Source organism: Simochromis diagramma, unplaced genomic scaffold (genome assembly GCF_900408965.1).
Source record: "Simochromis diagramma unplaced genomic scaffold, fSimDia1.1 OVJJ01000355.1, whole genome shotgun sequence".
Classification (NCBI taxonomy): Eukaryota; Metazoa; Chordata; class Actinopteri; order Cichliformes; family Cichlidae; genus Simochromis; species Simochromis diagramma.
The window spans coordinates 2,525,967-2,627,612 of NW_024387174.1; the positions used below are offsets into that span (position 1 = coordinate 2,525,967).

General features: G+C 42.8%; 3 protein-coding genes across 13 annotated transcripts in view; 2 read left to right on the top strand and 1 right to left on the bottom strand.

Annotated features, from left to right (window-relative positions):
* Positions 1-13,852: 13,852 nt before the first annotated feature.
* Positions 13,853-77,058, top strand: LOC120744769. Of its 11 annotated transcripts, none has more exons than XM_040049317.1 (4): positions 32,048-32,116; positions 34,300-34,348; positions 34,914-35,023; positions 73,611-77,058. In XM_040049317.1, exons 3-4 carry the CDS (start codon positions 34,927-34,929, stop codon positions 76,970-76,972), a joined length of 3,459 nt encoding a protein of 1,152 aa, XP_039905251.1. In that variant the 5' UTR covers positions 32,048-32,116; positions 34,300-34,348; positions 34,914-34,926; the 3' UTR covers positions 76,973-77,058. The 11 variants fall into 11 exon arrangements, with proteins under 11 accessions (XP_039905255.1, XP_039905254.1, XP_039905250.1 ...); XM_040049315.1 differs by lacking the exons at positions 32,048-32,116; positions 34,300-34,348 and adding exons at positions 56,268-56,345; positions 72,026-72,138 and having other exon boundaries at positions 34,926-35,023; positions 73,611-77,053; XM_040049312.1 differs by lacking the exons at positions 32,048-32,116; positions 34,300-34,348; positions 34,914-35,023 and adding exons at positions 67,367-68,070; positions 68,215-68,360; positions 72,026-72,138 and having other exon boundaries at positions 73,611-77,053.
* Positions 62,929-65,016, top strand: LOC120744778. The gene has a single exon (XM_040049341.1). It carries the CDS (start codon positions 63,031-63,033, stop codon positions 64,894-64,896), a length of 1,866 nt encoding a protein of 621 aa, XP_039905275.1. The 5' UTR covers positions 62,929-63,030; the 3' UTR covers positions 64,897-65,016.
* Positions 77,059-98,999: 21,941 nt separating the features above from the next.
* Positions 99,000-101,646, bottom strand: part of LOC120744852 — a 7,354-nt gene continuing 4,707 nt past the window's right edge. Inside the window, exons 4-5 of the mRNA XM_040049457.1 lie at positions 100,285-100,596; positions 99,000-100,176 (exon numbers count right to left, since the gene is read on the bottom strand). Of these exons, the coding sequence (XP_039905391.1) occupies positions 99,959-100,176; positions 100,285-100,596 (530 nt within the window). The 3' untranslated portion in view covers positions 99,000-99,958. The remainder of the gene's footprint in view (positions 100,177-100,284; positions 100,597-101,646) is intronic.

A 101,646-nucleotide genomic window follows, 5' to 3' on the forward strand; every position in this document is an offset into this window, starting at 1 on the left:
CATCCTGTCCCATTCGTCCTGCATAGTTGCTGCTGTAATTCCAGGCGTGAATGGTGGTGTTTTGAGTGGCGCAACTCTTGCCTTCCCCATAACAAAAGGAACAATGGACTTGACCATTCCAGCCTTTCTGCACCAGATAGGTTACAGTACCATAAGCTCCTTCACTAGCATCACAGAAATGCTGAAGCTGGAGCAAATGAAGTGCCTCCAAAATGTGCTGGCTTGAAAGATCGCTCAACTTCAAATTCCCGGAGTAACTCCAAATCGTTAAGCCATTCATGCCACTGCTGAGCAAGATGTTCTGGAATGACGCTATCCCAGCTAATCTTTAGCCTACAGCACTCTTGCAAAATCCTTTTAGCCGGCAGAACCACTGGCGCCAAGATGCCTAGTGGGTCATAGATGGAACTTGCAATAGAAAGAATGTTCCTCCTTGTGGGCCTTTTCTCCTGAATGGCAATTCGGAATTTGAAGCTATCAGACTGGACACACCACTGTACTCCCAGTGCTCTCTCTATGGGCAGTACATCCTGATCCAAGTCCAGGTCTTTAACTTCCTTTGCCCTTTCAGTATCAGGAATGGATGCCAGCACCACGCGACTGTTGCTTATCCACTTCATCAACCTGAATCCTCCTGTTTGACAGGCCGCTTTCACATTGTGGAAAAGCAACACAGCTTCATCCTCAGAGCCAACTGACTTCAGGCAGTCGTCCACGTAAAAGTTCTGCAGTATGGTTTCAATAGCTGTACTGTCAAACTGGTCCCTGTTGTCCTCAGCACACCGTCTCAGAGCATAGCTGGCACAGCTTGGTGATGACGTTGCGCCAAATAGGTGCACAACCATCCTGTATGCCACTAGAGGTTGGTTAATGTCTCCATTTGGCCACCATAAGAACCTTAAGAGGTCTGTGTCTTCTGGTGGAACCTTTACCTGGTGGAACATGGCTTCCACATCAGCCATGACAGCTACAGGTTCTTGGCGAAATCTTGTGAGAACTCCAATCAGAGTACTGGTAAGGTTCGGCCCTTGAAGAAGTTGCCCATTCAACGTGAACCCATGATAGGCAGCTCCACAGTCGACTACAACACGCATTTTGTGCTTTTTGGGATGGTACACTCCATGGTGTGGGATGTACCAAACCTTTCCATCACTGCGCTTGAGGTCGTTGTCAGGGACCTTTGCGGCATAGCCCTTGGAGATCAGATCCTCCATGAAAGCAATATAGTCCTCACGAAATGTGGGGTTTTTCAGAAGCTTCTTCTTCAAATTTAAGGCGCGCTGTTCTGCTAGTACTCGGTTGTTGGGCATTTGAATCCCTTTGTTCTTAAGAGGTAGACCAATGCAGTAATGTCCGTTAACCAGCCTGGTAGAATGTGTTACACTGTGCATGAATTGGAGATCTTCCCTAGACATTTCCAGTTGCTCTTCCTGGTTGCATTCAGGAAAGTCATATTTGAGCTGCTGTTTCCACAGGTCATCCAGTTTGGCCACAGATATTCGATTTGATGTGATAGTTACTGCTTTGCTCCGTGCAGCTCTGCGATTGCCATCCCGCAGCGGCCCATTCACTGTCCAGCCAAGGCTTGTTTTTACTGCATAGGGTCCGTCGTCTATGCTGTGAATGACCTCCTCTGGCTCCATAGCCCTTGGTACATTAGTTCCGATTAGCAGACCTATTTCTGCATCCATGTAGGGTATTTGCACCCGCTTTAGATAAGGCCATTTGTCCACGTCTGCCTGCAGTGGAATGTTCCTTTTGTCGGCTGGGATTGCCTTCTGAGAAAACACCTCCTGCAGCTCAATGAAGTTGCAATTTTCTAGGCTGCTAACCTCTAGGCCTGTAACAAGATGACTGCTGACCATTTTCTGTTGCCCCATGGTTGTCAACAGTATGTCCATTTTCTTTCCACTGAGATTAAGCTCATTCATTAGCCTTTCAGTACAAAACGTTGCAGTACTGCCTGGGTCTAAGAAAGCATATGTGATAGCCGCCTTGTCGCCTTTCTTTGCCTTAACTTGGACTGGAACAATAGCAAGGATGCTATCTGCGTCTCCGGCCCCAGTACCAGAGCATAGTGCATTAGCTGTCTCTACAAACCCACTGCTCACAGACTGCTTCTCATCATGTTCTGGTGACTCCTCCTTTGGTGCAGGCTTATCCTTGTTCCTGATGTGCAACACGGTTGGATGAGTCAGTGAACAGAGCTCACAGCTCAATTTCTCCTCACAAGACCTACTCATATGGCCCTGTTTTAAGCAGCTGAAGCAAAGTCCCTTGCCTCGAAGAAATTCTAGTTTCTCTTTGTGTAGAGATTTCCTCAGTCTCTTGCATTGTGCCATGGTATGTTCACTGTGGCAAAACAAACATGGTGTTTTGAATGCGGAGATAGGATTAGTGAGTCCCTTTTTGCCTCCCTTTGTCTCTGCATCGATGCTGCCCCAGTGGTTTACAGGTGTGGCTGTTGTTGTGAAAATGGACTTGCCACTCTTCCTCCCTAAAGTGACATTTGGTGGAGACCTGGTTGGTGCCTTGTTGCTGTCTTTTATATCTCCAAACACTGGGTGTAATGCTACTTTAGCCTGCGTGTTAATAAACTTGACAAGGTCCATAAACTTAGGCCGCCGAGCTTCTGTCTCCTCTATTTCAAAGGCGACACTCCTCCACCTTCCCCTGAGGTTGTACGGTAGCTTATTCACAATGGCACGCATGTTGGCAACATTATCCAACTCCTCCATGTACTCCATGTCTGACATTGCATTCCCACAGCTGGTGAGGAATAGTGCCAATGCGCTGAGGGCTTCACCATCTTCTGCCTTTATTGGAGGCCAGCCTAGAGCCTTGTTTATGTATGCCACAGAAATCCTGTATTCGTTGCCAAAGTGCTCTTTCAGGAGCCTTTTTGCTTCACAGTAGCCCTTTTCTGGATCCATGTGCAGACAACTGCGTATTAGCTCCCTGGGCTGTCCAGAAGTGTATTGCTCCAAGAAGCAAAGACGATCCTTTCTGCTTTCTGTTTTACACTCCACTCCATGCTCAAAGGCTCTGATAAACAGTCTATATTCCAATGGATCCCCACTAAAGATGGAAATGTTCTGAGGAGGTAGAGTAGAAAGTCTTTGTTGCGTTGCAAGGACTTCTGCAATGTCGTTCTGTCTTTGCATGACAGCTAACAACGTCTGTGAAGCTTCTACGCCCGCTGAGTGAGCAGAACTGTTAGCTGAAAAACAATGGCTGTTCTTTCTGATAACTGGCTGATTGACCTGTACAGTGTTAGCTGATTGAGGCTGGATGATGGGCATCCTGTTTTGCTCACCACCACAATCCTCAATAGTCACTCTGTGATGATCAGTCTGTACCCCAGCTGGCTGCATTTGGACGAAAGATAATTTGTCATCCCTATGTGACACATCTGATCCCTCAAACCTCTGCAAAATCTTAAGTTTAGCATCAGTTGCTGCTAAAGCAGTTCGTAATTCAAGCTCTTCCTTCTCAGCCTTAAGTTTAGCTTCTTGCTCCTCCAAAGCTCGCCGTTCCTTCAAAGCTGCTGCCTGTGCCAAGAGTGTAGCCTTCTCCAATTCTGCCTTCAAGCGAGCTGAAGATGCTGAAGATTGGCCAGTGCTGCTTTTGGACATTCTAGACTTCCTAGATGCTGCTACTGATATGCTGTCAGTGGGCTGAACACTCTCATCAGCCATTTTTGCTTCCTCCGTACGTTGATGGACTTCCTTTATCCAAGCATCCACGTTGTCAACAAAGCTTCTCATTGCATCTGCTTTGGGCTCAAACCAATGCTGCTGATCATTATCCATGTCCTCTCTTGACACAGCTTGCTGAAATAGCCCCTTTACAGATGTATTCAGTTCACAAAACTCTCCAAAGATGTGATTAAATTCTGTAGACAACTTGGTTTTAACTATTTCCACATTGCCATCATCCTCCATTAACTGCAGCATCTCATTCTTTTTCTCTGTTAGCTGACCCAGCTTAGCCTTTCTTGAGCCTATTTTCCTTTGTAATGCATCCTCCATCGCCTTAGCTGTAGGCTTCACCTTCCGCTTTTCCACTGTTGCTGAATCTTTATCATCTTCCATGATTCTCCCATTAGTTTGTTCCACTTAGCTGGGAGCTCAATACAGCTAACCGCCCCAATAGCCTCAGGAAACACACAAAGGGTAGCTATTCACGTGTAGTTAGCTAGTCGTTAGCGGGTCATTCGCTGCTAATTAGCATAACACTGTGTTGCTAATATACTCCCCAATCTCCTCCGTAATTGCACTTACTTTCTGTGCTGAAGGGCTGACTGGTGAATCCTCTCCTCGTATTTCATGTCCATGTGTTGCAGTTACATTTCCAATCCGAAGACTGCGGCCGCGAGGAGATAGTTTCTTACGAATATCACCGCGGAAGCACTAGCTGGTAGTCGGACCGTACGCGTGTCTTAGTGCAGTTGAACATAATCCACAAAGTCCGCTTGTAGTCGAAAAACAAACAGGCAAACATTTATTTCCACAGTTTTGAAATACAGTGATCCATTTGAATGTTCCAGTACACTGCAAACACGGTAAGAAACTGTTTTTCTCCACAGCTAGTTAAAGCCCCCGTAGCTCCACACTGCCTGTCGCAAACCCCCCCCCCCCCCCCCCCCATGCACAGTTACCGTGTGTTAAAGGAACAGTACGTAAAAATTAAATAAGGCAAGAAAAAATACAATTTAACTGTAAATCTTACGCTAAACAAATTATAAAGTAAAAACTGAAATTCCCCATTATCTTACACTTATCCTTATCCAAACTGATTCAAATTATTAACAAATATACACTCTGTGCAATCTGAGTAAACTAAGAGATGATTAGACCTTTATCCTATACACCCCCTCAACCAGCCTAGAGAAGTTAACATAATTTAAATGTAGATAAAAGGCTCGTCTGTTTACATCTCTCCCTCACAGAAGGCTTCTTTGCAGAGCATCAAATCTGCATGGCAAAGTGACACACTTTAGGTGATCTTCATCCTTGGGAAAAGTGGTGTCAACTATTTCCCAGTCTCCTAGTATTTGTGCCTCACACAGAATCACAATACTCTGGACTTCCTCTACACTGTCACTTTTAGAGCTTGGCACGCTCTCTCCATCCCTCGAGTTTTCATATTCCAATGCTGCTGAAGGTTTAAGGCAGAGCACGTCGTACACCTTAGTTGTCTTCCTCAGCGTCAACATTGAATCTTTCATTTTATTTAAAATCTTGCTGTGGGAAGTCTCCTCTTGATCTCCTGGAAGCTCAGTAGCACAGCTCTCTGTGTGATGTCCGCTGTGCTGAAGATGATCTCTGATCCTCCTGAAGCCTCTCTCCTGGCCTCAGCTCCCATCTTGTGGACGATCCTCTCAGCCACTCCTTCTCGTCATGGTACCTCACGACATCTACAAATTGAAAAACGACACCCCTCTCCCCACACGGCTTTCGCCACGTGTCAACTCCCCAATGAGACATGCACAAGAATGTCGCACATTCTCTCTAAAACAATATCCAGGGTTTCCCACTTGGAGCAGCCATACTCCAACCTGTAACCCTGTGTAAAAACATTAATCAGCAGTCACATGTTAAGCTTGTTTAACTCCCAGCTCCACCTGGAGCCTGTAACCTGGAAGACAAATCTGCTAAATCAAACTTCACATTTGCACCCAACTATAGATCATGAGAGTGATAAAGTACTCAGCATAACAGACAAGTATCATGTGCAGGTTTCTCCAATCATTAAATCACTATTATTACCATAATTTGTCCCAAATCATGAATCATCCCAATTTATTCCACAATTTAATCTGTGACTTTCCTTAAACAATGTCACTCCACCCATTTTATCACTATGAGCTCAATAGCCCATCTTCAACTATTCCATAAACACTGCATCCCTTATTTGTTTTTCTCATGTCACTTGTCCACTTCTGCTGAATCCTCCACATGCACTCTTAAAAAAACAAACATTAGCAACAGACATGGATCGTGTGGTGGGCAGGCGTCGGCCATCCGCATTTCAGAGGTGCTGTAAAAACACCATAAAGTTAGCCATCCATAGCTGTGGAAAGAATGTTATTCACATCATCAAAGTAACCTTCAACATTTTCCCAACAACACAGTGTAACAGCATCAGCAACTCATAACCTGTAATAAAGAAACAAACATCCACCGATTGTTCTGTTAGAAATCACATCATCAAATCACATGAAGAACTGTAATGCTGTAGAAAAGAGAATGCAAATGTTAGCGCTGCGCAGGTGTGCACACACTTTCTCACAGTAACTTCTGTGAGCAACACAAGCCCATGAATAACACACCCCTGGTAGATTCACAAACATAGAAAATGGCATTTAAAAGGTTAAATCATCACGCAACCTCAAATGTTGCTGTCATCCTTCTGCTCCTGTAAAAGGAAACACATAAATTCATCCACCCTTTGTCCTGTCTAGGTGGAGGTTAACTTTGAGTCGTGGTCAAGTCTTGTCAGCTTTTACCAGTCAGTCAGTTTGTTTTTATTTCCATTCATTCATTCATTCATTCATCCTTTCTTTCTTTCTTTGCTGATAGTGGAAGCTGTCGTCGCATTTAGTTTCCACTTTCAGCAAAATGACGTCATTTAAAAAAAACAACAACTTTAGATCGGATTACATCGCTGAATCCTTTTTAGGCAGGGACTCTGATTTTCTAATTGTCCCAGATAAGTGGCTTTCTCCTGAGCCCATTTTAATGTGGAGAAACTCACTTGTAACGGTTTTCTCGACATGTCGTATAGCACTTTTAATTCCCGACGTGCAGATCTGCTTAAAGAAAAGAAATTGACAAACAAAAATCAGTGCACTGTTCAAAAAATAAAAATAAAATAAGAATGACAAATAAAACTGAAAAACAAAAGAAAAAGAAAAAATACAAAAGCCCGGTCTTAAGGCTTGTCACAAAATGTTCTTTCTCTTATAGGTGAGAAAACACCCATACTTCAGAAACAAAAACAAAAAACAAAACAAAAATCTGCTCGTTTCACTCATTTAAACTCTGGCTGCAGGACTCTGTTCACCCCTGCTATCATGTTCCCCAAAATAATACTAATTCAGTCGTCTATATATCAATTCTCAACCCACTCAATAAACCAAACAGGATGATGGTAACAGAATTACCTACTTAAAATTGTGTTTGATCTTCATTACATGTGTGTGTGTGTGTGTGTGTGTGTGTGTGTGTGTGTGTGTGTTAGTAGGGTTAATACATTTTCTGTTTTTATGTATCCTTTCATGTACCTTCCCCCTTTTTTTCTGAAACAAAACTCTGTTCACTCCAAATTTTGCTTGTTCAGGATGAGGACGGGAAGCTGCAAAACAATTCAGCCAAAAAATTCTGGCTGGGTGTTTTCTATTTTTTTTCTTTTTCTAATGATTTCAACCTATAATTTTCTTCCGACTGCTGCCCGTGGAGAATTGATCCAGGTCCATTCCCCACCTGTAAACGACAGACTGAGAGACTTTCATTATTCACTGTGACTGCATATGTTTTCATCACTCCTAAAGCAACACATCTCTGCTTATTTTGTTTTGAACTCTACTGACTTTAAACCCCAAAAATGAAATTTTTATTTATTCTTAACCGCAAACACAAAAATCTTCTTGATGTTGTTGTTAATTATTTTCATCCACCACACCCCAAATTATGTTTTCTTTTGTGTCCAGCAGGGGAAGAAGGTGAAGCATCACTGTAGCGTCACTGCTTCCCCCAGTTGGAGACAATTTCCCACTCACACCTCCAAACTTTTTATTTTCTTTGTTTTCATCATTTTCTTTCTCTTTTTTTTTTACCCCATTGTTTTACACCCACACATTAACCTGTTAACTCACTCCTTCAACCTCATTTTCCTTTCAGTCCAACAGCTCTCATACAGTCAGCAATCAAATTCTCCATTCATCCTTAAGTACTTGATCACCTTTAAATGTCACTATTAGTTTTATCAATTTATTTATCATTAGTTCAACACTAATCCACTCTTTAATTTGCTTTATTTACTTTAGTTCATTTTCTCCTATTTGATCACTACGATTTCTTAACTCTTATTATTTCACAGAAAATCAACTAATCTACTTTGTCTCCCTCTTTGTCATCAAGGAATTCACACACACTCACAGGCTGGTCACTCGCCCCCACCTTTTCTTTCTCTCACACACTCACACTTTACTCTTTGTTCGTCCCACCTGTGAACCCGCCCCCTCGAGGCTGGCTCACACACACTTCATGCTTGTCGCAGTCCCATTCAAACTTTCTGCGAGACACTTCTGCTGATTCAGGACAACGCCCTAAACGGCACACAGAGCGGGTACCGTCCGCTCGTGCACCTCACAAATTACTCAAGCTGCGCCACGGACTCGATACCGCGGTTTCTCTTCCCCTAAAAAATATAAAACCAAATTAAACCCCCCAATTGACTTCACAGCTTGCAACAATTCGCGACACGGCCTCCTGCCGCGATTTCTGCACACCACAAACACACACTTTTAGACACGAATTCTTTTTATTACTTTAATTGACTCCCGTACATTAGACGAGACGCCGACTCTAACGGCGCTTTCACACACACACTGCAGTCAGTGGGCTGAGCCAAGCAGTCGTTCTCTCACTAACAAAGCAGCTTGCCCCCATTCTCATGCAGGTTATCAACCACAACTAGGATCCAACACCTAGCTTTAGTTATTTAGGGCGCCCTCAGTGCCCAGGTTACCAACCTGGCAAATCCCAAGGACACGTTCAACCAAGGGTGGAGTTGCCAAACTCGGAGCGCACACGGCCCTTAGCCGGCGACAAAGCCTTTCGGCCCCGCTTTCTAACTAATAGTAACACAAATTTCCTGCTTTAACGCATGGGGACGGATCAAACACCGCCACTTTTTTCCTAATAACTAAGACGGATCAAACACCGCCACGGATGAAACACCGATTCTATTAATCCGTAACAAACGTCTCCTGCTTTAACGCACCGAGATATCCTTACGGGGCGCTAAACATCAACTTGGAGTTCTTACAAAAGTCTCTTGCTTTAGTCGCACTGAGACGGACGCTAGCTGCCTTTTTTTCTACTGAGTGAATTTACACTGGGATACGTTTGACTTAGCGAACAGATAATTTAGGCTTTAAACAATATGCACGGTTCGAAAACAAACAGGTCGTGCTTACCTTTTAATCATGTGAGCTAGCTCTCTGTTCGCCTCGTTTCACCAATTCGTGCCAATTCATCTCTGGGCCTCGAGCGAATCCCGCGGGTTCGGCACCAAAACTGTTGAGAAATCAGTTTTACCCCGGTTCTTTTTATTCCTCGAGCATCCAGAGATGGCACCGGACTCAGTAGTCATTTTCACAAAATCTTTATTCATCTTTATTCATCTTCATTCATCTTTATTTAAGCATGCACTTCTAGAAGGGAAGATGAGGCCGGTGTCCCTCTGCAAAAATCTTCACCCCTTTGTTAGTTACAGCCAGCTTTATAGAAGCGACCCCATCATAAAACCCCCTACGGTGTGCTGCAAACTCTGTCTGTGTCTATGTGCACGAGCACGTGAATGCCTACATGTGCACGTTCCCACGTGTCTATGTGAGTGCTCGTGTGTGACTGTGTACGCATACCTGTGTGTATGTGTGAGTGCACATGAGTGAGTGTGCGTGTGGATGTGTGTGCGTGACAGTTAAAACACTGTGGGTGTAGGTAACTGCCTAGGTCATAAAACCCCCACCTTAAAACATCCTCTGGGGAATTTCCGCTCAGTGGGGGAGAAGCCTTCTAAAATCTACTCCTAAATTCACAACACAATAAGGCCTTTATTACTTTACAAACAGTGTCTCTACAATAATTCTACATTCTATGATAACACATTTCTAAACTCTAAAATAAGCTAAACATTCCTACAATACAATGCCTTGTCTTAGAACCGTGGGGGCGTTGCTTTGCTGTGTGAACTGTTTCTCAATAAAAGGCAGCAGGAGGAGGCCGGATTTGGGGTAATTTTCGTGGTGGACACAGACGAGGCCTTCCTTGCGCAAGTAATCGATCAATCGCTGACTGTCTTGTTTTCTTTCATGATGAATAAGTCTCTAGAACTAGCGGGGCTTGTGGAAACACAGACCCAACAATTACACTGTTTTTCTGCCTTCCAACTTCCCTCTACTGAGAAGCTTCTTCAGTTCAGAACTGAAGAAGCTTCTTGGATGAGAGGTGAAACGTCTTCAAGTAACTTAAAGAAGTCCAGACGCTTTTCTTTGCAAGCTCCTTTGATTATCCAGGACCAACAGTTTCTCTGTTACTATCAATAACTCGCCAGTCTCCGTTTCTTCTTCAGTGAAAAGTTTGGGTGTCATCCTCGGCAGTACTCTAACTTTCAACTCACACATTAATAATGTTACTCGGTCTGCATATTTTCACTTGCGCAACATTGTTTTATTTTATTTTTTTTGCCTGTCCCGTTTGGCTCTTTTGCCATCAGAATTATTATCTAAAGGCAAAGAAAGATGCCCAACGGATTTACTTTACCAAATGGACCATCCCAGCCTTGCCGTAATGGTCTATTTGATTCACCTTTTATTGTTTATTTTATTTCATTTTCACTTGCTAAATACGGGACAGACTTGAATGAGGAAAAGAAAAGGGAGAAAGAAAGAGGGAAAGAAAAAGAGCGGGGAAGAGGGACGGGATAAAGTGCAAAAAAACAAAAACCAACAAAATAAGCAGACAAAAAATACATCTATCAATCACCTGGATCACCTGTTGAGAAACAAGTGGAAACAAGCAGAAGGATATCATGGTCCTGGGTCGGTGACCCAGCACTTTTAGTTTGTTATCATTTTCTAGTTGATGATGATGGTTTGAGTTCTATGTGTTATATTCGGTCTGCCTTTGAGTCTGCGTCTGTGTCTCTGTCTGTCTATGGTGTCACCCCGTCTGTTTGTGAAGCTGTCTGTTTAGTTCTGTGTCTTGTTTGGTTCCCCGTGTCTGAGTTTCCTGTTTTATTGTGAAGGTCTCTGTCTGATGTGAGTGTGTTCAGTTTACATTTCCCCTGTCTCGTCAGCTCTGATTCCTCCCAGCTGTGTTGCCCTCCTGTCTCTCATCCCCTGATTACTGGTGTGTGTATTTAAGCCCTGTGTGTTCTCCTGCCTGTTGCCGGTTCGTCTGTGTTACTTGGTGTCCTGCTCGTCGTCCCTTTGTCGTATGCTCCCAGGTCTGTTATTTTAGTTCTCCCAGTTTAGGTGTTTTCAGTTATTTGTCATGCCCCACTGCTTGTTTGCCACTACACCTTGTAAATAAACTTCACTAGCATTTTCATCCACTGCTTGCATCTTGGGTCCTCCTTCCTCCACACCACACAGCTCGCCTTACCAGCCGTGACAAAGGAAAAGAAAGACCAGCATAATAAACAACATCACGATGATCTATGTGAATATAACAGTAAATACTAAATATTTGGGGCGACCGAGGCTCAGGGGGTTGGGAAGCGTATCTGTAACCGGAAGGTCGCCGGTTCGATCCCTGGGCTCTCTGTCCTGGTCGTTGTGTCCTTGGGCAAGACACTTCACCTACCGCCTACTGGTGGCCAGAGGGGCCGATGGTGCGATATGGCAGCCTCGCTCCTGTCAGTCTGCCCCAGGGCAGCTGTGGCTACAACCGTAGCTGCTTCCACCAGTGTGTGGATGTGACAGTGAATGAATAGTGGCATTGTAAAGCGCTTTGGGTGCCTCGAAAAGCGCTATATAAATCCAATCCATTATATTAAACATTATTGTGCAGCACGTAAGATCGACAGCGCACAGTGTGCTTTGAGGTAGGAGCCTCAAAGCACCTACCGGGTGATCACCCGTGTGTACACCTGTGAGCATGGACGCGCTTGTTTTTAAAAGGTTCCTTCATGTAATGATCTGCTAGAGGGTGTGGGGGGGCCACAGCCCTGTCCTCCAGGGCATGAAGCAGGTATGGAGGAGATCAAAACTCCAGACATCCAGAGGCCCCCAGAACACAAGAGACCAAGGAAGACCAACAGAGGGGCAGCCGCGCCACTGTCCCAGAAAGAGCTGAGGAGAGTCCCAGATGAGGGCTCACTCAGCAGGGGAGACAAAAGAATTGGGGTTTAATAAAAGGCAGCTAAAGGAAGCTTTTATTGGCACAGGTTGAAAACATGCAAAATCCACACAGAAAGATCTTCTGTGATATCGAGATTAAACCCAGAGGTTTATTTTTGTGATGCAGGAGTCTTGTTAGCGTTTAGCTCAAAGCATCACAGTGGCTTTTATTACTATTGCCCACACTGTTAGTTTGGTTTCACTAAAACAACTTTGTAGAAGTTGCACCATTTCTCAGAAATCAGCCTGATACTCTGCTGCACATCTTTCTGTTAATGAGTAAAGGTCAGGTGGAGTTTGTCCCTTGCAGAGATTATAAAGGCAGAAAGCACAGGATGAGGTCAGAGGATCCCACAGCTTTCTCCTGTGAGTACACCAAGGTTTTCTTCTTGTCTCCAGGTGGAAGTGCATATATGGACTTAGCTTTGGGTCTGTTATGTATTGTAAAAATTAAGAAACTACTAATGAATACTGAACTGTATTCTAGGAGCCAATGAACTGATGCTACAGTTACAGTAATGTTTTGTCTTCTTATGTTAAAAGTAGAGGAGAGGCTTTTAAGACTGACTGAAGATGCGTTAGAGTGCAGAATGTAAGAAGTTAAATTCTAATAAAGCAGAGTTAAAGGAAAAACATTAATCTGAAGGTCAACAGTGCGCATGTTTAAACAGACACATTAACAGGATGGCAGCCTGATACATTTTTAAAATTCCAAATTTTATTTAAACATTAATCTTAAATTTCACATAAATTGTCATGAACTGGTTGTCATTTTAATTAATATTACATTTCTTACAAAATTTTTCTTTGTTAAGCTGAAAAAAAGGGAAAGTTGGGTGATAAGAAAGGAATATAATTTCATCTGCATAACCTGTGTATTAATTATGAGAACAAGGTGAAGCATAGAAATTTAGGACACGAAAGCAAAAGTATCTCTCTCAGGCTTATCACATCCAACTCTCTTATCAGAGTTCCTCCCCAACAATAACAATTAAGGGTAAAGACCAAGGTTAAAAAACAATGCAGTAAAGTTGTGTAAGGCAAATAACTTTCCACTGACAGCATACTAATTTTATTTTAATATCTGACTCAAACTGAGGACTTAGCTCTCCAGCCACAGTCAGTACTCCAAGTACTGTAACAGTAACTTTATTACCAACACCAGCAATTTCTATCCAACGCACACAGCTTGAACTGAGAAATGAAACATTCCTTCTACATAAATGAGAACTTTGACTGGCAGGAAATGTGCTGAAAGCCGACATACAAATAGTTAGAATTTTCTTAGGCACTTCTCATTTAAAGGGAGCTAATTAGAATTATTAAACAATATGTTAGATGTTTACAAAAGTAATTTTACTATAAGTAAGTTAGTAAAGCATTTTTAAGCAAAAAACTTTTTGAAAAATCTCACATAAAACCCTTATTAACTAGGACAGTTAATGAAGTGTAAGAAACCAAATTAAGAATGACTGACAAACACTTGGTCTGAATACTAACAGGAAGTCTGTTTCAAAGATGAAGTAAAAGTCCTGCAAAAAGATCGTAACCCTGAAGAAATATTTTGTGAAGGAGCGGAGCATCAACCAAATTCAGTAAATTTGTAGCAGGACAAAGAGAAATGAGTTAAATATGCTAAGATTAAAGAGTGTGAGGATGGTTAGTAGTACGAATGAGAACATGAACAAACAGAAGAGAAACAAACTAACAAGCTGTTCATTTGGTCCTGTTCAGACTGAGCCATGGACTCTGGATCTGGCAGTACGATGGAGGTGGCGGCACTCGGCCGGCCTTTCAGTCTTGGGATGCTGTATGACTGCCGCAAAGACTCACTGATCCCAGGTAAGAATTCAATATATAGATTATACAGATATATTTTTTCCAGAAAAGAAAAAAGTGACATGACAACACAGTTAGCCAAGAAATACTTTGCAGCTTTGTTGAACAAATCAGGTGCTGATAAAACACCAAGTCTCTGCTAGTTCAGGTACAGTGGGAGAAAAGAAGTCAGTGGGGAACAAGAAAGTATCAGCATGGGACAACATTTAATATGAGCAGAGGGGTGGTCCTGCTGGAACATAATGTAGTGATGCTCTGCCATTTTTATCCAGAAGTAAAATATGGAGAGCTGAAATGTAGTTCTCACTTTAAGAATATTTCATGCAAGAAAGTTAATAAAAACAATATTTAGTAACAGTCTGTGCCAACACAAAACCACAGAACATACACACACAAAAATCTACTGTTGGCATTTACCAAAGAGGCGCTGAATCAGTTTTGTGGGGGAAGTAGTTGATGACGCATTTTGCCCATGGAAGTCCTTTGGGTGATTTAACAATCCACCTAATGATATACAAAGATGCAGTCGGTTCATTTCAATAATTACTAAAAGCTGCTCAAATTAGTGGCTGAGAAACAAGCAGCCAATGAGGAAGCAAATTATGTCCAAACAAAATAATATAGTCATACACAGCCCTCCCTTTGTTAATGAGCACAGTTAGTGTGCAGTGTGTAATTATGCAAGTTGTGCTTGTTTTTCTGCAGGTTGTGAGGTGGCAGGAACTTATTAGTTGATGTTATGTATTTAAGACATTTAACTGATAAAACTCAGTTTAATTAACAGCTGCATTTTGACATTTTAGTATGGTATGTAATCTGTGTGCAGAAATCCAGCTAAAAACCTGAAACTTTAGTTCAGTTCAAGTTACAATATGATCCGAGTATTATCACTCAGGAGCAGAAGAGGACTTATCTCTAAACACTCATTGTGAGGATGGAGTGAAGAGTTACAGGACTCCACTTTAAGCTGTGACCCATCACACTTATACACCAACTATCACAAACCCCACAATCAAAATAATATGTGCCTCTTTCAGCATCAAAAGTTAGCATTAGACTTAGTAAACCTTAGAAAATCATGTTTGTGTGACTGAATTAAATATTCTCCTTTAATGCTGTGAAAGAGAAATTCTTTCAAATACAAAGCAATAAGGCCAGCCACCAAAACATCCGTGTCTACGTCTTTCCGTTTTAAAACTGACACTGTGCCTCTTCCTTAAGGCAAAGGACATGGATGCAGTTACTTTTATAGATCATGTGCATTTGTAGGAGTTTTTCTTTCAGAGCCAACAAGGAATATAAAATACAAAATGCATGCAGGTAATCACAGTATTTTAGAGACGATGGATTTACAGTATTTAACATTTCATAATCAACACAAGTGAAATGATCCAGAACACCGCAAAACACCATGGATCACATTCATGTAGTTTGTTTTTCATCCTGCAAATCTGTAATATACAACATTCAAATGTCAGTTAAACTGCTACAATTAATCTAATTTTATTAAAGTTAATTGAAAGCCTTTTATTTATTTTTTTCAAGGAAAACTTCTGTTTGTTTGTTTTTGTTTGTTTTTTTCTCCATTTAGTTTTTGCACCAGAATGTGGTTCAGTTTAATAACAGATCATTGGTTAACAGAAGTTTTTCTACTAGTGTTTTGTTGATTAGTTGTAGAGATGAGGGGATTATATATGTGTTGTGAAGTTTCCCAAACAGGAAGGAAATTCTAGATATGTTTGAATGTTCCTCAGAATATACGCAGTTTAGTTGGATTGGAAGACTTTTTTTTAAAGAGACAAAACAAATCTCTCCACCTCGTCCCCTCAGCTTTAACCTTCCTGCCTTGTCTCCACTTTTCCTTTGAGAAAGGGCACAACAGTATGCTGCTGGTTGGAACTATGAATATCTGTATGGGAAATGTGCCCCATTATTCAGACCCAGCGATCCCAAAGCTGCTTTCTGCAAAAACATACTAGAACAGTAAATCCAGAAACTATTTGTCAGCTGGTGAGACAGTTCATCCCATCCCAGTAATTATGCTAGCCTTTTTTTTTCTTTTAACTTCCACTCCAGATGGTAAATGGCCTGTATTTGTACAGCGCTTTTACTAGTCCCTAAGGACCCCAAAGCGCTTTACACACCCATTCACACACATTCACACACTGGTGATGGCAGCTACATTGTAGCCACAGCCACCCTGGGGCGCACTGACAGAGGCGAGGCTGCCGGACACTGGCACCACCGGGCCCTCTGACCACCACCAGTAGGCAACGGGTGAAGTGTCTTGCCCAAGGACACAACGACCGAGACTGTCCGAGCCGGGGCTCGAACCGGCAACCTTCCAATTACAAGGCGAACTCCCAACTCTTGAGCCACGATCTTGATTGCTGAAAGCTGTGGAGCAAAACATTTACTTCAAAGATTTTATTTTGTCAAATAATAAAAATTAACAACTTACTGGATCCTGACCCTCCTGTTTTTACTCATTCAGGCTTCTCTCCTGTTCATCCACTTAAGTTACATGAAGTTGAAGATTTAGCAAAAATATGAGATATTTTTCCTTCCTATATTTTGTGCTGTTTTTGTTGCTTTGCTCTATGAAATACCTTGAATGAAAACATGGACACTGGCATCCTCAAAGAAGTGAACTTTGTCCTTTGGAGATGGTCTTGTCTCATCGAGGTGGCTCTTCACGTTTAGGACAGAGAAGACAGATGGTTTGAAAGAGGAGTAAATGAAGCCATTTACGTCCACTGTGAGTGACCATCTTTGAACAGAGGGCGGGGCTTACAACACCAACTGTCTGCCATCTATAATCCAGCTCTGAGGTCTTTCCCAGACGCCTTAACGCCCACTCACACCCTGGGCCATCTGACCTCAGGAAATCATGTGATGGGGTGGGGCCAGGTTGAGCTCACCCGAAACCCTGGCTGATTGTGACTCACACCCATTTTTACGCCTTGACTTGTGTGATTAGGTGGAGGATCATTAGGGGGTCCATGTCCCTATCAGGTGCGGGGGGACACTCCCACTAGGTTTAAATCTGAGACTCTCCACCATTTGACCTTAGAACTGAAGAAGCTTCTTGGATGAGAGGTGAAACGTCTTCAAGCAACTTAAAGAAGTCCAGACGCTTTTCTTTCCAAACTCCTTAGACAACTGTGTACTTTTTAAAAATAAATTATATTATTTAGGAACTTTTAAAAGGGAGGCTGTGGATAAGATGGAGGAGTGAATCTTTTGTTAGACTGGTGAATCGATCCCCAGATTCTCTAGCTCACACGATATATCAGTGTAAAACTTTCTTGTTGTTGAGGTTAAACTACATAGAACAGAAACGACTGAGATCTCAGCTGTTGCTGTGCTGTTAACCATGAAAAAAGAAGATCACTCTGCCTATAACATGTTTAAGGAGTTGATAAAGGAACTGTATTATGAACTGACTCAGGATTTATGGACAAGGGAGAATAGACAGACGTGGTTTATAAGGTTCCAAATTATCAGCACTTGTGATTATACATCGTGAAGAGACTGTTGCAATAATTTTATTATCTATAATGAAATCCGTGTTCAGGAAGCTCAACTTGAGTTCTACTTCTTTTAAATACTGTTTAAAAAATTCATATTACTCCCACTGCAATTTATTTATACAATAATAATAATAATAATAATAATAATAATAATAATAATAATAGCAGCAACCTTCTGGTATTTTAGTGTATATAGTAACAATCTGTACACAGTGTAGTATTTTGGCTTTTTTTCTTCTCATCTTTTTTTTCTGTTTTCATTTTCCTAGTGTGGGATTAAATGAAGTCTGTCTGTCTTTGCAGGATTGACTCTGTGGGATCGTGATGACCTGAAGAAAGATATAGCAGAAAGACCACAGGCCTCTAATGATTTTGAAATAGTTGCTTCTGAATCAATCTCAGACAAATCTTCAGCTCTAAATGTTGATGCTTCACTGAAGGCAAGTTTCCTGGGTGGACTGGTTCAGGTTGATGGATCTGCCAAATATCTGAATAATAGTAAATCTTCCAGAAATCAGGCCAGAGTAACACTGAAGTACAAGGCAACCACAAAGTTCCAGGAGCTGTCCATGAATCATCTTGGAAGGGACAATGTGAGACATTCATATGTTTTTGATAAAGGCTTAGCAACACATGTAGTCACAGCTATTCTTTATGGAGCACAAGCTTTCTTTGTGTTTGACCGTGAAGTTTCTGAACATGAAGATCATCAAGATGTTCAGGGCAACTTGAAGGTGATCATCAAGAAGATTCCCTTACTTTCTGTAGAGGGTGAAGGTTCCCTGAAGATGGAAGACAAGGACAAAGAAAGTGTTCATAAATTCTCCTGCAGGTTTTATGGAGACTTCTGTCTTCAAAAACCACCAACAACCTTTCAAGATGCAATAAAAGTTTACCAAAGCCTGCCAGGATTACTGGGAGAGGAAGCTGTACCAGTGAAGGTCTGGCTGCTGCCACTGACAGTTTTAGATTCTTCTGCTGCTCAACTCGTCCGTGAGATCAGTACAGGATTAGTTCAAGAAGCACAGACAGTCCTGGAGGACTTCAGTGAGCTGGAAATGAGGAGCAATGATGTACTGGGAACCAGCACTGCACAGCAGTTCCCACAGATTTTTAAAAAAATTAAGAGTTTTAAAGAAATGTGCTCTGAGTTCAAACTGGATTTCCAACAGACTTTGGGAAAGAAGCTTCCATCAATCCGAGGAGGAGGAGAAGAGGAAGCTGATCTTGCAGAGATCCTGAAGAAGAGACATTCTTCACCTTTCAACAGCAAAAACCTGAATGACTGGATGGACTGTAAAGAGAGAGAAATCTACACTTTAATGTCTTTTACCAGGATGATGAAAAACACCAAAATCATCTCGTCTCAAAATGATCTGTACAAGGAAAGTCTGAGTGCAGAGCATGTTGTGTGTTTTGTTTTCACCTCTCTGGGAAAGGATGAACCGTACCTCTCAGCTTTATCAAGATACTTAAGAGGAAAAACCAACCCAGACCTTCAAGATCCTCACACTCATGATGTAGAGAAGGAACAATGGTACGCCTCAAAAGAAGTAACAGCTGAAATGAGGAGAAAAGCAAAACTCTTCAGTGATTTTGCAGAGGCCAATGAGGAGAACAAGAACATGAAGTTCCTGACAGTGGGGTTAACTAATGAGACCCAGGAAGGTTCCAGCATCCACCTTTATGAAGATGGATTTGCTGTCAGTGAGAACTTTGAGCCTCCTTCAAAGCCTGAAACTGTGACAGCAGCTGACATTAACTACAACAGTGTGACACTGAAGATTTCTCCACCCAGATTTGGAGCAGAGAACATCACCTCCTACTCTGTTGAGTACTGTGTCAGTGGAGAGGATGGATGGCAGCAGAAGACAGAAGCAAAGGCTGAAGAAGTCACAGTGAGAGATCTGAAGCCAAACACAGAGTATGTGTTCAGATGCAGAGCAGTGACCTCAGCAGGTATCGGGCCGGATAATCAAGTTTCTGTTAAAACCTTTCCCTGCAGCCCTCCTGCAAAACTTAGACTTGAACCAAATTCAAGCATGGCACACGTAAGATTTAAACACCTCAAAGAGCTTCTCAGGCATAAAAGTAAAAAGATCAAATCTGATTCCCCCTCAGTTTACAAACTGCCTCTGACAGAAGAACACATGAACATATATGGATGCAGGAAGTTTCACTTTGGAGAAGAAAGCACGAGGCAGAGTCGTACAATAATGCTTCTTGGAGCGACTTCATCAGGAAAGTCCACTCTGATCGATGGGATGATCAACTACATTGTTGGTGTCGAGTGGGAGGACAGTTTCAGGTTTAAATTCATTAATGAGGATCAGTCAACATCACAAGCTCACAGTCAGACCTCTGAAGTCACTGTTTACAAAATCAACCACCAGGATGGATTTAAAATCCCGTTCTCTCTGACCATTGTGGACACTCCAGGCTTTGGAGATACAAGAGGCATAGAAAGAGACAGAGAGATCACAGAGCAGCTACGTAATCTCTTCTCTTCCTCACATGGTGTCAGTGAAATTGATGCTGTGTGTTTTGTAGCTCAGGCTGCTTTAGCACGACTCACACCAACACAAAGATATGTGTTTGATTCAGTGCTCTCAATCTTTGGCAAAGATGTGGCAGAAAACATCAGCATTGTGGTGACATTTGCAGACGGTCAGCGACCTCCAGTTCTCGAGGCGATCAATGCTGCAGGAGTCCCATGTCCTAAAACAGAAGACGGACTGCCGGTTCACTTCAAGTTCAATACCTCAGCGCTGTTTGCAAATAACAAATCAGCTGAAGGAGACAGAATGAGTGATGATGATGATGATGATGAAGGAGGTTTTGATCTCATGTTTTGGGAGATGGGGAAAAAAAGTATGAAGAAGTTTTTTGCTGCACTGAATCTCATAGAAACTAAAAGCTTGACACTAACAAAGGAAGTCCTCAGGGAAAGAAAGCAGCTCGAGATTTCAGTTGAAAATTTGCAGGAGCAGGTGAAACGTGGGTTAGCCAAGATTGAGGAGATAAAAGAGACAAGTGAAAAACTTAAAGATCATGAAGCAGAGATCAGCAGAAATGAGAACTTTGAGATTGAAGTTACTGTCAAAAACCCTTATCAGGTGGACATGTACAGATTGGGCTATAAAGACGTTAAAGATCGTTATAGACAAGAGACGTTAAAGAAAATAACAATAAAGGAGCTGAAAGAAAAGTATGAGAGAGCCAGAGGGGAGAAGATGACTGTTCAGAAAGTGGTTGATAAACTGAAGGCTGAATATGAAAGTTTGCAGGCTGACGTAGTGAAACTGATGGAGAGATCTTCCAAGTGTCTGAACAGACTCAAAGAGATAGCACTGAAGCCCAACCCTCTGTCCACTCCAGAGTACATCGACATGCTTATTGAAGGAGAGAAATCTGAGGCCAAACCAGGCTGGAAGAGACGAGTTCAGTCTCTGATGTCCATGAAGGAAAAAGCAGAGACAATGGCCAAAATAGAGCAAGGCAAGAAACTCCTGCATCATCAAGAATCACTTGATGTCAATGCTTAGCCAAATCCATGAAACAGCACATAGTCACAGGCAGTCAGATAATGATAGAGGGTAAAATCACAGCCAGCTGCAGCAACCTCTGAAGGCTGGACCAGACAAGTTGAGTCTCTGATGGAGATGAAAGAAAAAGCAGAGCTCATGGCTAAAATACAGAAAGGACAGAAACGCCTTCACTGAACATTCATGTGATCACAAAGAAGAACAAAGAAAAGGTCGAGACCAGTTTGAACTGAGACGATAAAGATCTGAACTCAGTTGATGAAGACAAACGACACATGTAAAAAACCTCATATTTACTGTTTGCTGCCTGATAAGATCTCGTTTTAAAACTGGTTTATCTTTAACATAGAAGTGTGATTATATTTTATTGGACTGTACAATGTTCAACCTTTAACTTTTTGTTTTCAGCATATTTTGTATTCTTTAACTTTGATCTAGTATTATGTTTATTTTCTCAGTGACTCCTGATGTTGATGTTTATGGAGTTTTTATTGTGTTGATTTTTATGCTTTTATTTAAAAAGTGTAATTTTACTTTTTGTTTACTTTCCTGTAATTTTTCTGTAATTTAGTTGCTTCATAAAACACAGTAAATGTTTATCAGCTATCAGCAGGGGCGCTGCTAGGATCAGAGCTTTGAGGGTGCTGAGCACCCAGAGAGCTGACCAGCCAGGCAACAAACTTTACTCGGCGGAGTTTGAGACTTCGTCCCCGTCTCTGTCAGTCTCTGCATCCTTAAATGTCTCCAGTTGTCCTGAGTTCTCTCTGACTGTCTCCTTGGTGCATTTAAACCTGTTCCTCCCTGTCCTCGTCGTCTGTTGTCTTCGTCTCCGTTATCAGTCATCATAATTTTACCATCTCTGTGCAAGTCTGCAAATTTCTTTATTAAATCATAAGATTCTTAAATTCATCAAGTCTCTCTGTGCCTGGGTCCTCGTCTCAAAACATGACATCACTGTTTTGTACATTTTAACACAATTTAATCCCACATTTTGAAAAGTCTCTAACAAAACCATCAAATCTGATAAAGGTCATTTAAATGCTGCAAAAGAAGAATGGATTGGAATAAAAAAAAATACAAATCCTAACCTTAATTACTGGAGGAGAATAATGAATGATGCTCATAGTGAGTGACAGGGGATTTCTAAAAATCACCCCGCAGTTCTTCAGCTAAGACACCTGAGTTAGAAAACACAAAGACTGCAGTCGTCTTTACACGCGTGGGCAGTCACTTCTGAGATCTGCGATCTGCGTCTGCCTGCGTAGTTTATTTATACATGTCTGTATATCTGTGTGTGTGTGTGTACAAAAATAACGTCACTCAGAATCAACAAAGCAAAAGCACACTCTGCAAAAGCCTACGTTTCCTGTCTACTTTGCACAAAGTGTACATCTGTTCTTTAAAAACAGGAAGTGGTTTAGTAGCTGAATAAGTTCATCACAAAAGTTATTAGGTGACAAGTCACATAGTATGGAGTGCCAGGACTGCCATAATGAATTAATTAAATACACCATTAAATAATTAATTAAATGTGGCAATAATTAATTAAAATTGGAATTAATTAATTAAATAAATAGTTATGACACATGTAATTAATTAATTATTGACACATTTCATTAATTATTTATGTATTTCACATTTTAATTAATTATTGACACATTTAATTAATTATTTATGTATTTCACATTTTAATTAATTATTGACACATTTAATTAATTATTTATGTATTTCACATTTTAATTAATTATTGACACATTTAATTAATTATTGACACATTTAATTAATTATTTAATGATATATTTATTTATTTCATTTTGGCAGTCCTGGCGCCTGGCTCTCATCTTGAAATAATTTTATCTGTCAGCCTCACCCATCAAACTCAGGGGGCGGGGTTAACGCTGCCCATGCAGCTTCTCTAGCATTTGATTGGTTGCCGTGCAAAGTAAGTCAAAACAGGTCGATCCTAGATAATCGATTGCTTGTGTAGACTTGGGGCAGCCAGGTATCCCAGAATGCAGATCAAATCACAGGCAGCAATGGTGGTGGTGTAGTTTTAAAATACCCCGTTTTTCTGTCACCAGCTACACTTTTAACAGTGTTTTAGCCGCGAATGTCGCGACGTATGTCTGGTCAGGTTGTCAACATAGAACATGTTTGCAAAAGTGCTCAGATGTTTTCAGAGATTTCACTAGCTCTGCTAACAATTAGCATGCAGAGTGCACCCAGGGGGTTACGTTAACCGGTTTGTTTACATATTCCACTCTCCGTGTTCCACATGTTGCATTCGCAGATTCTCATTTTCACCGAACGATCGTCTCTTTCCGCCTGGTCTTGTGTTTCTGTGCTTCTGTAACATAAAGAACGAGCTGACATTTTTCTCACGAAACCAGCGATCAGCTCAACAGACCCTCAGTTTACCTGCATGCATCCTCCTCCTCATCTGTCAGCTGTTTAACACCTGCTGCTAATTCAAGAAACACGCCCACGTTACCTGGTGATAGTCACAGTTTAACTGGGCAGCCGGTACTCGATATAAAGCAATGTCAGCGCATATGCTGGTGTACAGAGCGAGGTCAGCATGATTAATATTCACAATAAAAATATTAGCCGAACATCATGAAGTCTGTATGTGTTTCATAGTGTCAACCTTTGTACAGTTAAAGCCAGCAGTTACTACATGACGGAAACACCAACGTTATCTCTTTTATGCGTTTATACACAGATCACGCTGATTACTGAACAAAAACCCAAAGATCAGATGTTAAACAGATTTATTTGCTCTCTCTCCTCCTTAAACATGTTTTTAATGTTAGTTATAATTCAGAATTGGCGACTGAAACACGTAGGACACATAAGAACATCAGGAAATAAAACACCGATAAATATAACCTCAGTAAAAGAAGTCAGCGGGGGTTACTACAGCTGTGTACCGGGGCCTGCGCTTTGTCGGTGGGATTGCTTGCGAGGCGAGCGGGTCTATCCCACACTTTGCCGTGAGACTGGGCTGACATCTCCGAAATCATCGAAGCACTTTTGCAAAGAGGCTGTATCTTGACAAACCGACCAGACACATGAAGATTAAACCACTACATTATCGGCTAAAAAATATTAAAACGGTATTTGGTAACACACAAACAGGGTTTTTCAAAGCTCAGTTCTGTTAGTTTCCACATGCCGGTTGTTGTGTGCTAAAAACAATGGCCACCAGGCCAAAGCAATGGTTTTGACTCGATCAGCGTTAACCCCGCCCCCTGAGTTTGATGGGTGAGGCTGACAGATAAAATTATTTCATGATGAGAGCCAGGCGCCAGGACTGCCAAAATGAAATAAATAAATATATCATTAAATAATTAATTAAATGTGTCAATAATTAATTAAAATGTGAAATACATAAATAATTAATTAAATGTGTCAATAATTAATTAATTAAAATGTGTCAATAATTAATTAAAATGTGAAATATATAAATAATTAATTAAATGTGTCAATAATTAATTAATTACATGTGTCATAACTATTTATTTAATTAATTAATTCCAATTTTAATTAATTATTGCCACATTTAATTAATTATTTAATGGTGTATTTAATTAATTCATTATGGCAGTCCTGGCGTTCCATACATCACTCCTACTCTCGTCTGGATTATTTTTTGGTCAGCAGCTCACTGCTGAGTGACATTTCAGACACTGAGATTCATCCTATAGCTGTCAGCGATCATGGTCCTGTATCTTTAACACTAATGCACAAGAATAATACTACGCCAAGAAAAAACTGGAGATTTAATACATCAGTGCTTAAAGATGAAGACTTTATTAAATATTTTAAAAAGGAATGGACTTCATATTTAGACTTTAATGACACTCCCGGAATATCTGCTTCTGTTCTATGGGAAGCAGGGAAAGCTGTGATGAGAGGTAAAATAATTTCTTTCTCATCACACAAAAAGAAAGAAGAAAACAAAAATATTCAGGAATTAGAAAAAACCATCAAATCACTAGAAGAAGCCTACGCGTGCGACCAAGATCAGGAAACATTGAACAAAATACGCAAAACAAAACTAGAATTAAATGAAATTATTAATAAAAAAAACACAATTCCTTATACAAAGACTTCGCTTGCAGAATTTTGAACACAGTAACAAATCAGGTCGATTTCTAGCTAACCAGTTAAAAATAAATAAAGAAAAAACAACTTTATCTGCTGCTAAAGATTTATCGGGGAACACAATATATGACCCTGGAAGAATAAACAACATTTTTAGGGATTTCTATGAAACTTTATATTCACCACAAATAAACCCATCTAAAAATGAAATTGATTTGTTTCTTGAAAACGTAACTCTTCCAAAATTACTATACAGTCAAGCAATGGCACTGGATTCGCCACTGACGCCAGGTGAACTCCAGGAAGCCCTGATAAGTATGCCCAATAATAAGGCTCCAGGTCCAGACGGCTTCCCTGCAGAATTCTTTGTAGAATTTGGTTTTGGAAACTCTTTCATAAACTGGATAGGAATATTATACAATTCCCCAACAGCTCGTATCAAATCCATAGTAAAAAAGAAATTTAACCTCAGTCAAGTTGAATTACAAACACCACCAAGTGCGGCACATTTCCTTACTCTTAAATCCCCCAAATTATTATCTAAAATATACAGAACACTTTCTAAATTAGATGAATCAATATCCCTTCCTATTGCAAAGTGGGAAGTAGATTTATCAGTCAGCTTAGACCAAAATTTCTGGTCTCACGTATGCTTAAAAACCTTTAAATTGATTAAAAATCACAGTCTGCAATTAATACAATACAAAATACTACATAGAGTGCACTATACAGGTCATCGGATGTTCAAGATGGGCTTTACATCTTCCAACAACTGCTCACACTGCCAAACCAATTCACCGGACAATTACATCCACGCTCTTTGGTTCTGTCCACCAGTGCAGAAGTTTTGGCACGAGATATGTGAAGACTTATCAAAGTGTCTGAAATGTAAAATTCCAACCTCCCCTTTAGAATGCTTGTTGGGAAAACTGGATGAGGTCACTACAGAAACTAATACAGTCCACGTGGTATTTACTGCCCTATGCATCGCCAAGAAAACGGTCCTCATGAACTGGAAAAATAAAAATAATCTTAATTCTAGCCAATATAGAAACCTTCTAATAGATCACATTAGTCTCGATATAGCCTCTGCCACCACATTAGATCAATCCCTCTGGGCTCCTTTGATCGGCTCCATCACCTAGCGGGGGTAGGGGGTCGTGGTTTGGTCCTGCCTTAGCTACTGTGGTTGATATGGAGTTGGGACGGGCTTAGGGTGCCTGGAGGACCCCTAGAGACGTTATCCCTGGAGGGCTTAACCCGGGGGTTGTGTTCATAGCCTGGTTAGTGGCTCTGGTCGCTCTTAGAGGTTGTTCTCCTCGTGACTGCGTGCAGCGGGGCTGGAGGATGGTCTGTACTGGTGGATGTAGGTTACTGGCCTGGTGGCCTGGCTGCCCCTGAGTGGATCCGGGGCAGGCGTGGGGGTTTGGGGTTCGGGGGTGCTTCGCCTCCGTGCTGGGGCTCTGGCTGGGCCTTGGGGGCTTCGGTCCTCGTCGGTGTGTCACCGAGGTTGTGAGCGGGTGGGTGCACGGGGGCTCAGCCCTGGCGCAGGGGGCCTCTTGTGCATCGGCCTAACTGGGGGGCTCTTCAACTGGCAGGGAGGTTGTTCCATCCTTGCAGGAGTCCACTCTGCAGGTGGGGGAGAGACATAGGAGAGGTGGAGAATAAACTTAACCTGGGTGTCTGTTGTCTTGTGTAGTCTGGGAGACGATTGAATGTTGGGGTGGGTACAGTTTCCTCTGCGGTGGGGTTGGGTGGGCTGCCCCGGGTCCTGTGGGGCTTGGCAGTGCGACCATAGGCCCCGGTCTGGATGGACTCTGGGCCTGCGGCTCGGTTCACTCTGGCACAGCTTCTGCTCGGTGGCTACTGGGTGACGCCTCGTCTGGGGATCCTCAGCCCTTCCCATGAGGGTGGCACGGATGCCCCTCCGGTGGTCCTCCTTGGGCTCTCGTACTCTGGGGCCTCTGGATGTCTGGGGTCTGGATCTCCTCCATGCCTGCTTCATGCCCTGGGGGACGGGGCTATGGCTCGCTACATCCTCTTGCAGACCATTACATGTGGAAACCATTTGAATACAAGCGCGCTGATCCACACAGGTATGCACACGGGTGTTCACTGCTCGTAGACTTAAATTACACCTTTCTTGGCTGCTACTTCAAAGCAGGTGATCCAGGAGATTTTTTTTCTCCCCTCATGGGAAGTGACTTGTTTGAGGGTAGGAAATTCGTCCTTCGCTCAGATTTCTTCAGATTTCAAACTCTGGAAATGAACCACTTTTTTCTCTCGTCATATCTTTTTAATGGATTTCCACAGAGACCTGAAAATTTCCATGATTGTTCACCAAAGCCTGCTGTCTCTTACGGTGAAAGAATGATATTGATACTCCAAATAGATTTAGAGTTAGAAAGCATTGTTTGAGGGCAAGTCAAGGCAGTTTTTGCTTTGCTCTACTCAGTTATGGTGCATTAGAAGTCAAATATCTTTAATAATTCATATTTTAATGATAAATTGTCAACACTTTAAGATTCCCCCATCTCTTCTGAACAAAACGGTGTAAGAATGACCGTTCTAGCCCCTACGGTTAGGAAATTATGGTCATTTGTTTGAGGGGAGTCGTCACTATGAGAAATAGACTGCAATAATCCTGTGTCTCTCTGTGCTGCGTGCACCTGTTTTGGCGGGAAAAAGTGCACAGGCTCTCTGATTGGTGGATTCAAATTCAGCAGCTCCCAGTCTGCTTGACTGAGCTAGAAACTTACTTCTCTCTCCTTGTGTGTGTGTGTGTGTGTGTGTGTGTGTGTGTGTGTGTGTGTGTGTGTGTGTGTGTGTGTGTGTGTGTGACAGAGAGAGAGAGAGAGAGAGAGAGAGAGAGAGAGAGCCTTTTAATGGGATGATCTCATTGTAAGATTCAAATTCAATATATTTAGACTGGTTGACTGAATTGGATCTTGTGTGTGTGTCTCTCTGTGCATGTGTGTTTCCATATGTGTCCATATTTGTGATTGTGTGGCTGTTATTTTATTATTTTTTTTTGCCGATTTTTTTCATTTAACAAGTATATTTGAGGGACCCTTAGCATGTTCAGCATTTTTCAATTCAATTCAATTTTATTTATATAGCGCCAAATCACAACAAAAGTCGCCTCAAGGCGCTTCATAGATACAGAGAAAAACCCAACAATCATATGACCCCCTATGAGCAAGCACTTTGGCGACAGTGGGAAGGAAAAACTCCCTTTTAACAGGAAGAAACCTCCGGCAGAACCAGGCTCAGGGAGGGGCGGGGCCATCTGCTGCGACCGGTTGGGGTGAGAGAAGGAAGACAGGATAAAGACATCCTGTGGAAGAGAGACAGAGGTTAATAACAGATATGATTCAATGCAGAGAGGTCTGTTAATACATAGTGAGTGAGAAAGGTGACTGGAAAGGAAAAACTCAATGCATCATGGGAATCCCCCGGCAGCCTACGTCTATTGCAGCATAACTAAGGGAGGATCCAGGGTCACCTGGTCCAGCCCTAACTATATGCTTTAGCAAAAAGGAAAGTTTGAAGCCTAATCTTGAAAGTAGAGATAGTGTCTGTCTCCTGAATCCAAACTAGAAGCTGGTTCCACAGAAGAGGGGCCTGAAAACTGAAGACTCTGCCTCCCATTCTACTTTTAAATACTCTAGGAACAACAAGTAGGCCTGCAGAGCGAGAGCGAAGTGCTCTAATAGGGTGATATGGTACTACAAGGTCATTAAGATAAGATGGGGCCTGATTATTTAAGACCTTGTATGTGAGGAGCAGGATTTTGAAGTCTGGATTTAACAGGAAGCCAAAACAGGAGAAATCTGCTCTCTCTTTCTAGTCCCTGTCAGGACTCTTGCTGCAGCATTTTGGATTAACTGAAGGCTTTTCAGGGAGTTTTTTGGACATCCTGATAATAATGAATTACAGTCGTCCAGCCTGGAAGTAATAAATGCATGAACTAGTTTTTCAGCGTCACTCTGAGACAGGATATTTCTAACTTTAGAGATGTTGCACAAACGGAAGAAAGCAGTCTTACATATTTGTTTAATATGTGCGTTGAAGGACATGTCCTGGTCAAAAATGACTCCAAGGTTCCTCACAGCGTTACTGGAGGCCAAGGTAATGCCATCCAGAGTAAGAATCTGGTTAGATACCATATTTCTAAGATTTTCAGGGCCGAGTACAATAACCTCAGTTTGATCTGAATTAAGAAGCAGAAAGTTAGCGGCCATCCAGGTCTTTATGTCTTTAAGACATTCCTGCAGTTTAACTAATTGGTGTGTGTTATCTGGCTTCATGGACAGATAGAGCTGGGTGTCATCTGCATAGCAGTGTAAATGTATGCTATGGTCATGTCCAAATTTATGGGCTGCATCCTCCTGAGGCCGCATTTGTAGACCAATTACGTCACAGCCAGGCGACGAAGGCTGTCCCAATTCGTCGACTCCTCCGAATGCAGCCAACAAATGCGTCCTCCTTTTCCCCGAATTTGAAGGATGGGTTGGGTGTGTCCTTCGTGGCCCACCATATCCCAGAATTCATAGCGCGGCCCAGCCAAATTTCAGCTGCCAACAATGGCGGCCACTACTAAGTTTTAAAATTACTCATACTAATCTTTCTGGGTCACAAAATAAACTTTTAACATATTTTCAGGCGAGAAAGTAGCTGTGTAAACATCAAATATCTGCTCGGTTTATCAAGATATCGCATATTTGCAAAAGTGCTTCGACGTTTTCGGAGACGTCTGCTACCCACCAGCTCGATAGCTGACCAGGAGCTCGAGGGTCACTGAAGCCACCGAGAACGGCACAACTCCCGGCACATCATTTTCAGATCACCGCGGACTTTCGCTGCTCGGGTTAAACGTAAGTCACTTAGACAACCTAAAAATGTTATTGTTGGACTTTTTTCAGTGTTTTGTTTGTTCGTGAGTAAATCGGTTTGGCTGAGATTAAAGTTATTAGATTAGATTAGATAAAATAAAACTTTATTAATCCCCCGGGTGGGTTCCTCCTTGGTTTTTACACAGCTGAATAAACATCAAACAGAAAACTGATTAAACAGAAGTATAAGACAGTCGAGAATTTACGCCAGTGTCCTGTTATATTTTAGATAGCAAGGAGCAGACGGCTGAGTTTATTAAACTCCACCGAGACAGCGGTGACGCAGATCTGAAGGCTAGACCGTCCAATTTCCTCAGCCGTTTACTTCCGGCCTACCCAACCTTCTGAGGACCCGGCCCACGTAGACCGCGAAGGCCGGGTCCTCAGGAGGATGCAGCTCATGAATTTGGACACGACCTATGTCTTCTAATGATGCTGCCTAAGGGAAGCATGTATAATGTAAACAGAATTGGTCCTAGCACTGAACCCTGTGGAACTCCATAATTAACCTCAGTGTGTGAAGAGGACTCTCCATTTACATGCACAAACTGGAGTCTATTAGATAGATATGATACAAACCACTGCAGTGCAGTACCTGTAATACCTACAGCATGTTCTAATCGCTCTAATAGGATATTATGGTCGACAGTATCGAAGGACTCTTAAAGAAAATTTGGTGGATCGAGAGTAAGAAAAACAAGTACTTCCAGTTTTAGGAAGTACTTGTACAGTCTCGCTTTAAATCTTGTTACCTGTTTCAGTTAGTTGCTCAGCACGCTTTCTGTCATGTGTTATCAGTACAATCTGAGTTGTCTGGTTTTTCCACCCTCCATCTAGGGACAGAAAGTGAAATGTATTTGTGAACACATTGCGTCACATCAGAGTTAGCTGGTATTAGATTATTCTGTTATTATATGTTACCTTATATATGTAGTCAATGTAGTTGAATTATGTTAACCGCTGTAGATCATATTATACCCTTTAATATAGAGTGTGTGATCTGTATGTAGTTTAGTTCTCATTATACTTTTGAGTTAAAAGAACATATTCACTTATTAGTTTATTAGATAAGTGTGCATCACTCTGTATCCTTGATCTGCTGTGAATGTATTACATGCTTAATTGTTGAATCATGAAAAGAAGGTTGTAAGCAGGAGACTCTATGTCTAGGCCAGAAGAGATAAGTCACATTCCATACCCCCACCTTTACAGAGAGCAGAGAAAGACAGGGAGCCGAGGTCATAACTTAGGCGCCGTAACAGAGAAAGAATGTTAATGTTTGGTCTTTTACGACTAGGTGGGGGCCGCTAGAGGGTATAAGAAGCTGAGTAACACGTCACCATTTTGAGACTGCTGTGAACCTCTTCAGGCAGGTCTCCCCATCATGATGGTTCTAAATGCTCTTTGTGTTGAATTGTATGGAAATAAATGATTGTTGATTGAGCATTTATACACCGAGTATTGTCCTTCCTTCAGCCCAAAGATTCAAAGAATTGGGAGATTTCAACACTGGCTATACTGCAGAGTGTTTTTAATCATACAGAATACAAAAAATTAACTCAACAAAAGTATTACACAAATAATCCACAAAAGATGACAAAAAACCAAAAATGTTCACCTCAACTTTTATTTCTGTTACTTTTAAGTAATATAGTTGTTTTTGTCCGCAAGATTCACAGGTGTGGCACCTCTAGATTAATCCTCTGTTAATCTGAGGATTGCTCACAATCCTTTGCCATTTCTAGTCAATGCAGGATGACATTAATGTGGTAACATTGTCCCAGTTAGCAGGATTTAATGTGAACCTTTTTAACTAAGTTATACATACATGTAAAATTATACAGTTTAAAAACACATCACAAAGGTATTTGTGGAGAATGTGCAGACAAAGAAAGTTCTAAAGGCGTGTCTGTTTTTTTCCCCACTCATGTTTAAACATGCAGGATGCAGGTTATGTCATTTCTGAAAAAATTCCTCTCTGCACCTTCTTAAACTACAACAGGCAGTTTGTTCCTCTCAGAGACCCAGGGGCAGACAACAGAACAACCTCAACAACTTTCTGCTGTGAGTACACTATGGATTGTCTTGATACAGGCTCAAAGATCCAGGTCAGGAAATCACATGAAGTTGATTTAGTTCATCTGGAGGTTGCAGTATCAGTGGGTTGGTTGTTTCTGTGTCTCTCAGATAAATTAAATTTAAAAAAATGTTGTTGTTTTTTAAATCACATTTTAACCAGACAACATTCTATTTAAACATTATTCTGCCTCATCTTGTTTGCAACACAGAATTACTGCAAGGAAATTCAAACTTTGTTATGAAAAGATTTATTGAAGTTTTGTTTAAAACAGAAATGTCTGCTGTGAGAAAAAAAAAAGTAGATCAAATGAAGAGGCATTTCAGTCCAGACTGCCTGTCTTAATTCAGTGTGTCAAATACTCTCGTTGTGTCAGTGTTTTAAAGCTAACCAGTTAAAGTGAAAGTGATCAGCTTAGATAAAATAGGGAGACCACACAGTAATGGAGTCAAGTAACGTACATTTGTGGGGTGGCTGCGTCAGAAATGTGTGAGTGTGAATGAACACAAACCAAATCAACCAACCTCAGTGGACTACAGTTTATGATCTACTAGTCAGTTTTCCTCAGGACAGATGGGTAAAGTGATCAGACCTGGTCAAAGAGTCTGATCACTTTACTAAAAGTTGATTCTTTTCATCTGGACGTAGCGTTTTGTGGGAGAAACGTTTCGTCACTCATCCAGGTGACTTCTTCAGTCTCAGCTGACTGCAGGTTTCAATCTTACAAACAGTAGATTTGCATAATGACTGACACCAGCCCACTGAAGGAACAATGGGCTGGGAGGTCAGTTCCTTAATCTTAATTATGCAAATTCTCATGACCATTGATCAACAACCTCCCAGCCCATTGTTTCTCCCAGCAAAACTAACTAGAACTAAACTGGGAAAAGTAAATGCATAACACTATAGACAAAGAACAAAACTCTGAACATTATAAAAACCTGGAAACATGGAGGTATGGAAACATGACAAGAACTCAACAGAAGACCTGACAAGGACTGAATGATAAAACACAGACTAAATACACACAGGAGGATAATGAGGGAAGTGGAAACACATGGGGAAACAGCAGACACACATGAATATAACGTCACAGGGGAAGAGTAAAACTGCACATATTGAACAAAGAAACACAAGACTTTCAAAATAACACAGGAAACAAGGAGAGATGTAGACACAACAACACAGGCTTGACAACATGAAACACGCAGACAAGAAACACATGGCATACTTACTAACACAGAAGACCTAGGAGAAACAAACTAAACAAAACTCAAAGCGAACAACGAATAATCCTAGAAATAACATCCAACTCCCTCAGAATACTGTTGAAGCTCTGCCGGAGGTGTGCATTGAAGATCTCGCGGACTGGGGCCTCTGCTAGGCGTTCCCATCACACCCTCACTATACGTTTGGGCTCGCCAGGTCTGTCCAGCGTCCTCCTCCGCCACCTGATCTAACGCACCACCAGGTGGTGATCAGTTGCTCAGCCCCTCTCTTTACCCGAGTGTCCTCATATGGCTGCAGGTCTGGTGATACGATTACAAAATCAATCAGCGACCAGATCAGGGAGGTCAGTCCTCCCAATCACGCCCCTCCAGGTTTCGCTGTCATTGCCCACGTGAGCATTGAAGTCCCCCAGTACGACAACAGAGTCCCCAGGCAGAGCACCCTCCAGTACCCCACTCAGGGACTCCAAGAAGGCTGGGTACTCTTAACTGCCACTCGGCGCATAAAGGTAGACAACAGTCAGGACCTGTTTCCCGACCCAGAGGCGCAGAGAACAAACCCTCTCCTCCACTGGGAGAAACCCCAACATACAGGCAGCAAGCCGAGGGGATACTACCCACCTCAGCCTGCCGCCTCTCACCAGGGGTAACTCCAGACTGAGACAGAGTCCAGAATTAATTCAGCAATATTTTATAACACACATATCAACCAACAGTCATTAAATACAGCCACAGCAAAATGAATAACTTTGATTTGTTCTCACAGATATGTGTGTGTCCGTGTCCATAGTGGTTAGTGTTGTTCTCTAACATGTGGAAGGCCCTACTGTTGTTGTTTTTGTATATAAATTAATTTATTTTTAAGTAATTTAAAATTAATTTAATTTCATTGATCAAAAAAAACCTTTGAATGCCTGAACCTGCAGCTGTTTGCTTTCCAGTGGATCCACAGCTGTGAAGGATCATCATCTACTGATGTAATAAGTAGGGGTGGGTTTTTATAATCGGTTTATCGATTAAAATCCATTCTGGCTTGGATAACATGAAATCGATTCATTAAAATCCTGAATCGATTTTTTAATATAAATTTATTTTTCCCAAAATGCCAGAATCTCAGGTGAAACCTCACAAAATTTCAACAACCACCAAACAGCTAAAACACTGAATGAGAGCAGGAACCCGGATTCTGCACAAAGACGTAAACACAAAGCGCGGACCCGCCGACAGATCAGAATCAGCAGCTGTCAGCTTTCAGCCCCGACCGTGTCCGTGCCGCCTGTGAGAAAGGCGACATCTCACTGATTCTGATCCGCGGGTCCGCGCTTTGTGTTTATGTCTTTGTGCAGAATCCATGTTCCTGCTCTCATTTGCTGTCTTAATTGTTTGGTGGTTGTTGAAATTTTGTGAGGTTTCACCATAGATTCTGGCATTTCGGGAAAAATTAATTTATATTAAAAAATTGATTCAGGATTTTAATGAATCGATTTCACGTTATCCAAGCCAGAATCTATTTTAATCGATAAATCGATTATAAAAACCCACCCCTATTTTCCAGGTTAGACTGAAGGATGGACGGTACATCACGGCAGATGGAGGTGGCAGCGCTCGGTCGTCCTTTTAGCGTCGGGATGCTGTACGACTGTCGCAGTGACGCCCTAATCCCTGGTAAGAATTCACATGTAAAGATTCTTGATGCATCACAAACTTTCATTATTTAAAGCCAAAAGTCTGAGATGGTTCAAACATCTGAAAACACAAGAGTCGACTAAATTCAGACAGATATTCAAGCAGCTTCAATAGCTCGGAGAGTTTGAACTCATTACTCTGCTGCAGCATCAATCCTTCCTCATGAAACTGCAAACACAGGATCAGATCCACTAATCTGTCTTTACTGGGTCTGGTCTCAACTGTCAGTGTTTAGACAAGATGAACTTTACATTTAAGCCTAATTGTAACCACAGACAATATAAATGAATAAAACTAGAATTTCACTCACCGACAATGAAGCAGAAACTTCTTGGACGTTTGAACATCACAGAAAAAAATTATTTTAGTGAGAAAATCCATCAAAAATGCCCCAAAGAAAGAAAAAGGGAAAATAGCACACACATGGTGTATAGGGGTGGGTTTTTGTAATCGATTTATCGATTAAAATGGATTTTGGCTTGGATAACGTGAAATCGATTAATTAAAATCCTGAATCGATTTTTTAATATAAATTTATTTTTCCCGAAATGCCAGAATCTCTGGTGAAACCTCACAAAATTTCAACAACCACCAAACAGGTAAAACAGTAAATGAGAGCAGGAACGTACGGTTACGTTGTAACCTTGGTTCTCTTAGTGAGAGACTATCTCTCCATACCGTTACATATTCCATATGTACGGGGGTACGACCCCCTTGGTCGTGGCGTGTGGATATTTCTTTAAGACACTCCGGCACACCCGGCTACGCCCCACAGCTTACGTATAAAACAGCTGTGCAGACGTGACACCGGTGATCGTTTGATTGGAACGTGTCTCCGAGTGGCCTCACGGTGGAGAGATAGTCTCTCACTAAGAGAACCAAGGTTACAACGTAACTGTACGTTCTCTAGCATATCGAGACTATCTCTCCACACCGTTACATATTCCATATGTACGGGGTAACTCTGTAAGACACCCCGCGAGGAGACAGTGCAACCGAACCGCCGAGAGTGAAGACCAAAGAACTATATACAAATACACATATGTACACACCACCCCGGTCAGGGCCAAGCCAGACGCGAACGCCAAGCCGGGGGGTGGAGGCGCAGTCCGCAAGGCGCAAGACTGGCCTGAGCTGGTCCCGCGCAGGAACCGCAACAATCGGCCGCTCCCAGGCAGCCAGCAGGAGCTTGGCAGGCCGGGGCAAGGCAACTGCCGAGAGGCACCCAGCACCCAGTCCCCGAAGGACAGGCTGGAAGCCACATTCAAGCTGTAGAACCGCGTGAAGGTGGAGGCCGAGGACCACGTCGCTGCCTCACAGACAGTGGAGAGGGAGGCGCCTCTCCACAAAGCCCAGGAAGTGGCCACACTACGCGTAGAGTGGGCCCGAAGGCGCAAGGAGAGAGGGACACCGGCTGAGGCATAAGCGTGGCGGATGGCCTCCACGACCCAGCGGGACAACCGGGGCTTGGACAGGGGCCTGCCAAGCAACCCAGGATGGAACGAGACGAACAGTTGGTCCGTGGAACGAAACGGCTGAGTACGAGCAACGTACAGCGCCAGTGCACGAACGGGGCACAGGGCCCGGAGACGCTGCGCCGCCTCCCGATCCAGACCGTCAGTGGGGGCTGACCGCAGCTCAACCGACTGGGAGATGTGAAAATCGGAGAGGGACTTTGGCAGGAAGGCAGGGTTAGGCCGAAGGGCCACCCCTTGACCGTCCGGTAGCCATCTGCAACAGTCACGATGGACCGACAGGGCCTGCAGCTCGCCGATTCGTCTAGCAGACCTAATAGCGAGGAGAAAAGCGGCCTTGAGCGACAGCCACTTCAACCCCGCTTCGTGCAGAGGTTTGAAGGGAGGGTGCACAAGGGCACCAAGGACCAGGTCCAGATCCCAGGGGGGGGACCGCGGACCCCGGCGCACGAGCCGTGAGGCGACGGGCGCCTCTCAGGAATCAGGAAATCAAGACGGCATCCGCGTCACTAATGGCTGAGCGACCGAGGCGAACAGCCTTAATGGCAGCCACTGGGCCACGCAACATGGCGGCGGCCCTGCCAGCCTCCAGCTGGGACTGCAGGAAGCGCAGGATGACGTCAACCGTCGCGCCATGGGGGTCCTGTCCGTGGGCCGCGCACCAGGCAGCGAACAGTCCCCAGCGGTAGCGGTAAGCAGCCCTGGTGGAAGGCGCCCGAGACTCCTGCATGGTGTCAATGACCGAGGCCGGGAGGCCTAAGGCGCCAAGCCCCTCCCTCTCAAGGGCCAGGCAGTCAGCCGCAGCCCTGCCGGGAAAGGATGGAACAGAGCCCCCTCGGCCTGCGACAGGACGTCCCTCCGAATCAGGAGCGGCCAGGGCATGCCGTCCAGGAGGGGCGGAATGGCCGAAAACCAGGGCATGTGAGGCCACAGCGGGGCCACCAGGATGAGCCGCACCACCTCGGTCTGAACTCGACGGAGGATCGAGTGAAGAAGGGAGAAGGGAGGGAAGGTGTACAGGAGGACCCAGGGCCAGGGGTGTGCCAGGGCATCCCAGCCCAGAGGGGGATCGTCGGCCTTCAGGGGAAAGAACAGGGGACAGTGGGTCGAAGCCCTTGAGGCAAAGAGGTAGACCGCTGCTCTGCCAAACCGGCGCCAAATCCCGACCACCACCTGCGGGTGGAGTCACCACTCCCCAGGGCATGGGCCCCCCATGGACAGCATGTCTGCTGCCGTGTTCAGGGGTCCAGGCACGTGGACCGCCCTGAGGGAGAGGAACCGGGGGTGGGCCCACAACCAGCAGCCTTGTGGCCATGTTGCAGAGGGGAGGAGAGCCTAACCCGCCCTGGCGGTTGATATAGGAGGCCGCCACGGTGCTGTCGGTCCGGACAATAACGTGAAACCCCTGCAGCCGAGGCAAAAAAAAGCTGAAGTGCCAGGAACGCGGCCCGCAACTCCAGGACATTGATGTGTCGGGACATCCATGGGCCCGACCAGTGGCCGCTGACCCCGCAACCTTCGTGGACCACCCCCCAGCCGACTGGGGAGGCGTCTGAGAAGACCACCAGCCGGCGAGTCACAGGAGCCATCGCCTGACCCTGTCGGAGATTGACAGGGTCCCTCCACCACCGCAGGGCCCGGGCAAGACCCCGGGAAACCAGCACGGTGGACAGGTGTGACCGCTGCGGGCAGAGGCCGAGAGACAGCAGGCAACGCTGAACCGGTCTCATGTGCAGGAGAGCCAATGGGACCACCTGGACTGTAGCAGCCATCAGGCCCATGAGGCGGAGACACAGTCCCCAGCGCACCCGAGAGTGGAGGGTGAAGGAGGCCAGGCACGCCCTGAGGACCCTCCGGCGATCTGCCGTCAGGGAGACCAAGGCCCTGATGGAGTCCAGGGACATGCCCAGAAAGGTGGTGGTCTGAGACGGCTCCAACCTGGACTTTTTGAGATTCAGGCGGAGTCCCAGAGCCTGAATATGCGAGACCAACAGGGCAACATGGCTGCGACACTGCTCTTCCGAGGAAGCGCAGATAAGCCAGTCATCCAAATAATTGAGAACCCTGACGCCCGGCATCCATGCACCTGGTAAAGGTACGGGGCGCCAGGGAAGTGCCAAAGGGGAGGACGCGGAACTCGAAGATCCGCCCCTCAAACCCAAACCTGAGGAACCGCCAGTGACCCTGCCAGATAGGGATCTGGAAGTAGGCGTCCTTCAGGTCGATGGTGGCAAACCAGATCCCCGCAGCGATGGCCTGACGCACCCTGGGCATCTTGCACTTCAGGGGCCGGAGATAGCGATTGAGGCCCCTGAGGTCCAGAATGGGACGGAGACCCCCATCCCGCTTTGGGACCAAAAAGTAACGGGAGAAGAACCCCACCCGGCAGTCCCTGGCGTCCACCTCCCGTATGGCGCCCTTCGATAGAAGGGACCCCAGTTCCTCCCGCAGCACCCGGCCCTGACCCGGGTCGGCCACGGAGGTGAAGGTTGGAGTGGAAGTCAGGGGAGGTCTGCGGCAAAACTGAAGGCGATAACCCTGGGTTATGGTAGATACCACCCAAGGGTCCGCCCCCAGGGCCGACCAGGCAACCCTGCGCTGTTCTGTAGCCAGGGAGGCGGGCAGGGCGGCCCGGCCCGGCCCGGGGAAACGTCAGGAAGGAGGGGGATGGCCGGAGGACGACTGTCCCTTGGCACCCCGGCCCCCTCACTGAGCCTGAGCGTGGCCGCTGCGCCTACAAAAGGCCTCCAGCTGGGTCCAGAGATCTTCAGGACCCCAAGTAGGAGCAGCAGGGGCAGGTGGAGGCACAGAAGCACGAGCCCGCCCCACCCTGACTGGACGCTTGTGCAAGCCCCGCAACATCTCCTGCGTAGCACGGCGAGTCTCCGTAGCCTGCTGGAGGAGCAGAGCCGCACCGGAGCCAAACATGGTCGCAGGGTCGACCGGGAGCCTCATGAGGCAATCCTGGTCATCCGAATGGAGCCGGGACTGAGACAGCCAGAGATGGCGACGCGCCACCCAAAAAGCAGCCAAGGAAGAGCCCGTGGTAATAGCCTGATGTTTCATGAGCGAGACTAGGAGAGAGGACGTGGACAGCAACTCACCCACGCCCTCCAGATCGCCCGAGGTAGCCTGCAATCGACGGGCCAAATGCCGCAGATGAAGCGACAATATGGCCGACGAATTAGACAGACAGGCTTGGGTCGCCATAGACCTATGCAGCCGAGCCAAGAGGCCGTCCATGGTTTTCACATCCCTATTAGGGCATGTAGCCCGCCCCAGGAGGGAGCCCGAAGGGGAAACCAGGGGGGCCAGGGATGGATCAACCGGGGGAAGGGGCCCACAGGCAATGCGCTCCCGGCCACGCATGGCCGAAAAGCGCTTACAGGCAGGGGACCAATGGTGCAGGGCCGCGGGGGCCTCAAACTGAGTGCACACCAGGTCCTGAAAATCAGGCAGCAGTGGCACCTGAGATAAGGAGCGCTGAGGCCGTGAAGCGTCATCAAACCAAGAAGGCGCCGAGACCGGCACCTCAGGGAGGGACAGTTCAAGCGCCCGGCACGCCCTTTCCAAAAGCTGAAAGAAACTCAACTGGCCAGACTCCGTGCCAGGGGAACCAGCAGGGGGCACTTCGGAAGACAGGGGGGAGGCATCGGAGGAGAGGACAGATTCTACGTCAGCAGCAGCTATCTTCCGCACCTGCGCCTGAGAGGCCTGAGATGAGGGAGGTGCGGGTCGCTTGACAGAAAAAAAACCTAGCACGAGCTTCCGTAGTCCGTTCGGGCAGAATAAAACAGTTCATGCATGAGGCAGGGGCTTCCCTAGCCAGCAAAGCATGCTCAGGACCCAGACACAGCACACAGTGCTCGTGCCCATCATCCAAAAGCATAGGAATGCCACACTCAAGGCAAGTTTGGGAGGCGTGGCCTGCCATACTGCGTGGCTAGCAAGGGGCGCGGCCACACACCAACCGGGAAGTGCGAGCAGTTAGCCGTCCTAGCCTGAGTCCCAAACCCACTGTTTATCCCCGCAGGGTAGGTAAGCGATCTTCCTTACACACCTCACTGTCAGGGAAGAGTGGGACACAGCCTCTGCTGGCGGCGTTTATGCACACAGCCGCAGCAGAGCCGAGCGAGCAGGCGATGGCGTAACAGCAACGCCGAGCCGCGTGACCCTGTGTAGCACGCTACAGCAGCTAGCCGATAGCAACACTGAAGCTGTTTACTTCGTGTGACCGTTCACCCCTATGTGTTATGCTGTCACAGTAGCCCAGCCGACAGCGCACGCCAGCACGCCGAAGCAGCTTCCCCCCCGTGGTATGCCCCACAGCAGCCTAGCCGACAGTACACGCTAGCGATGCTAAGCCGTGTCCCCACCGGGATTAAGCAACACAGCAGCCCAGCTGACAGCAGTCACACAGCAAGCCGACGCTGCGCGTAGCCCACAGGCTAAGCTGCCCGGCGCCCAGGCGACAGCACCCGCTCCGAGCACCGTGTCTCCCCGCAAGAGAGGCCAAGGAGAGCGGGCCGCAGCTAGCCGACAGCCGGACCAACAGGCGGGGGACACCAGGGGACCGGGGACACCAGGGGAATACCGGGGCTACCAGGGGACCTAGAAGGGAGAAATACATCGCCCACGGAGGATGCCGAAGCACGCTCCAAGAGACGCACACACACAGTACTCTCAAGGTAAGCACTCTTTCGCACACACACACAACAAGTGGAGATCAACGATCACCGGTGTCACGTCTGCACAGCTGTTTTATACGTAAGCTGTGAGGCGTAGCCGGGCGTGCTGGAGTGTCTTAAAGAAATATCCACACGCCACGACCAAGGGGGTCGTACCCCCGTACATATGCATTATTTTCCTGAAGTTGAGCTTATATATGTGAAAGTACTTGACACAATTCTCCATGTAACTTTGCACTGTCCACCGCTGTAACAAAGCAAATTTCCCGCACCAGGACTAATAAAGGTTATCTTATCTTTAAAAAAAGGAAAAAAAAACAATACTTGACACAACTCCTGCACATATGATGCAGTCTACACACCACACAACATCAGAGGATGCAGGACCACTGCAGGCAGAGATGTATCTGAGTTAACAAAGGCTAATCTGGTTGTAAAGCAAAAGTGGGGCCCAGTGATGCTGTCTGTCATAAACCTTTGCTTTCAGTTATGCTCTGCTATTGCTATAGGTGGAGAGCAGCAGTGTGGCTATACTGCAATTGACCTGTATACCCACTAGATGGAGCTGTTGGATTGTGTTTGAATAAGTAGCTGGCGTGACTTGGTTAAAGGATAAACAGATGTAGTAACTCTCGTTTAACAAATTTAAACTGTTGTTTTAAGTGAATTAGTCATAATCATCTAAATGTTCTATATTATTAACACAAACATTATTTCCTTGATTATTTAGTGTGTTGTATTAAATATTGGATCCCTGATAAATCATCAGACTGCGTTTGACTGACTGTTGTGTTCTAACAGAGATGCTGGAAAGATTCACTTTACAAGAGCCACACAATAAACAGTCCTTCCTGCTAGCGCTGTTTATCACAACATGTTTTCCTAGAGATTCCTATCACAAAATATCTAATCATGTTTGAGTTTAAACCACATACACTGCCTGGCTGAAAGAATAGAATAGAATAGAACAGAATAGAACAGAATAGAATAGAATAGAATAGAATTCAACTTTATTGTCATTGCACATGCACAGGTACAGGGCAACGAAATGCAGTTTGCATCCATCCAGAAGTGCTTTAGCCATGATATAGATATATTACAATATATATTAGCAATAATATAGATATGTGAGTATATTACAGAAATGGGTCTATTATGGTATGTTATAATGTAAACGGTATGAAGTATGTTATGAATATTCTATAACTATAAGTATGTACAGGCTGTAGTGAGTACAAGCTATGTACAGGCTATGAACAGGATATAAATATGAAAAACTATACAGAATATGAAATAAATAACTTTACAGAATCTGAGATATACAGCTATACAGAAATGGGAACTATGCAAGTTGTAAACAGTTGTAGGATTAAAGATTATCGAATGTACAGAATGATTATTTACACAGAGCTATACAGTAGTGCAGTTAAGATAAGTGAGGGTGTAGATAGTTTCTACAGAGGCTATATAAAGTGCTAGTGGTTGTGAGTGGTGGTTCAGTCCATGTTATTATTGTGTGTATGAGGGTACAGTTGTCCATTGTGTGTGTAGGTGGTTGTGGGTGTGTGTATGTCCAGTCCGTGAGTTTAACGTGGGTCAGATGTCAGGAGGCAGAGTTCAGGAGTCTGACAGCTGTGGGGAAGAAGCTGTTCCGGTACCTGGTGGTCTTAGTCCGGAGGCTCCTGTAGCGCCTCCCAGAGGGCAGGAGGGTGAAGAGTCCATGTGATGGGTGACTGGGGTCTCGGATGATTTTCCCAGCCCTTTTCAGACATCGCTTCCTGTAGATATCTTTTATAGCAGGAAGTGGTGCTCCGGCGATGCGCTGGGCAGTTTTCACGACCCTCTGCAACGCCTTCCAGTCCGAGGCAGAGCAGTTCCCGTACCAGACTGTTATACAGTTGGTCAGGATGCTCTCGATGGTGCAGCGATAGAAGTTCACCAGGATGTCTGAGGACAGGTGGTTCTTCCTCAGAGTCCTCAGGAAGAAGAGGCGCTGGTGAGCCTTCTTGACCAGCTTGGAGCAGTTGGTCGTCCAGGTGAGATCCTCGGAGATGTGGACTCCCAGGAACTTGAAGCTGCTCACACGCTCCACAGCCGTCCCCTTAATGTGGATGGGTGGATGTGGGTCAGCATTCCTCCTGTAGTCCACGATGAGCTCCTTGGTCTTCTCGGTGTTAAGCAGCAGGTTGTTTCTGTCGCACCACTCAGCCAGACGATCCACCTCCTCCCTGTAGGTGGCCTCGTCGTTGTCACTGATGAGGCCAATCACCGTGGTGTCATCTGCAAACTTAATGATGGTGTTGGAACCATCAGCAGGTCTGCAGTCGTGGGTGAAGAGGGAGTAGAGGAAAGGGCTCATCACACAGCCTTGTGGTACACCGGTGTTCATTGTGATGGTAGATGAGCAGTGGTTATCCAGCCGGACATGTTGGGGGCGGTTGGTCAGGAAGTCCAGTAACCATTTGCAGATGAGGGAACTGATGCCCAGGTCTGTCAGTTTCCTGATGAGTTGTGAGGGGTAGATTGTATTGAATGCTGAACTGAAGTCTATAAACAGCATTCTGGCGTAGGTGTTGTTGTTGTCCAGGTGTGAGAGGACAGAGTGCAGTGCGATGGAGACTGCATCCTCTGTGCTCCTGTTCTGGCGGTATGTGAATTGGTGGGGGTCCAGGGTGGGGGGGAGACAGGATTTGAAGTGTGCTAGGACCAGCTGCTCTAAGCACTTAGTGATGATGGGGGTGAGTAGTCATTGAGGCAAGATGGGTTGGAGTGTTTCGGTATCGGGACGATGGAGGTGGATTTGAAGCAGGCCGGTACCACAGCGTGGGCCAAGGACAGATTGAATATGTCTGTGAGCACTCCTGCAAGCTCCCCAGAACACGCTCTGAGAACACGCCCGGGGATGCCATCAGGGCCTGCAGCCTTGTGGACATTGATCCTGCTCAGCACCGCTCCTACATCGGTGGGGGAGAGAGTCAGAGGTTGGTGGTCTGGCGTCACGTCTGCTTTGGTTGTGGTTGTGGGGTTCCCTCGCTTAAAACGAGCATAAAAGTTGTTGAGCTCGCTGCGGAAGGAGACATCAGAGGATGTGGGGGAGGGTTTGGTAGTCCTGTAGTCTGTGATGGTCTGGAGTCCTTGCCACATGCGTTGGGGGTTGGAGTTGGAGAAGTGTTCTTCTACCTTCTTTTTGTAATGGTGTTTGGCTTTTTTGATGCCCTTCTTTAGATTAGCCCTGGCTGTACTGTAGGCGTGTGCATATCCTGACCTAAAGGCGGTGTTGCGGGCCTTCAGGAGGAGACGAACATCCCGGTTCATCCAAAGACACCTGTTAAGGGTTCAATATTGAGGAAGGGTACAAGAGGTGATCGAAGAATAACCACACTGATCCGGCCGGGTGAAGTCAAACGATGATTTTAATGAATACACGCGTGGGAAGACCAGTCTGTACGCAGACAGCACTTGATCTTCGACTTACTCAAAGCATACACAGATTTTTATAGCATCAGGGTCTGAATTAATGACGCCCCTTCATAGTCACAGACAGGATATATACATACGTCAAATCAAAACCACAATGACTTTTAACACAGTTCGAAAGAAGATCATCATGGCCGGTACTTCCTGTCTACCTTTCTGTTCTTGTCTTAAAGTGAATTGTTCCTCTTTCTTGCCGAGACAACAAGGAACGGTTCCTCGTTTACAGAGACACTCTCGCAGTTACAACCAGACATGACTAACCTCTTTCCTATAAATAAATCTAACTAATGTGTGTGTGTGTTGACCTCACTCAGCCTCTATATCACCTCTCACCTACTAACTGTCTGTGTCTTGTCCTTAAATGCTCTTTCTCAATTCACCTGTTGCACTTCTGACTTTTCACCAGAACAGAGGCTCATCCTTATGTGTAACAACCTAACTGAGACTATGTATATGTCATCTACTAAATAAATGTTTTAATCAAGAACCTCTACTAAAAGCTTAATATAAAAATGACCTGATTCACTGCATCTGGAATACAAGGTTAATATAATACCTGTATGCATAAAACCTTAAGGCCTTCTTAAAGCTATCTGTTACATTGTTAAAGCAATGATCAATTTGAATAACCTAGTAATTCAAATAGCCTCGTCTAGCCTGCTGCTCAAAATAACTTAAGACTCGGCTTTCACTTCTGCAAACTCTCTGCAAGCCTGTTTCCTGTCAGCCTGTGACTTTTAGCCTTTCTGAAAGACACACACTGTTCAACCTCTGAATGCAATATAAACTACAGATTATATTATTATTTAACAATAGCAGTAAAATAATTTCCCTGCTCCACACACCCCCACATAAACTAATGTTTAATTGGAAGAACTTTATGTTTGATGACAGCATTCATTTTCTATGGCATTAGTTCAATATGTTTCTGCAGTGTCACATTTGTTTCCATCCAGAGTTCCATTTATTGCTGCTAGACCTTCATCAGGAGAGGACAGAGGGCAAGCAAAGAGAGGCTGAGGAGAAAGAGGCAGGAGATGAATGGACAGACTGTTCACTTCAGAAAATTGATTTCCAAAATGAGTTATGTATTGAGAAATTTATTTATTTGAATTTATTTTGTTACATTGTTATATGTGTTGCATTAGTTTCAAGGTTTATGTTATTGATACATTGAGTACATTGATTCAAACAAACAGTAATGTCACTGAACTCAATTTGATTTACAGACATTTTTAACATGTATGACATAACGCTAACTTTGAACAATATTACATGGATATTTATTTGATAGCAATAAAGTAAATAACAATAACAAGTAAACAAGAGTATTTCAAATACACAGTATGTAAAGATGGAAAAACAATATTTACAGTTGTTCACACAGGATTAACCTGAGTGACCTGGGCCCTGTTTCAGGAAGCCGGTTTAGTGGAAAAACTGAGTAAGTATACCCTGATTTAACGAAAACTCTGGGTTTTCGGTTTCACAAAGCGAGTTCAGATGAAGCCTCAGTGAGTCACCATGACGACACACTCCGTGAAGCTAACCTGCCCCCTAGCAGGTTTACTACAACTAACCCTGACTGTCTCCGCCCCTTTGTCGGAAACCTGACAGTAGGAAGTGTCGGACATGGCGTGCCCCTGCCTTGAAGAGCCAGTAGATCGTGAAGCCCAAATTCTCTGCAGAGCTCTCCGCCGGGAGAAGAGTGATTAGAGCGCTTTGGACATTTTATCATTTCCTGATGATTTTCCTTGTGCGAACGTACCGTTTCTCAGCACAATCTATAAGTTATTTGGATAACATCCTCAGGCCATATATTACGCATGTGACACATCGCGGACATGCTCTCAGTTCATTACATATTATTTGTATTGCACTTCGGTTTTTTTGCAAACGGGAGCTTTCTGTATAATATTGGTGACGCTGAGCACGTTTCAAGGCTACCGTCTGTCGGGCAGTCAGGAATGTTACAGTTGCACTGAAACGTCTCCTGCACTCGTCTGTGGTGTTTCCCCGGTCATAGACCCACAAGATTTATCAAAGAGGGATTCCACAAAATTGCAGGTATCAGGATGACCAAAACTTAATTATGATGTGGTGATACTTGGACTACCACTTAAATTTTACATTTATTTTCAGGGTTCCCAGGCGTGATTGGCTGTACAGATGGCACTCACATTCCAATCATTGCTCCTTCAGTAAATGAGGAGACTATGTGAACAGGAAGTCTTTCCACACAGCATTAATGTACAGGTACATAGTTCCCTGTAGCATTTCAAACTAACATATTATTTCATTATAGTAATGGATGCTAATTTGTGTTCTCTGCACTGTGAAGATCATATGTGATGCTGCCAACATTATCACAAATGTGGAAGCCAAGTGGCCAGGCTCTGTCCATGACTCACAAATATTCCGTGAATGTACACTGAGCACAAAATTTGGACATGGTGAGTTGAGAAATACTTTAAAATATATAAAGACCCAATTGCTTCAGGGACATTTGAACCTGAAGTGTATCCTTCTGTCTTAGGAGAGTTCACTGGCTACTTGCTTGGTGATAGGGGGTATCCATGTTTACCCTATTGCTTACCCCTTACCCTGACCCTTGAACCGGGGCCCACAGCAGCGATATAATCTGGCTAATTGCAGGACAAGAGCCAGAATTGAAATGACTATCGGAATGCTTAAGGCCCGGTTCCAGTGCCTGCAAAGACTCAGGGTCACCCCAGAAAGGGCATGTGACATTATTGTGGCATGTGTGATTCTTCACAACATTGCCACAATTAGAGGAGAACACTGTCCTTCTGAACCAAACATCAGCAGTGATCAGCATGAACATCCTGACCCTCCCACGGACATACAAGATGGAAGCGCAGTCAGAGACACCATATGTCACAATCATTTCTTTTGACCCATCACCTCAACATGTTGAAAGAAGAATAAACAGATTTTTGGATCAACTGGCTTTATTGGTCGCCTGTGTTTCCTGTACACAAAGTATTAAAAGATGTAAACCTCATAAAGTGTCTCTGTTGCTTCCTCCTCTGTAACAGCTGTCAATGTTTCTTCATTATTTTCCTGTAGTAAAGAAATAAACAACATTGCTGTTCTAAACTGTAAACTCATGTAATCTGTGGAGTATTACTCACAACTGCATGTTGGTCTGGCTCAACAGGGAGGCTGCACCAGATGCAGTACACCACCACCATCAACTGATAGTATATGAGGTTTATACAGGTCACTTATAACTTACAAGGGACCAAATGGCAATTAACAAACATACCAATCACCTTACACTTCATTGTCATTATGCTCTCAAAGACAACCAAGACTGAGGGAAGGCAAAATCAGTAGGAAAATAACTTCACTACAAAATAATCCATTATGGTAAAGAGTTTATCAAATGAATGAGTAGCACTGCAAAGGTGACTGTGAAGAAAGGATGTATGCACATCATGTCTTATTTTGAATTTACCCCCTATGTAGGCACTTGTGTCTTGCAGGGTTATTGACTCAGAGGATGTCCCCGCAGAGATGCCTTCGGCCACAGGGCGCCCACTGTTTTGGCTGAGGGCCAACTGCTCAGCCTCTGTGAGTGGTGGTGGTGGAGGACCCCCACCTGTTTTCGGGCCTCCGCTTTTTTTCTGTTGGCTATAACGGGCCACATTTGAGCATACAGAGTAAGCAAATATGTACTTGTAATGTGCTCAGATAATTTCAATAAGTGCTTACAGAGGGGAAATTAATGTAGCCTCTAACTGCAATTGATTTACATGGGACAAACAGACCAAGCACTATGGCTCATAATACAATTACACCTTACCTGTTTGGACTATATTTTTATATTTCATTTTTACTTGCTGCCAGGAACGTTTGGGGCCTGTTGGGTTGCACCTGCGCTCACATCACGTCACAAAATAAAATGTATAAAATAAAAAATAAAATATAATAAATAACGTGTTAAATGGGTGGAAATCCCTAGATCAATGTTTTAAATTAACACTCACCGCATTGACTCTGTCGGCTATGTTTTGCCATGCATGCTCCCTTTCTTTTGCAGCTGGGGCTGTGTTACTTTTTTTCTGCAAAATTTGCATGTTATCGGCATATGCTGCCATCAGAATTTCGGCCTCAAGCGCTGTAAAATACATTGACCCGCGCCTTCTTTCCCTCCGTCTCCATGGTGACTCGCTTAATCTGTGCTCCACTGATCAGGGCTTTATGTATCCTCGTGCGCGAGCTTAACTTGGGGTTAAAGCAACCCCGCATTGATTGAACTACTTGTTATCAGCCTTTCTGAAACCGAATATTCCGAGTTGGACAGTTCGGGGTTACTCACCCTGAGTATCGTTTTTCACTCTGAGTTTTCTAAACCGGCTTCCTGAAACAGGGCCCTTTTCCTGGACGGTTCTTTAACAACTGTAATAGATTACAGGAAGTCTCTGGCAGTGTTGCTGAATCTGCCCGAGCAAGATCAGACGTGGATGGGGTGCAGCAACTGAGACCTGCGGTTTGTCTTTTCTGGTCAGCGAGTGGAGAATCACACAGGGTGGTGAGCTTCAGGATGCTTCCTCCCACTGGCCACTGCATCGTCCATCCACAGGGTTTGCAGGGCCGGCTCACTCGTGGCTGCCACTAAGATGTTTCCAGAAATATGAAAACAGATGGTGGATGCTATATTTTTAGTATAATACTTGTAACTCTGTAGCAGACAACAGTTTGATAAAGTGCTATGTAAAAAAAACAAGATTAGATTGTATAAGTTTCAAAGACCTTTGGTTTATATATTTTATATAATACAGTACATGTGTAAGAATGACCGATGTTGTGCCAAAAAATGATCGTCTGCCAAAAACTGATTGCACTTGTTGGTCTATAATACGTGAAACATATGTCAAATGTATCCCTCATGAATGATATCAAGTCACCTTGAGCCACAAACATCATTCCTGTAACAAGGTAGAAGCTGCAATCAGTTTTTGGCAGAGACTTTTAAATATCCTTTATTTATCCAGTTCAAAAAAAAAAAAAGTTGAACATTTATTTTTTGAGTAATCTGCCCAAGAGGACAGCAGACAGCGCAACAAATATATCAACAGTTCTGTAAACATACTTTAAGTGGACAAAAAGGATCCGATTGGTTATAATGTAGGTACAATAACACAGAGTTACAAAAACACTTGAAAAACAGGTAATTTTAAAATTATATAACCCCTTTGTAAACCCTGTTCACTGAAGTCTATTTACCAACATACATAAAGATATTATACATATTATACACAGAAACATTGTAAATCAGTTTTTGGCAGGCGAACACCTTTTGGATTCAATTATCCGTGTAATTAGCTGAGTAATTCCTAAATGCGTGTAGATTAAAGGAAATTATTTTACCTGGATATGATTGTCTCTGATGAGCATCAGGTACAAAACATGCGGGTGACAACGATAAGGTTTTCCTAGCTCCTCGAGAATTACAAATATACAAAAATAACGGAGTGACATTTCTGGGTCCATTTTAAAGTTTTCGCACTGTGGCGCTAGCGACCGGAACAACACGGAAGTAAGGGCGGAGTTTAAGGCTAGAAGGCTGTCCACAGGCCATCTGGTATGTTGGATGCTCATTGTTTGTTCAATAAAGTTTCTATGGAGAAAAAAAGGGGGGTGTCCACAGCCGCTCACTTCCTGACTACCCGTCTGTCTAGGTCACAGGTGTGCCTGTGGGCTCATTTGTGGAATTCTTGCCTTCTTAATGGAGTTGGGACCATCAGTTGTGTTGTGCAGAAGTCAGGTTGGTACACAGCTGACACCCCTATTGGACAACTGTTAGAATTCATATTATGGCAAGAACCAATCAGCTAAGTAAAGAGAAACAAGTCCATCATGACTTTAAGTAAGTAAAATTTATTTATATAGCACTTTTCACAGATTTATTTTTAAATCACAAAGTGTTTCACAATACAAAGAATGAAAATGAAAAAGAAGGAAAATACAACAAATAACAATGTAAAACAGTAAAATACAACATAAAAACAACAAATTAATTAAAAGCTTGCCTACATAAAAATGTCTTCAGCTGCTTTTTAAAAGAATCAATGGAGTCTGTTCAGCATAAAACCAGTGGAGGAAAATTCCACAACCGTGGTGCCACTGCCTGAAAGGCCCGAACACCATGAGTTTTAAATCGAGTGTGTGGGGCCACCAGCAGTCTCTGATATGATGAACTTAGAGCTCAGGAGGATGAATGCGGTTTCAGCAGTTTAGATATGTACTGGGGAGCTTGACCATGTAGGGCCCTAAAGGTTGAAATTAAAACTTTAAAATGAAACCTAAAACTTACAGGCAACCAGTGAAGGGAGGCCAAAACTGGAGTAATATGAGATCTTCTGTTGGTGCCTGTTAAGGTCGTTGCCGCAGCATTCTGCACGTTGAGACGATTTAAAGCTGATTTTAAACAAGTAAAAAGACCATTACATAAAAACGGGAAGAAATAAAAGCATGAATAATCATCTCAAGTTCAGCCTTTGACACCATTAGTCTGAGTTTTGAAATATTCCTTAGATGACAAAAGCAGTTCTGGACCAGTCGTTTGGAATGTTGCTCGAGCAACATTGAGCTGTCAAATATGACACAGAGGTTTCTAAGTCTCAATTTAACAAAAGGGTCTAAGAAACTGATATGCTGCCTGATTTCTGGAATCATATGGTTGGGAGCCATAATTAAAGTTTCGTTTTATGACGTAGGTTGGTAGTGTCCTACCTACGTCACAGTGTGCTCAGGAGGTGTCCTACCTCCTGAGCTTTGCCTGCTAATTTACACTGAAGTAAAATAGGCCACATGTCTCTTGGCCAGTTCAGAGCAGTAGCCACCTTTTCAAAAGCATTGAAATATGAATCTACCTCAGTCTCACGAAAGGTAGGTACCAGAGCAATATTTTTGCTAACATTGAAACTTTTTGGGGAGACTTTTAGGATTTCTTTAGTGGCATGTGTTTCCTACCCTGATGACACCTTCAGTGCTTCTACTTCAAGCTGCTTTAACCTGATTTATTTTTCAGCTTCCATCTCAAGCCTACGGATCTCCAGCCGGAGATCATAATCTGCTTTACGCACCTTCTCCTTCTCCTGTGCCTCCAACTGTAAACGTAGTAAGCGAACCTTAAGCTTTGCATCACTGCTAGATATTTGGGATTCTGGAGTGAAAGGCTTAAACCAAGGCAGAGTTTGGGGAGCCACATCTGATTTAACTTGGGCACCCAGAGGTGCTCCAGGGGAAGCTAAGGGGTCCGGAGAAGGTACCTCCATTGTAGCAGGGCTAATTAAGATACCCAACTTGATTAACCCCTCCAACAAAGCCTGCTTAATATCCTTCTTCACTCCATATTTTGGTACGGAAAGTTTATACTGGGCAGCAATACTTAACAAGTCATCTTTGCAACACAAGTCAATTTTTTCAACGCTAGGTTGATTAACAAAATCAAGCAGGTCAAAACTCATCTTCAACCATAACCATGAAACGTAGCCACCCTAAAATCACGACACACTTTCATTAATTTAGGTTGTCCACAGCACAAAACGATCCCGGACGAGCCCCCACTTGTGTTACGTCCCCCCCACCATGGTGGAGGCAAAGGTAGGAAGGAGACAGCAACACTGGACAACCACAATCAATGAAGGAGGAAGACAACAGAACAGTTAAGAATCAGGCAGGATTTATTGGTTGCTTGCCTTGATAGTCAAACTTAACAAAAGAAAAGAGGTGGGGGAGGAGGAGGGCGGTTGATCCAAATCAAAGAAAGTAATAAAACAAAAAGAGGTCGAGAGCTCCCAGGGCCTAACTAAAACAAAAATGCAAAACAAAAGGCCTACCTAACTACTCAACAAAAGGTCAGTGAAAACATACAAGAGTGGCATCAACCGCATAACCTAGTGTGACTAACAGTTTAAAACCTGCAACCAGTGTATAGGGTACCCCAGCTTACCTGTCCAGCCTCCCACCACACATAATACAAAGAAGCCTGTTTGCAAATGTTTGTCATAAAGCAGAAGCCAGCAGTCACCAGCTGGCCAGGGAGCTGCTCATTTGTAGTGATCCTCGGAGAGTGATTGGCCACCTGTGCCCAGACCAGCCAATAGACACATGCCAATCAACTTTGAACTGGCCAATAGGTGGAGGCTTGACACCTGAAAGATAAAAAGTACACCAAAAGCAAAGCCACATCTCTTGGCATGTAACAAGCATCCTTCCCCTGAATTTGGACACAGCATATATAATTTTCTTTTTGTCTTCTTCTGTTTTACTGGCAGTTGGCAATAGACCCTGTGCACGAGAAAATGCTAAATTCCTGGTTTGAGACCGGATGTGGGGTTGTACATTTCCGGTAGCTTTACTTTGCGGTCAATCGCTACTGCGAAGATATATCCTCCAAAATCATGTCCAAAACTCGAAAACAGAAAGATCACATTAAGTTACAAAGAGCAGAAGGTGGGAACACTCACCACTGTTGTGTCATAAAAAATCTAATGATCAATTTTGACGTTTAAAGAGTTTAGATCGATCAGTTGTTTACATCACTCAACACAAGCAGAACTGCATCACTGCAGCAGAAGACACATCGTCCACATTCAGAAGCACATCTCTGTATAGTGACTGGTCTCATGATTTAAACAGGCAAATGTTCAGCATTCAAACTACAGGTGAAGAATAGTCAAACCAGATGTTTCCCCATTATGTCGAGATCAGCTAGTCCAGTACACGCCTACACAGCATGTTAACAAACCGTGAAAAAAACCACACAAAAATGAATGATTGCTGGTAACGGTTTCTATACATTAGTATTTACAAAGGGTATGTTGTGACTTACCTTCAAAATTACAGCGGTCCCTCGCTATAACGCGGTTCACCTTTCACCTCGCTGTTTCACGGATTTTTTAGTGCAAGTTTGCGCTTTTTTTTTTTTTACATCACATTGTGTCCTGCGTCCTGATCCCTGCAGACGATCTCCTCCGTGACGTCTCTCCTGTACAGTACAGAATCGCTGCATCGATGCTAGCAGTGTGACTCTGAAGTGCAGTGCTGTATGTCCACGAAAGGTTTTGCACCATCAAAAAATAAAATTGGCTACTTGATTTCACCTATCGCTGGTTATTTTTAGAACATAACACCCGCGATAAACAAGGGACAGCTGAGAAATCTAACATTTGAATCCCTTTTCTCTTTTGCCCTGAGGCGCGAAAGATATCGACAAGTCGATGAACATCATTTACAGATATATTGGGTAAATGCCCGAGACATCTATAGAAATGTAAATCGCCGCTTGATTCATTCATTTGCTTAACTTGTTTTGGACCGTAAACCAGGCACGAATAGGACACCGGAAACAAAGCTCCCCACAGGAGTAGCATATGCTAACGTGCACATAGTCTATTCATTTAATTAAAGGAAGAAGTACTGCCCTCTATTGGAAGAGAATGTAATTGTTCTATCCATTATTCACGGCAGTCGCTTAGAGTACTAATCAGGTGAAACCAGATAATCTTCCACAGCATACCTGATCATTTCTCACGGCACAACTCTGTGGCATGGCACAGTGGTTGGGAAACACTGTCTTAGAGGACAAGAAGCAGAAGTCTGTATTTCCATTTCAGCCGCTGAGTTGGAGAGTGGAGGCAGAAAAATGCCCATCACCTTATTAAGAGGTGCCCAGCAGGTATAGTGCGTCATAAGTTGTGTGGATGAGGACCCTTATGCAAATTCACAGGCAGACAGAATTCCTCGGTTTATCCAGGCTGTTTCCAGGCTGTACAAAAAGGAAAATGATGTAGCCAGTTAAGAGAAACTGCGAGCAGCATTCAGCTTGAAGAGCACAGTCAACCTCGAGAGCATGAAACTGCAGCAGAGCTCACAAAGCAGACACTCTCGACTGCACGATGGCTTCTTTGTGCACATGTTTCGAGCAAACCCAAAAACAGTATATCAGCACAAACACCTCATAGCATCTGTCAGCACGGCGGTGGAGGGTCACTGAGTTGATACTGAACTCTTCCATATATCAAATTATTCTAGATTCAAATGTGAGGCCATCTAACTAAACTGAGTGATCAACAGGATTATGAGCCTAAGCACAGCAGCAGATCTCCAAAAGAACAGCTTAAAAAAAGTGCCAATGAGTTGCAGCGGCCCAAAGTCCAGACCTCATCCTGTTCACCTGGCCGAACGTTGTCAGACTGAAGAAGTCACACACAGTTCTTAGTACTCAGTTATTGTGTCTCTAGCAGGATGGTTTGTGGATCTCCAGCTGTCTCACGGGCACTTTCCTGCTCACTGTGTCAAACGTTCAGTTATTCCTCAGCCTTTTTAGTGTTAATGGTTCCTGCAATAAATGTAGTTTACCTATAGCTTAAAAAAAAAAAAAAAGCCCCACAGTTTACTGATGTCAGTTTTAAAGGATTACACGCTGCCACACTTGTGGATGAACTGTGTTCATATTATTCATGTCTGTCTTCAGAAAAAGAGACTGAAATCTCAGTAAAATTACATGTTCACATAAATAACATAACATTAATCTAATATATTAGAACATTTAGCTCAAGGCCTCGGAGAACAAAAGAACAGCATGACTGCAGGCTCGTAGTCTGGTTTTTCAGCGTGTACATTAGACACGTTTATTTCACAGGCCACACACTGCTCAGGGAAATGAGCCTGATGCTCTTCTGCTTTTCCACAAAAGTATGATGAATTAGCGGTTATCACTTCCTGTCGGTGATGTAGCCAAGACCGACAATCATCACTAATTACTATGGAAACTTGTTGATTCTTTAGTTACAGGGACCATTCAAGTCTGATACAAATGAAGTTGGGATGCTGTGTAAAAACTAAATAACAAGAGAGTGAAATGATTTTCAAATCTCTTAAACCCGATTTAGATTCACAAAAGATTATAGAAACATATTAAATGATTCACATGAAAGAAAAATGCTATCTTATGTTGAGCAGCAGCACTTAGGACAGGCCCATGTTTCAATGTGTAGCATCTCTTCTTTTCACTACAGTCTGTAAACGTCTGTGAACTGAGGACAGCAGCTGCTGGACTTTGTCCCAATCTGATATCAGCTGCTCAGCAGTCCTGGGTGTTCGTTCATGTATTTTTGTATTCAGTATTGATGAAGCCTTTCCAGATTCCACAGCCTCCATACTATCAGAGATTCAGGTGTTTGAGCTGATTGCTGATAACAAGCCAAATGGTCCCTCTCCACTTTAGTCTAGAGGACCTGGCAGCCATGTTTTCCACTCAGTCCATTTTAAATGAACTTTGTCCCAGAGAAGACAGGCGTGTTTCTGGATCATGCTCACATGTGGCTTCTTCTTTGCATGGAGCCTTAAATATGAATCTTTTGATGATACAGTTTCATGTTCAAAGTCACTTAAATGACTTCTCTTCTTTTTCAGCTCATAGAGGGGAAGAGTTTTTATCCACCTGCTGTCATGTAAGCAGAGCCTCAGAGAGCTGTGAGCATGACTGCAGGTCACACATGAATCTGAGAAACGAGCCTGAAGCTCTTCTGCTTTCTCTTCTTGCAGTGAAGGTTTTTTGTCCTCACAGTGAATATAAAAGAGAACGAAGAGCAGAGACCTCAGAGGATCACACAGCTGTCTACTGTAAGTACACCGACGCAGCTTCACTTTATGTTTTTGTCTTTATTACTGTGGTGGAGAAAATTTAAACAAGTTAAAGTAACAGGTGCAGTTAGAGCAGGGACTGTTTCCTATTACTTAACAATTAAGAAAGTGCAACAAAATTTAATATATTCAGTGATGATATAGATTACTGGCTGCCAGTTCACTTCAAATGTAATAACTCCATACTGCTTGCACACAATAAATGATCTCAGATTGTCTACACCATTTACAAAGATGAGGAAATCCCATGATTTTAGTTTAATCACAGTGTTTCTCTAGGAGAAGATCACACTGCATTTCATGAATAATTACCAATAATTACAAAAAAAATACATTAATTTCAATCCAACACGTGGGGCCTTCACATTAAATTTACTTTCTGAATGAATCGATGAGTTCAACTAGATTTTTGTGTCTTTTTTTTTTTTTTTTTTTGCAGGAATCACGTTGTGGGATCGTGATGCCCTGATGGAAGACAGAGGAGACAGGCCTCAGATATACAGTGATTTTGAAATGGTTTCATCTGAATCAATTCAGGAGGAATCCTCAGCTCTAAACGTTAGTGCGTCACTAAAGGCAAGTTTCCTGGGTGGACTTAGTGAGGTTGATGGATCTGCCAAATATCTGAAAGATACTAAATCAAATTCAAATTCAAATTCAAATTTTATTTGTCACGTACACAGTCATACACAGTACGATATGTAGTGAAATGCTTGGACAACTGCTCGTGACCTAAAGAAAACAAAAAAGGAAAAGGCTATGAATAAGATAGGAAATAAATATGAAAAATTAAAAAGGGTAAATTTAACTAGGAAGGAATAAAATATAAATTAAGGTTAAAAATGAAATAACTGTACAACACAAATTAGAATGAAGGGTAAATTTAACTGGGAGAATAAGATAAAATATATAAATTAAAGTTGAAAATAAAATAACTGTACAACAAAATACACAATATAGAACTATATAAGAATGTATGAAGAAATATAAATAAATATATACACAATAACAGCAGCATATACACAATAACAGCAGCGTGATTTAAGTAATGAAGTGAAAACAATGTCCAGAATGTCCAGTGTGTGTGTAAGAACCATATGTGTGGGTCAGTACTGTGTGGTGGTGTGATTGAGAGACCGTATCGCCTGCGGGAAGAAGCTCCTCCTCAGTCTCTCTGTGTTGGTCTTCAGGGAGCGGAATCGCTTTCCTGACCTCAACAGAGAGAACAGTCTGTTGTTGGGATGGCTGAGGTCCTTCACGATCTTCCTGGCCTTGGTCCAGCACCGCCTGCTGTAGATTGAGTGCAGGTCAGGGAGCTCGGAGCGGATGGTGCGCTCAGCTGACCGCACAACCCTCTGTAGAGCTCGTCTGTCCTGCATGGTGCTGTTCCCGAACCAGGTTAAGATGTTTCCCGTCAGGATGCTCTCTATGGTGCAGGAGTAAAAGTTCCTGAGCACCTTGGAGGGCAGTTGGAAGTCTCTCAAGCGTCTGAGGTGGTAGAGACGCTGACGGGCCTTTTTCACCACGGTGTTGATGTGACAGGACCATGACAGGTCCTGCGTGATGTGAACTCCGAGGTATTTGAAGCTGTCCACTCTCTCCACCGGGCACTCGTTGATGACAGGGGTCTGGTAGTTCCTCTCCTGCTTAGTGCTGAAGTCCACTATCAGCTCCTTTGTCTTACTGACGTTTAGAAGGAGGTTGTTCCTCTGGCACCAGTTCTCCAGATTCCTAATCTCCTTCAGGTAGGCTGTCTCGTTGTTATCAGAGATCAGGCCCACCACGACGGTGTCGTCAGCAAACTTGATGATGGTGGTGGAGCTGGTAGTGGCCACACAGTCATATGTGTACAAAGAGTACAGCAGGGGGCTCAGAACACACCCCTGGGGGGCTCCAGTGCTGAGAGTGGTGGAGGCTGAGACATGTCCGCCCATCCTTACTGCCTGTGGTCTGCCAGTTAGGAAGTTGGAGATCCACAGACACATAGATGAGCTGAGTCCCAGATGCTCCAGCTTGGTGGTGAGTGTGGAGGGAATTATGGTGTTAAATGCAGAGCTGTAGTCTATGAAGAGCATTTTAACATAATTCCCCCTTCTAGTGTCCAAGTGAGTGAGTGATGTGTGGAGGAGATGAGAGATGGCATCGTCTGTGGAACGATTTGGACGGTAAGCGAACTGTAGTGAGTCCAGTGTGTCTGGTAGTGAAGAAATGATGAAGTCTCTGACCAGGCGTTCAAAGCACTTCATCACTACTGAGGTGAGGGCTACAGGGCGATAGTCATTGAGAGAAGCAGGGTGGGGTTTCTTCGGGACAGGAACAATGATGGACTCTTTGAAGCATGTGGGGATCACCGACTGAGATAGAGAGATGTTGAATATCTCAGTGAACACAGGAGCTAGCTGGTATGCGCAGTCTCTTAGGATACGACCTGGGATGCCGTCTGGGCCTGCTGCTTTCCTGGTGTTCACTCTCTTGAAGGCTCTCCTTACTTCATGCTCGGAGATGACGAGCACGTTTCCGGTGCTGGCAGTATCTTCCTGTCTGCAGCCGTTAGTGCCGCTAACACTAGCATTGTTGGAGTCCTTAGCTGCAGCCTCGAAGCGAGCATAGAAAGTGTTCAGCTCGTCTGCCAGAGTCACGGCCGCGTTCGTCATACCGGTTGTTGGTGCTTTATAGTCCGTTATTGTCCTTAGTCCCCGCCACAGGCTCCTAGAGTCACTCTGTTGGAGTTGTGACTCTAGTTTCCTCCCGTAGCGCTGCTTCGCCTCTTTCACCGCCCTCCGCACGTTATATGACGCGGCTTTGTACGGGTCCACGTCCCCCGTCTTGAGTCCCGTGTTGTAGGCAGCGGTGCGGGATCTCAGAGCGTCGCGGATGGTTTTATCCACCCACGGCTTCTGGTTGGGAAACGTTGTGATAGTCTTTGTCTCCACGGTATCATCCGCTAGTTTCCCGATGAATCCCACAACCGCTTCCGTAAACACGTTGACATCATCATTGGAGCTGTTTCTGAACATGCCCCAGTCTGCGTCATCGAGTGCGTCCTGTAACGCGGCCACCGATTGATCCGTCCAGCGCGCGACCTTCCTCTGAACCGGAACTTCCTGTTTCAGCCTTTGTTTGTATTTTGGCATGAGGAAGATGGCGGCGTGATCAGATTTGCCAAAAGGAGGGCGGGATTGTGCCTTGTAGCCGTCCTTGACCGTAGTGTAGCAGTGGTCCAGTGTCCTTTCACCTCTGGTGGGGCAGGAGATGTGTTGATAAAAGTTCGGCGCTGCGCGTTTGAGGTTGGCGCTATTAAAGTCCCCCGTCACAATAAGCGCAGCGTCCCGGTGTTGTGTCTTCCAGAAATCAGGCCAGAGTAACACTGAAGTACAAGGCAACCACAAAGATCCAGGAGCTGTCCATGAATCATCTCGGAAGAGGAAACGTGAAGCATTCATATGTTTTTGATCAAGGCTTAGCAACACATGTAGTCACAGCTATTCTTTATGGAGCACAAGCTTTCTTTGTGTTTGACCGTGAGGTTTCTAAACACGAAGATCATCAAGAAATACAAGGCAGCTTGAAGATGATGATCAATAAGATTCCGTTAATTTCTATAGAAGGTGAAGGTTCTCTGTCACTGACTCAAGAGGACAAACAAAAAGCTGATAAATTATCTTGTAAATTTTATGGAGACTTTCGCCTCCCAAAAAACTCCAACAAACTTTCAAGATGCCATACAGGCCTGCCAAGGTCTGTCAGGATTACTGGGACCCAATGGAGAAAATACTGTACCAGTGAAGGTCTGGCTGCTGCCACTGACAGCTTTAGATTCTTCTGCTGCTAAACTCGTCCGTCAGATCAGTACAGGATTAGTTCAAGAAGCACAGAGAGTCCTGGAGGACTTCAGTGAGCTGGAAATGAGGTACAATGATGTACTGGGAACCAGCACTGCACAGCAGTTCCCACAGATTGGTAAGAAAATGAAAACTTTTAAAGAAATGTGCTGTGAGCTCAAGCTGGATTTCCAAAAATCTTTGGCGAAGAAACTTCCATCAATCCGAGGAGGAGGAGAAGAGGAAGCTGAGCTTGCAGAGATCCTGAAGAAGAGACATTCTTCACCTTTCAACAGCAAAAGCCTGAACGAGTGGATGGACTGTAAAGAGAGAGAAATCTACACTTTAATGTCTTTTACCAGGATGATGAAAAACACCAAAATCATCTCGTCTCAAAATGATCTGTACAAGGAAAGTCTGAGTGCAGAGCATGTTGTGTGTTTTGTTTTCACCTCTCTGGGAAAGGATGAACCGTACCTCTCAGCTTTATCAAGGTTCAAGGTTCAAGGTTCTTTATTTGTCACATGCATAGTTATACAAGTATAACACACAGTGAAATGTAGCCTGACACGCTCCTCGACATGTGCAAAAATTGTGTGTGTGTGTGTGGGGGGGGGGGGGGGGGGGGTGTAGAGGAAGAACATTTTATATATATATATATATGTAGTATATACATTGGGTGAATGTGCAGTAGTAGCAGCAAGCAGGTGAATTCTGTACATTAATATGAATAGACATCTGACTATTTTACAGGATAGACGATATAAACATATTTAAAATTAAAGGAATTGAAATGTACATTGTTCCTTGGTTTAGTGTCTGGAAGAGAGTCCTGTCTCAGTCAGTTATAGATGATGTGAGAGGGCGGGTGTGTGTGTTTAGGGCACGGATGGCTTGGGGATAGAAGCTCCTCTTGAGTCTCTCTGTCCTTGCCCGGATGATGCGGAACCTTCTACCAGATTGCAGAAGTTGGAACAGTTTGTTGCCAGGATGGGACGGGTCCTTCAGTATCTGCTCTAGTCCGGCATCTCCTGGTGTAGGTGTCCTGAAGCGGGGGGAGAGCAATCCTGCAGCAGCGTTCTGCTGTGCGGATCACTCTCTGGAGAGCTTTTTGGTCCTTCACACAGCTGTTCCCAAACCACGATGTCATGTTCTGTGTGAGGAAGCTCTCCACAGCGCCTGTATAGAAAATCCTGAGGATCTTTGGAGAGACCCTGAACTTCCTCAGTTGTCGTAGATGATACAGGCGCTGCCTAGCCTTTTTGGTCTGGACCTGAATGTGGGCAGCCCATGTCAGGTCTGAGGAGATGTGGACACCAAAATACTTGAAGGACTGCACCCTCTCCACTGGAGCTCCATTGATGATAATGGGCTTGTAGTCTCTGTGCTGACCCCTTCTGAAGTCCACCACCAACTCCTTGGTCTTGCCGACGTTCAGCTGGAGGTGGTTGTCCTGGCACCATGATGCCAGATTCTTCACTTCATCCATGTAGGCCGCCTCATCGTTGTTGGAGATGGCACCCAACACCACTGTGTCGTCAGCAAACTTCACGATGGTGTTGGAGCCATGGGTGGCCACACAGTCTGAAGTGTAGAGGGAGTAGAGCAGTGGCGAGAGGACACATCCCTGAGGTGCTCCTGTGTTGATGGTGATGCTGTTGGAGAAGCACCTGCCCACCCTCACCACCTGAGTTCTGCCAGTGAGGAAGTCCAACACCCATGCACACAGACGGCTGTTAAGACCCAGATCCCTCAGCTTTGTGAACAGTCTGCAGGGCACTATTGTGTTAAACGCTGAACTGTAATCAACAAACAGCATTCGCACATAGTTACCCTGTTTCTTGTCCACGTGGCTGAGAGTGGTGTGTAGGACGTGGGCGATGGCATCCTCTGTGGATCTGTTGGATCTGTAGGCGAACTGCAGCGGATCTGTGGTGTCTGGGATGGAGGAGGAGATGATGTTCTTCAGCAGCCTCTCAAACACCTTCATTACTACCGAGGTCAGTGCAACTGGCCGGTAATCGTTCAGGGATGAGGGTTTGCTGTTCTTGGGCACAGGGATGATGGTGGATCTTTTGAAGCATGTGGGGACCACAGACTTCGCCAGGGACTCGTTGAAGATGTAAGTGAACACACCTGCTAGCTGGTCAGCACAGCAGCGCAGCAGACAGCCGGTGATGCCGTCTGGCCCCGCCGCTTTCCTTGTGTTCACTCTCCTCAGTGCCGCTCGGACGTCATGCTCCGCAATGCTGGTCACCGGTCTCTCGCTGATGACGTCACTGTCCTCGGTAGTCAGGCGGTAGATAGCATTAGCCGCCTGGCTAACCTCGAAACGGGCGTAGAACTGATTCAGCTCGTTGGTGAATGCAGAGTCGGCGTTGATCGGCGCAGTGTCCCTGGCTTTGTAGTCCGTAATGGTGCGTAGTCCGTGCCACATACTCCGTGTGTCGCCCTGGTGGAAGCGGGACTCCACACGTTCCCGGTACCGGCGTTTGGCATCTCTCACCGCGCGCCGCACGCCGTATGAGGCCGCTGTGTAGGCGCTCATATCGCCAGTGGCGAGACCCACGTTGTAGGAGGCGGTCCTGGCGTTTACTGCAGTGCGGATCGATCTGTCCATCTACGGTTTCTGGTTTGGGAATGTGGTGACTCTTGCAGTGGGGATAATCTCCTCCGCTAGCATATTGACGAAGCATACTGCTACTTCCGTAAACTCGTTGATGTCGACTGCGCATGCTCTGAACATGTCTTAAGAGGGACAAACCAACCCAGACCTTCAAGATCCTCACACTCATGATGTAGAGAAGGAACAATGGTGCACCTCAAAAGAAGTAACAGCTGAAATGAGGAGAAAAGCAAAACTCTTCAGTGATTTTGCAGAGGCCAACAATGAGAACAAGAACATTAGGTTCCTGACAGTGGGGTTAACTAACGAGACACAGGAAGGTTCCAGCATCCACCTTTATAAAGGTGGATTTGCTGTCAGTGAGAACTTTGAGCCTCCTTCAAAGCCTGAAACTGTGACTGCAGCTGACATAAACCACAACAGTGTGACACTGAAGATTTCTCCACCCAGATTTGGAGCAGAGAACATCACCTCCTACTCTGTTGAGTACTGTGTCAGTGGAGAGGATGGATGGCAGCAGAAGACAGAAGCAAAGGCTGAAGAAGTCACAGTGAGAGATCTGAAGCCAAACACAGAGTATGTGTTCAGATGCAGAGCAGTGACCTCAGCAGGTGTTGGGCCAGCTAATCAAGTTTCTATTAAAACAACTTCAAGTGGCAGAAACAAAGAAACGTGTTTGGCAGAAAAACTGAGAGATAAAAGTGAAAAGATCAAATCTGATTCCTCCTCAGTTTACAAACTGCCTCTGACAGAAGAACACATGAACATAGATGGATGCAGGAAGTTTAACTTTGGAGAAGAAAGCACGAGGCAGAATCGTACAATAATACTTTTTGGAGCAACAGGATCAGGAAAGTCCACTCTGATCGATGGGATGATCAACTACATTGTTGGTGTCGAGTGGGAGGACAGTTTCAGGTTTAAATTCATTAATGAGGATCAGTCAACATCACAAGCTCACAGTCAGACCTCTGAAGTCACTGTTTACAAAATCAACCACCAGGATGGATTTAAAATCCCGTTCTCTCTGACCATTATTGACACTCCAGGCTTTGGAGATACAAGAGGCATAGAAAGAGACAGAGAGATCACAGAGCAGCTACGTAATCTCTTCTCTGCTCAGCACGGTGTCACTGACATTGATGCTGTGTGTTTTGTAGCTCAGGCTGCTTCAGCACGACTCACAGCAACACAGAAATATGTGTTAGATTCAGTGCTCTCAATCTTTGGCAAAGATGTAGCAGAAAACATCAGGATCCTGGTGACATTTGCAGACGGTCAGCGACCTCCAGTTCTCGAGGCGATCAATGCTGCAGGAGTCCCATGTCCTAAAACAAAAGACGGACTTCCAACTCACTTCAAGTTCAATAACTCAGCATTGTTTGCACAGAAAGGATCATCTGAAGAAGTCAGTTGGAGGAAGGGTAAAAAAGGAGGCTTTGATCAGATGTTTTGGGAGATGGGGGCAGAGAGCATAAAGAGCTTTTTTGCTGCTCTGAGTCTTATAGAAACTAAAAGCTTGACACTAACAAAGGAAGTCCTCAGAGAAAGAAAGCAGCTCGAGAATCTGCAGGAGCAGGTGAAACGTGGGTTAGCCAAGCTTGAGGAGATAAAAAAAAAAACAAGAGATAAACTTAAAGAATATGAAGCAGAGATCAGCAGAAATGAGAACTTTGAGTTTGAAGTTACTGTCAAAAAGCCTTTTCAGGAAGACATTTCTGGCTCTGGAAACTACATCACCAACTGTCAGCAGTGTCATTACACCTGTCACTATCCATGTACCAGAGCAAATGATGCAGGTTTAAGAAACTGTCCAGCAATGGGATTAGGTGGATACTGTACTCAGTGTCCAGGCAGATGTTACTGGAATGTACACTTTAATCAGAAGTACAGATGGGAGTACAAAGATGTTAAAGAGAAAAGAACAATGAAAGAGCTGAAAGAAAAATACCAGAGAGCCAGAGGAGAGAAGATGACTGTTCAGGGATCGGTGGACAAACTGAAGGCTGAATATGAACTTTTGCAGGCTGAAGTGATGAAACTAATGGAGAACTCTGCCAAGTGTCTGAACAGACTCAAATAGATAGCACTGAAGCCAAACCCTCTGTCCACTCCAGAGTACATCGACATGTTTATTGAAGGAAAGAAATCTGAGGGCAAACCAGGCTGGAAGCAACGAGTTGAGTCTCTGATGGAGATGAAAGAAAAAGCAGAGCTCATGGCTAAAATAGAGCAAGGAGAGAAACTCCTTCTCTGAACGTTCATGCCCATATGGAAAAGAAATAGTAAAAACTTATATGATTTACTCATGAAAGTGGCCACTTTCTCATTACTTTCATATATTGTTTTAGTAAGTATCCAAAACATACAAGTTTAATTATATAATTTTTCAAGGGATCTTATATCTGTTTTCACTCTTATATGCTTTTCATACAAGTTTCACACAAGACAGATACAAACTTTATAAGATTTATATATATCTTTTCCATATGGGTGTGATCACAAAGAAGAACAAAGAAAAGGTCGAGACCACTTTGAACTGAGACGATAAAGATTTGAACTCAGTCGACAAAGACAAACGACACGTAAAAAATCTCATATTTACTGTTTGCTGCCTGATAAGATCTCATTTTAAAACTGATTTATCTTTAACATAGAAGTGTGATTATGTTTTATTGGACATTAAAATGTTCAACTTCTGACTTTTTCCTTTCAGCTTCTTTATATTCTTTACGTTTGATCTAATATTAAGTTTATTTTCTCAGTGACTCCTGATGTTGATGTTAATGGACTTTTTATTGTGTTGCTTTTTATGCTTTTATTTAAAAAGTTTAATTTTACTTTTTGTTTCCTTTCCTGGATTTTTCTGTTGCTCTATATTGTGGTTACATCAATATGCATAGGTTCATTAACATATGACATCTTAAACAGGCATATGTGTGAACAAAGACTACCTGTTTGTGTGTGCATGTGTGTGTGTAAATGTGGATGTGTGGGCGTGTGTGTGGGTCAAAATATGACCCTGTGAACGCCTCCTCAGAAAGCTGGCACGAGGAGTCCAGCGGTCCACCTAAAGAAAAGGCTCTTATACTCAAACAGATACAGATGTGTCTGCCATACCATATATCAGAAAGAGAAGATACAACCTCTCTCATGACCCTCGGATGTATGTGAGGTATGCCAGAACACTCTGGAAAAAGGAGTGAACGTCCTCCCATCTCATAGCACACAGAGTCGTACTAAGGATGAGACCTTCTATCAGTATGCAAACAGTTATAGACTCTAAGCATATATGATTATGTTCAAACATTTATTCAAACAGTTTTTAAATTTACACTCAGTGACTCAACACAGTGCTTGTAGTTTGGTCAGCAGCCCAGCAGAGGGCGCTCCCTTCCAGCAGAGGCAGCATGAAGAACTTCAGCTGTCTGAAACCAGCTCGTGTGACTGAACTGCAGCTGTTTGTAACAGTGTTTGAATGTTTCCAGTAAAGCTGTGCTCCTTTAGTCTCTGTGCATTTACTACATTACACATTATTTTATTAGAATCATTGAATCTGTCAGGAGTTCTGAGCTCTGTATTCACACTGTGAGTTACAGCAAGAGCTGATTTTTAATCCTCTGCTGACATTTTAAATCTTTCTTCATCCTTTCAACATCAGCATAAACTTTATGATCCTTGAGGGGCAACTGTGAACAGGCCTCTCGGTACAAACGTCAGTGAGTCAGCATCACTGATCTGCTTCAGTCTGACTGCTGAGCTGGAAAAAAGCCGAACCTGAAGTTTTTTATTCTTCATCTTAAACATGTCAGCTCATCAGATAATGCCTGCGTGCTTCTACACTGTCTGCTGTGTGAAAACAGATTTCACTGCATTTAATACCAACTTGAAGTTAAATGTGACTGAACAACATCAGAGGTAGAAGCAGCACAGAGAGCTGTGGTCTGAAGACAGATGAACACAGCGTGTGAGAAACTGTAATCTTTACAAAAAACTTCCAGTAACTGTTTAGGAATTACAAACATTTTTATACACAGTCCCTCATTTTCAGATACTCTAAACTGACTAACAAGTAGTTTGATAATTATGATTTGATCAACTGGTCCTGAATCCAACTGACACCCTCTTCTCAACGAGAAGCCTGAGGTCGGGGGAGCCCGACTATCCTGGAGGGACATTCCCAGCCAGGTGGACATGATGGTCACAGGTGGAGGAACTGGAGGGTCATGTGCCTGGCGGGACGGTCGATCTAGGACAGGAGGAGTATCTACCTTTTGGGAACCATGATAACAGGGTTCTTGCTGATCTTAGCTGGCTTGGACCTGTGTGATGGACCGAGTTGAAAACAGGAGGAGTCACAGGAATTATTTGAAAAATAAGGTTGCCATTTAACCCTCTCAAGGCAGGCGTTGCAGATTTGCAACAAGTAAAAACTAACAACCCGATTACCCCACATACATATTTTATGAGTTTTTTTTACTCAGAAGTACCACTGCAGGTATTCTTTTGTGCATTAGCAACAAAAACTTAATTTGAGCCTGAGAGGGTTAAGCCAAAAATTATATCTACAAAAGTAATAAATGCTGAGCTCATAAAAGAGGTAAAAGAAACAAAACTCAACTCATGTAAAACCGCAACTTAACAAACCAACTGACTGCCCAAACAAACATAACTGACCTAAACATGAAATGACACACAAGGGTATATCTAATGGCTGATCAGACCACTATGACACATGAGGGGTAACTAAACAAAACACAACTGTAAACAAGAAACAATGCAGTACAGTCTGGTTTGATAATAAACTAAACACCAAAGAAGAAAATCATTAAACCCTAAACTCAAATATTTAATTAAGGGCAACAACTTTGTTTTTACATTAAAGAAAACACACATTCTCCCCCTTCAGCAGGAAGCGGTGGTGCAGTCCAATTATCCCTGTTGCACTTAATGCTTTCACACCCTGGCCACCACATTTTGTCTGGCAGCGACTTCAGAGTGTGGCCATGGGTTTGTCCATCATAACCACCTTTCTGATGATCACCATCCTCCCATGAGGCAAGCATGGAGCTCCAGACCGAGAGCGACTGATGGTCATTTGATATTTCTTCCATTTCTAAATAATCACACCAACAGTTGTCACCTTCTCACCGAGCTTCCTGCTGATGTCTAGTAGAACGTTCCTGGCTTCTTCAGGTCTACGGTCTTATCTGACATCCTCTGACAGATTTATGGTCAGATTTATAGATGTGAAACTGTGAGTGTTAAAAAAAAACATTTCCTGAAGATGAAAGTTGAATTTCAATGTTTTTTTTTCTCTTTGTGCACCAATCTGTTCAGTAATGTTTAATTAATGTGCTTGTTAATATTACTTGAATGTTGTCTCGTCTGTCATGATCAGCAGCAGCAGCTGCAGTGTGTTGGTGCCACAAGGGGGCAGCAGAGTTTACAGCCACAGATATCAGACTATTTGCAGTTGGAGTTGTTTCCTCTCAGAGACCAAGAGGCAGACGACAGAACGACTTCAGAGGATCGACGACCTCTGCTGTGAGTACACTGTGGGTCATCATGATGAATGCTAAATGATCCAGGTTGATCAGTTAAAGAGGCATTTCAGTCAGACAGGCTGTCTGTCGTCATTCAGGGAGTGAAACGCTTTCATCCCGTCAGTGTTTTATAACCAGCGAGTGAAACTGAAACCGAGTGCTGCCATTAATCAGCTCAGATAAAACAGGACGACCACACAGTAATGGAGTTTATTTATTTAATCCCAAATGTGGGATGACTGTGTCACTAATGTGTGAGTGTGGATGATAGTCTGTGGAAAACAAAAAGCAAACAGAAACCGAAACAAACAAACTGCTGGGGAGGAGAGATGGAGAAGGTTACAGGGTGTGGTCCAGCAGTCAGATTTCCTCAGGAAAGAGATAGCTGAGTGGTCAGAGCACGCTTTGAATAGTCCAAAAATTACCTCGTACCTCCTACCTCCTTAACATTTTTTCTTCATCACAGTGGGAAACATTACAAGGTCAGGGAAAGGTATTAAGGAGGATTTTTAAGGACTTAAAAACAAGAAGAAACTACACTGACAGAAGATGGACTACAAAATGTGCATCTCACTCTGTGTTCTTCAATTTATATGTTATTACCACTCACAACTATATTTAAAAAAATCATGGTAGCAAACATAGTTATAGTTGAGTAATATAACACTGAGATTTATGTAATTGTATAATAAGGGCCCAAAAACTGCAGGTAATAATATGGAAATGCAGCCCGGTAGTAAGGTGGTAATAGCTCGGCAACAAGGCAGAAACAAGAACGTAATAATGTGATAATTACTGGTGGAGGACATGTTTTCTGTAGGCTACCTGTTCATTTTTCTTTAGCTTTATTTATTTACAAAATGTGCACATCGACAAAGCAGATGGTCCAGTTCATACAAACACACTGGCACAAACTTCTCTCAGTCCTGCTACCAATCTGAATCACACTCACTTCCTCTTACAATCATCAGCTTTTCACAATAAAACAGGATACATTGTACTCCTTTTAAAAGGAATTCAAACATTTTTCTCAATATTTTAAACATTATTATTTTACATTTTAACATGGATTTCAATATCTTCTATCTTCAACACATTTTAAGAAATGACGGTTTTAACCTGGTTACAGTTTTTTCTGAGGTTTATCAGAAAAACTTAGGAGCGTCTTCTCCAAACATGATATACCAGTGTACCCAGCAACACACTCAGACAGAAACTGTTCATCCCAAAGACAAAACTCCTAAACACAAACTTAACAATGGGTTGTATGCTGTACAGCAGCGGTCCCCAACCCCCGGGCCCCGGACCGGTACCGGGCCGTGAGAGTTGAGGCTCATACCGCACAGAAAAAGTAAATAACTTACATTAATTTCATTTTATTTATTATCTGACTCTGAACAGTGTTTTATTTTGAAAAATACTGAATTCTCTCATTTACTTCCGTCTATGACTGACTCTTGACGCACGTCAAGATACATTAGTAGCTAATATTAAACCTACAAGCTAGCAAAATGAGTAAAAAACAGACGTCTTTGGAGGGTTTCTTTGCAAAGGGAAAAAGGCCCAGTGAGGAGACAGAAGAAGAGTGTATGACAACCACTAAGAAAAAGAAAGCTGCATTTAACAGACAATAACAAAATACCTACTTGAAATATGGATTTATCGCGACAGGCGATTCCCACGCACCAAGCCCGCTCTCCTCATTGATGAAGCCTTCAAAACTGCTTCGTCACTTGGAGATCAAGCACCCAACATTAAAAAACAAGCCTTTGGAGTATTTTGAAAGAAAAAAGCGGGAACAACAGGGACAGAAGCAATTACTGAGGGCCTCCACAACAACAAATACAGGTGCACTGAGAGCATCATACTTGGTGGCTAACCATATTGCTAAGGCTAAAAAAGTCATTCACTATTGGTGAAGAATTGATCCTTCCTGCCACTAAAGACATTTGCTGTGAACTTTTTGGGGAGATGGCGGCTGATAGGATAGCACAGGTGCCTCTGTCGGCTAGCACTGTTACTCGTCGCATTGATGAAATAGCAGAGGACGCTTTGCAGGTTGATGAGTCTACAGATGTGGACAATAAGGCAATACTACTTGTTTATGTGCGATGCCTTTATCAGGAGGATGCTGCTAATAAAGTTACACAATTACACAGTGAATTCGCGTGTAATATTATATTTACAAACTACCACAGTTTTTGTCTTGGTCGTATCATTTTATTTTGTTGTATTTATCCGTGACACCTGCTGGTCCGTGAAAATATTGTCTGACATTAAACCGGTCCGTGACGCAAAAAAGGTTGGGGACGGCTGCTGTACAGTGCAGCGAGGAATGCCAGGACCTCTACATTGGAGAGACCAAACAGCCACTTCACAAGCGCATGGCACAACACAGAAGAGCCACCTCCACAGGACAAGACTCAACAGTCCATCTGCATCTAAAGGTCAAAGGTCACTCTTTTGAGGATGCCAATGTTCACATTTTGGACAGAGGACAGATGGTTTGAAAGAGGAGTGAAAGAAGCCTCTATGTCCACTGTGAGCGACCATCTTTGAACAGAGGCGGTGGTTTACGACACCAACTGTCTGCCATCTATAATCCAGTTTTGAGTTCCCTCCCCAGACGCCTTAACGCCCACTCACATCCTGGGCCATCTGACCTCAGGAAATCACATGATAAGGTGGGGCCAGGTGTCACAATGAGCTCACCCGAAACTCTGGCTGATTGGGACCCACACCCAGTTTCACACCTTGGCTCAGGCGATTAGAGGATCATCAGGGGGTCCTTTTGTCCCTCTGTGGGGGGAAACTCCCACTGGGTTTAAATCTGGGACTCTCCACCATTTGACCTTAGAACTGAAGAAGCTTCTCAGGTTAGAGATGAAACGTCTTCAAGCAACTTAAAGAAGTCCAGACGCTTTTCTTTCCAAGCTCCTTAGGTTACAAACAACAGTACACATGGGCACCACCTGTAACCTGACAGTGTTACTTTGAAATATTTTTTAATAATTACGTCAAAGGCTGAGAGAATCCGAAAGCTAAAAGGTGGAAATCTTAGAAGAATTAATTTTCTAAAGCAGTTAAAACTCAGTAAGAACTGAAATATATTTAAGAAATAATTAAACAATACTTTATAACACATAACGTTTGATCAACAGTCCTTAAATACAAACACAGCAACATGAATAACTTTGATGTTTTTTTCTCACAGATTCTTGTGTCCATAGTGGTTAGTGTTGTTCTCTAACATGTGGAAGGTCCTACTGTTTTTGGTTTTGTATATAAATTAATTTATTTATAATTAATTATACAATTAATTTAGTTTAATTAATCAATAAAGAGTTTTAATGCCTGAACCTGCAGCTGTTTGCTTTCCAGTGGATCCACAGCTGTGCAGGATCACCATCTACTGATGTAATAAGGTTTTACCTTAGTAGGTAAATGTATAAGAGGTGTTATTGACAGTTATAAACAGAAACAGTTTATTTCCGTAAAACTGAACATGCAGCATTTTACAACCTACTACACTGTCACTGTCTCACCCAGAAGGTGCCAGGTGGAACTATTCCAGATGTTGTCAGTTATAGTAATGGGTATAAAAACAAACAGCTGGACAGCAGAAGAACCAGAAAAACATCCTCAAACTTTTTCTGTGTTTTCCAGGTTAGACTGAAGGATGGACGGTACATCAGGCAGTGCGATGGAGGTGGCAGCGCTCGGTCGGCCTTTCAGCGTCGGGATGCTGTACGACTGCCGCAGTGACGCGCTCGTCCCTGGTAAGAATTCACATGTAAAAATTCTTGATGCATCACAAACTTTCATTTTTTTAAAGCCAGTCGACTGTAGAAATATATATATATATATATATATATATATATATATATATATATATATATATATATATATATACTGGGAGTGCTGGGTATACAAGTCTGGCCTAAGTCTTCTGCTGATGACGGCAGCAGTCCAGGAGTTCAGTTAATTGTCTTTATTTAAGTTCCACAGAAGCATTGGTTACATCAGAGCTTGCCAGGCTTAATCCAAATGCAGTGCAGCCATACGTGAACTTACAGTTGTAGAAGATACGGTATATGTGACTATGAGCATGGTTTTCTGGAAACAGAAACAGGCAATTCTGTAATTAGTAGAGTCAAAGATAACTAAGAAACAATCACAACACATCATCTACTCAACACAGAGGTATTTAACAATGTCCACAAGGGGTCACTGTAGACCAGGGGTGCCCAATCCCAGTCCTCGAGAGCTACCGTCCTGCAGCTTTTAGACGCATCCTTCTTCTGACACACCTGAATCAACTGAATGGCTTGTTATCAGGCCTTTGCCAAACTTGATGGCATGCTGAAGAGGTAATCACACCATTTGATTCAGCTGTGTTGGAGTAGGGATGCATCTAAAATCTGCAGGATAGTAGATCTCGAGGACTGGGATTGGGCACCCCTGCTGTAGACCATAAAGACCATAAGCTGAAGCAGCAGACATGAGCCCAAACAGGTTCCCATCACTCCAGCCTTTCTGCCAGTAAAAGTAGCCACGCCCCTAACTCCAGTATCAGATACATGATACAGAATAATTACTCTGCAGTTGTTTTGAAGGGAAACTATCCATGGGGACCAAACTTTTTTATAACTTAACATGATTTTAATGCAGTAAAGTTGGATATATGACATGTCCAACTAATATATGTATATATATATGACTCTGGGGACTGACTCCCCTTTGGAGCCTTATGCCTTTTTGTAAAAGAAAAAAAAACAACAACAAAAACAAGCTCGAACTACCTGCTGTAATCAATGTGCAACTAACAGGGCCTAAAGATAACATAAGGATAAGAACATCTTCCCTGATCCTCATGAGTAAAGTCAATCACTATTAAAACAAGTTGGCAGCCATGATGCAACACCTGGAAATCAGCTCCAACTCTTAGAGCGCTTTTCCATTTGGAGCTACTCAGGTTGGCTTGAGTCGACTCAGTCTTTACGATTTCATCATTAGCCGGTAGTACCTGGTACCAGATACTTTTTTTAGTACCAACTACATGTCACTGATTGGCTGATCAGTGACATGCAGTCTTTTGACAGTGGCGTCACTAAATTAGTTATTAGAACTTTTCCCTCACGAAAGTCCAAACTGCCATTTTTGATATTATTGAAAAAACAAAACAAGGAAAATCATGAAAAAAATCAAAAGCAAAGTCCTGGTAGTACTTTTGTTGCTTCTTCTTTTGCAGGATTGACTCTGTGGGATCGTGATGACCTGATGAAAGATGTTGGAGAAAGACCACAGGCCTCTAATGAGTTTGAAATTGTTGCATCTGAATCAATTTCTGACAAATCTTCAGCTCTAAATGTTGATGCTTCACTGAAGGCAAGTTTCTTGGGTGGACTGGTTCAGGTTGATGGATCTGCAAAATATCTGAATGATAGTAAATCTTCCAGAAATCAGGCCAGAGTAACACTGAAGTACAAGGCAACCACAAAGTTCCAGCAGCTGTCCATGAATCATCTTGGAAGAGGAAATGTGAAGCATCCATATGTTTTTGATCAAGGCTTAGCAACACATGTAGTCACAGCTATTCTTTATGGAGCACAAGCTTTCTTTGTGTTTGACCGTGAAGTTTCTGAACACGAAGATCATCAAGATGTTCAGGGCAACTTGAAGGTGACCATCAACAAGATTCCCTTACTTTCTGTAGAGGGTGAAGGTTCCCTAAAGATGGAAGACAAGGACAAAGAAAGTGTTCATAAATTCTCCTGCAGGTTTTATGGAGACTTCTGTCTTCCAAAACCACCAACAACCTTTCAAGGTGCAGTAGAAGTCTACCAAAGCCTGCCAGGATTACTGGGAGACAAAGCTGTACCAGTGATGGTCTGGCTGCTGCCACTGACAGTTTTAGATTCTTCTGCTGCTCAACTCGTCCGTGAGATCAGTATAGGATTAGTTCAAGAAGCACAGACAGTCCTGGAGGACTTCAGTGAGCTGGAAATGAGGTGCAATGATGCACTGAGAACCAGCACTGCACAGCAGTTCCCACAGATTGATAAAAAAATTAAAAGTTTTAAAGAAATGTGCTCTGAGTTCAAGCTCGATTTCCAACAAACTTTGGCCAAGAAGCTTCCATCAATCCGAGGAGGAGGAGAAGAGGAAGCTGAGCTTGCAGAGATCCTGAAGAAGAGACATTCTTCACCTTTCAACAGCAAAAGCCTGAACGAGTGGATGGACTGTAGAGAGAGAGAAATCTACACTTTAATGTCTTTTACCAGGATGATGAAAAACACCAAAATCATCTCATCTGAAAATCATCTGTACAAGGAAAGTCTGAGTGCAGAGCATGTTGTGTGTTTTGTTTTCACTTCTCTGGGAAAGGATGAACCGTACCTCTCAGCTTTATCAAGATCCTTAAGAAGAAAAACCAACCCAGACCTTCAAGATCCTCACACTCATGATGTAGAGAAGGAACAATGGTACGCCTCAAAAGAAGTAACAGCTGAAATGAGGAGAAAAGCAAAACTCTTCAGTGATTTTGCAGAGGCCAACGAGGAGAACAAGAACATTAAGTTCCTGACAGTGGGGTTAACTAATGAGACCCAGGAAGGTTCCAGCATCCACCTTTATGAAGGTGGATTTACTGTCAGTGAGAACTTTGAGCCTCCTTCAAAGCCTGAAACTGTGACAGCAGCTGACATAAACCACAACAGTGTGACACTGAAGATTTCTCCACCCAGATTTGGAGCAGAGAACATCACCTCCTACTCTGTTGAGTACTGTGTCAGTGGAGAGGATGGATGGCAGCAGAAGACAGAAGCAAAGGCTGAAGAAGTCACAGTGAGAGATCTGAAGCCAAACACAGAGTATGTGTTCAGATGCAGAGCAGTGACCTCAGCAGGTGTCGGGCCAGATAATCAAGTTTCTATTAAAACAACTTCAAGTGGCAGAAACAAAGAAACGTGTTTGGCAGAAAAACTGAGAGATAGAAGTGAAAAGATCAAATCTGATTCCCCCTCAGTTTACAAACTGCCTCTGACAGAAGAACACATGAACATAGATGGATGCAGGAAGTTTAACTTTGGAGAAGAAAGCACGAGGCAGAGTCGTACAATAATGCTTTTTGGAGCGACTGGATCAGGAAAGTCCACTCTGATCGATGGGATGATCAACTACATTGTTGGTGTAAAGTGGGAGGACAGTTTCAGGTTTAAATTCATTAATGAGGATCAGTCAACATCACGAGCTCACAGTCAGACCTCTGAAGTCACTGTTTACAAAATCAACCACCAGGATGGATTTCAAATCCCGTTCTCTCTGACCATTATTGACACTCCAGGCTTTGGAGATACAAGAGGCATAGAAAGAGACAGAGAGATCACAGAGCAGCTACGTAATCTCTTCTCTGCTCAGCACGGTGTCACTGACATTGATGCTGTGTGTTTTGTAGCTCAGGCTGCTTTAGCACGACTCACACCAACACAGAAATATGTGTTTGATTCAGTGCTCTCAATCTTTGGCAAAGATGTGGCAGAAAACATCAGGATCCTGGTGACATTCACAAACAGCCAACGTCCTCCAGTTCTAGACGCAGTAAAAGCTTCAGGAGTCCCATGTCCTAAAACAAAAGACGGGCTGCCGGTTCACTTCAAGTTCAATAACTCAGCCTTGTTTGCAGAAAACACATGTGTCAAAAAATGCACAGATGATGCTGTTGATGACAATTACAATGACGATGAAGAACAATATAATCATGATGAACATAATGCTGATATTAGCTTTAATGAGACGTTTTGGAACATGGGGGTGAAAAGCATGGAGATATTTTTTGCTGCTCTGAATGTGATTCAAACTAAAAGCTTGACACTGACACAGAAGTTCCTCAGAGGAAGAAAGCAGCTCGAGGATTCAGTGGAAGATTTGCAGGAGCAGATTAAACTTGGATTAGCCAAGTTTGTAGAGTTAAAAAACACAAGACAAAAACTTGGTGAACACAGCGAAGAAATCAACAGAAATAAGAACCCTGAGTTTACAGTCCCTGTCATGAAGCCTTATAAAGCTCGTATTTCTGGTACAGGAAACTTCATCATCAACTGTCAGCAGTGTCATGTCACCTGTTACTATCCCTCCTCCACATCCAGGGATTCAGAGAAAGAAGGCTGTGAAGAAGCTGCATCACATGGATTCTGCACCGAGTGTCCAGGCAAATGTCACATTAATGTACATTTTTTACAGAAGTACAGTTGGGAATATCGGGAGGTTAGAGAGAAAGAAACAGTGAAAGAGCTGAAAGAAAAATATCCAAAAACCAACAACGATCAGACAGTTGTTGGAGGACTGACATCAAACCTGAGGGATGAAGAGTGTCATCTGCGAAATGAGGTGAAGACACTACTGCAGAGATCTGCTCAGTGTCTGGACAGACTGAGAGAGATATCAGTGAAGCCAAAACCTCTCTCCACTCAAGAGTACATCAAGCTGCTTATTAACGGAGAAATATCAGAGACCAAACCAGGCTGGGAGGAACGAGTTGAAGCCCTGAGAGACATAGAAGGAAGGGCGGTTTTAGTTTTTTCAAACGTTTTAAAAGTTTTAAAACCTTTTTAGTCGTTTCAGACTATTTTTTAACAAGTAAACGGCCTGTATTTGTATAGCGCTTTTCTAGTCCCTAAGGACTAGTGCTTTACACAACCAGTCATTCACCCATCACACACACAGTCATACACTGGTGATGGCAGCTACATCGTAGCCACAGCCACCCTGGGGCGCACTGACAGAGGCGAGGCTGCCGGACACTGGCGTCACCCTCTGACCACCACCAGTAGGCAATGGGTGAAGTGTCTCGCCCAAGGACACAACGACCGAGACTGTCCCAGCCGGGCTCGAACCGGCAACCTTCCGATTACAAGGCGAACTCCCAACTCTTGAGCCATGATCGCACTGTTTTATGTCACATTATGTCAGATAGTTTCAGCTCTGCATGAACACTGAACCCTGCATGTGCTGAAATAGGAAAGTGAACTAATACAACTTCAGCTGTTCTCCTAAAATAGTAAAACATACTGACAGCACAAACATGAGAGTTTGGATCAAATTCCTTCACAATAAGAGTCTGTGATTTTCCCAAGTAGATTTCCACAAACAGAATTAATTCGTCCTAAAGTTAAAAAATGATCAAATATAAACACTACAAAGTTTAAGAATAGTGAAAGAGTATAAAGAGTTATTTACAGCGCTGTATATTTTCTTAGCAGTGGGCAAAAAAGAGATGATGGAAAATGAAAAGTATGGACAGAAAATTACATTTGCAAATGTTTCCATGATAAAACATATCTACAGTAAGCAATAGGGCTGGGTATCGTCACTGATTTCTAGAATCGATTTGATTCGCTTTGAAGCGGGGAAATTTTGCCTCAGACAGTGAGAAATATTATAATTAGATCATGCATCAGTACATTTCCATATTTTTATGTCTATAAAAAGGAAGCTGACACTTGCGAGAGTTTATCAAAGGTGTGAGCATCACAGCAGAGGCCTTTGTGTCAAAGTAGTTGAGGATAAAACACAGAAAAACATGAAGGTGATTTTCCTGGACTGGGATTTTATAAAAATATTCTGCAGTACATCGAAAACAAAAGAAAACCATTAATCAACATATGAACATTACCTGATGCTGCTGAAGTGAAGCAGAGCAAAGTTACAGAGGTTTTTATTAGAGACACAGCGGAGAGTTTTGCAGTTTTGTATAATTTTAAAAAGTTTACATTTGTTCAGTCTTCAACAGCAGAAATGAAGTTTTCTCTTCGGAAGTAAGTAAAAGGAAAAAAAGCGTCCGACAGCCTGTAAACAACGGTAGACTTGTGCATAACAAGCAAGCGAATAATGCAGAAAACTGATTTTTAGACTGTGTTACGGATTCAAAAATTGGGGATGGAGACAAGAGGAAAAAACCACAATAACAACACTGGTCCGGCCGGGTTGAGTCAAACGATGATTTTAATGATCACACGCGTGGGAGATGGACACCGTACTCAGACAGCATCAGATCTCAAAATGGTGGAGCATTGATCAAACTCTTATAGCCTCTAGTGGCCCCCACCTTATCATAAAAGCCTAAACATTCACATTCTCTCTCACACGGCGCCTAAGCTACGACCTTGGCTCCCTGTTTATCTGCTCCTGCTGAGATGGGGCAGGACACTCCAGCCTGTTCTGTTCTCTTCTTAATCAGACAAATAAGGCGATGACTTTCTGCGAACAGAATTTCTTATAACTCAGCAGTATAATGCATCATAAAACAATATCATTCATTAACAATAAATCAGCAGTCTAATGTAATGCAAATCAGTTTAACAAACGCAATAGTTATCAGCTTCTTCTAATTCAGGAGAATAATGCAAACTAAAACTACATAATAATTCACAATCTTTAATTGGGGGTATAACATGGCATCAAATAATATTATAATCTCACAACGAGAAACTGATCTTGAAGAGAGAGAGAGAGAGCTGTGCATGAAGTGTGATTTTATTTCGTGACAAAACAGCAAAAGTCAGAGTGAGTTCATGACGATGTTTATGTGAAGCGCAGTTTGGATCTTCTTTTGCTGCTGGTTCAGTCAATATTGTTTGGAGAGAGATCAAACTAACAGTTTTAGAAAAGGGCGTAAACACAAAGCGCGGAGCCGCCGAAACATCAGAATCAGTGAGCGGTCGGCTTTCAGCCCCGACCGTGTCCGTGCCGTCGGTGAGAAAGTCACATCTCACTGATTCTGATCTGCGGTCCGAGCTTTGTGTTTACGTCTCTGTGCAGAATCCGTGTTCGTGCTCTCATTTACTGTCTTAGCTGTTTGGTGTTTGTTGAAATTTTGTGAGGTTTCACCTGAGATTCTGGCATTTCGGGCAAAATAAATTTATATTAAAAAATTGATTCTGGATTTTAATGAATCGATTTTCCGTTATCCAAGCCAGAATCGATTTTAATCGATAATCAAAACCCAGCCCTAGTAAGCAAAGACCTGCTGCGTAAGTGTAATAAAATCTGATTTTGTGAGCATTTCTTTATTGTTTTAATTTTATTCTCTTACCTACAAGTTTCTGTCAGTTGCATTAATTTATTTTTTGTTCTATGTGAAAAACATTAAGCTGATTTCAAACAATAAAAAGTCAGAGTTGTTTTATTTGATTTCTATAGTTGAGTTTTTCCTTCTGAGGTTTCAGTCGTCGCAGCTGCAGCGTGATCCAACGTGTCTCTGACTGTGGGGCAGGAAGGTGCATCTGATATCTGGAACTAATTTAATTCATTATGATTTTTTTGGGGGGGGGGGAAGATATTTTCAGTGTTAATAGTAAAATTCTACATGTTTTTTATGTTCAAGAACTGATAAAAATTATTGTGGTGTGAACTTTTTTCAAATACCGTGACATGGCAGAAAAATCCCTGAGCATCACAGAAATAGGTGCAGAGTTTATCATCCACACAAGATCAGCTGATCTGTCTGAGAACCTGGAGGATAAAGTTTTACCAATTTTTGCTTTAAGTTATTTTGTTATTTATATAATAATGTAAATAACCTAATAATGATCCTTATTGCTGTTTTAGAGGAGCGGTGCTTCAAAGGATAGCTGCAGATTTCTGTCACAATCTGCAGATTATACAGTACAAATAAAATGTTCATGTTTCTCTGACATCTACACTGGATGTGTTTTGACTTTATTTATTTTCTGCTGTGTTTTACTTGCATCTATTTGAAAGACTGAGTGTAAACACAAAAATATTTTATTTTATGTGCTGGAATGTGCAGAAAATAGGTTTAAATGTTAAACTAATTTATTCAAGTCAGAGAATGTTGCATATAATTAAATTTTTACTTGATGCATAAAGTTAAAAGATTAAAACTAATAAAACAAGTTTTAAAAAGAGACTTTTCCATTTGATTACATTTTGTATGATGGATTATGTAGAAAAGTAGAATTGGGCTGAAAGATCTATCACTTTATCACCTATTCAGGTTGTAAATCGTGTTTTTAAAAAGTAACTGAGTAATTAATTACTTTTGAAAATAAGTAATCAGTAAAGTAACGGGATTACTTTTTTGGGGAAGTAATCGATAATTAGTTACTGATTACTTTTTTCAAGTAACTTGACCAACACTGTTCGCGACCGACACATCACTAATTCCACTACAGATTACAGATTACATGCCCCAAAATGTATTTTTTAACATATTCCGTTACGTTACTCAATGAGAGTAATGTATTCTGAATACTTTGGATTACTTAATATATTATCATGCTTTTTACAACTACATGAATGTGCTATTGCTGTGTGATTTATTACTATTACTGAAGGTTACTCTCCACACCAACACCAACTAGATGTTTAAATCTTAATATAAATGAGTAACAGTAGGTGGACATTAGGTAAGGCTGCACTTTTTGCAGCGATCTCGTATAGAAAACTATTCGGCGCGTATATAAAACAGGTCCGCGGCTCCAAACCGTAGTAAAGGCACCTCTGACTGATACGTCGGGTTCGTGTCGGGCTCGTAGCTGAAAACTAGCTTTGCTTTGTTGTCTGGGTCAACTTTGCTAGTGAGAGACAGAGAGAGGTGTTGAAAGGCTCCAACGGGACTTATTGTTTCAGAGGAAAACACGAACACAGCGTACAGTCGAGTCTTAACAGCTTACTTACAGCTGGGCTCGTCAGGCTCTCTTCTTGGCTGCAGTGGTTATTATTATATTTACATGCTTCCAGCTCCTGTTTCTGCTCCGTGACAGCTCGCACTTTTCCTTGTTCTCCCTCCCTCGCTCACAGACACATCACGGGTATGACAGTCCATTCTCCCTGCAGCACGGACTACACTGCCCATCAGGCTGCATGCTTTAGGGCGATGCCTGTAGCACTCTGCTATTGCCTTCATATTAAATCATTTTTGTGAATAATTTTTAAAAAATATTTCTTCATGTGATTACGCGAGCCGCAAGTAGAGGTGACATGGGCCACGAGACTGAGACACAGGCATTAGAGCTTCTTGATCCATGTTTTGTTTGGGGCGTGGAAACCAAACATAGAGAGGGCATAGCCGAACACATGAAACGGGAAAATACCCCCGTGTAATCCCTTTATTTCAGCAAAGTAATTGTATTCTGAATACCATCTTTTTAAACAGTAACTGTAACGGAATACAGTTACTCATATTTTGTATTTTAAATGCGTAACAGCGGTACATATATTCCATTACTCCCCAACACTGCATATTTGGATGCAATGACGTCACAGCGACGCGACGAAGGCTGTCTGAATTCAAAGAGTGCTCAAAATGTGGTGACAAATGCGTCCTACTTTTCCCCAAATTTTAAGGATGGGTCCGATGTATCCTTCGTGTCCTACTATATACCAGGATTCATTGCGGGTCATAGAGGAGATTTGTTTCTGATACATACAGCTAATTTTGATTTTTTCGAATTGGTGATATGTTGTGGAGACCAAACGGCTTAATATATTAAAACGAGGAGAAAACGATCACCTTTTCACTGGGGTGAAGAATTGGGCCGCTACGGCGTGGAGGTACAAGAATAAATCAGTTTACACATCATATTCATATGAGTGCGGTCCTATTAACCCTCATGCTGTACAGCAGCGGTCCCCAACCTTTGTTGCGCCACAGACCGGTTTATGTCAGACACGTAGCCTTTAAAACAACCACATAAAATGATCCGACCAAGACACAAACTGTGGTATTTTGTAAATATAATAATAAACATGAATGTACTGTGTAATTGTGTAACTTTATTAGCAGCGTCCTCCTGAAAATGCTCCAACATTGAGTAACTCTCTGCCGCTTAATGCGCCCTGGTCGCTATGGTAACATGTACATATTTCTTTCAAAATAAGACACACAGCTACAACAAGGGAAAGACCCAGGGAAACAGAGTTAATGATAAAACCCCTGAAAACCATAAATTTCAACTCTCGTGGCCCGGTACCAAACGACTCACGGACCGCTGCTGTACAGAACCTGTGATGTCCAGACGGCGTCCTCTGGTGTTCTGCTGTGAAAACTATTGGGTTTAGGGATTAACATAGTTGCCATGGTTTCCTTTCTTCTCTTATTTGTTGTGTGTGATCAGGACAATTCTGGAGAAGATGGGCCTGCAGGGGAAAGTGACCCCCTTGCAGGCCAGAAGACATGAGATAACTTTAAAGAATACAAAGTACGCATGTGTGTTATCAAGAAGATAATTCTTAAGAACACAAGTTATTAAATGTGCAACTACTAAGAGTTGTGGTGTTTTTATTTGCCTGCTGTCATTTTTGGTTTCTTCTGTCTTTAGGATTGCAAGTATCCAGGGTCAGGAGAGGAGGTCAGTGGGAAGCCCACTGCTGTGCTTGGCCCTGGTTTGCCCTCATGGATGAGATGATAGGACAGATGCCTTCCATTAGGCCTCCTGTCCTAATATCCTCTCTCCCTGAGGACACTCCAGGGCCAAGTACAGCAGTGGGTGACCAAAACGACAGCGATGACGAAGCGGCTCAGCCACCTACGACAGGGAGGAAGAGGAAAAGAGATGATGAGCTGCTAGACCTCATCAGAGAGGACATGAGGCAGCAAAGAGAGGCTGAGGAGAGGAGAGCAGGGAGAGGATGGACAGACTGTTCACTTCTAGAAAGATTAGTTCCAAAATGAGTTATGTATTGAGAAATTTATTTATTTGAATTTATTTGTTACATTGTTATATGTGTTGCATTAGTTTAAAGGTTTTATGTTATTGATACATTGATACATTGATTCAAACAAACAGTAATTGTCACTGAACTCAATTTGATTTACAGACATTTTTAACATGTATGAACATAACGCTAACTTTGAACAATATTACATGGATATTTATTTGATAGCAATAAAGTAAATAACAATAACAATTAAACAAGAGTATTTCAAATACACAGTATGTAAAGATGGAAAAACAATATTTACAGTTGTTCACACAGGATTAACCTGAGTGACCTGGGCCCTGTTTCAGGAAGCCGGTTTAGTGGAAAAACTGAGTAAGTATACCCTGAGTTAACGAAAACTCTGGGTTTTCGGTTTCACAAAGCGAGTTCAGATGAAGCCTCAGTGAGTCACCATGACGACACACTCCGTGAAGCTAACCTGCCCCCTAGCAGGTTTACTACAACTAACCCTGACTGTCTCCGCCCCTTTGTCGGAAACCTGACAGTAGGAAGTGTCAGACATGGCGTGCCCCTGCCTTGAAGAGCCAGTAGATCGTGAAGCCCAAATTCTCTGCAGAGCTCTCCGCCGGGAGAGAGTGATTAGAGCGCGTTTGGACATTTTATCATTTCCTGATGATTTTCTGTGCGAACGTTACCGTTTCTCAGCACAATCTATAAGTTATTTGGATAACATCCTCAGGCCATATATTACGCATGTGACACATCGCGGACATGCTCTCAGTTCATTACATATTATTTGTATTGCACTTCGGTTTTTTGCAAACGGGAGCTTTCTGTATAATATTGGTGACGCTGAGCACGTTTCCAAGGCTACCGTCTGTCGGGCAGTCAGGAATGTTACAGTTGCACTGAAACGTCTCCTGCACTCGTCTGTGGTGTTCCCCGGTCATAGACCCACAAGATTTATCAAAGAGGGATTCCACAAAATTGCAGGTATCAGGATGACCAAAACTTAATTTATGATGTGGTGATACTTGGACTACCACTTAAATTTTACATTTATTTTCAGGGTTCCCAGGCGTGATTGGCTGTACAGATGGCACTCACATTCCAATCATTGCTCCTTCAGTAAATGAAGGAGACTATGTGAACAGGAAGTCTTTCCACAGCATTAATGTACAGGTACATAGTTCCCTGTAGCATTTCAAACTAACATATTATTTCATTATAGTAATGGATGCTAATTTGTGTTCTCTGCACTGTGAAGATCATATGTGATGCTGCCAACATTATCACAAATGTGGAAGCCAAGTGGCCAGGCTCTGTCCATGACTCACAAATATTCCGTGAATGTACACTGAGCACAAAATTTGGACATGGTGAGTTGAGAATACTTTAAAATATATAAAGACCAATTGCTTCAGGGACATTTGAACTGAAGTGTATCCTTCTGTCTTAGGAGAGTTCACTGGCTACTTGCTTGGTGATAGGGGGTATCCATGTTTACCCTATTTGCTTACCCCTTACCCTGACCCTGAACCGGGCCCACAGCAGCGATATAATCTGGCTAATTGCAGGACAAGAGCCAGAATTGAAATGACTATCGGAATGCTTAAGGCCCGGTTCCAGTGCCTGCAAAGACTCAGGGTCACCCCAGAAAGGGCATGTGACATTATTGTGGCATGTGTGATTCTTCACAACATTGCCACAATTAGAGGAGAACACTGTCCTTCTGAACCAAACATCAGCAGTGATCCAAACATGAACATCCTGACCCTCCCACGGACATACAAGATGGAAGCGCAGTCAGAGACACCATATGTCACAATCATTTCTTTTGACCCATCACCTCAACATGTTGAAAGAAGAATAAACAGATTTTTTGGATCAACTGGCTTTATTGGTCGCCTGTGTTTCCTGTACACAAAGTATTAAAAGATGTAAACCTCATAAAGTGTCTCTGTTGCTTCCTCCTCTGTAACAGCTGTCAATGTTTCTTCATTATTTTCCTGTAGTAAAGAAATAAACAACATTGCTGTTCTACTGTAAACTCATGTAATCTGTGGAGTATTACTCACAACTGCATGTTGGTCTGGCTCAACAGGAGGCTGCACCAGATGCAGTACACCACCACCATCAACTGATAGTATATGAGGTTTATACAGGTCACTTATAACTTACAAGGGACCAAATGGCAATTAACAAACATACCAATCACCTTACACTTCATTGTCATTATGCTCTCAAAGACAACCAAGACTGAGGGAAGGCAAAATCAGTAGGAAAATAACTTCACTACAAAATAATCCATTATGGTAAAGAGTTTATCAAATGAATGAGTAGCACTGCAAAGGTGACTGTGAAGACAGGATGTATGCACATCATGTCTTATTTTGAATTTACCCCCTATGTAGGCACTTGTGTCTTGCAGGGTTATTGACTCAGAGGATGTCCCCGCAGAGATGCCTTCGGCCACAGGGCGCCCACTGTTTTGGCTGAGGGCCAACTGCTCAGCCTCTGTGAGTGGTGGTGGTGGAGGACCCCCACCTGTTTTTCGGGCCTCCGCTTTTTTTCTGTTGGCTATAACGGGCCACATTTGAGCATACAGAGTAAGCAAATATGTACTTGTAATGTGCTCAGATAATTTCAATAAGTGCTTACAGAGGGAAATTAATGTAGCCTCTAACTGCAATTGATTTACATGGGACAAACAGACCAAGCACTATGGCTCATAATACAATTACACCTTACCTGTTTGGACTATATTTTTATATTTCATTTTTACTTGCTGCCAGGAACGTTTGGGGCCTGTTGGGTTGCACCTGCGCTCACATCACGTCACAAAATAAAATGTATAAAATAAAAAATAAAATATAATAAATAACGTGTTAAATGGGTGGAAATCCCTAGATCAATGTTTAAATTAACACTCACGCATTGACTCTGTCGGCTATGTTTTGCCATGCATGCTCCCTTTCTTTTGCAGCTGGGGCTGTGTTACTTTTTTTCTGCAAAATTTGCATGTTATCGGCATATGCTGCCATCAGAATTTCGGCCTCAAGCGCTGTAAAATACATTGACCGCGCCTTCTTTCCCTCCGTCTCCATGGTGACTCGCTTAATCTGTGCTCCACTGATCAGGGCTTTATGTATCCTCGTGCGCGAGCTTAACTTGGGGTTAAAGCAACCCCGCATTGATTGAACTACTTGTTATCAGCCTTTCTGAAACCGAATATTCCAAGTTGGACAGTTCGGGGTTACTCAACCCTGAGTATCGTTTTTCACTCTGAGTTTTCTAAACCGGCTTCCTGAAACAGGGCCCTGTTCCTGGACGGTTCTTTAACAACTGTAATAGATTACAGGAAGTCTCTGGCAGTGTTGCTGAATCTGCCCGAGCAAGATCAGACGTGGATGGGGTGCAGCAACTGAGACCTGCGGTTTGTCTTTTCTGGTCAGCGAGTGGAGAATCACACAGGGTGGTGAGCTTCAGGATGCTTCCTCCCACTGGCCACTGCATCGTCCATCCACAGGGTTTGCAGGGCCGGCTCACTCGTGGCTGCCACTAAGATGTTTCCAGAAATATGAAAACAGATGGTGGATGCTATATTTTTAGTATAATACTTGTAACTCTGTAGCAGACAACAGTTTGATAAAGTGCTATGTAAAAAAAACAAGATTAGATTGTATAAGTTTCAAAGACCTTTGGTTTATATATTTTATATAATACAGTACATGTGTAAGAATGACCGATGTTGTGCCAAAAAATGATCGTCTGCCAAAAACTGATTGCACTTGTTGGTCTATAATACGTGAAACATATGTCAAATGTATCCCTCATGAATGATATCAAGTCACCTTGAGCCACAAACATCATTCCTGTAACAAGGTAGAAGCTGCAATCAGTTTTTGGCAGAGACTTTTAAATATCCTTTATTTATCCAGTTCAAAAAAAAAAAGTTGAACATTTATTTTTTGAGTAATCTGCCCAAGAGGACAGCAGACAGCGCAACAAATATATCAACAGTTCTGTAAACATACTTTAAGTGGACAAAAAGGATCCGATTGGTTATAATGTAGGTACAATAACACAGAGTTACAAAAACACTTGAAAAACAGGTAATTTTAAAATTATATAACCCCTTTGTAAACCCTGTTCACTGAAGTCTATTTACCAACATACATAAAGATATTATACATATTATACACAGAAACATTGTAAATCAGTTTTTGGCAGGCGAACACCTTTTGGATTCAATTATCCGTGTAATTAGCTGAGTAATTCCTAAATGCGTGTAGATTAAAGGAAATTATTTTACCTGGATATGATTGTCTCTGATGAGCATCAGGTACAAAACATGCGGGGTGACAACGATAAAGGTTTTCCTAGCTCCTCGAGAATTACAAATATACAAAAATAACGGAGTGACATTTCTGGGTCCATTTTAAAGTTTTCGCACTGTGGCGCTAGCGACCGGAACAACACGGAAGTAAGGGCGGAGTTTAAGGCTAGAAGGCTGTCCACAGGCCATCTGGTATGTTGGATGCTCATTGTTTGTTCAATAAAGTTTCTATGGAGAAAAAAAGGGGGGTGTCCACAGCCGCTCACTTCCTGACTACCCGTCTGTCTAAGGACACTACGAGCTGAAATAATCCTGCTTCTCATTGTGTACCCTTACACACTCATCTTACACGTTCACAGCAGACAGTTTTTGTTATCTTCTGTCCTGCACGGTGGGAGGAACGACTACTTCATCTTGGCCGCTGGAAGCTGAAACTGTCTTAACAGGTAAGAACAAACAGTTTTTTCCCTTCGTTGTTTTAGTGTAGACAGCTGAAAATGTGTGTAGGTCAGTTTTTCTGCTGCTTCGGTGCTTTACAGTTCGTTGTTCATTCATTAATAAGAATTCCATCGCTATCCATTGTTCACACATCAGAAAAGACTGCAACTTGCTTAAAATTATTTTTCAGCTTCCATCTCAAGCCTACGGATCTCCAGCCGGAGATCATTAATCTGCTTTACGCATGTGTAGGATTTGATCCGCTCAGGGATATCGGCGGGTTTTTTAACACAGAGTCAGATTACTGATGGTTAAATTAACACGTACAACAGGTTGTAATATGAAGTTTGTGCATAAGAAGAGAATGGTGAATAGTTTATCTGGGGTTAGACAATAATGCATGTGTGATCCAAAGAGTCTGTTGTGGGGAAACCATCCCCCCCAGTTTATTAAGGGGCATAGAGACGTCGGTGAAATATTAGCGTGTAAGTGTGATGCAAATAACTGTATAAACATGTGAAACTGATTAAGTACGGTTAATATAGTAACAAATGACAAATACTACCTGAAACGTTCAAAAGAGGTTACCTTTTCACGTATTTCGATGACAAATGATTTAAAAGTAAACTACATCACTGATTCGCCGCACATTGTATTTTTTTAATAAAAACTGAGTAGGGGGGGGAGTAGAGGAAGGACGAAGGGAAGAGGGATATAGTGAGCTCCGGGTCATGTGACTTGCCCGGCTACCCCCGCTGGCTTTCCTGTTTCTCGCGTCAGCGTACTTCCCTTGAATATTACCGACTCAACTTTAAACCTTATCCTTTTCGTTCCTTGTCGTTCAAGTTTCGTTAACTTTCCTAGCCGCGGGCTCCACCCAGCAATACACCCCACCTCACTCAGCCCATTACCTCTCACTCTCGCCCTTCATTTGCCTCCCCGTCTTGATTCCCTGCCAAGGGCCTCTACCAAGCTACTATATAAAAAGGATGTTCTTAAATCGAGAACATTTGATGTTATTTTCCCAAGGCTCTCAATGATTATATTAGTAATAGATATGTGCAAAAGTTTAGATTAAGAACCAATCTCTATATATAGTCATTTAGATTTGTGGATAAATTACAGGGGTAAAATCTCATCTGTAGCCAGGACTTTCGGCGGTGTCGATTATCCCGTGTGCTCTCTTTCGAACTTGTTCCGCAAGCCCCCCTTAATGTTTCCATTCGGCAAGAACACTTAAACCCTACGTCCCTACTGGTGTTGGCCAGAGGGGCCGATGGCGCGATATGGCAGCCTCGCTTCTGTCAGTCTGCCCCAGGGCAGCTGTGGCTACAACTGTAGCTGCTTCCACCAGTGTGTGGATGTGAGAGTGAATGAATAGTGGTATTGTAAAGCGCTTTGGGTGCCTTGAAAAGCGCTATATAAATCCAATCCATTATTATAATTTATTTCATAATGTAAAACCATGCTTGAAGTGGTTCCTCATGTGAGCCATGATGACATGAGGTGATGACTGTGTTTGATATGAAGCTGAATCCAGTGTAAATGTAGTGAACTTTGTGCTGTATTGATGAGTAGTTTTAGTGATCAGAGGTCCATGTAGTTTCCAGGATCAGACTGAATGCAGTGCAGTGCTGGGAAGCTGCTGCTGACTGTGTGAATGTGTGTCTGGTGCTGCTTGGTGCTGCTGTCAAACTTCAGATGAGCAGGTAGTGAAGCCCGTGGTGAGCGTGTACCCAGCAGCATCCAGAGCCCACCTGGAGGGGAACAGCTCCCTGCTGTGTGTGGCCTCAGCCATGTTTCCTCCTCTGGTTCCAGTTCTCCTGGAAAAGACAGAAGAAGAACGGCGGAGAAGCGGAGGAGCTGCCCCCTGCTGAGGGAGAGCAGCTGGAGCTCAGAGAGGCGGGACGCACCATTGCCATCAGGATGGTTGATGGGAGCCATTCTGACACATATAAATACAGCTGCTGGGTGAAGCACGAGGGGGGCACAGTGGAGGCCCAAACACAACAAGGTAATGAAGGCTTGGTGACTGTGTTCAGCAGTGATTCAGCTTCATGTGGAGATGCTGTCAAAGAGAGCAGAGCAGCAGAGGACTGACATTTCTCACTGCAGCTCCAACATTTGACTCCTTTTCTGTTTCAGAGCTTCCAGCTCCAGCAGCCTCCTGTCCTCCAGAGAGAGAGCCAGCAGACCTGCCAGCTCTGCAGCCAGCTGACTGTAAGATCACCTGCTGCCTCTCTGCATGGACAGCTCCAATGTCCAATGAGGGAGCTGGAACAAGTTTAGGCTCTTAAAGTTGCACTAATTGATCAAATCTTCATCCAACAAGCTCTGATAAAGCCACTGTACACTAGCTGCTCAGCACCAAACAGCAGACAGACCATAATATGTCAGAGATCAGTTTGTTAGCTGCTTGTGGAGTTCTTCTGCCCCCAAGTGGACACAAACACTACATCAATTCATCCACTTGAAGAAGAAGCTGTGACTGGTTTCTATTTGGACTTTTCTCCTTGATCTGAGAGGAATAACCCGACTGTCTGTCTGTCTCTTTGTGTCTGTCTGTCCTTCAGTGTCCTTCCAGTCTCAGTGGCAGGGTGAAGCTGCTCTGCCTGCTGTACACAGTGCTGATAGTGAAGAGTCTGGTGTACTGCTGTGGACTCTCTCTGCTGATGATGCTCACAAACAAGGGAGCGTCCACCAACTGCACACATGCTGACTGACTGTTTCCTGCTCGCCTTTTTCTCACCATCAGATTTCCTCCAGTCAGCAGTCAGAAATGTAAATTAACTTCTGGTTGGTTCAATGTTTCATTACTGAGCATTTGACCTTTTCTCATTTAATCATCTTAAACTGTGTAATATAAATTTACAAAATAAACATGTTTGATGTGTTTGTAAAAGTGTAGATTCTTTATGTGAAGATTTCTTTTGTACATCTCTGCAGAAAAACTCAGCTGATGCATTCAGATCCCACCATAACAAAATAACAGTGTAGTTATTTGTCTGAAGTAAAAATAAAGATTGTGATTTTAAGAATTCATTTCTCATTTCTTCTGTGATACATAACCCTGTGTGACTGCAGCATTCACAGATCATAAACTTGCTCTCCTGCAGCAGACGGGCTGTGTGGGTTTCTGCTCTGCAGCCTCCACACCGTTAGCTGTGGCTTTTCACTTTAATAACACAATGACAGTTACAAGCATGAACTCTGCTTCAAGTTATTCAGGAAGCATCTGTGTTCATGTGTGTGAGAGAAACAAAGTGTGACTCAGAGCTGTTACAGAGTTGATGTTTAGTACGATCACAAAAGACAAATACAAGATGAAGTCTAAACATTAAATCCCACAGAACTCAAGTTGAACCGTTATGATTAAAAACACTGAAAAAGGGAATAAATTAAGACAAGATTTGTAAAAACAATTTCACAAAACACCATCAGTTCAGATGGATGTTGAGCATCTTTCCATCTTTTTCTAATAATCATAAATATGTAAAATGTTTCATCAAAATGTGCCATTGATTAATCAGCTTAATTATTCAGACTAGTACAATTTATACAAATAATATAATTGAGTTAAAAACTGAAATCAAATCATAATTATTATATTAAGAGCAGCACAGAGAAACAAAGTCAAACAAAGAACATTCATCAATTTGATGATTTAACCAGTGCTGAATATTTATTAAGTTCACCCACGCTGTGCTGTAAATTCTGTTGATATTAATATTAAGATTTAACCCTCATAATGTCCCGATTTCCACACACCTGTGGTCCTCAGGGTCACAAATGTCCCCACTTCATTTCAGTGTTTTTAAAGTATAAATTGTCGATCAATTCAGTGTAAAAAATACATGAAATGATCCAGTTATTGTGATTATTGGTTCACAGCAGAGTCGGTCCGCTTTAACAGATGATCACAGACGGGTTTATGTCAAAGTTAATGTAGGAAGCTGTTTTTTAAACGACTTCAAGTTTTTTACTGGCAGCAAATAATCAGGTTTTCCTTTGGGCTCAAAAATGACCCCGTCTGCTTGACTGTTTATAAATGAAAGGTATAAAATATCATCCATCTCTGTGTTTCAAGGTTTGATTCAACTTTATTCCAACTCATTGCCTGACATGTTTCTGTATGTTGGCATGGTAGGAACAGCAGGGCATGGGTCTGAGTGAAGGCAAACTTTCATGAGGACAAAGGCGTGTCCATATTTGACACAAGTGCAGGAGGATCAATTAGAAATTCGCTGAACTTTAGTGATGCTTTTAAAGAATCTGTCATTTTAAAATCTTACATGCAAATATAAAATCTGATGAGATTTATTCCACAGATTTGTGTTTTATGTCAGGGTAAATAATCTATAACAAGTTAAGTGATTTACTATGAAGTGAAAAAGACCAAATATGAAACAGATGTTGTCATGGAGGAGTGGACTCAGGCGCAGACAGAACTCAGACGCTCGATGGCGAAGAATTAAGTGAAGTTTATTACAGGAGGTTCGGTGTGACGACAACGAGTGATGAAAACAAACATGAACTAAAGGCGAGAGCCTAAAAATCGGCTCTGAGGTAAATGACTCATTTACAAGGTGTCACGTATCACACCACGCTGTGAGACGCTGTCAGCAGCACTGAAGGAAACACTATGAACAGTGTTGAGACCACACCAGCCTCTCCCATCCTTTTGTCTTATAGAGATCACAGAGATGTTTCCAAATATTCCTACTTTTGGTAATTTGCAAATTTGACAACTATTGCTGCTAAAGGTAGCAGTACCACAGATTTATTCCACCAGCGGAAGAGTCATCTACTGCTAATGAAAACAATTGTAAACATTAACGTGTTTAACGTCTCCCCGCACACCAAAGGAAACATTAAATAAACGAGCTGTGATACCTGTAACTGTTCTACGTCAGTCGGTTTTATAATCACTGTCTAGACTTCTATTTCTGTAATTTGAGGTCAGAAGATTTTTTTTTCTTTTCTTTTTTTTTACAATTTTTACATGTTATAAGCACAAAAGAGCACCTTTGTAATTTCAGTTGTTTTCGTTTGTCTCGTCTACCTTGATGTCCACTTTTGTTGCTATAGTTTGTGTTTGTTAGTGTCGACCACAGAGAGAGTTTACTGTCAGGTGTTGACATTGGTGAAAAACCTCTGTGAGCAACTGATGGTTAAAAGTGGTTATAATAAAAATGTTCAATTCATTCAGATATTTCTGTATTCAAAGTAGCAAAAAATGGTTGCTGTGAATGAGTGTACCAATTTTAGACACTATATGGTTGAAACTAAAACTTGTTATTGGAGCTTATTTAAACATACCGTGATATATATCGTGTATTGTGATATAGCCAAAAAATATTGTGATATTAGATTTTCCTCATATCGCCCGGCCGTACACAGGAGCCCTCAAGCTCCCAGATTAAAGACCGCCCCCGGGGCAAGTGGGGAGTGCAGACTGAAGGCCTTATTTTATTCTCTAAACTATATTTACATCTCTGTGGTGAAAACATGACACAAACACACGCTACAAACTTCAGTAACAACTCAAAAAACAGATATAACAAAGAGCAAAGCACTCCCCCAGGTTTTGGGGTGTTTTTTACATTTCTTTTGCCGCAGGCAGTAAAAGATCAAGTGCTCGGGGCCTTCAGCGGCTCTCACTTTTATTCATTTAAATTTCTAAAATGTTCCATCTTGGAAAAACAGACTTTTCAGTCTTTGTTTATCAGCATCAGTGGGTCCGACTCACTTGTATTAACACATTATCTCGTGCTACTGTCTGAATGTCATAACCTATTAAAAAACCCACACAAAGCCAAACATGTGGGCATGAAAAAAATCACTTTGTTGTCCCACACAAAATATCACAAACAGCCCACAAACAATGTTCGACTCATGATGTTGATGACTTGAAATATCCACAAGATGTTTTATATAAAGGGCAATAATGTGTCATACAGTGCAGGTCAACATCATATTCTAGTGTCTATCATTTTTCCCCTGAGCTCATATTTCTATTTAGATTCAAAACACCTTAATTCCAGCTGTGTTTCAGCTAGAAGTATGTCCACAAAACACCAAACAGTATCTATAGTTTGTTTATCCCTAAAGTGCTCTGAGGAAAAAGAGAAAAAAATGAATTAAAATTAAAACTTTCATCCAAACAAAATCATTGAATCGCTGAAAATCGTCTTTTTTATTAGTGATTACAGGATATTTATGTTCTTAAATAGAATCTGTATCAAAATAAACACTAAAAATGATTTTGTAAAACCTATTGATTACATTTGCATTTGCATGATGCAGATAACAAATGAACTATGACTGTAGTGAACTTTGTGCTGTATTGATGAGTAGTTTAGTGATCAGAGTCCATGTAGTTTCCAGGATCAGACTGAATGCAGTGCAGTGCTGGAAGCTGCTGCTGACTGTGTGAATGTGTGTCTGTGCTGCTTGTTGCTGCTGTCAAACTTCAGATGAGCAGGTAGTGAAGCCCGTGGTGAGCGTGTACCCAGCAGCATCCAGAGCCGTGTCACAAACCTGTTTTCAGCCTTTACATGTCTGTGATAGGAATCTGAAGTAAAACTGTTAAGGTACAAAATCCAGAATCAACAGTCAAACATAGTCCAAGCAAAGTTGTTTGTATTTAATGAGTTGCCCATATGAATGACTACATAGTCGAGCATTATTTTACACATTTATGTAACTGAATGTATTTGATAATTGTAATAAATTGTAATTGTAAAGCAAACGTAACCCAACAACATCTGGAGTTTTGTAAATCACAGTCAGAGTGCAGAAAATGTATTTTGATGAGTCTTAAACTACACAGCGAAACCAGAGTGGCTGTAATTTAAGACTTAAGGTGAAGAATTTGTTTCTTGTTTCCTTCAGTGACACACGCTGACCTGTGTGAATCAAACTTCCTCTCTTACAGCAGACGGGCTGTGTGGGTTTCTGTTCAGCAGCCTCCACTGTCAGCTGTGGCTTTGCATTTCAACACAACAACAGCTGCAACCACCACTTCTAGATAAGAATGATTCCAGTAACGACCTGACATGTGAGAGAAACAGCTCAAGTCCTGGACTCAGAGCTGAGAAATGAACTTTAGTGGAATCAGAGGAGAGACGATGCTCAGGCTCAACACTCGACCGTCGTTCTTACCCATAATTTTCCACTGAGAAGAGTATTTACAGAAGATATTATAAAGTGTGAACGTACAGTGTGTTTGTTGTCTTCCATAAAATAACAAAACAAAAACTGTGAACATTTGTGCATAACAAAGTACAGTAGAGTCAAAATATTAATATTATATTTGTATTTATATTGGTTCCTGAAATAATAACAAACAAGTGTATATTTATTGTAAAGGTCTGTAAGAAATGTATCAACTGATATGTCTTCATGTGTGCTCAATCATGCAGGTCAGTATGAGTTGATATTAAAAAGAAAAAATGTTTTTATTGCTAATTTCATTCAGCTGTGTGAGACACTGAAAACATATCTGTGTTTTGACATGTGGTTACTAAAATGTTTCCAGTTATTTACTGTGACGTTAAACTTAAATCAGTCAAATAGACGCTTGTTTTCTCCAAATTCATCATGTTACTAAAGACTTAACACATTTATTTTAATGCATTTTAAGCACATAAGCACCAGCAGTCTTGTCTTTTGTCCAATAGGAAGTCTGAAGGCTCGTTACATTTCAGCTCGTCCTTGTTTGGCCTCAGCTGCATCAGAGCGCCACTTCTCCCCAGGTTCACCAGAGGAAACACCACTGCACAAAATGCTTTTCCTCCCAGCTGCTGCTCTGTGCTGTCTGTGTTCAGGTGAGTGTTTCCAGCCAATCAGGAGCCAACAAAGTCAACCTGTAACAAACACTGTCACACTAACCTTCATCTATCTGTCTGTGTCTCTACAGCACTGGTTACCATGGCAGCAGAAATGCTGATTCAGGGTGATTTAACATTGACCAGGAGAGTTGGAGATAATTCCTCCTTCAGCTGAGGACGGACTGAACAGTGTGATGGAAGATTAATATTCTGGTACCAGAAACCAGACAAATAAGTTTTTACAGCGATTCTTAACATAGATAAACTCGACAGTCAAGTTGAATCAAGTTGTAATCTTCCTCAGAAAGATGATTTCTCAATGTGAATAAACAGAATGGATGTGAGCTTCAGAGAGACAAAGTTAAACCTGTTCACGCAGCCACACACTACAGCTCCTGTTTCAAAGCTGATCATCACAATAACAAATGACCCCTGCAGCCTGAACAAAAACCAACAGATGAACAGATGTCAAACAGTGTCTGTGACAGGAAGAGAGCAGTAAACCACAGCCCAGTTTCACATGTTTCACCTCCATCTCAGAGTCACAAACATACTGAGCTCACAGACTTAATTACCACAATCAGAAGTTGCTGCAGAAATGAAACTTTTTCAGATTAATATTTCAGCAGCTGTCAGCAAGAAATCACAAACACAACAAAAATCATTTATTAACTTCTGCAATAAGTAACTCTTGTAAAATGATGCAATGATAAAAATGTATTTTGATGACAAGTTTGGAAACACTTCCTGTGGCTCAATCACAGGACAATAAAAACTGTTTTGACTGAATATAGTTGAGGTTCGGTTTTAGTAAATGTTAGTATATTAATAAATTAAGGTGTCTCTTTATAATACCAAACATCTGGATTGCAATAAACTTTGAAGCTAATGCAGCACTACTGTTATTGATCTTGGTTGGATCACATTTCTTATTTGGAGAGGAATCTCTACAGAAGTGTTTCAATATTGGAATAGAACATTGTTTAACCTGTAATGATTGTAAAGTAGAAATAAACAGCTCTGGGATGTGGTCAAACAGCAAATTCACATCATGTATGTGCAGCTAACATGTCAAACTGTGTGACGCTGTCATCATCAATGTGGACATGAACCTCTGAGGAAAGTTTGCAACGCTGTGTTTAATCTATGCCCCAAAGAATGAAAGTAAAACAAGGTTCAACCTGGTGAAAGCAAAATGCACCTTAGAAAGCAAATGAGTGAAAGTTTGTTTTTTTCTTTTGCCTATAGCAGCACGGCGAGCGGGGTTTAGGAACTGCTCAGATTAACTATCATTTGAATATTGATTAAATATTAAACTCACATGTGCTGATTCAGTGCAGCAGCACATGTGATGTGACAGTAAAAGTGATTTGATTAAACACAACGATGAGCATTAAGACTGATTTCAGCCTCAGACATAAATGTTTGCAAAAGCTTCACGTGAAATATTTCATCTGTAAAATTGTTATTGTTGTTATTGTTGTTATATTGTAACTATTGCTGTAACGAATTAACGCGGATCGCCTCGTGCGTGGGGCTGCACGGTGCTAACGCGTTGACGCCGTGCAGCCCCACGCACGAGGCGATCCGCGTTAACTCGTTACAGCAGATTTGCCGTGTTAATGCAGTTATGATGGCCTCAGCCATGTTTCCTCCTCTGGTCCAGTTCTCCTGGAAAAGACAGAAGAAGAACGGCGGAGAAGCGGAGGAGCTGCCCCCTGCTGAGGGAGAGCAGCTGGAGCTCAGAGAGGCGGGACGGACAACTTCTATTTTAGTAGATTATACAGATGATCTCTACACGTACAGATACAGCTGCTATGTGAAGCATGAGGGGGAACGTGGAGGGTCAACCAGAAAAAGGCCCTTAAGCCTTGGTGCCTGTTCCACTGTGAATCCCCTTAAAGACACGGACAACACACGTCTTTTGTGTTTCAGTTCCAGGCTCCACAGGCCTCTCTTCCAGTCTCAGTGCAGGGTGAAGCTGCTCTGCCTGCTGTACACAGTGCTGATAGTGAAGAGTCTGGTGTACTGCTGTGGACTCTCTCTGCTGATGATGCTCACAAACAAGGGAGCGTCCACCAACTGCACACATGCTGACTGACTGTTTCCTCACACTCTTAGTAGGTGAAAATAAAAATGATGTGTTGTGGCTCAATGTGGGGGGTTTATGGGGAGGGGGGCGAGTTTGTTTTTGGTTTTTTGCACTTACCCTGACATTCATGTTCATTTAATTCTTTACTTGGACTCAACAGTTTTCTAGTAGATGGACTCCTTTTCATTTAATATTCTAAAAGTTTTTGTAAATAATAAAAATCAGCATCTGCTTCATGTTTTGTCCGTTTTAATTCACTGCAGTTCATCAGAAAATCAATAAGATTTAATAATCAAAATTTTATTCTGCATATTTTGTCTTAGAGCTTCGGTCTCTCACATGAACGTACAAGAAGAAACAGAAGTTTCTCAAATGGAACATTTACATGTCAGCTGACAGAGGAGTTCAAACACATCTGTTTGAAATTTCATCAGTAAATAAACATTTTCATGTTTGGAGGAAACGGGTCTCTCTCGTAAATGAGACATGAGTCTCAATGGGACTAAATGTATAAATAAAGGTTAAATAAACTAAAAATGATGCTCAAAATATTGATATTCTTGCACGTTTCACATGCGCTATAATCTATTATGTCACCAGGGTCAGACTAAATAATTTAATAATTTTTACAATTAGCAGAGTCAGGCGCAGAAATGTGATAACTGATTATATGTTCAGAGTTGCATTTAATACTGATCCTCAACTACAACAGACTTTATTTTTTCAGTTACTATTTAATTTTTAAATTAATAAAAAGTCTGAATAATTAACCAGATCAAAGACACAATGTACTACTAACTGTTGGCTTCTGTGACTGTTTTTACAAGTGTCATTGTCTTGATTTATCCACTTCTTCGGTTAAACGTCCAACAATGATTCTGTGACATAATATTTAGACATTTTGTATTTTTCTTTTGTGATGAAACCAAATTAAAAGTGCATTTCATCACCCTGGATTTACACATGTATAATGATAAAGTTCAAATAAGTTCATTTGTCGGCTCTGAGTTGAGGATTTGAGCTGTTTCTCTCACAGGTGAAGAACACAGATCCTTCCTGGAATCATTCTTGAAGCAGAGTTCATGCTTGTAACTGTCATTGTGTTATTAAAGTGAAAAGCCACAGCTAACGGTGTGGAGGCTGCAGAGCAGAAACCCACACAGCCCGTCTGCTGCAGGAGAGCAAGTTTGATATGTGAATGCTACATTCATATACGTCGTTATGCATCAAAGACTGAAACGAGAAACACGTTCATCAGAATCAAGTCTTTATTTTTACATAAAACAACTACACTGTTACGGTAGGTTTCAAGCATCAACCCACATGAATGGCACAGCTGCATGATCCTGGAGTGAAGCCAAGAGGCACCATTACTTTTTCTGTAACGTTTAAAGAGGAAAAGATTTTGAATGTTTGAAACCCGAAACTGAATAACTGGTTCAAACACAGATGTGCTGGACTGCTCTGCTCACTGAAAACGTCATTATTTTCTCCAAGCGCTAGATGATGTTGTTTTAAACCTGTGCTGAATCTGTACAGAACGAGTTTGTGATTGTAAGAATAAATCTCACATATTGACTATACAAGGACCCAGAACTGAGAAAGAATATATCTTTGCATCTGGATTGGTGGAAAAGGGAACAAGCCACCTTCTTGTTATACAAAGTGCAACAAATGTCATGTAAAGAAAAACAAACTTTCCTCTTGTGTTATCAGTCAAGAAGAAAAATATACATTCCTTAAAAAAAACCAAGCAGCTCTTTACTATAATGATCATAGCACACGTATGTTCCCCGTCTTTGTGCAGGGTTTTGATAGTTTGCATACCTGACGGAGAAAAAAAACAAAACCTTATACAAAAGAAAGAAGACTCCATATGAAACATTTACACTTTAAAACAACGACTGTTTTAATATTTGCATATCTATTTTATACTTTCAGGTGGTTATATTTGAGAAGGGTATAAATGATAAACATTTCTCCAAACCACCAGGCATGTCCCAGCGGGAGGTGGTCCCGGGGCAGACCCAGGATACGTTGGAGAGATTATCTCTTTCGGCTGGCCTGGGAACGCCTTGGTGTTCCTCCGGACAAGCTGGAGGAGGTGACTGGAGAGAGGGAGGTCTGGGCTTCTCTGCTTAAGCTGCTGCCCCTGCGACTCGGCCCCGAATAGGAGGAAGAAGATGGATGGATTTTACCAGCCACAACTTAATTTATATGTCTGCCTGCTCATGTGGGGAAATCTGAGTGTGAAAGATGCCAATCAGAAAGCAGTCAGCATGTGTGCAGTTGGTGGACGCTCCCTTGTTTGTGAGCATCATCAACAGAGAGAGTCCACAGCAGTACACCAGACTCTTCACTATCAGCACTGTGTACAGCAGGCAGAGCAGCTTCACCCTGCACTGAGACTGGAGAACATAAGAGAGGAGCTCTGAAACAGAAAAGCAATAAAATGCTTTAAGAAATATCAGCCCTCAGATTTGAAAATGTCAAATTTACAAAGCTACATCAATGACGTCCTGTCGCCAAATCTTTTTACCATGTCGCGTTTGGGCCTCCACTGTGCCTCCCTGATGTCTCACATGACAGCTGTACATGTATGTGAAGGGATCATCCCGATTAACCACTAAAATGGAGGCGCTGCGTCCCGCCTCTCTGAGCTCCAGCTGCTCTCCCTCAGCAGGGGGCAGCTCCTCCGCTTCTCCGCCGTTCTTCTTCTGTCTTTTCCAGGAGAACTGGACCAGAGGAGGAAACATGGCTGAGGCCACACACAGCAGGGAGCTGTTCCCCTCCAGGTGGGCTCTGGATGCTGCTGGGTACACGCTCACCACGGGCTTCACTACCTGCTCATCTGAAGTTTGACAGCAGCAACAAGCAGCACAGACACACATTCACACAGTCAGCAGCAGCTTCCAGCACTGCACTGCATTCAGTCTGATCCTGGAAACTACATGGACTCTGATCACTAAACTACTCATCAATACAGCACAAAGTTCACTACATACACTGGATTCAGTCTGATCTGGAAACTACATGGAAAACATCACATGGAAACTGAAAAACACTTTTAAAAACAGAAATACAGTTAAATGGCAACTGTGTTTGCTCGCTTTTTTTTGTTGAGATTTCTATAAAGTACCAGTTTGGGGGAAAACATACTTAAAATTAAATTGAATGAATTCAATAAGATTGTTACATATTTAAATAACATATTTATCTTCACATAAAATTACAGGAATATGCTCAGCACCGTACTTATCTAAAGATATAAAGACAAGAATGTCTTGTAAATGCTTCAGCCTTCATTCAAGTTTCATTTTGCCTCTTACCTGTATTTAATTTTATTTAATTTTAATAACTGTACACTCTGTTTTTGGTAACTATTGTCCATGATGTAAATATATAAAACAAAAAAAAATGTGCTGTTTGTTTGTATTTGTGTTTTTCTTGCTGCTGTTTCAACCAAATTTCCCCTTGTGGGACAAATAAAGGATTATTCTATTCTATTGACGTTTTACTATGTTAGTATATAGCCTTAACTTTATCCCCCGTTTATGTTTTGCTTTCAGAGGAAAAATAATCACAAAGAAAACATTTTCATAAAAGAACACAGCACACGTGCATCTGTATTATCTGCATCACGGGTTATATAAATGTTCTTTACAGCAATGTATCCTACTAGAAAATGTTTATTGTAGTTTACAACAGACATATTGAATCAATATATATTTCAGTCTCATTCCAAGAAAAAAGTGTAAATAACTATTTTAAACATTTTGTTTCAACTTTAAAAGTTAAACACTTTATTCCATGTTTGGGAAATTCTTTGTTATAGCAGCCGACATGAAATAATCCACTATGGTCACATGATTAACAATAAACAATCTGAAGAGGAAAGTTT

Coding starts and splice junctions, on each gene's coding strand:
- LOC120744769 (XM_040049316.1), top strand. CDS start 13,876: ATGGACTCTGGATCTGGCAGTACGATGGAGGTGGCGGCACTCGGCCGG. Junction 13,976..73,610: donor CAAAGACTCACTGATCCCAG/GTAAGAATTCAA, acceptor CTTCTTTTGCAG/GATTGACTCTGTGGGATCGT.
- LOC120744778 (XM_040049341.1), top strand. CDS start 63,031: ATGAGGAGAAAAGCAAAACTCTTCAGTGATTTTGCAGAGGCCAACAAT.